The following is a 117,817-nucleotide window of genomic DNA, read 5'->3' on the forward strand; positions in this document are numbered from 1 at the left end:
TGATCACTCTCCTAATAGTGTGTATGGTAACACCCATTGTTTCATGTTCTCTCTGTGTGTGTATATATCTTCCTACTGTATTTTCCACTACATGCATCCAATGAAGTGGGCTGTAGCCCACAAAAGCTTATGCTCAAATAAATTTGTTAGTCTCTAAGGTGCCACAAGTACTCCTGTTCTTTTTGTGGATACAGACTAACACGGCTGCTACTGTGAAACATCTCTTCATATAGACTCTTTAGATTACATTCCCCATGTTAACTAAGTCTTAAGATATGTTTATTTTGCCTGTAACTTGAGGCATTGCTTTTTGTTCTGCTCCTAGTTTCCATTCTCATGATATATACAGCAAAATGTCTACCTGCCATGGCAATAGACACTGTCATAGTAAAATACATTGTTTAAGGTTTTATCTTAACATAAGAGGATTCTCCCCCCACCACCCCAAGAAGCAGAAAAAGATGGCTAAGGAAGGCAAGCCCTGGTATGCTGAGATTTTATCAGTCTTGAAAAGTCAATAGAATTGCAGCCACAAAGAATTATCTATTTAGTCCCAAATTCTTAATGGGCAGATAATTTAAGGAAGGGAAGCCTGTGGTCTTTCATACATAGATATAAATTTTACATTTGCAAGTGCTGTAACTGTGATTGAACATGCAAATGGCTCTTTAGGCTGCTTTCTGTGTCTCCATCACTTCATTTGCAGGAAAAATACAGAAAATGCAGAACAAGTGGGTAAATGTTTTAGCACATGGACACTGGGTCTAACTTTAAGAGCACGCCCTTTTAAAAAAAAAACAAAATTTTATGAATAAATTATTTCCTCATTACTAGTGTGTTCAATATATTCTCCTCTGTATCTGTACAAAGAGCTACGCTCCTCTTTATACTCACTCCCATTCCAGGTATTTTACGTATGTCCTCAATACTGTTAGAAGTACAATTTCAGCTTTTCTTTTTTTTTTTCTGCTCCACTTTATTGTACTCTTTCAATGGGCCACACTCTGTCCTAAATGACAGCCATTTGCACCCACACCAAACCACTGGTCATACATGAAGTCAAGTGTCAGAACACAATTTGGCTAAGGATGCATCGTACATAGATCAGAACAAGTTAGATTTTACCTGGACTATTATAATTCCTGCATGGGAGAAGCCCAGCATGCTGGAAAACAAGCATATATGTCTGTAATATGTTACTCATAATTAGGGCTGTAGCTTTCCAGTAGAGGCTTGATTGACATCTTTACCCCCACTGAACTTAGTCACAAACAAGGCTGCCTGGAACTCTATCCTCAAACTTCCCACAAGTTCTCTGCTAACTATCAGACAATGGCATATTCTTTCCTGACCATGCCTAGTTTATTATGCAACTTGCCCCCACAGTGTCACATCTAGTCAATAGCAAACCCACGAGTACAACACAGGTTTTCTGACTCCCAGCCCATGATTCTTTCCACTAAGCTACACTGCCTCACTGACCAGTTGCCATTGTCGTATAGTACCAGAGTGGTAAAAGGCATGATATAAGGGTACGTCTACACTACGGGACTACTCCAAATTTGCATAAATTTGCATAATGAATTTCAAAAGTTCGCGGGGCTTTTCCTGTCTACCTGGCCAGTGCATCCGAGTTCAGAATGCTGTCCAGAGCGGTCACTGGTGCACTGTGGGATAGCTCCCGGAGGCCAATGCCGTCGATCAGCGTCCACACTAACCCTAATCCGATATGTTAATACCGATACTAGCGTTACTCCTCTCGTTAGGGAAGAGTACAGAAACCGGTTTAAAGAGCCATTAAAATCGATATAAGGTGCCTCCTAGTGTGGACGGTTGTGGCGTTAAATCGGTTTTACGCTCCTAAAACCGATTTAAACGCCTAGTGTAGACCAGGCTTAAGCAACTAGAAAGAGTTCGGTGCCCACCAGTATAGCCAGTTCTCCAATATATACTCACATGCTTTTGCTCAATCTCCCCCTCGCCCTTGGCTGACTCTTCCACAGCCTCTTAAATCTCTCTGGAAAGTTTTTTTTTATTTTAGCCTATTGGTACAGTGGCCAAGACGCAATAATTGCATAACAACTGTATAAAGCCAAAAAAAGGCAAACTGCTTTGTGTTCAATGTCCATACATAAAGTTAGCCTCAGGACAAAACTGACAAATGCAAATACAGAGTAATGGCAGGTTTGGAATTTTTTTTTTTTACTTTAGAAAATATAGTTGATAGAAAAGCAACGTTCAGGTACAATACAGTAAAGAGGAGACAGACATCCAAGGTTACAATAAAAATTGTTGACAGCACAATTCACAACATTTACAGAACAATAAACAAAACAGTAGCTTGCAAAGGGATTAATACTGGAATGCGATTTCAACATGTTTCTATATAGAGGAGGCTTAAGCAGCACTTGTGAGTTTAAATTCTGGTTATATGTGAATTGTTTAGAGCTGGCATACAAAATCAATATTAGTTTTTGCAAGCCCTAATTACTCTGAATATACAAACAGTATTAAACTCCATTTCGTATTTACATTCACTGTCAAATGTTACAGATGTCTTGAAACTGCATTGGACATTTTCATTAACAAGAAAGCGTATGTGGCTTATGCCTGAAGTTGTCTAGATGCCTGTATAGTCACCCAACAGTATTTAATATTTAGTAGTCTTGCCTCTGGAACCCAATAAGAAAATGTTAGTCAGTTTGTTACTTAGTAACTCATTGACATATCAATATTTTAAGCTAAATTTTTACTGCACTGAGTACAGAGATGCACAATTATTGTGCATGTGCTTTCACACCTAGATTTGAAATGCACTCCCTTCCTATCTACCTGACAGAGGGCAGACAGCATGCTTAAAAGGAATGACCTTTAAAAAATCATTTGATTTTAAACAATGAAGATCACTAGAGCTGAAAAAAATAATTTGCATGCTCAGTTCAGTTTCCCCTTTTATTGCATTACTTCACACATTCAGAAAAATATTTTATAATTAGGAAAATGTGACTACAAAGTTTTAACGGGTAGGTGTAGCACCTGTTCCTATTTAACTTAAAACAAAAACAAAAAAAAACCCAAGTTGCACTTTGACACAGTGTCCCCATAAGCAATAAGTTTTGATAGGGAAAAGACAAAAAAGAGGTGTGATCTGAAACAAAATAGCAAAGGCTGCTCATTTACTGCTTTAAAAGCCAGTAAGTTTGTAATCGTCAACAAAGAAATGTAACCATTACAGGTAGTGCACTGCCTGGAAGACATCTAAGTCCATAAAACAAGATGGAAGTCAAATTGTTCTAATCATTATCATTATCACAGCTCTAGTGTTATCTACTTATATTCAATCCATTGCAGAAGAAATGTGTTTCTAAAGTACTGATGTTTTTATTGCATTCCTTACTTGCAAAGATCTCTTTAAAGCAAATGTGAAATTGCCAAGGGCTCCATGCTGAGCTGCTCTCTGCTGTGTTGGTAACAGCTTGAAGCTAAAGTCAACAGGAGATGAAGCTCTGGGCCCTCACATGGTATCAGTTTCTCAAGAACAGACATGTATTGAATCTAAAAGTAGTTTAAACAAGGAAAATGGAGAATCCTTACTTTCCCTTAGAGAATGGTTTAGCCTGCAAAAACCATGATAAATGAGGGAGCAAATATTGAGAATAGGTTTGTAGAACAATAGCTTCATTTTTTTTTTTTTTTACTTATTTTATTGTTTTGAGCGCACAGTTAAGATTTACTCTGGCTTCAAAAACTCTTCCCATCCCTCCCTACAAAGTGCAGTTTTCTGATTCATGAACCAAGTTTATGAGAAAATGTAAGTTTCTGCTTGACCCTTAATTGAAATGGGATGATGCCTAAAATAGGGACTTCAGCAATGCATTCTGTTGTATTTAAAATGAATTGCAAGTTTATTATAGCCAATGAAAACTGAAATAGCAGCATTTTTAGTGTCAAATTTACTTTTGGTGCAGTAGTAAAGTTAGACATAAATGGTTAAGACAAGGTTGTCAAAATGTTTGCCCGTTAGATTGGAGCACATTTTAGCGAAGAGATTGGGAGGAACGGAGTTCACATGGCAGACAGTCCCAATGGCAGCAACAGCAAGCAACTGATTATACAGAAAGATAATATCAGGAAATTTACTTAATTGCATTAAAAAAGGCTAAATAACTAGAAACAAGGAAGAGTACCACATGTTCAATCAGGTCTCCATGGACCACAATCAGTTTGGGAACCTATTTTCAGTTAAGTCAATAGGGTTCAGGCCCTGCAACAATGTGAATGGTATAAGAATAGACAATGATTTGGGCTCTGTAACCACAAGAGAGCTGCATGACAGCTATTATTGAAGTCAAAAAGATGGCTTGCATCATCATGCACATGATATTCAGACACCAAAAGGCTGATTTAGGTTTCAACCCTCAGCTGCGCCGCTAGTGCAGAAGGACTCTATACCCAGCCATAGGAGACTCACTTCCATGCAAACTGCAGAGGGGTCCCCTGGTGCTGAACTACTCATATAACCACCCCTGTGCCAGCCCTCTCCCAAATGCCAAAATAAGCAATCCCCAGCCACACACTCCAATGTCTCAGCCACCCCTGACAATCAACCTTAGTGTGATCCTCAGGCTGCTGTAACTTATGCCAAGCTCCTAGAATGGTACACAGCCAGCCCAAGATTGAGGACCACAAAAGGTGGCTTCTTCTACTCTGCTGCCCCCAGGCTGTGCCTTGCAATCCTTGGCCACTGTCAAGGATTGGGGCTTTGTCTGGGTTGACTATTTAGACATAAAGGATCACCAAGAGATCCCAGCTGCAGCTGGGACAGAATATTACCAAGCCATGGTTAATTTATGGTATGGTATTAAAAAGACATTTATAGTTGTTGTAGGAATAAAGAGACAAGCAACTAGCTAATTTGCACTGAGCAGACATTCAAAGTGTGCTGGTGCACAAAAGATGCTTATTCTTAACTCTCCATCTTCCCTGCTGTTGAACAAACAACATACAAGATTTCTACTTTCCCCATCTGAGGCATACCAGTCTTGGCAATTAATCAAAATGGGCACACAGCAATGTCAGTGTTAAATGTAGTTTTATTTTAATAATGCCTTTATTTTTTCTTAAAGTGCACCATAGTGTAAAAAAAGAAAAAGTCTGCCTTTGTATGTATAGTAATAGTCAGAAGATTAGGTAGAGACTGTTAATACACATCCACATTTAAAAAACTGCTTGCAAGATACAGTGTCCAATATAAAATTAAGTGTAAAAGTATTTTCCAGACTTAAAAAGTACAAAATTAAAGTTAACTATTTCAGGTCAAAAGCTGAACACTGCACAGTGTACAATTTTGGCACAGACAAAAATTTCATGAACAGGCTGTAATTGCTCATTGCTTTTACCTGTTGTGAATTTTATAATGAGTTCATCTACATAAATGTGGATTTACAACCTTTTCCTTTTATTTCTATCTTCTGCATCAGTCTAAATACTGAAATTTAAATAGGAATGAGAAATACAGAGCTTTGTTCCTGGGGGTGTGTCTTTCATATAATAGCAAGACAGCTCCTATTAATCTGTAGTAATGCTGAATATCAGATACCACTAGTACTAGATCAGAACGATCACTGCTGGGTGCTCCTCTTAAAAATGGGATTCTCTTTCCTTCTGACATTACATTTAATTTTGGCGGGAGGTGAGCTGGGATTTAAAACAATGTCTGAAATGGCTTCCATTTACATAAATCAGAGCATGATTTCAGTGTTAAGAGTAAATGGTCATCAACTCTCATCCTTCAAAAATAAAGAGCCTGTATCACTGGCTTGAAGAAAGAGCTCTAAAACTGTATCTGAAGACATCAGGTCTCTAAACACTAGTGTTTGTGAAAGTCAGAAACCAGCAACCTAATTGGTTAAGTCTCAGTAGAAGTTAATGGGACAAGAGCACAAAGGCTGAAGCGCTAAGAGTGCGGCTGCTGAGGCTCTTAATACACATACTTCCAGGGTTCGTTTGATCCATCTTTTTGGTCTACATGTACTTTACCTAGGGAAACCTTCAAAACAGAATATACAGCTTCAATTGCAAGCTTCACAGGACCCTTTGAAAATGGGCAATTCTTCCACACATACCAGATGAAGAAATTAGTTCCTAAATTCTAATTTATGTGCTACAAAGATGTGTTCTAGTAAAGGGGCACAGTTTGGCCTTTGGAGTACTATGATTCATACAGCAGATTTACATCATCTGGGGAGTTCTAAAGGCTTATTGGATACTGTTGGGTCCTTGTCCCCAGAAAAAAAAAATTCAAGATGGGCAGACCAACCAACTGAAATGTTATGGAGGAGTTTCTGAAAAGCAACAAAATCAGAGCGTGCTGCAACAGCAATATGGCAACCCTTAAATTTCTGGGTACCAAAGGTATGGTGGGAGGGATAGCTCAGTCGTTTGAGCATTGGCCTGCTAAACCCAGGGTTGTGAGTTCAATCCTTGAGGAGGCCACTTAGGGATCTGGGGCAAAAATTGGTCCTGCTAGTGAAGGCAGGGGGCTGGACTCAATGACCTTTCAAGGTCCCTTCCAGTTCTAGAAGATTGGTATATCTCCAATTATTACCTATGATACATTATTACTGAGAGAAACATGTCAGTAGGATAAGGAATTTTGCATAAATGAATAAAACAAAGCTTTTCCAGATATCCTAGTACAGATGTCTTAAAGTTTCCACAGTGTGGAATGCATCTTAAAGAGAGTCTCATGGATCATGTTGCCATTAACATTACTGTGTAACTTCCCTGTGGCAATGATAGCAACTACTTACATGGAGAGTTAGGTAAATTTAAAGTTGCCCTTCAACGTGAATTAACAGACAGAGATAAGCAAAGTTAGAAATGTGACCAGCCAGCTCTCCACATCCCACCAGCAAGTATTCTGCAGACCAGTGGTATATGGGCCACAGTTGGGAACCACTGCATTTGAGGACCTACAGGAAGATAAATCTTTATGTACAGCGATCTTGTGAAAAAAAATAATTATTTTGTTAAATATAAAATGAGGTTTTATTTTTCCTAACACAGCCTGTAGTGTTTCTGAATTACCTGAGAATCAAAGACTTAGAGATGCTCATGACTTATTAATATCAGACTGGAAAACTAAATGGACTAGGTTCAGCTATAGCTACAAGAAATAGCTTTGTAAAGCTGATCAGATGGCATCTGGGAAAAAAGCTTCGTCAGAGTAACAAGATCTATAAGGATATCAAGGATTGTTGTCTTTAGGAACTGTATCCTCTCTAGGATGTGAGAGTTGGAAAGAAGAATGGAAAAGAGGTAGGTGTCAAGAATTGTAGCAGCAGGATCTAGATATTTTGCTTACAGGCTCATAATGAAAAATGGAAGGATGTTTTACCTGTCAACTTCCAAGTTCAGGGTTCTAGATTTTTCCCAAAGTATGAGCAATATCAGTGCCTTACTACAGCAAGGAATGGTTTTCCTTATGCCACTTTTGGTTTCAGTGAGCTCATTACACTGTAGCAAGGAAATCATAGAATCCAAGTATTGGCAGCAGTGCAAAAAGGAAGAAGTATTTTTCTTCTAAAACATTTGTAAAAGCTAAAACCTACACATGCTAATTTATTTTAGAATATTACATTTTATTACTTCTTGCCTTTCCCCTGCCCAAACCTTGTATGGTAAACAGGCAAATTCTAAAACAAAGATATATGGTATGGTTAGTCAGGGATTTGAGATAAACAGATATTCATTTTTAAATAAACACTTCAATTCGCCTACAGGGGAGTTTTTCTTACCTACATTTTCCTTCAAAGTTTTTAATGCTAAATATGAAATGTTAATTGCCATGCATTTGGCTCAGATTACAAGGTAGGTAGTTTTTATGCCTAGTTTCTATATATAGGTGAGTGTATATAAATGTGTGTGTATACATACATAGAGAGAGAGAGAGAGAGAGGCAGAATACTGATGACTATACTAGCATTCATAGGGAGTTACGCAGTGATGGCATTTTGATTGCAATTTGTGACAAGTACTTCAGTCCTTCGTTTTACAATTCTTCATATGAGGCCTAAAATACTTTGAGACATTAGTCTGATGCTATTACATTAGAAATATTGGGCCAAATTCACTCCTTCTATAACTCCGCTGAAGTCAATAGAGTTAGTCAGGGACGAGTGTGGGCCGAAACTGTTTGGTCACTGGATAACGTTTTAAAAATATATAATACTGTACTTTCATTTTTTTACCTTTGGAGGAACACTCTGGTCTAATCAAGCTTATACAAAGTAGGCATCTTTAATATCATGCATGGCCAGAAGCAGGGCTTTGAAGTGGAGCCCGGCGCTGGAGCGTGGAGCAGCTCCGGAGCAGTGGAGCTGCAGGTTTTTGCCTGGAGCTGGAGCGGAGCCAGAGCACAGCTCCAAAGCCTTGGCCAGAAGGCTCCTAGTATTTTTCTCTTAGATGCCCCTTGGCCTACGTAACAAAATAAAACTTGCTACTTTCAATCAATCATGTTTAAATGTGACATTACAAAGACAAACAAAACTGCAAGGCAGCACAAAGGCCTGTTCAATTATTCAGACAAATAAGAGAATCTATGTAGTGCTTATAAGAGGATCTCCAGTAATTCTGGACTGGAAATATCCCAATGAAAGATAGTACTCATGTACCCTCCATCAAATTATCTTCACTAAATGAATCTGAATATTTTTATCTGATTTCAGATAAAAATACTTAGCTTAACTCATCAGAAACACAGGGGAAAAAGAAATGGATCAGGCACTACTGAAGGCCTAACAGAGCCAGTCTCTCTCCTCTCACTGGGGCATATACCCCCCTTGCCTTACAGTTTGTGGCATGTAACTTTTTGGTATCTCATCAACTGTTGCTGTGTTTATCCCCATCGTTTCCAGTCTCAGAATCTGTCCCTCAGTACTTGGACTTAACGCATCTGCCAAAGCAGATTCAGGCTTATTTCTCTCTGGCCCAGAGCCACACAGCTGTGAACTGTGACCTGAAATCTGTAATTGTGCAAGTCCAACAAGATCCTCCTCGTTTACTGGAGGAGTCACCTCCTTTGCTCTTTCAAAATGTGACCCATCTGTATTGGTTTCATCCTGACTACTATTTTGTTTGAAATACTGCTGCCTTGGAGTTGCACTTTCACCTCCTCCTGGGTTATCTTCTGGTTTCTCTTCTGAATCTAGCAGTGGCTGGGTGGATTCAGACCGTGAAAAGACTTGAACAGAAGGAATTTGGTCTCTGTAGCCATTGAGTACTACAGTTGAATACTGTACAGTGCTTGAAGTGTTTTGTGCAGATTCACTCTCATCACTGTCGGAAACACTTTGCCTAGGAGAAGACATACATGAGGATCCTCCAATACCACTGCTGTGCCCCTCTGAAGTATTTTTTTCCTTCTTAAGCAAGTTGAAGGGTTTTAGATCCTGCTCTGAAAAGGACTTCTTGTCATCTGCTTCTATTTCAACCACGCTTACATCAGTAAAGCTGCCTTCTGGATACATCTGAGCTTTGGAACTAAAATTATGCTGAAAGAAAAGAAGAAAGTTAGGTGTTGCCTATGAGGGAAAAAGAGTCATGGAGTCTCACTTTCTATTCTTTATGCACTTTGAGACTCCAACAGGTTCTGTTCTCTGCAGAATTTGGCAGTTCTTCTTGAGTATTTGCCATAAGATGGAAAATGTGGTTTACATTTCCAAGTATCAAAGTCTTAAGTACACAAACTCCGTGGGAGCAGAGTTTCATGAAGGGTCTACCCAAACCCTTACTCTTCTGTGATACTGAGAATAAATTGAGCACCATGCATTGTATCCTGCAGAAGTATTTCAGATTAAGACCTTACCACAGAAATGCTATCGCCTCTACATGTATATTAAATATCTCATAGCAATTTTCATTGAAGTTTGTCCTGGTTCCTTGATCAGAATTTCCCCTTCTACACTACTATGCAGCATGCCAGTTTGTTGCCACTCCACACACACATGCGAGTATCTGCTTACCCCTCTCTCTGTATTTGTATTTCATTATAAATTGCTCCAACAAATTTCCAATTCTCAACTCCCTAACAATTCCATTGATTTCCACTTAGCTGCTCATGATTTACACATTTGGGGAAGTGAGAGAAGAATTAAGCCCTGAACCTTAAACCTATGAAACTTAAAATTAGCCCCATATTAACAGAATCCAATTTAGGTTGTGAGCTCTTTGTGACCGTATCTGCCTAATGCTGAACACACTGATAGTACTCAAATAAAATTTTCCTCCTATATCTCAGGATTAACAGGTTGAAAATCCAGGTTTCTTTGAATAGCCATTTAAAGGGTTCCTATTCATCAGTTTATTCTTAAGATATTTTATGTACTATCATAAAGATTCAATCTTACCTTAGTTGGAGTTTGAGGGGACCATTGAGCAATGTTACTTTTGGAAGGATCAGGAACATTAGGCCAGATATGCTTTTTAATTCTACAGGATAAAAAACATGGAAAATAAATTTCCTGAACCCTCAAAACTTGCAAACATGGTTACAGTTGTGCTTTATATTCTTAATGTACAATTACTGGTCTTCTTAAATATTTGACAGAAGTGTTACAGATACCGATTTTGTCCTGTCACATTTGATGTCTGGTGTGCTCATTTGCAAAGTCATACCTAGAACACTTCATGCTCACTGCCACTTCAGGAGATTGGCTTTATAGCCTAGTTTTGTGACATTTTGATTTGGGGCTCCCCCGCCCACATAAAATAAGATGAACAAAAGAAAAATAGAACAGTAGGGGGTTTGGGAGAGGTCATAAAATAAATCTAATAGCACTTTTGAAGGCACAAAGTGACACTTAAATCTCACTGGATGAGCATTACTCAATATACTGGAAAAAGTAGATATTTTTCTCTCTCTCTTTTTTTTTAAAAACATATATAGATCATGCTGACAGAGATGCTCTGGTGCCATGGTGAGGAGTGCCACAAATGTCTAGACAGACTTTGCAATTAAAAATATAAATACATAGAAAAAAAATTATAGAAAAAATGCACACACACTTAAATACAATCCAGCTGAATCTGGTTCATGACATTTTCCTTGAGGAAATAGGGACAAGCTCCTTAAACATAACCAGTGATCAAAACCTAGTAATTTGTAAAGACCATCAAATATTAAAACAGTTATATAATACAATGTGATGGATGTTCCTAGCTGTTTAAACCTCTTTGCTAAAGAAAGGGAAGAAAATATGCCGACAAGTAAATAGTTTTAGTTAACAGGCATTGCCAGATGGTCTTTCAGCTAAGGCCCATTAAGAGGCATCCCTAAGAGGGACAAGTAAAGGTAGATTGGTAGAGCCCCATTATGAAAAAATGTAATTTTGTTGAGGATATCTGAAGGTGGCCAAGTGACCAGGCATAGAGACAGTTTATATTTTTCCCCAGGCAAAGGCACTGTGCCAGCAGTCATAGGTGCTGACTCCGTGGGTGCTCTGGGGCTGAAGCACCCACAGAAAAAGATAGTGGGTGCTCAGCACTCACCAGCAGGCCCTGCCAATCAGCTCCTCCTCTTTACTCCCCCGCCTCTCGCCCACCAAGTATCAGCTGATCAGCGGCTGGCAGGAGGCGCTGGGGGGAGAGGGAAGAATGGGGGCAGAAAGAGGCGAAGTGAGGGTGCGGTGTGCTTGGGAGAGGGGGCGGAATGCAGCAGGGTGAGGCCTTGGTGGAAGGGGTGGAGTGGGGGTGGGGCCTGGGGTGAAGCGGGGTCGAGCACGTCCCAGGGAACTCAAAGTCGGCATCTCTCCCAGCAGCTACTACTTGGAGCAGAGTTTTTGAAAGAGCTATAAGACAGGACAGAAAAAGCTGCAAAGAAGAGAGAGGGAGACATCTTCCAGTGGTGTAGTGCCTTTGCCTCCCCTTCAAAAAAAGCTGGCTTACATTATTTAACTCATTTTATTGCACAGACTGCAAAAAATAGATTTTTTTGGTGGGATGTAAAGAATTTCTTGATGCTGTACTAATTATATGAAACTCAGGTGATCAACAATTTCAGTTTATATTGAAAAAAAAAAAATCAAGAACCAGCAAGAATTTCCTATCACATTCAGTTAACAGGCTTGAACAAAATCTTTTTAAAAAGAGCTCTTTGAATTATTGTTACAGCATTGTTATTGCAAAAGTCTCCGTATCTCTAAGAGGAACATGGACCCAATTCCTCCCCTCCTCCCAAACTTGTTTTAATACGGTGCAGCTTCACTTACTTTAAAGGAGTTTCTCAGACAAATCACTCAGAGATGAGAATCAGGCCCATGATACATAAATTACAGTGAAATATTACTGTCATGCTCAGATATAGTAAAATGCTATATGTACTTACAAGTCCCGTTTGTTAAAGCAGAACAATACTCCCAGAAGGACAGACAACAGGAATGCCAGACACACAGGTACAACTATGGCTTCTATTTCTCCTTTTCCTAAAAAAGGAAAAAAAGCAATTTTAGTTTTTTGAAGAAGTGCTCAGCAGAACTTTCCCTGACAATCATTCCAAAAGGAAAAAACAAACTAATACATACAGTGCTGCCTTGTCATGAGTCATAAAGCTTACCATATTATACCCTAATAGAACTGAACTGAAATATGATCTATTTTGTTATCTTTAAAGTCTCGGTGAGAGTCTTTTTATAGCTAAGAATGTTGGCTAAGTTTGCTTATTATTATTGCATACATTACAAGAACTATGAACTTACAAGAGTAGGGGTAACAAAAAGAAATCCCACTTTTAGCACCTTCTCATTAGAGGAACATTAGAGTCTGTGATATTGGGGAGTATCTTCAATTGAAGTTTAGAAGAGTTCATAACATATTTAAGGCCTTGTCTACATGTGCACATGAGAGTGCATTAAATCAGCCCCAGGCACCCTAGCTCCTGAGGAGTCCACACTGGCAAGGCACGTAGAGCTCCCTGACACTGCGGCTGGGGCGCCCCTGGTAATCCATCTCCACGAGAAGCGTAAAGCTTGTTAAACCATGGCTGCAGTACTGCGGCGCCAGCGTGGACACCCTGCACTCTGATTGGCCTCCAGAAGTGTCCCATAATTCCTGTTCTAGCCACTCTGGTTGTCACTTTGAACTCTACTGTCCTGCCCTCAGGTGACCAACTGTCAGACCCGCCCTTTAAATTCTCTGGGAATTTTGAAATTCCCCTTCTTGTTTGCACAGCAAGGCGCGGAGTGCTCTCAGCGCATTTTTCCAAGAGACCATGCCTCCATGCACCAGGCGATCCCCAGTATGAAGCAATGGCGAGGTGCTGGACCTCATCAGTGTTTGGGCGGAGGAAGCTGTCCAGTCCCAGCTGCGCTCCAGCCATAGGAATTACAATACCTACGGGCAGATATCAAGGGCCATGACTAGGACGCAGTGCAGTGTTAAAGTGAAGGAGCTGCGAAATGCCTACCACAAAGCGTGGGAGGCAAACCGCCGCTCCCATGCTGCCCCCACGACCTGTCATTTCTACAAAGAGCTGGATGCGATACTTGGGGGCAACCCCACCTCCACTCCGAAGACCACCATGGACACTTCAGAGACCATAATAGCAGAGGTCAACAAGGCAGGAGGCGGAAAGCAGGAGCGAGGGTGCTGAGGACGAGAGGGACCCAGAGCCAGAGGATGGCCTGGCATCCCTAGATGCATGCAGCCAGGAGCTGTTTCCAAGCCAGGAGGAAGGTAGCCAGTCACAGTGGACGGTGCTTGGGGAAGAACAAACAGCAGAGGTGGTGCCCGGTAAGTGGCTTTTATTTTGGGAAGGTAGTTGTTTGGTGCAGACTCTTGGGGCGAGGAGGGTTGCAGAAAGAAGGGTTAGGGCTGCGTGCATGCCTAGATGCGGAATAGGGAGTTGATGTGCTCTCTCACATTGCAGTTATTGGCCTCAGTGAGCTCTTCAAATGTCTCATGCAGAAGCTGGGCAATCTGCTTGCACAGGTTCCTTGGCAGAGCTACTGTGTTCCTTCTCCCAGTAAGGCTAACATGTCCATGTGAGGGGCGGGGGGCCCATTGCTGCACACAGGCACGTGGCATAAGAGCGATGGCGGAAGCCACATTGTAGAAGCCCATCCCTTGCTTCCCAGGTTACCCTCAGCAGCGAGATATCTTCCAGGACGAACTCATCCTGTGGAAAGTGTGGGGACAGAGTTCAGTATAGGGGCCCCCTGCAGCTGTTGGCTCTCCCCAAGGAACAGAACCAACCCTAAAGGCAGTATGGCCCTGAAACAATCAGTCCCCCTTGCCCCTGTGCTTACTCACCATTTTGGGGCTCCTGTGGGTTATGTGCACTCGTTTTTGACTGGCACTTTCTGATATTGTGTACACTGTACTTGTCTTTAAGTATGGCCGAATCATTGCTCTGTCTAGTGTGAACAATGCTGCCTCTGTTAAGTTTGGCTTTACAGATGCAACCTTGAGATCCCAACCATCCTTGTTATCAATGGCCAAAAGACTACAAAGAATCAGGAAGTGTACGCGAAGAACCAAAGAGAACCTGCTGCATGAAGTCATGCAACAGTGTCTTACTAAAAATCAGAACGTACAGGAGTGGCGGGAGACTGAAAGGAGGCTCTGCCAGCAAAATGCAGATCACCAGCACCAAAGCATGGAGTGCTCATAAGCATTATGGAGCACCAAGCGGACTTGATACAGGCGCTCATAGCACTGCAGATGAAGCAGATCAGCACCTGCCTCCCTCCGCAGCCCTTGTCCCAAAACGCTTTCCCTTGTGCACCCATGTCACCGCCAACCCACTTCCCCCAGCAGGGCCGGCTTTAGGCCAATTCAACCAATTCCCCCGAATCGGGCCCCGCGCTTAAGAGGGCCCCGCACCCAAGCCCTGCCAGTGCGCTGTACTGGGGTGGCCCAGCTTCCCCAGGAGGCAATTTAAAGGGCCTGGGGCTCCCAGCAGGGACTGGAGCCTCAGGCCCTTTAAATTGCCACCAGAGCCCCACTGCTGGAGCCCTGGGGGCTATTTAAAAAGTCTGGGACTCCCCTTGCTTCTACTGCCCCGGCCCTTTAAATAGCCCCTGGAACCCCGCCGCTTCCCCAGGACTCCCGTGGCTATTTAAAGTGGTAGAAGCAGGGGAGCCCCAGGCCCTTTAAATAACCCCCAGAGTCCTGGGGTAGCGGGGGGCTCCAGTTGCCTCTGCTGCCCCGGTCCTTTAAATAGCCCCTGGAGCCCTGCCACTTCCCCAGGGCTCCCATGGCTATTTAAAGGGCTGGGGCGGTGGAAGCAGGGGAGCCACGGGCCCTTTAAATAGCCCCTGAGCCCCGGGCTGCTGCTGCTACCCTGGTGAGGGAGGGGAGAGGAGGAGGCACTTACCGTACAGGGTGGGCTGCACCCCCTGTACCCACACCCCCTGCCTGTACCCAGCCCCTGCCTGCACCCAGCCCCGCACTCCCTGCCCTGCCTGCAGCCAGCCCCTGCCCGCACCAGCCCCACACCTCCTGCCCTGTCTCCAGACAACCCCGGCCGCACGCCCCTGCCTGAAGCCAGCCAGTCCCGCACTCCTCTGTCTCCAGCCCTGCCAATCCTTGCCGCACCCCCTGCGGCCCTGCCTGAAGCCAGCCAGCCCACCCCACATCCCCCTGTCTCCAGCCAGCCCCGCACCCCTTGCCCTGCTTGCAGCCAGACCCTACCTCCAGTCAGCCCCTGCCCTGCCTCCAGCCAGCCCCATGTCCACTGGTGCCCTGCAGTTCCCAGGGCAGTAACCCTGCACACCTGCTTCAATGAGAGGGGCAGGGAACAGCTGGGACCCACACACGTGCACACCCTAGGGTGACCAGACAGCAAGTGTGAAAAATTGGAACAGGGGTGGGGGGTAGTAGGATCCTATATAAGAAAAAGACCCCCAAATCGGGACTGTCCCTATAAAATCTGGACATCTGGTCACCCTAGCACACCCCCAGGGAGTGGTGGGGACCCACACATGTGAAACAGAGCTCAGTTCTAGTTCAGGCCATCTTTTTAAAAAAGAAGTTTAGGTAGGGTTAATGTACATCCGTATTTTCCCAGACATGTCCAGCTTTTTGGTTCTTAAATCGCCATCCGGGAGGAATTTTTAAAAATACGGACGTATGGTAACCCTATTGGTACAAAAAAATACATACTGTGGCACATCCCTTAAAACAGAACTTTTTACAGGGAACTGGTTGCTAAGAAATGAAAGGCTTTTTTTAACTTTTTTTTTTTTAAGTCATCCCTGCCGGGGCCCCGCCGAAAATGTTCGAATTGGGCCCCGCACTTCCTAAAGCCGGCCCTGTCCCCCAGCATCCGGTTTCTTACCGCCACCAGCTGCCTCCAACACCTGTAGCTTCACCACCCAGCCCTGCAAATTACTACCCTTACCCACTGCACTCAATCCCCATCACCGTGCATTTTAGCCAGCCTGAAGTGCAGCACTCATTGCGCAGCACTCCAGACAGGAAGGCTGAATATGATAACAGGACATACGTAAATCTGTGATTGTCCCGTTCCACACCCTGCCCCCTTCCCTCCTCACACACAGCACAGATGTGTCATGCCCTTTCCGTTTCCCCAGCAGTTGTGTCTCTTTTCAATAAATGATTTTTTTGGCTTTGAAAACATTCTTTATTGCATTAAGTAAAAGATACCGTAGCTCAGGAAAGTAAACAGACACTGCAAGTAAGTGCATCACACATAGGATGTGATTAATGGCCCTGCAAACTTGCATCAACATGATTCCAGCGGTCGACTTTCCCACTCCAAACTGGTTAGCAACCTATTGGTAGCTGTCTGGAGTTGCCAGCTTCCAGATTGCAATAGCCACCCGCTTCCCCACAGGCAGGGCAACTCTCAATCTCGTGTCCTTGTGCCGGAGAGTGGGGGCGAGCTCAGCACACAGTCCCATGAAAGTGGCTTTCCTCATCTGAAAGTTCTGCAGCCAGACTTGCATGACGATGTGATCCCACCACTCAGTGCTTGTTTCCCGAGCCAAAAAGTGGTGTTCCACTGTGCTGAACGTCTGTGAATGCTACAAGTAACCTCGTGTCATCTGCGTTATGCGAGTCGACATTATCGTCGGACTCCTCACTGTCACTTTGTAGCTTAAGGAGTAACTTGACTGCAATACGTGACATGCTGGTGAGACCCATCAGCATATTCCTCTCAAGTTCAGGATCCATTCCCGCAGACCAAACGGGAAGACAGAGTGCACAGTACAAAAAACGTTGAAAGATGATGCCAAATGTGTACGGAAGTATGGATTGATGGGATGCGAAGCGATGCATCATGGGGCACTGGGACAGGATCCAGAATGCCCCACACACCTCCGCCCCCTTCCCACGAGCCACAGCACCAGAATGGGAAGAGGTGCTCTGTGGGATAGCTGCCCACAATGCGCTGCTCCCAATGCCGCTGCATGTGCCGCAAATGTGGCTACGCCACTGTGTTTGCAGCTGACAGTGTGAACACATGGCAGCGCTTTCCCTGCTGCGGTCTCTGAGGCCTGGTTTAACTCACAGCGCTCTACATCTGCAAGTGTAGCCATGCCCTAAAGCACCTAAGAAAGCAGTACTTGACTTTTAAGTCACAGATCCAACCATCTGCCAGCAATATAAAAGTATGCTATACCTACAAAATTGCACACACTCTATGAAAAAAAAACAAAAAACCTTGCATTACTCTTACGTGATCCTCTCCCCTTCTCAGCACCCTATTTATTACATATTTTACGTTATGAACATAGAACATTTAGGGAAGAATGCCCTTTACTATATGTCAGCAGAACTCATTGCACAAAGGAGCTGTATTGGTTTGGGGCCTTAGGCATTACTACAAGAAAAAAATAAATTGTGTGCATAAATTAAGAGAGCAACTGCATGACTAATCCATTTTAAAATTAGTCCCTATACACTTTATGTGATTACTTCTTACCAAACTTTTGTGTAGTAAACGTAAATACAGGACCACTTGTGCCTCCTTCATCTGTATGTGCCTCCATCTTCACCATGTATAAAGTGTCACTGGATAAGGAGGAGAGGGTATATTCTGTTTTGGAAGGGTCCACAGGCACAGCTAGAAGAGAAAGGTTTATACAGTTATCTGGTACAACCTGTTTAATACCCACAAACGTTATACTAAAACACTACTACATATATACGTATGGGAACAAAGTATCCAAGACATAATTTAATGGGAAGTTACACACTTACGAAGCATTGAAAATGGACTCAAAGGCTAGATTTTGTAAGACAAAAATTACTGAAATTTGTTTCTATATCTAAACGCCTAATTCCAATCATTAAACTTTATCTTCCTTAAAGACACTGAAAAGAAATTAAAATATATAATAAGTAAGGCCAAGATTTTTGTCACAGTTATTTTTAGTAAAAGTCACGGACATGTCACGGGCAATAAACAAAAATTCACGGAGCCTGTGATCTGTCTGGGACTTTACTAAAAATAACCAGGTGCAGGACTAAGTAGGGGGGAGGAATGGGGTCTCATGGGGGGGATGGGACTGCCAGGCCAAGCCCCCCACCATGGTCGGGGACACAGCCCCAGATACAGCGGCCGCAGCGGGGAGGGGAGAGGGAGCGGAACAGCCATGAGGGGCGCACAGCTTCTGCTCCAGAGTTGGCCGCAGCTGCAGGACAGGGGTGTGCGGCCTTGGCAGCAGCCAGGGTGATGGGAGCGTACGGCCCATTAAAGCCATGAGGGGGATACACGGCCCCCCCCTTGCAGCTGTGGGACAGGGGCGCACGGTCCCAGCTGCAGCTCCCAGCAGAAGCCACGGGGTTAGGTAGCAGCCAAAGGGCACAGCCACAGGGAGTGTACAGCCCCCTCTCCGGAGCTGGTCGTGGCTGCTGGACAGAGGCACAAAGGCCGGCTGCAGCCCTCCATCCCCCACCCCCAAACCGCAGGGCAGGGGCTGCAGGGTCCTAGTTCCAGCCATCCAGCCCCAGTTGCAGGGCAGGGGTGCACAGTCCCAGCTTAGCTGCTGACAGATGAAGCAGAAGTAGTTATGGAATCCATGACTGCTGTGACCTACGTGACTAAATCGTAGCCTTAATAATAAGTAGCTATAAAAGAGATCATGAGACAGAATTTTAGAGGTCAGCAGTGATGTTGTGGATAACAAGTCTTCTAATTACCTATATGCCAGAAAGTTCAATAGACATTTAAACAAGTATAGGTCTATAGTGACTGACTCCTTTCCATTTAATAGATTTGAAGGCTATCAGATCATATAGTGGGACCTCCTGCTTAACACATGCCACCGAATTTTACCTAGCAATTCCTGTATTAAACCCAATAATCTGTGATTGAACAAGAGCACTTCTTTTAGAAATACATACAGTTATGATTTAAAGACTTCAAGACAATGGAGAAACCACTATTGTTTCAAGGGTTACTTACCCTTACTGTTAAGTGTGCACCTTATTTTCACTTTGAATTTATTTAGTTTCATCTTGTTACACCTTTGTCTGCTGGATAAAATAGTACCAAAGGTCTAGACAATAAAGACTAGGATCAAGTCACCTCAATCTTCTTTGATAAACTAAATAATTTGAGCTCCTTAAGTCTCATTGTATGACGTGTTCTGAACCAGACACTTGGTACTCTTAGAAGGGACACTTCTGGTCTCAAATGTAACTAAGCTACAGGGGTTCCAATGCAGAACCAAGTATACTTTCTCTCTGTAAAAGACTTCTCACTTAAAAAAAAATCCCCAACAACATAAGAACTTACAGTTTGATCTGGTGAGACAACTCCTAGGTGCACATAATTCTCTATCTTGCTTTGTGCAGTAGTCAGTAACTCAATATTTCAGAAAGTTAATATTCAAAGAAATACATTTTAATATTAAATGGCCTTTGTTACCTGTTTCATTGCCACTGATAGTTCTGTATAATATAGTGTAATATCTGATAAACCCATTTTGCTCATCCACTGAAAGAGGTTTCCATACTAAAACGGCTTCGGCTTTTCCTACTTTTTTTGTCTGAACAGTGGGTCCTTTTGCAGGCACTATAAAAGATGACCACAATTAAGAGTACATTATAGTCCTATTAGGAAAAGCAGTATGTTAATGGACAACATATTTTAACTCTACATAAAACCATGCTCAAACATTTTAGTGGAATAATATCTTGAAGATGTTATCTGCAAAGTGAGTTATTTCACTTCCTGAAAATACAAAAATATTTGTACAGCACATTCCTCTAAAAATCTGACTTCTACATGAAAAATAAAGCAACACATTTTGAACAATTAGGATATGCGTAACACCTTACCATAATTCTTATAAAAAGCAAGTAAGGGATTACTTGGAAAATATAATACACAAACAAATCAGTGGATCCAGACAAAGTGGATTGGTATAGAAACTTTGTTCAACTGATGAACTCTAGAAGATCGGGGAAGAACCAGATGTTTGATAGATGCAAGCACAGTACTAATCTTAAAACAAAATTAAAGAGGAAAGATCTTGGCAATAATAGCATAACAAATTTAACTTCTATCCTTTGCAAAATAACACTCTAAATACGGGGGAGGAGGAGGGGAAGGAGAAACAGGAAAGAGAAATCGGTCACTTAACTCCTGAGACAACTGAAATACAAGTAGATCTTGCCAAAGAAACGTAGTACCTTTTTTGTTATGGAATTGGTGAAAGGAAAATGGTTGATATTTGTACTTCAGTAATAAAATTTCATAATGTCTCATGAAGTCTTACATTCAATTCAAATAAGCATGGATAAAGTACAATATCTTCTGTTTAACCACACTTCAGACAAATCTGAGTTCATCTGATACATGAATGTGTGGTTCCAGTGAAGTATCAAAAGGATCTGCTAGGGGAGATTTTGTTTATCACCTTTAAAGACCTAGGAGGTTGTAAATGGTTTAATGAAATTTGAAGACTATTGCCATTAGTTGCAAGTAAAGAGAAATGGTGAAAGAGACCAAAAGGATCTAGAGATTAGAATAGAAACATGGGTAGAAAGCATTCACCTTGGACAACTGCAAACTAATATCTGTAAAAGTGGGATAGAAAAATCCATACATATTTAACAGGAGAGAAAAATATGGGAAGCAGATAGGTTTAGGACCAATAATAGACAAGTCTGGACATGAATTTACCACTGATGTGCCAATGAAGATGATCAATGCAATTCTGAGTTGTATATGCAAAGGTATGTCATGCAGCAAGCACGTGAAAATCCCCCTCTATACAGCTCTAGTGTAACTGCCCTGGGAATACTACTTTTCGGTCTGGACACCTTATTACTTGTAAATTGAAGGGAGCTCAGATTCAGAGCACCATAAATGATTAGGAACCTGTAGAGAATGATGTATAATGAATGAAACAGTGTAACCTGCCTAAGGAGTAACTATATGGGAGTGGAAACGCTGAGGAAAACCTTTTAGGGCAATGTGTGGGTATTACAAGCAACACCGGAATGAAGCTAGGAAAGGGAAAGTTTAGGCTGAATATCAGGAAATACCTCCTGATATTAAGACTGGGAACTGTTTCTCAAGGAAAGCAGCAAAGTCATTTGAAAACTACAGACTGGAGAAAGCCAGTAATATAAGAAGTGTACAACAGTGGAAATTCTTGCATGTGCACAGAGACGGTTGCCATAACCTAGTAGGTCTCTCTCCCACTTCTGTGACTATATTATGTTAGCAAGAAAGGTCAATTTAAATAAGATGTGTATTTTGTACTTACTGCTTTGCTGAAGATATGCCTTTGTAGATTGTCCATTTCCTTGACCATTAGTATACAATGGATGAACAGTTATCAAATAACACTTGAATGGCTTTATATCTCCTAATACAAGAATTGTAAGGAAAACACTGTTTTAGTAAAGAGTTCAGTCAAAATGAAATATTTAGTTTTTACTTCAGTTTTGGTAAACAGTTTAGCAATGCACCTTACACCTAGAAACTCAGTTGAGTTTCTTTTTCTAAAGTCATAGACTTTAAGGTCAGAAGGGACCATTTTGATAGTCCGACCTCCTGCACAACACAGGCCACAGAATCTCACCCACCCACTCCCACAACAAATCCCTAACCTATGTCTGAGCCACTGAAGTCCTCAAATCATGGTTTAAAGTCTTCAAGGTGCAGAGATCCTCCAGCAAGTGACCCATGCCCCACGCTGCAGAGGAAAGCGAAAAACCCCCAGGGCCTCTGCCAATCTGCCCTGGAGGAAAATTCCTTCCCAACCCCAAATATGGCGATCAGCTAAACCCTGAGCATGTGGGCAAGACTCACCAGCCAGACACCCAGGAAAGAATTCTCCGTAGTAACTCAGATCCCACCTCATCTAACATCCCATCACAGGCCACTGGGCATATTTACTGCTAATAGTCAAAGATCAATTAATTGCCAAAATTAGGCTATCCCATCATACCATCCCCTCCATAAACTTATCAAGCTTAGTCTTGAAGCCAGATATATCTTTTTGAAGTATTAAAGAATTGCCAATCAATCATTCAAAAGAGACTAGTTAGAGGATCAGTTAGATAGCTCAGGTCCAAAATTTTAAAGTTAATGAAACAAAATGTATTTCAATGAATTTATAAAAAGAAGCACAAGCTATTTCCCTGCAACCGTTGTGTACAGGACTGTGTCACTGTACAAGGATTGTGCTACTCCTGAGAGCCTGGAGGTGAAACTGGATGCCAAGTCTAGTTTCACTGTCCAAGCCAACTGAATCGCCAGAGCAAAACAATGACAACAGACAGTGGACAGGTAAGTTAGATTTTAAAGTTCTTTCATTATTTAATAATACTAGATAATATATCATGGGTTTTTTTGTGAAGTCTTAATCTGATGATGCGCCTTTCAAAGAACAGTTCCCTTCTTGAATTGTTTCAAGCCCTAGGATTTATACACAGTTTTATTTTGAGTTGCCACTACACAAGTCAATACCAACTTTCATATTACCATGTGGCAATTTTTAACTTATTAAAAAAAAATTAGGTTTTTCAGCAGTTTTAATTGCCTGTGAAAGATCCACCTGGCACTTATGTCCTGCAGCAGTGACCCACTAAGCATTAGCCACCAGCGGCAGCATGCTGTTCACAATTCAGCACAACATTTTCTATTTCTTATTGTTTACCTCTGTTTTATAAGAGTATGCATTTCTTCCAGATCCTCTTTATTCATAAAGTGAGTCTGTTGTAAGAGAGCCATTGAATACATCTAAAATGTATGAAGGATGAAAGGTTTTGACTATTCTAGAAACCTTATTGAGATGAAAGGTCTTGATTATTCTTAAGTTCTAGAATAGGTACAAATATTTAAATATGATATTGTTTGCTAAATATACCTTTTAAAAATGTGCCTTGAGAAGTACCAAGTTCCTGCTGCCATTCTGTGGTGCAGTCCGAGCTGTCTGACACCATGCACCATTCAATCACATATTTAACCACGCTATTGTCAGGAGCTGTCCACTCTACCCAAAGCTTGCCATCTTTAGGAAATGCTTTAATATCTTTCACAGAAGCTAGAATGAGAAAAAAGGAATGAGATTCCATTAATACAGAACATCTTCATTAGATAGCTCTCTCCTAGCACAAAGGAACCTGCACTTGCTATTCTCTGGAATCATAGTTACTCTTGCTCTGAAGTAAATTAAACCATCAACATTTCAACATGAGTGAAGTTTAGTGGGCATAGAAAGCCATTTTGATGCAATTCTGTAACATGTGAACAGGGAGCAGCGAACAGGAAGAGGGAAAACCCCTGCTGAAGAAGGAGCAAGCACTAACTCTTGCAGGTGAGTAAGCTTGTCTGTATGTTTGGTTTTTCTTTTGACTTGCTTAAAGCTTACAGTGCAGTCTGTTGGGGATTTTGTATTTGGGGACAATGTGGGAGTAGGAGCAAGAGGCCTACTAAGCTGCTAGCTGATTATTCACTACTAAGGCTCTAGTCTACTGTCCTTCGATCCTTGATTCTCCCTGATCACCCTACTCTTGTGTGTTAATGAGAGAGGTAGGGTTGACCTAAGAGAGATGGGCTTAAAAGCCAGATGCTAAGTGACCAAGGGGAGCTAGTGAACAGGGGAGTTTGAGAGGAAGAAAGAATAAAGTCACATGGTTTGAAAAGGCCCACATTGCTAATACCACCACTGCTCCTGGCTCCTCCACCTCCATCTCTGTCTGGACAGAGAATCCAACAATGGATTCCTCTACCCAGGTCCTGATGTGGATTTGCAGAGACTGTGGCTTGCATTTCCTGGTCTCCTCACCAGGCTGAGACCATCCAGTGTCAGACGTGCCTACTGGTAGACTCTCTTAGGAGGCAGATAGGAGAGCTACAAGAAATAGTGGCTAGATTGAGGAGCATCTGTGCACATGAGGAATTCATTGAAAATATGCATATGGAGACCTCCAAAATTGAGAAACCAATCCAGATGGAGAGAACTGCAGTAGCACCACCAAGGGAGGAGGAAACAGCTCCTTCACAGGAAGGAACTTGGCTACTGGCTACCTCTAGCAGCAGGCAGCACTCCCCACCTCTGCTCCCAGCCCACCATCCACAGAGTGAAAAACTGGTATGCTGCCCTGGCAAAAAAGTCTCCCCCAAAAGTGAAGGAGGAGAAACTATGTGCCAACAAGACTGGAAGGATCGTGGCCATCACTCCCCAGAGGAAATTAAGGGTGGTGGTGTATGATTCCCTTTCTAAGGGTACGTCTATACTTACCGTCCGGGTCGGCGGCTAGCGTTCGACTTCTCGGAGTTCGATATATCGCGTCTAATCTAGACGCGATATATCGAACTCCGAACGCGCTCCCGTCGACTCCGGAACTCCACCACCGCAAACGGCGGTGGCGGAGTCGACGGGGGAGCCGCGGACTTCGATCCCGCGGCGTCTGGACGGGTGAGTACTTCGAACTAAGGTAGTTCGAGTTCAGCTACGCTATTCGCGTAGCTGAACTTGCGTACCTTAGTTCGACCCCCCCCCCCTTAGTGTAGACCAGGCCTAAGGGGGATGGAGGCGTTCATCAGCGGTCTGACCTGGTATCCCAGGAGGTGTTCTGTCAGGGGCCCATATCTGAAACATTACAGAAGGATTGCAGAGGATCATGTGGCCCTCTATTACTCTGTGCTGCTCATCCAAGTGGGCACTAATGATATTGTGAGGTATGATCCTGAGCAGATCAGAAATTACTACAGGGCTTTGGGGGTGAGGGAAATGGGGGGAGGGGGGGAAAGTGGTGTTCTCATTGATCCTTCCAGCCAAAGATAGGGGCCCAGGCAAAGACATCCTGGAGTTGAATGCATGGCTGTGCGGATGGCGTTGAGAAGAGGGCTTCAGCTTTGTTGGCCATAGGATGCTGTTCCAAGAAGGATTGCTGAGCGGAGATGGGGGTTCACCTGCCAAGGAAAGGGAAGAGTATCTTCGGATACAGACTGGCTAACCTAATAAGGCGGGCTTTAAACTAGGTTTGACGGGGGCAGAAGACAAAAGCCAACAGGTACGTCCAGAACATGGACACTAGGGGGAAGGGTCGAAATCTGGCAAGAACATGGGCAATCACAGCAGGGACAAGGGAGAGACAAGAGGGAATATAGAGAGGAAATATATTTAACACCTTTGACGTCTGTATACTAATGCAAGAAGTATGGGGAAGCAGCAGGAAGAACTAGAAATAATAGTGAATAATCACAATGATGACATAAGTGTCACCACAGAGACTTGTTGGGTCAATTTACATGACTGGAATATTGGTATAAAAGGGTATAGCTTGTTCAGGAAGGACAGGCAGGGAAAAAAGGGAGGTGGTGTTACCTTGCATATCAAAAGATGCATACACTTGCACTAAGATTGAAATAGAAGTGGGAGGCAGACCTGTTGAAAGTCTCCACCCAAGGATAAAAGGGGTAAAAAACAAGGGTGATGTCATAGTAGCAGTCTACTATAGACCACTTAACCAGGAAGAAGTGGTTTTTAAATTAACAAAACCATCCAAAGCACAGGACTTGGTGGTGATGGTGGACTTCAACTACCCAGACATCTGTTGGGAAAATAATACAGTAGGGCACAGATTATCAACAAGTTCTTGGAATACACTGGAGACAACTTTTTATTACAGAAGGTGGAGAAAGCAACTAGAGAAGACATTGTTCTAGATCTGATTCTCAAATAGGGAGGAACTGGTTGAGAATTTGAAGACAGAAGGCAGCTTGAGTGAAATTATCATGAAATGAAATAATTCGTTATGCTAAGGAATGATAGGAGGAAAACAGCAGAAATAAAGATAATGGGACTTCAAGAAAGCAGACTTTAGCAGAACTTAGAACTGAGAGAGAAGATCCTGTGGGAAGCAAGTCTAAGGGGGGGAAAAATGGTCAAGAGAGGACTGTTTTTTAGAGAGACTTTATTAAGAGCACAAGAGCAAGCTATCCCGATGCTTAGGAAAGTGAGGAAGTATGGTAAGAGACCACCCTGGTTTAGCCAGGATATCTTCAATGACCTGAAACTCAAAGAAGTTGTACAACAAGTGGAAACTAGGTCTAATTACAAAGGATGAATATATTTAACACCCACACCCACACACCCACCCCCTGTAGGAACAAAATTAGAAAGGCCAAGGCAAAAAAAAAATGAGATTAAACTAGCCAGGGACAAAAACAGTAACAAGAAAACATTTTACAAATACATTAGAAGCAGGAGGAAGATGCAGGACACTAGGTCCATTACTCAATGAGGAGGATAAGTCTACAACAGAAAACACAGCAGTGGTCAAAGTGTTACATGCCTTTTTTGCTTCAGTTTTCACCAAATAGGTCAGAAGTGATCAGATGACCAACATAGGGAACACCAGTTTAAATAGGGTAGGATCGGAGGCTTAAACAGGGAAAGAACAAGTTAAGAATTACTTAGCCGAGTTGCACGTCCAAGTTGGCAGGCCCAGACTAAATACATCTTAGAATACTTAAGGAACTGGCTGAAGAGATGTCTGAGCCACTAGTGATTATCTTTGGCAACTTGTGGAATGGAGAGATCCCAAAGGACTTGAAAAGTGCAAATACAGTACCTATCTATAAAAAGGGGAATAAGGACAACCCAGGAAATTATGGACCTATCCGCTTAACTTTAGTACCCAGAAAATAATGGAGCAAATAATCAAACAATTTGTAAGCACCCAGAAGATGATAAAATGATAAGTAACAGTCAACATGGATTTGTCAAGAACAAATTGTGTCAAATCAACCGAATACCTTTCTTTGACAGGGTAACCAGCCTTGTGGATAGGGGGAAGCAATAGATGTGATATATCTTAACTTTGGGTAAGGCTTTTGATAGACCACCCTCACAAGACCCTCTCATGAGCAAACTGGGGAAATATAGCCTAGATGAACCTACTATAAGGTGATTGCAAAACTGGTTAGAAAAGCACACTCAGAATAGTATCAGTGGTTCACAGTCAAGCTGGAAGGGCATATCAAATGGGGCCCCATAGGGATCTGTCCTAGGTCTAGTTCTGTTCAATATCTTCATAGATGATTTGGATAATGGCATAGAGAGTACAGTTATGAAGTTTGCAGATGATACCAAGATAGGAGTAAGAGCTCTGGAGGACAAGATAAGAATTCAAAATGATCTCGACAAACTGGAGAAATGGTCTAAATAAATAAGATGAAATTCAATAAGGACAAAAGCAAAGTACTACATTTAGGAAGGCATAATCAATTGTACAGATGGGAAATCACTGCATATGGAATCAGTTCTGCAGAAAAGGATGTGAGGGTTATAGTGGATCACCAACTAAATATGAGTCAACAATGTAATACTGTTGCAATAAAAGTGAACATCATTCTGGGATGTATTACCAGGAGTATTGTAAGCAAGACTTGAAGTAGTTCTTCCACTCAGCTCAGCACAGGTACAGCCTCAACTGGAGTACTGTGTCCAACTCTGGATACCGCACTTTGAGAAAAACATAGACTAATTGGAGAAAGTTCAGAGGAGAGTAATAAAAGTGCTTAAAGGTCTAGAAAACGTGAGCTTTGAGGAAAGACTGAAAAAAACTGGGTTTGTTTAGTCAGAAAGGGAAGAGTGAGGGAGACACGATAACAGTCTAACAATCTTTATCACCCTCCTCTTTTCAAATATGTAAAATTGTTGTTCTTATCCAATGAGGCCAGGACAAGCGGTAATGGGCTTAAATTGCAGCAAGGGAGATTTAGATTAAACATGAAGAAAAACTGCCTATCTGCAAGGGTAGTTAAGCACTAGAACAAATTCCCTACTGAGGTTGTGGAATCTCTGTCATTAAAGAATAGGTTAGACAAATAGCTGTCAGAGATGATCTAGATCAGAGGTTCTCAAACAATGGGGAAGGCCTCCAAAGGGAGATGTGCATGTATGGCTTTAAAAAAATTAAAAAAGAGCTCTGGCCATCAGCCCTGAGTGGCTGGGGCTCCTGGAGAAGGGCTGTGCACACATGGAGCCCTGCGGCCAAGGCTCTCCTCTTTCTCCCCACCCATTCCCTCACTCGCCTGGGATCTCCTTCCTTCCCCCACCCAATCACTCAAGCTGGAGGTGGCAGGGCTCTGGCTGTCAGCCCTGGGGCAGCAGCAGCACAGAAGTAAAGCTGACAACAGGGTGCTAAGTCTGCTGTGAAAAGTGATATCATTTTTCACACTGCCACCCTTACTTCTGTACTGCTGCTGGCACAGAGCTGCCGTCTGGGTGCCCAGCCAGCAACCACTGCTTTGCACTCTGCCTTCAGAGCTGGGTGGCGGCATTAGTACTTGTGGGAGTGGGGCTTAAACAACTACAGACAAAGAAAGCACAAAGTGATCAAGTAAATTTGAGAACCACTCATCTAGAGACTACTTAGTCCTGCATCAGTGCAGGGGACTGGATTAGATGACCTATCAAAGTCCCTTCCAGTCTTACATTTCTACGATTCTATGCACATACGAGAGAAGACATTAAGAAATCCATGTTTTTCTGAACATTAGAGATCTAAATTAATCTGCAATTTCTTGGTAGAATAAGAACACAATTTCAAAATTCAAAAGCACTTTCCAAACATCAAGTAGCAAGCAGCCCCAGGTTATAGGGTAGCTGAGAAGAAGGAATATTACAAATAATGTAGAGACAGAAGTGTCTTTTTCCTAAAAAGCTAGGATCACAAGGTTGGGAAAATGCTTGTTCTTCCCTGTGCCCCTCCTCCACTAAGAACCCCAGCTAATATTCTATTGACTTTCAGAGGAAGAGAATCAAATCTTTTTCCTAATGCTGTACAACAGCAGCAGAAGAATAAAAGAAGTAGATGTTTTGCTCAAACCATCGTCTTTCATTTCAAGAAGTGGGTGTTTTCAAACTGTGGTCTAGAGATTGCATCTTACCTTACTGATGGTGTGGCGAGAACTGGTAGGTAACATGATGCTGGCTACGCATTTCTAGCTGCTTGTACAGGTGACATCCAGGCTCTTCTATAGAAAGAAGAGTCTGGAGAGCTCAGTGGTTGGAAACAAGGAGGAACCAACCTTGTTACCTTTATTAGGGGGCATTCCGATACATTAAGAGGAGAGGGAACAGGTACTGGAGTGACCAGTAGGTGGAAGGAAATAAGGGAAGCAGAGAGAGAAGATTACAAAATGGCTGGGCAGCATACACAGAGAAAAGGTGATCAGGTAGCACAGAATGATGTAGAAAGGCGAACAGAGAAAGAGGAAAAGAATGAATGGGAGTAGAGCATGAAATGGAAGGGTTAAACTTTTCCACTAAAAACAAAAAGCTTATCACATTATATATGGCTAAAAATACACAAATAATTTAATACTATGACAGTTAGCACAAGGGATGTTATGCGGTAGTGAACAGGAGAGGAAGTAGTCTGTACAATCACTATGGGGAAGGGAGATTGATTTGTGGTCAATCAAGATGCGGCCACACTGTGTAAGAGATAGAGAATCCGCAATTTGAAGAGACCCATAATAAGGAGTGTTCACATTTATTCTCACAGTTTATAAATACAGTGGTAGTTTAAATACAAAGAAAGAAAACCGAGGCTCTTCTAGTATTATATTGCTATTATGAGACTTATGTGAACTCATTAAAGATAACATCTCAAGAGATTTAAGATTTTTTTTTTTATTTTGGAGAATTCTTATTTGGCAGACTCTCTTGTTTTTATAAATACAAATACATTTGATTCCTTAAAAATCAAGAAAGAAACTAACCTTTTGAGTTACTTGCTGGAATAAGCAAAGTCGATGGGGGAGATCCACCAATCCTGTTATGAGCAGTTACTGTCACATCATATGTTCCATTTGTTAAATTTAAAGTCAAGTTTGTGCTATTAACACTGTATTTTTCAGGTGGATGGGACAGAGGTGGTCTTGCTCTGACAGTCACTTCATATTTTAAGATTATTCCATTGGCTTCAGAACGATCCAATTCCTGTTAAAAAGTGGTTTGGTTTTATTTCATGTCTTAATGATGCTGACCTCTATCACCTGTGCCTTCCAAAAATAAAGATTTAATTTCTTTACTTAGTCTTAAAAAGTTTGATTTCCTCTGCTCTGTGCATGTGATATTTCTACACAATAATGAAAAAAGTGTGACAACAGAAACCAAGCATCCAATCCTATAAACCTCTCTCTCTCACCAAAAATCCTTACACATGTGAAAGGCTTGCATGATTGGGCCTCAGGCTTTAACTGGAATGCGAAATGACATTAAATAGATTTCCCTGAAATGCGCTATATATGAGCTAGGCATTATTATTAGTCAGAAAAAGGAAAAAAAAGACACTTCTGTCTCTACATTATTTGTAATATTCCCTCTTTTCAGCTATCTGAGAACCCTAAGCAATCCTCTCCCTTCTCCATCATCATCACATACGTTCTCTAAATAGAGATAAGAAATCAGCAAATTTCAGTTCTAGTTCAGTTGCGATTAGTTAACACACCTCCTTTGCAGATGTTAGATAGTTGTGCCATAGAGAAGATAATGGAGCATTAGAAAAGCTTTTCCCACCTTCTTTTTCCAGACAGAGGTAGCAACAGGTAAGTGTTAAAAAGGAAACTTGGGTCTACCTTGTCCCTAAGTTTCTCATATTTGGACTGATTAGTCCAAATAAGGAACATAATCTCTTGCAGATGAGAGTACTGTAGGTAACACCATGGTCTTTAGTTTATGCACCAGTTACATTCATAAGGTCAAATCACACCTCTCACACATGTTTCAGGCTATGACATGGTCACACTGGGAGGGTGATACAAGCTTTCATTAAAAAAGAAAAAGTATTTTACAGAAACTGTCTCCAGTAAGCAGGCAAATTATGGTCTCTGGGCTGGGAGTCAGAATATGCCTGAACTAGAAAGAATGCTCTGTATATTGGTTATACCTAAAATTAGAGACTTTAACTTAGTTCCAATACAGTAAGACAGATGTTTCGTTACACAACATAATAAGCTTAGAGAATGCAATAGATCATCATAAAACATGGACTATTCTGATTACATATTCAAGTTTTGTTAGAGGTGAAGAAATTGTTTCACTTCCACACAAAAAAATAATCAATCAATCAATCTGATTTTAAAGAGTGCCTATAAACTGTTTCTATTGTGCCTTAAAGACTTGTGCAATCAGGTAATTATTTGTAATACTACTACTTACCTTCCATATCAGATGCACAGTCCAGGAGTTTGGAGAGTGAGATATGCCAATCTTCCTCCATAGAGGTGGTCCCTTAGATGGTTCTGATATGAAAAAAAAAAAAACAAATTTAAGAGGGATGCAGATATTTTCTTCTTTGGTTTTAACTCATCATACTTTAGCATATCATTAGTCTCTTGCATCTCTTTAACATTCAAGCTAGATGATGCTGTGTTTCAGTATTTCCTTGGGAACCCTTCCATATGGATACAAAAAAAATACTTTAAAAATAAAAGATTGTATGCAGTATTGTCATAGCCATGTTGGTCCCAGGATATGAGAGACACAAGGTGGGTGACCTGAAGAACAGTTCCGTGTAAACTTGAAAGCTTCTCTCTCACACCTACAGAACATAACGGCCATACTGGGTCAGACCAATGGTCCATCTAGCCCAGTATTTTCCGATAGTGGCCAATGCCAGGTGCTTCAGAGGGAATGAACAGAACAGGTAATCATCAAATGATGTTGCCCATTCCCTGGCAAATAGATGTTGGTCTAATAAAAGATATTAGCTCACCCACCTTAACAATATCTTTTTTTGAGGAGTGGGTAACTGGAATAATACCATGAGGTTTCTTAGAGTAGAGCCAGTGTCCTCCTGGTGTGTAAGCCAGGAGAATGCGCTCAATCTTTTAGAAGACCTTCCACACAGGGGTTATTAACACGACAGAAATATGACTATTATCTTTGAATGGATATTCTGAATCTTGCTATTAGATTGTTTACTATTTTCTCCTGGCACTTGTATTCTTGGGAATCTGAAATCTCACCTATGTTTTAAAATAAAAATCGAAGTGATGAATAAAAATACCCACAGACCAATCATGGTTCAGAACTTTTGGCAGCTTTGCTGCATTTTATGGTTTTATGTAAAGTTCCAAGATCATCAAGGTAGAGGCTCAACAATGGCCACTTTCCTCCTCTCTTGTGGAGTAGAACCAAAACTAAGGGGAAACAATTTGTGGGTGGCAGGAGGAGATTTTTCCCCTTCTGTGCTTTACATTATATGGTAAGTGAACATTTGGGCAACTGTTAATAATTTGGAAAGTTTCTGGAAAAAATGGAGTATACATCTTTGATCATTAAAAAAAATACCACAAATATTGCCATTCATAGACTTTAAGGTCAGAAGGGACCATCATGATCATTCAACCTTCTTATGGGAGAAGCAGAGATTTGGTTCTACTGGGAACCAACACATATTGCATTCATCAGAACAATTAGCACAGAGGAGTGACAAGTGAATGCGGTAAGAAAGAGTTTTGCAATCCCCACTGTACCATTTCGGCAGCGAAAGTGGAAAAGAAGCCTCTCATCTCCCATCAATTAGCAAGACTGCTGCCAATATTGGTGGACAACAGTATGTCAAATTATACACATTTGCTTTCTTTTAACCCTTAAAAATCAGATAACTGTAACTAGCTTGAAGGTGGAATACACTTTAAGCATTATAAATTTACATCCACTACATTCCCTCTCAAAGAGATGATTGCTCATGGATAATTAACCTCTGCTAAGAATTCCACGCAAGTCAAGCCGTAACATCTACCAAAACTAAGATACTTCTGGACTAGTAACACAAAAAGAATAGCACCAAAGTGCCGCTTTAACTGCACCTATACAATGCAATACAGCGTTAAACACTGTATTGTTAAAAAAAAAAAACCAACCTGACCCTGTTCTTAAGGTTTGGCTTTAACAACAAAGATAGAGTTCAACTCAAGCCTTTTCCCCAGGCTTGGTTCCCTCTAGGGTTACCACCTTAGGCCTACTGCTCAGCCCACATCCTAGATCCCTTCAATAAAGCTATTCCCACTATTCTTGAAAGTCATTGGCCACATGACCAAGTCAGCAGAACTCACTTAAATCTTTCCCAGCAAGATCAACACCTGCTAAAAGGGGCAACATTTCAAGTGACCACAGCCCGACATCTGCATGTATTTTGGATTATCACAATAGTTAATTCTGTATAAAAATATCAAATACTACTTACTAGCTTCAGATGTGACCCCACTCTTTTCTTTACTCCAGTCACTCCAGTAGCCCAACCCATCTTTCTTCATACAACGAAGTGAAAACACATACTTTGTATAAGGCTTAAGGGACTGAACAGTGAATGAAGTTCTTTGTGAAGCTGTATCTTCAGGAGGAACCTGCAAAAGGTAAAAAGAGGTCTTTAAAAATGTTACCAGACATCCAGCAAGATCAGTTAAACCCGTGTACCACTACAATCCTCATATGAGTAGACCTTCTAACACTAGGAGCCCTGTGCCTTGGATTACTGATTTAGCACAGCACCGAATCAAGTCCTGAAACTTCAGTCATAACTATGCATTCTTTGACTTCCAGGAGCTTCATTTCTCAGAGTGGAATTAATATTATTTTTTTTGGTGCAGAATATACATATACAGGGTCATGATGTCCATATGGACAGCTATATGTATTTTGCACTTCACTTGTATTATAATCCATCTCATGCAGGATTATTTTAATTATTCCAAAATTTCTGAATAGTTTTTAAGTAATTCACATTTTTCATTGTAATATTCTAAAAACATCTACTGCAGAAATCCCATCCCTGCATTCTCATACAAGCAGTTCTCCCTCCCATCGTTTAAGATTATTCTGGTCCCAGCTTCAGAGGTAGGAATATTTGCTCTGGCCCAATCACAACCTTAATGTCCAATATACTGCAAGCCATCCATGTTATGAACCCCTAATTTATCCAGTTTAAGAGCTAGGAATCACCCGGTTCCCAATGACGTAAAGCATTTATGGTTTAGTCATGTTGACTTAGGATATATTTGACCTTAAATCATGACACCACAATTTTCCATAAAAGCTATTTTTAGAATTTTACACAGAAATTGGCACTAAAAAGAAGAAAAAAAACATGTTCTCCCTCTAAAGCCTGCACAGTAGACTCATGTTAGTATACAAGTTTTTACAAACAGAGATATTAAAAAATTACCAGCAAACAAGATTCATGTCATATACATGCAGAGAAAGAACAACATGAAGAACTATAAAGGTTTAATTCATGTTTGTTTAAGATGGCTCTTCATAACTCACTCATAAGCTTTGCCACTGTGATTAATGTGGCCATTCTAAACTCACACTAATCCAACCTTTACACTACATATTGTGTGCGTTTTAGTTAAGATTTAGAAATGTTGTAGTAGGTAAAGACCTTTCTGTAAGTGCCTCAGAACTGTCATATACACATTTTAAAATTCATACTGTAGCAGTGGCAAACAAAATTAAACAAGTTTGTATTTCATCCTGGAAATACAATCCCCAGAATAATAAGATGATAGGGTAGATGTGACTTTTTTATTTATCTGGAGGTTCTGGGCCTAAGAATATAATCTCCTGCTATTATAACTTTCAGTCACATTTGTCATAGCAAATCCCTCACATGGCAACAAAAGTGTCTAACAATTTATCAAGCACATAGAATTAACACCATGAGAGTTCAGAGTAAGACCATTAGAACACCTGACAGAAGACTTCTCAAAGTGTTAATCAGTGGTTTAGTCTTCTGGCTGAAATTACTCAGAAGAAAAGAAATTAACCTCTCTGCCTCAGTACAATGGAATAAATCACCCTGTGCAGTAACTGTAGTTCTTTGAGATGTGTGTCCCTGTGGATGCTCCACTTTAGGTGCGCATGACCTCCTGCACCTTTGATTGGAGATTTTTGGTAGCAGTGCCCATTCAGCTTCTGCATGTGCCCTACCCATCTTTGTACCCCATACTGAGGCTACATAGGGCTGTGCAGGTGAACTTCCCTCAGTTCTTTCTCTACTGCAAAGCCCCACAGAGGCAGCTCTGGAGAAGAAGGGAGGAGGGTAGGCTGTGGAGCACCCACACATGGACATACATCCCAAAGAACTCCAGTTGTTGCACAAGGTGCATAACCTCTCCTTCTTTGAGTAAAGTGTCCTTGTGGATGCTCCACTTTAGGTGACTCCCTAGAAGTAACCCCTTAAGGAGGTGGGAATTTTGGATTAGTCTACCACTGAAGAAAGAACTGTGTTGCCTATTGCAGCATCTAATCTTGCAGCATGAACTAAGGCACAATGGTGTCCATTGAGAGCTACGTTGCAGCCCTGTAGATTTTAGCAACTGGAATAGGGCTGCAGATAGACTGATCTAGAAGAGTGCACAATCAAATCTATGAGGAGGTGGAGCCTCAGTGAAACCATAAACAGGCAATAATGAGAGATCTATTTAGGAATTTTTGAGTGGAGACAGATGCGCTCTTAGACCTCTCTGCAACAGACAAAGTCTATGGGTCTTTCTGAATGGCCTAGTTCTGTTCAAGTAAAAGACTAATGCCCCCTTAACATCTAGTGTATGAAAGACAGACTCCTACGTAGGTTGATTTGGCTCAAGAAAAAAAAACCTGGAAAGTGAACAGTTTGGTTAATGTGGAACTCAGAAGAAACCTTAAGCAAAATCTTTGGATGGGATTGTAATGATACCTTCTTCTTGGAGAATACAGTTCCAATGGGCCTGCCATTGGAACCTCCATCCTTCCCAACCCTTCGAGCACAAGTGATGGCCACCAAAAAGGCTTTGTTCATAGTCAGATGTAGCAACGAGCCCATAGCATGTGGCTCAAAGGGCTGTTTCATGAGATTGTTAAGAACCAGGCTGAGATCCCAAAGCAGCATAAGAGCTCTAATCTGTAGAGAAAGATTCATAAGGCTTGTTAGGAATTCCACTGTGCTCAGAAGAGCGAAAAATCGAGAAATCATCTTCTGGCACATGGAATGCTGTTATTGCTGCTAAATGAACCTTGATGGAACTCATACAAAGGCCTGAAGTTTTCAATTCCAATGGGTAATCCAAGATTGTGGAAAGAGACAACTCGGTATGAGAAAGATGGTGCTGGTTACAGCAAAGATTGTATCTTCGTCATTTCTAAAGTATGTCTTGTAGATTCTTTTCTGCTATTTTGTACATTTTGTACTTCCAACGAACATGCAGCTTTTAGTCGCAGGAACCACTGAGGAACCATGCTTGCAGTTGTAGAATGTTCAGACTGATGTCAAGCACACGACCTGCATCCTAAGACAGCAGTCAAGGTTTGATCGGGAGCTGCCATGGATAACAAGAGTCAAGTTTGATGAGGTAAGGAAACCAAACTTGCCTTGGCCGTGCTGGCACAATCAAAATGACCTTGGCTTGGTCCTGTCTGATATTCATAAAGACCTTTAAGAGTAATGGAGTTGGAGGACAAGAAAAAAACCCAAAAAAAACCACACCAACAAAAAACCTTTTGTCCATTTCATGAAAAAGCATATCCTGGAGAATAGGGATTCAGTTACCCTCTGGAACGGAATTTCCTGCCCTTTGTGTTGGGAACCATGGCAAAAAGAAGGCTAGCCTCTGGAAATCTTCAAGCTAGGAATATTTTATTGAGGACTTGAGAGTCCAACTCCCATTGATAATTTAAGGAGAAATGTCTGCTGAGGTCATTTGCCATGGTCTGTTGTATATCCAGGAGGTAAGAAGCCAAGATGACTATGTACCAATTTCAAAAGATTTATCAGTGTGGCGCAGAGTGAGGGGCAATATGCTTCACGCTGATTACTGATAATACATGCAAGCTACATTGTCTGTCATGATCCTGATGGACTTGTTTTTGAGTAACGGAAGAAAATGAAGGCAAGCATTTCTGACTGCTCTTAACTCCAACAGATTTAAGTGCAAGCGCTGTTCTTCTTGAGACCATCTGTCCTGGACTGTGAGAGGACCCAGATATACTCCCCATCCCAAGAGGAAAGTGTCCAATGTTAACATGGCCATAGAGGGATTCTGGCTGAATGGGATTCCTACACAAACCTTGGATAGATTATTCCATGAGGTGAATGACTGTAGGACTTGACTGCCTACAGATACCCGCTTGTTCAGACTGTGCTTCTTGGGTACAGAAACTGTTCTGAGCTACCCCTGGAGACATCAAAAGGTGCAACCTGGTGTTTTGTGTAACAAAAAATGCAAGATGCCATGTGTTCCAGCTGTTGCAGACATGTCCTTGCTGGAACTTGAGGGATGAGCTGCACTCTTTGGATAAGGTCCTTTAGAGCAAGGAACCTGTCGAGAGGGAGACAAACTTTCTCCATTATCAAATCCAGAAATGCTCCTATAAAGAGAATTTGTTGCGTGGGGGTGAAGATCTATTTCTATATTTATCTGCAGGCCTAGACTTCAGAATGAAGTTGTTGTTTGAACTGCCAATCACATCTTCTGAAATGACTGACCCTAGTGAAGCCAGTCATCAAGGTAGGAAAAGGCACTTAGTCCTAGATGACAGAGGTAGGCAGCTATGACTGCCATGATTTTTGAGAACACCCTTGCAGCGGATGACAGGACGGAAGGGTCTACTGTCAGAATATTTAATTATGAAATAAACCTGCAAACTAAACTAAACATAAAAGTCAAACATTCTCCATACAAAAGTACATTTGAAGAGCACCAGTTCATACACATCTAATGAGACATGCTGGAAAACCAAGCACAACACATAAAATACCAGGACCAAAGTCACAAATTAATCCTATGTTCAATGTACATATCTTTGGTGAGTGCTCTAGTGACACATTCCACATTGTAAACCTGGTTATTTATCTTCATTCAGAGCATCATAAGTAATTAGCCTGAATCAAATTCCATCAGTCCTTAATGTTTGTGGACAAGAACTTTACAGTAAAAATTGTTATTGTCCTTCTCTGATGTTAAAGTAGAAAAAGCAAAATAAAAACCACTCTATTTTAGATTTTCCTACTGCAATTGTCAATGGATATCATCCAACAAGATGAAGGCAATTAGAAGAAATGTGTGGTTAGAGACTGACAAACCAAATTCTCTCTCTCTCACTCACACTTTAAACTCAACAGAAGTGTTGTGGAAAGATTTCTAATGAGGACAGAAGTTCTGAAAGAAAGCATTTGAAATAATATTGCAAGGTAGACTAGCACTGTGAATACCAGGAAGTGAAAATGACCACAGACTGTTTCATTCACAGTATCTGAGGCCATGTCTACACTAGTGATTTTACAGTGACATAGCTGTAGTGATGCAGCTGTGCTTCTGTAAGATCGCTCCTGATGACAGAAGAAAACCACCTGCACAAGCAGCGGTAGCTATGTCAGTGGGAGAAGGTCTCCCACCAACATACACTGACAGATGCGACAGTGTGGTCAGCGCTAACTTATGTTGCTCAGGGGTGCATTTTTTCACACCGCTGAGTAACATAAGTTATATCGACAAAAATAGTAGCATAGATATAGCCTATGGGATCGCAGAACCTGAACTCCAGTAAATTTTTAAAAAGTGAGTTAAATAGTTTCAGACACTAGATCAGTTGCCAGATCTCCCAACCAGTTTTTAGTGGTCGTGCCCATCATTTTTTTGTTCTTTCAAAATGCTGTTCATTCCCTATTGTTGTGAGAAAAAAACATTTAAAATAAAGGAGAAAATATATAAAGGGTTCCTGAAGAGGGACAGGGAAGGAGGTTGGAAGGGCAGGATGAAGGTAAATTGGATAGCATAACCCAAAGTAATGGCCCCCAATATCCATTTGTCCAATGTTATAGCCTCCCGTGCTTGACGAAAGAGAGAGAGGAGGTGCCCAAAATGAGGAAGGGGAGTTGTGTCATGCAGCCTGGACTCTTGCTGTCCAAACAACAAAACTGGTGTTTGGATAATGCTGGAGACTAGGATGAAGCAGTCAAGGCAGCCTCAGGCTTTTTCTTTGAAAATCTTGACCTCTTAGCTGTTTTTTCTGGTGGCCTCTGGTGGGCAGAAAATTATTATGGCGATGTACTGTTCTCAATGTTTCTGTGGCAAATGGTCAATAAGCATTGAACTACTCAGTTCAGGTATTCATATTTCGACATCAGCACTTGGTGATTAGCTATCCTGAACTGTAAACTGTAATGTTGCTAACGAGTAACACCTATAACCAAAAAGGTCGAGATGTTTCTGGTCCTTCTTATAAGGGGAGGTTTCTGAATATGTTGCTTGCCCCTTTCATTGACTGCATCCACAACCAGAGAATTTGGTGCTGGGGAGCGAATAAAAACTCAAAAGATACTATGTCCCAGCCAGGGATTTTATCAACCTGCCTGCATGTAGTGGGGGTAGTGGTGATGGGCTGCTGCTGGAGTTTGCCAGATGTTCTTGGCTGACTCTAGGAGGGCTTTATTAATTGGCAGTACCATGCTGAGACAGAGGTGTGCAATATGTCCAGGAGCTTGCAATGGGAATATTGGACTTCTTCCAGGGAAATTTGCAAGGTGCCAGTGACTTGCTTCATCATTTCATTACTGGAAGAGCCTAAAGTCATCAACCAATGATAGTGGTGGCATTATTGCCTTGTCAGGTGACAATGAAATGTCTGTAAGGGGGGGGGGGGGGCACCTCCTTGTCCATCCTTGCCTCTTTCTCCTCAAAGGTCTGCTCAGACTCAGAGCTAAGAAACCACTGAAAGTCCCTTCCCAAGCACAGTAAAGAGGCGAACTAAATGAGAGAAAGGGTATCAGCAGTCATAGGTATCAATATATAATGGGACTGAACACACCCTCCCACCCCAAGATAAACATAACTGAAGAGAAATAATTTATGTTGTGCAGTAAAGCAGTACTTCTGGAGGTAGCAATACACTGAGGAAAGCATGGCTTATATAGTACCAAGGAAGGGCATTGAAGCCACAGATGAGCTTCTGCTGCACATGATGGTGAATGGAGACTCTGGATTAGTGTGGCAGAGTGCCCAAGAAGTCACTAAAACATTTAAAATAAGGTTACCTCCATCCAGTCTGGGCTGTCACTGATCCTATATCGAATATTAAATTTCAGCTCCATCTCAACAACTGTAATTTGGTTCTCCCATGACAGTTTCAAGACAGTGGGTAGTTCTCCTGAATTGACTGCTAAGTTGCGTGGAGGTAGAGGTTTCACTAGAAGAGAATGAGAAAGTACTGAATTATCCAAGTGCTGTACTGTTTAATTCATATGTATAGCATGAAGTATGGTATTTAATGCACCTGGAATATTTTTATTGGTTTACAAGTTCATTTCTCTTTTCTATTATCTAGACCAGAGGTGGGCAAACTACGGCCCACGGGCCACATCCGGCCCACGTGACCCTACTGCCCGGCCCTGAGCTCCTGGTCCAGGAGGCTACCCACCAGCCCCTAACCTGCTGTTCTCCCTCCCCCGCAGCCTCAGCTCACTGCGCCACCGGCGCAATGCTTTGGGCAGCGGGGCTGTGAGCTCCTGGGGCAGTGCAGCTGCAGAGCCGGGGCCTGACCTAGCGCTCTGTGCTGCATGGTGGTGTGGCTGGCGCCAGCCAGGCAGCACAGCTGTAGCACCGCCAGCCACCGGTGCTCCACGCAGCACAGTAAGGGGGCAGGGAACAGGGGGGTTGGATAGAGGGCAGGGGAGTTGGGGGGGGGGGGTTGGGAGTGTGAACAGGGGTCGGGACGGTCAGAGGGCAGGGAACAGGGCGGTTGAATGGGGGCAGGAGTCCTGGGGGGGCCAGTCAGTAAGGGGAGGGGGGGTTGGATGGGGCAGCGGAGGGCAGTCTAGGGCAGGAGTTCTGGGGGCGGTCAGAGGACAAGGAGTGGGGGAGCGTCAGGGAACGGGCGGGGGGTTGGATGGGGCAGGAGTCCCGGGGGAGCCATCAGGGAGCAAGAAGTGTGTGTGTGTAGGGGGTGGGGGGGCAGTCAGATGAGGGGCGGGGCAGGAAACACCAGGCTGTTTGGGGAGGCACAGCCTCCCCTAACCCCTAAACTCGATGCAGCCCTCAGGCCAAAAAGTTTGTCCACCTCTGCTCTAGACTACTCACTGACAGTACCAAATGCCTGAAGAGTGCTCTTTCTTTGAAGGAGATAATGTATTGTGGAAAAGCTGAACAATGAGGTCTGTAATTTTCCACCTTTCAGAAATGAAAGGCCAGATTCTAGTCCTTCTTACAGCTGCATAAACATGGCTGGAGTAGTACTACCCCTGCCTAGGGGACTATACTATAATGGTTCCTATGGCACCCCTCCAGTCCCAGTGAAGACATGACTCTACTCTGGTGATAACTGGCTGCCAGAAAGGCTTTTTTTGGGGTGGGAATTGGTAGGTGAAATTGGTTGCTACACTTTACTTTAGAAATTGGCTGGGTAGCAGGCTGCTTCTCCCCCGCCTCCCAGATATGCAGCGAGGTGGGGAGAGAAAAATCAGAATCACCTTTCACATCAAGACCTCTGCCCAGCACTGCTCAGGATCTAGTCCATAGTATACTATTTTTCTGAGCACAGAACTACTGTTGCCAACAGCTTGAAGTATTTTACAATATAGAAACAGCATCTACACCCTAGTTCAACAACATTCAGAGCAGTAACAATTAGTTCTATTGCAATTCTTCAGACTTCAGGATCTTAAATAAAGCATATAGTTACCGATGTCCACAGGATCAAAATCAATGTGCTCAGATTCAGCCTTCCCAAGGGCATTCTTAGCTTCCACCCAGACCTCCAGGTTGACAAAAAACTGAACACTGGAAATGTCACAAGAGTTATTTACACCTTGTGGTTCACAGTCAGGCAAGGTTTCTTGATGCCTAAATTGAGAGAGAAAGAAAAAGCAAGGTTAAAATAAAGCAGTAGTTTGCATTTATACGAAGCACTTTCTATCCAAAGATCTCAAAGTGCTTTAAAAAGGAATGAATCTAGCCCATGTCATACAGTAAATCTGCAACAAAGCTGGGACCAGATCGCTGGTCTCTCAAATCCAAGTCCCATGCCTTAACAGGAAGCCCAACCCATCCTTAGTCATGGAATTAAAAATAAATAACTTTTTTGTAAAGTGATAAGGTGGATGAGAGAATAATCTTTTATTGAACCAATTTCTGTTGGTAAAAGAAACAAATTTTTGAGCTACAGAGGCCTCTTCCTTCAGGTAAAGTGACAGGTATAACGTGAAAGGGACCCAGGCTCCAGACTGGGACATGATATGTAGATAATATTAGAAGCTCTAATGGATGACCTATGGTGTATATTCATTGCCATAAAACTTCAATGTTTGCACTGATTTACTTCTCTGCAGCTTTCCACACAGCAACAAGGTGCCACTGACTTGCTTACAAGACACAGCTGCACTAGACAACACATCACCACAATGGCTTCAATTCTTTTCAAAAGCTACCCAGAATTGGGATGGGAATCTATTCCTCTTCCCTAAAACTGATCAGCTGGGGAGTCTTGCATACACCCCAGTAATCTACATGAGACCTCCTGAAGAGGAGACATGCAGTGGATCCTGTAGCAAACAATTCACTGATGACACCCACACCACCCAGCTTTCACCTCATTTTGAACAGATATTACCATTGCCTAACATGAGAAGTTTAGTTACAATTAAAAGAGATACCAACTCCTGGATGCAAAGCAATTGGCTGGTTCAAACTGAACCTGCAAGACTGAAGTAACACCAGTGGGAGAGTAGAAGCAATCTGAGTAGCTCATAGCTTTCCCGCCATCACCAGAATCAAGGTTAAAAAATAATAATAAAAAAAAAGCAGACATCCAAGCAAAAAAGCTGTCTTCAAGGGTAAAGAACATAACCCACTGGACTATCACCATTCAGATTTATTTACCTGTTCAGCATCAGTTACAGCGATGTTTGCCACAGAAATACCCATAACTGATACAGAATCTGGTTCAAGCTGTACAATAGCTTAAAACCAATGATATCTGTACAAGACTCTCTTCCCTGCACTCTCTCTGTCTTGGAAAAAAAAGACAGTTACTCACCTTTGTAAATGTTGTTCTTCGAGATGTGTTGCTCATATCCATTCCAATTAGGTGTGCACGCGGTGCGCGCACACCTAATTGGAATCGATATGAGCAAGCACTCGAAGAAGAAACATTTTATTTGCTTAAGTTTAAAATCTTAAACTGTAGGACAAACTTGCGTTGTCAAATGTTTTAACCTGAAACAGGCTACAGCAGCTTCAGAAGTCTAGATTTACAGTAACAAAATATCGTCTTTTTAAAAGCTTAACAGTTTTATTTAGCCTATATGAAAAACCCTAAAAACAATTAAGATGTGATATACCTGCCTTTTATAAAGCTTAGACAAGATACTTACCATTGAGATTTTAAACGGAAATCAGTGGCTAGGAATGTATCCCTTCCAGGATTCCAGGTACAAGTCATAATAAATTCAGTTTTTGACATCTGATGCACAATGCAACTCAAATTTTTAGGCTTCTCTGGGGGCACTGTATGAAAAAAAGTTACTATTTGTAATTTATGTGCACATACATTTGATTCCAATGAAAGCAGCGATGAATACACTGATGCAAGAGTAATTTATTTACTGCTGCATTTAGTAAATGCTAAATATTAGGAGATAGAGAACATCTAGTGAAGTGTAATGCATAGATGCCTTGAGAAAAAGTCTGTAGTGGTAGGAGTCATCACTGAACAGAAAGCACATGATTTGGGGATGGAATGAAATTTGGGACAGGGTAAGGCCTAGAAGGCTAGCACAGAATGCACTGGAATGGAAGGCAGCAACGGGAGTAGTGATGGCAGCAAATCGGTTTGTGAAGGAAAAGGAAGAAATGAGACCACACATTGCTGTAGTATTGATAATATTTCAGGAGTTTAAGCTATGAAGATGTTAACAGATCATAATGGCTTATTACTATAGATAGGTTCTCTCACATACACAAGATACAATGTGTGCAGAATGGGTAAAATTCATCCCAATATAGAGAGCCCACATCTCATCTCCAGATTTTGCATTGCACTACATTTTGTTCTTCATTATTGTCGCAATCCGGTTCATAGTTATGGCTATTTATGGCCACTTGTCGGTCCACGGCCATCTTGAACCTGCTAAAAGGACAAGACAGCTTCCATGTTGGACCAAGTTCTTGTTAAAGGGCAGAGATGCTATCCTGCCCAGCAACACTGGTTGTGTATGCTTTTCCTTTTTTTTACTGGGTCATCTAAGGGTCAGGCTGGTGCCGTGTGCAGAGACCTGATCCTGCCCAGCAACTTGTAGTGTCGTGTGCAACATTTTGGTGCTGTGTGCATTTTTCCCGCTCTTTTTGGGCCCGGTCGTCTGGAGGTCAGGCTGGTTCTGCCCAGCAACTCCAGAGTACTGTATACAGAGACCTGATTCTGCCCAGATACTCCAGTGTGCCGTGTGCAAATCCTTCCGACGTGGGGTGGCAACAGCTCAAATCCTGAAGGGAGGAGGGACCAGGGAGCCAATCAGATGCTGACACGAGGGAGTGAGACCTTTCAATAAAACTAGGTTTCCCCCCAGAAAATCTTGTCTTGACCATTTTCTTTTTGGTGGAGTATCCGCGTATTAGCCGAAGGACCTGATCAACCTTTTGGCCAGGGTCTCCTCCCGGTAATAGCTAGCTCGTGTTCGTGTGGAGTATCCGCGTGTCAGCTGAAGGACCGGATCAACCTTTCAGCCAGGGTCTCCTCCCGGTATTGCTAGCTCGTGTCGTGTCGTTTTGGATCCATTTCCATCAACTCGTCATGCTTCTGGTGTCTGCTCTGCTGGTCAGCTGCGCCTGGAGTGCGGTATTTGCTTTTTGATATCTGACAGTTAGCTTATTTAGCCTCTTATTTGTTCCCTTCCTTAACTTGGTACCAAATATCTACTCAGAATATCAGGATCGTATTAGTGAGCTCAGGATTGCACAATTGTTTAGCTAGCTTGTATTATTGTTCTCTTTGTTATTGAATTGTTAATTGCAAACTGCTTTATGTGTTTGAATCACTGCTCTGTCTGTGTCCAGTGTGTGTGTGTTTAACTGGGGAGCTGCCTCTACTTAGAGGGTGGCTGACCAAGGGGGTCCAGTCCCCGCGGTCTGAGTGAGTGGAATCTGCCCAGCTGCAGCCGCACCACACTCTGGGTTTACCCTCTGTGTGAAAGCAAGGGTGGCTGAGGCAGTGGCCCGTGGGTCTCTTTTCTGTGTTTGCACCGGGCACCGCCCTGACGAACCCGATTCCTATCTGTGTGATTGGTGTGTCTGCCTATTTGGTGTGGTGTGGCGAGCAGTATAAAGTGTATTATTATTGTGTTGTGGGGTGTGTTTGTACTTTTGATACCATCCCAGCCAAAGTTGCCTACTCCCCCAGCCCAAGTTGTAATTATCCCCTAAATAAACGCAGTCACTTGGCTTTTCAGTGTTACCCTGGTCCTGCCTGTCTTTTCCTCACGCAATACCAAGCTTGAACGAACCCCCAGCTAATTCAGACAATTATTTTGCAAGTACTAAGACAGACAACATGGTACTTCGGGCATGGCTGAGCTAATTAACGTTGGAGTTGGATTTCTCATTTCTATATGTTTAAAATATTTTAGTCTCCTACCACTAACTTCCAGAGGATTGCTATCTGTGGTGTTGCAATATAATTTCCCAAGAATACTTCCTTTCTACAACTACTGCACTCCAATGATAATTTGCAATTTTGACAGCTGTGAACATGATGAAGAGCAGGTCAGTTGATAACCCCCTCAGAAACTGAACATGAAGTTTTATGAACATTATTAAAAAGGAAAAAAAAAACTAAGTTAAAAACCAAACAGATATTGTGAGAATGAGACACAATCATTAAAAATATGCTTTAGAAAAAATCAGACTCTTCAAGAACTATATTCTTTCTATCAAGCCCTTCTTCAGCTCAATGATTTCTAAAAGGTAACATTTTCATTGTGACACGTTCACATTTTCTTCACAGAGCTTCATGCATGTGCAGTTCTCTTGATACCCTTTTACGTATATGAAATACATAAAATGTATTTTCTGCTTTGTGGATCATCTTTTTCAAAGTACTTTCACTTGTTCTGTGTGTTTTACCTTTGGGGGATTTTTTGTACAATTGTTCCAGAGGAAGAAGGGTTAAGAGGATACACCAAAATGTCCTTGAAAAACATTTTCTACGAGGCAGAGAAGAAAATGGAAACTTGACAACATTATACGGTATCTCTGTGTACGTAAACATTTAATGGGAAATTTATAATATCCAAAGAAGAAAAAGAGAGGAATAAAAAGCTACTTACAGCCCAGTGTAACTGCAATCCCATAGATATTCTGCTCAATCTGTCCATCTGCTAAAACGTTGCATGTCAGAGGAGTAGCTAAAGTAGAGGTGTCACTAAATGTGACACTGGAAACAGTTCTGTTTATTACACGGTATTGTTCTTTAGGCACTACAGAATTTTTTATTTTCCAAATAATCTGATTGGCATGTATATTGCCAAAGTCAAGACAACTCTCATTGAGAATGCACAGTGCTGTAAAATTGGAGCCAAGGGTCAACACTGGAGACTCTGGGATGATGTAACCACATGACTGTACAAGTCCACCTGAAACTAAAAGGGATAAAATCAATTTGAAATATCACATTTCCATATGAAATCTTTGTATTACTATTGCTACAAATAATCTTTAACACTACTGTTATTGAAAGATTAGGAAAAATATTTGTGAAGACTGTTTTGTGCATCTGGCAGTATGTGTGTATAGACAGTTACACTGTATTGTGCAGGTCAAGTGTATTTCTTGTCTAATGCACTAGCACGAGCAAATCACTCATGCACTGATTTAGGGGAAGTTCATGTGCATACTCTTCCTCAGGTATTGCAAGAGAATGTTACCAGTAACAACAGAAGAACTGGAACTGAAATGACAGAGACAGAGAAAATGAGGTTAAAGATAGGACGCTTAAGTATTTTTGTTTTTTCTCCTACACTCATCCTCTCCCCACTGCTGGAAAGACCTTTGTAAACAACCACAAAAATACCCATTATAAAAATTCTGTATATACTATTTTAAAAGGTGCTCTATCAAAAACGTGACTTCTGAAATTATTCAGTCCCTCCCCCCCCCCCAAATTGCTTGAGCAGCAATTACCACAACAATCATATTTTTAGGAAATTCAGGAGGCATCTCTCTGGTAACAGGGCTGGTACTCAAAACAACAATTTTTTTAAAAAACACTAATCAACTAACTACTAAAACTACACTAACTATACAACGTGTACTATTTACAAGTTCAACTGAAGACTTGCAGATTCAAGGAATGGGAGCTTCAACAACCGTCATGGGAGGCTGTGGGTGGCTCTGCCCTTAATGCCTGCATGCAGTGCGTGAGGCACCAGACGACGCTTATGCCGCCTCGATGGGTACCGCTAAAGAGAAAAACTGACAACCCTGCACTGGAACATGCACACTGACAGTGGAATTGACATGTGCAATCACTCAATGTGGCATTTTCTGTTGACTCACATTAATTCCCTTCTTCTGAAGGGAACACTGCATGACTCTCACAATTGTGAGCCTAAAATAACTAAGATCTCTACTAAAAAGAGAGAAAAGTACAAACAGTCTGGGTACTGAAAGGCAGAAACAATGTAAGAATTACCACAACCGGCACAGGATTTATTGATTACATATACTATCGTAGGCCTCAGATACTAAAGGGAATGAGTTAGAAGCCCACTTTTTTTAATCTGTTCAGTTATTCAGTATGCAAATTAAGCATAAATTAATAGATCACTAGTCTAATAATTACAGATTTAAAGTTGCTATTTAGCCCTTAGTGTCCATGAATGACACCAGATAAATTATTCCACTGAAGAGGTGTACTGGGAGTCTAGGGTATTGCTCTCAATTTTCCTGAAGAGGAAGCGGTGGTTATGAGTGAGCCAGCCTGCCTGAGAACCACTATGTCACATCTAGTGACCCAGTCTGCAGCTTCACCTTCCTTTGCCGGAAGCATGTGGACAAAGTAGGGAGCAAAGCACTCAGAGGTGCTGCACTAGTGTAGCCAACTAAGCAGGACAGCATCCCTGCATTAGAGGCTATATTCTAGGGAGATAAAGAAAACACAAAATTTGTGTCTGCAAGGCAGGAAGGTGGGAAAACAAGGACAGAGTGAAAACAGGAGAACAAAGGAAAGAAAGAACAGGTGAAAAACCAAGCAGACATGGAAACAGAAAATTACAGTATGAGACAAAAAATAGAAGAATTAATCTAATCAATAACAACCTCTGTTATCCATCAGATAGAAGATGGTGCTGCAAAAAAAAGACAAATTATAAATGGGGAAGACCACCATATCTTCTGGGATAAAAGTACTTTCAGACTGCACCTTTTAAGACGTATAATTCAGAGAAGGACGTGCCTCCAAAAACTAATTCTCAATCTCTCCTTTATTTCATTCTTAGATGTGTAATTTAAGGTGAGGAATTCTATCTGTATGAATGTTTTACCTAGAATGTTACATGTTAAAGAAGACTGTGATAACTGGCAGTTTTAAGAAACATCTATTTTTCCAGTTTATTAACTCTTGTGCATTTGACAGCACTGTGTCTAATCTGTTCCAGTGCTGCCCCTGTATAGTCAATTTCTGCCTTTTGCTTTGCTCTTCCCACAGCAACAAGGGAGAGACCATAGGAAAATGTGACCACAGAGCTTCAGGTGCAGTACCTGGAACTAATTTTAATTTGTTTTTTTGAGATCAGCTGGCTAAAAGGACATCAGTGCCAGTAGCCATAATTGAGTGATAACTCTGTCTCTTTGGATTATTTGTTTGTACAAATAGCTAGCACAGTGGTGCCCTAATTCCTCATTGGGACCACTAGGCACTACTGCAACATAATCATCATTAACAACAGCTAGCTGCTCTAATAAGTCCGTGACCTGTCCAACATTTTCATTTAGTCTTACCTCCAAAAGAGCAAACGCTCAGGGAAATATATAAAGCATTCATCACCCAGCTCCATCGAGAAGACATTTTGCATATAGTTCCTGTAAAAAACAAAGATTTTATGTAGTTTCCATTTACTGCATTTGTGTAACCACCAGCTTCCCTTTATTGCTGCAACCTTTGATATCCTGCAGAAAGTCAGGATGGGAGAAGGAAAAGAACACACCTTTTTTCCAATCTCTGCAGGAAAAACAGCAAGCCTACACGATATAAATAGACGAGCATGGAATTAAAACTGTGCATCTATGCACCGAACTCAAGCCTGTACACTCAAACTTCTATTCCATATGTGGCAAAGTATACAAGAAAAGCATTTCATTCTTTAGGAAAGCTGTCGGGTTTCTAGACTTCTGTTCGTCTCCAGGTCTTTCTTTTTTGAGTCTGGAATTTTGGGATCATTAAAACAAAACCCTAAAGATTAGACTAAGGTTACCAGAGTTATTTCACTTTTAAAGTAATTGACATTTAAAACCTGTTTTTCAGAGGTGAAGACTCCTCTACAAAACCAAACACCTCCCTTTCATGATTAGAATTTAAATTTACCTTTTCATGTTCAGGGGACAAACCTCATATCCAAAGAAGTGGGCTATAGACCACGAAAGGTTATGCTCAAATAAATGTGTTAGTCTCTATGGTGCCACAAGTACTCCTGTTATTTTTGCAGATACAGACTAACACGGCTGCTACTCTGAAACCTCCCATATTTAGTGACTCTCTAACAGTCTGCTAATTTTCACCGCTATGTGTTCACAGAAGAGAAATACACTACAAATTGCTTAATAATCTTAGTATCTAACAATCATTTTACAGCCTTTGCGTAGACTCATTTTACATTCCTCTAAGTCTGAAAGTTCTAACCTCTCATGCTCTTCCCTGCTTCCAACCTGCAGCTCCAGATCTAGATTTGGAGACATGGAAGCGTTCCACAGTATGCTTTCCCTTTCATATAGATAGATTGGGTGGAGCTAGCAAGCCTATTCTGGATTTCTCACTCTGTAATGCAAATTGGGGAGAGAGGGAGGGAGGAAGGGAAACTACTCTCCTATGGGAAAGTAACCAACATATGGAAGAATTTAGTCCTGGTTGGTTTTAAACCAAGACTGAGGGCTTGGCTACACTTACAAGTTGCAGCGCTGGGAGTTACAGCGCTGGTCATGCAGCTGTGTAGGGCCAGCGCTGGAGTGTGGCCACACTGACAGCTACCAGCGCTGCAGTGTGGCCACACTTGCAGCACTTTCCAGCGCTGTATTGAGAGGTGCATTGTGGGCAGCTATCCCACAGAGGACCTCGTCCCGTTTTGGCGCCGAGTATTGTGGGAAGGGGAAGGAAGTGTGTGGGTCATTCCGCTTCCTGTTCCAACGCCCCGTGGTGCATCGCTTCACATCCCAGCAGTCTGTCTTTCTGGCAACGTTTGGCGCCATTGTGAGTGTCTTTCTGCTCTGTGTGTGAATCGCGATTTCTGTGGGAAATGGAGCCCGAGCTGCTGAGGACTGTGCTGATGAGTGTCGCCAGCACAACACGTTTGGCAGTCGAGCTATTCCTTCAGCTCCAAAGTGACAGTGAGGAGTCTGACGATGATATCGATATCGATTCTCCTGCCGCGTGTGACACTAAAGTGCTTGTGGCATTCACGGAAATGCTCAGCACCGTTGAACGCCGCTTTTGGGCTCGGGAAACAAGCACTGAGTGGTGGGATCACATCGTCATGGAAGTCTGGGATGACGAGCAGTGGCTGCAGAACTTTCGTATGAGAAAAGCCACTTTCATGGGACTGTGTGCTGAGCTCGCCCCCACTCTGCGGCGCAAGGACACAAGATTGAGAGCTGCCCTAACGGTGGAAAAGCGGGTGGCCATTGCAATCTGGAAGCTGGCAAATCCAGACAGCTACCGGTCGGTCGGGAACCAGTTTGGAGTGGGAAAGTCAACCGTTGGAATCGTTTTGATGCAAGTTTGCAAGGCAATTAATCGCATCCTGCTAAGAAAGACCGTGACTCTGGGGAGCGTGCAGGACATTGTGGATGGCTTTGCACAAATGGGTTTCCCTAACTGTGGAGGGGCAATAGATGGGACGCATATTCCTATTCTGCCCCCCCCCCCCACCTGGCATCTGAGTACGTTAATCGTAAGGGGTATTTCTCTATGGTTCTCCAGGCGCTTGTGGATCACCGCGGGCGTTTCATTGACATTTACACAGGCTGGCCTGGAAAGGTGCATGATGCACGCATCTTTCGGAACAGTGGCCTGTTCAGGAAGATGCAGGCAGGGACTTTTTTCCCAGACAGGAAGATCACAGTAGGGGACGTCGAAATGCCCATTGTGATCCTTGGAGACCCCGCTTACCCGTTATTGCCTTGGCTCATGAAACCCTATACAGGGAAGCTTGACAGGAGCAAGGACCGGTTCAACTACAGGCTGAGCCGGTGCCGAATGACTGTGGAGTGTGCTTTTGGCCGTTTAAAGGCACGCTGGCGTTGCTTGTATGGGAAGCTAGACTTGGGGGAAAGCAGCATCCCCGCGGTTATATCCGCTTGCTGTACCCTCCATAATATTTGTGAAGGGAAGGGTGAAACATTCAGTGAGGCATGGACCACCGAGGTTCAAGTCCTGGAGGCTGAATATGCACAGCCAGAGAGCAGGGCTAATAGAGAGGCCCAGCACAGGGCTTCAAGGATTAGGGATGCCTTGAGGGAAGAATTTGAGGCTGAAAGCCAACAGTAATGTTTGCTGCCTTGCATGGGAGTGAATTGCACTGTTTACACTGTTATTCTATTATCCCTAAAATGATTTGCAGTGCCTCTTTCTTTACTGGGCTAAGGTATCTTTAACTATCTGCTATAATAAAGACTGTTTTCAAAGCCAAGAATTGTTTTATTGAAAAGAAAAAAACTTCCTTGACAGACAGACACACAACATTTCATGAACACAAGAGGGCAGGGGTGTGGGTTGGTGAACTGTACAGTCACAAGTTTGCATATGTCCTGTCTGGAGTGCTGTTTAACGAATCCTGCACTTCAGGGTGCATATACTGCATGGTGATGGGGGTTGAGTGCAGAGGGTAAGGGTGGTAGGTATCAGGGCTGGTTGGTGAGCGTACAGGTGTTGGAGGCAGCTGGTGGTGGTAAGAACCTGAATGCTGGGGAAAGGTGGTTTGAGCTGACATTGGGGCACAAGGCAAAAAGCTTTGGGACGGGGGGGGGGGGGGGAGTAGCACGGTAGTGCTCTACTTGCATGGCAACGAGTGACTCGATAGAGTCCGCTTGGCGCGACAGGATGCTTAGAAGCTGCTCTGTGCTTTTCCTTTTGGCCACTGCATTTCTCTTGCGGATCCTGCTTTCCCTCTGGCGGATCTTGCTTTCCTTCTCTCTCCACTCCTTCAATTCCTTTCTCTCTGTAGCAGAGTGATGAAGAACAGTTTTCAGCATGTCCTCTTTGCTCTTTCGGGGATTTTTTCTCAAATTTTGAAGCCTCTGTGATGTTGAACATCTGGGCAGTCCAGTAGTCAAGGTCACTGTAGAAACACAGAAATGACAACATTTAACACGGGCAGCATTGTATTCACTATCTCCAGACATGAATTGTTACACTGAGGGAGTTCTCACTTTAGCATTCTTTTCCCAAACGCATAACACAACAGAAGCCACGAAATGGTGAGTGAGGGGTGCTTATAGAGGGAGAAGTGGGGCTTGACTGATAGAGGGGAGCTGGTTGCTTTGGGTAATCTGGAGTGCTAGAGGGGTTGAGTGAAGATGCAGCTGCAGGGGTGATCTTATCTCCCTATCTCTTCACTAAAGAGTCTCCCAACATTTTTCACAGGAGTTAATCCTGGAAGATGTCTCCTTGCTGCGAGTCACTAGGGAACAGCGGGAGGCTCTTTTAGAGCAATGTGGATTCCGCCCGGGACCCTACGCGGCTTGCCTGTGTTCAGAAATGGTCCCCCCACCACTGGCAGCACAGTGGCGCGGACGCGTCACCGTCACTGGGACAAGGGACACAGTGGCTCTGCCTATAAACCTGCACAGGCATATTGCCCACGCTCTGGATGAAACTTTTGCTGAGATAACTGAAGCAGATTACCGCGACGTGATAGACCACATCAACGGGCTATTCCACATCTAGAGGCTGGCATGCATGCAGCCATAACCCCCCTTCCTCTCCAGAAACATTTCCACCCAGAAAATAAAAGCCGCTTACCGGTAACCCGCTCCTCTGCTTGTCCTTCTGCAACTGCTGGCTGCTGCGATTGGGTACTTTCCTCCTGGCTTGAGAAGAGCTCCTGGCTGCATGCCTCCAGGGACTCTGGGGTGTCTTCCCCCATCCCAGGAGCTTCACTCACGGTTTCCTCTCCCCCCGCCGCCGCCGCCTCCGCCTCCTGTCCCCCAGCCTGCTCAGAAGTGTCCATCGTTATCCTGGGATTGGCAGTGGGGTCACCCCCTAGTATCTCGTCCATCTCCCTGTAAAAACGGCAGGTCGTGGGGGCAGCTCCGGATCGGCGATTCCCCTCTCGGGCTTTGTAATAGGCACTCCGCAGCTCTTTAACTTTCACCCTGCATTGTAGTGCGTCCCGATCATGACCCCTATCCAGCATGGCCCTTGATATCTGCTCAAAGATATCGTAATTCCTACGGCCGGAGCGCAGCTGTGCCTGCACAGATTCCTCACCCCAAACACTGATGAGGTCCATCAGCTCGCCATTGCTCCATGCTGGGGCTCGTTTGCCACGTGGAGGCATGGTCACCTGGAAAGATTAACTGATTGCACTCCACACCTGGCTGCAGCAAACAGGAAGGAGATTTTTAAAATTCCCGGGGCATTTAAAGGGCGGGTCACCTGAGGCAAGAGCAGTAGAGTGCAAACTGATGAGCAGAGTGGCTGAACAGGAATTCTGGGATAACTCCTTATTCCCTGGAGGACACTTAAAGCGCTGGTGAGTGTCCACACCTGCTGAGCAGCGCTGGATCACCAGCGCTGCACTCCTTATACCCCTGCCGGGATGGGGTTTTCAGCCAGCGCTGCAGCCAGGGAGTTGCAGCGCTGGTTGTGCCCTGCAAGTGTGGACGGGGTGTAATTGCAGTGCTGGAAAGCCTCCACCAGCGCTGCAACTTGTAAGTGTAGCCAAGCCCTTATATTCCATGCTGCTTAAACTCAATGGCCACTCATCTTTGCAATCTATAAATAGACAGCATATTCAAACAAACAATTGTAGTATGGGAGTGTACAGAAATGAATTTACTGTAGTGTTTACTACAAACTAGGATTGTTACAGTGACTGAAAATACAAGCTATTCTACAAAAGTACATTTTATTTCTGAAACGGACCAATGAACTACATAAACAGCCTCCGTTTACAGTTGTTCCAGAAGACACTGAACATGAGGGAAAAAAATAAGTGGAAATGTTAGCTTAAAAAAGTAAACTCAAAATTAGAGGATGGTATGGAAGGAATAGCTCAGGAGACTGGCAATGCAATAGGTAAACTTTCACAACCACATCACTATCACCCTCCCGACATTTCACACTCAGAGAAAATTCCACTATTAAAACAAACAAACAAAAAAACCCACTCACATTCTCTCTTCTGGATTTCCCAGTGCACTCCCTTTACTCAGAGAAGGCCTGATCCAAATTCATTTCCCACGTTTTATTGGACATAATTGCACAAAGGATTCCGGGTGAGAAAATAATGGGTGGCTTTAGAGTAACAAAAAGAAGGGAAGAAAAGGAGCTTTGGGGAGGAAAGACAGTTAAGAGGTTGAGAAACCCTGGTCTAGTGGGCTGAGAATAAAACTAAGAGTCAGAAGTCACAAGTTCTAGTCTGGCTCTGCCACTGTCTTGCTACATGGCCCACAGCAAATCCCTTAACCCCAGAGCCAGATAATGAGCTGATTCAACTGCTGTGTCCTGCTTTAGCAGTGCAGAATGGCCAAAACACCCTCAATGGAGATTTCCCCAGTGTGAGAAGTATGCAGATGGAACAAAACTAATGTTAGGCAGGTTAAGGACTCTCTGTAATTCCCCAGCATAGTCAAAACTACATCCTAATAATCCCCAGTTGGTGTACAGCTCCTTGGGGGTCTCTAATGTCCAGAATAATTTAAAGCAGCACTCCTATGCTGGGAACACTTGGAAATCTGGACTTGTGTCTAAATTTCCCTACCTGGAAAAAATGGGATTTATTTAGCTACTTCACAAGGTAAACGTATTTGGAAGGCTTACTTAATATTTGTACAACCCCAGGAGGATGAAGCATTAGATAGCTGCTGAGTATTGTCAGCAATCTTTTCAATGCAGAGACAAGAAACTACACACGTTATAGAGAATGTTCCAGGAAGAAAAAAAAAATCAGTAAAAACAAAAATCTTACTACTCCATACATATTAAACACATGCTCAAAGAATAAGTTGGCTCCTTTTCCTAAATTTTCAGTTTTGATCACTCAAATGCTTTTTACTTTGGCCACTGTTTTCCAAGAGCTAGTAAAATATCACCTCTTATACACACTAAGCAGAACATAAAATAGTCACATTCTCCATAAATCAGAAAGGAAGTGTCACCTAAATTTACAGAACAAATTTATTCTGTTAGGACAGTTCATATATCACAGTCAAAAATCTTACTGACCAGAAATAGTAGAGCTATACTATAAAAAGGTTATTGTTTTAAAATGAATGCCTTCCCTGAAAGCTTGTGTTTAGAAATTACACATGGGAAAAATCTCAAACTTCATATAGCTGGTCACCTTTTCTTCTTTTACATCCTTCCCATAAAACCTGCCTCTGTCATAATGCCTGCAGATTGCTCCCATTTGACACCGGATAGGCAACTGCTAAGTGGAGCTGCAATTTTTGCTACGTTCTTTTCAGTATATGGTTCTCTCATCATCCCAACCTGCTCAATCTCTGTTTGGCTAGCCGTTGTCATGTAGATAATCCGTACTCTAGAGCACTCACAATCTTCTTTGTCATTTGTCTGTACAACACCTAACACAATGGCACCTTACAGATAGAACTTTTTGGGAGAAAATACTACTAACTGCTGTTTCTTGAGGTTAATATTGTATATGTAAGTTGGTGGAAAAGTACAGAATGTTATTAATTTATGGTGAAGTTAAGCATTTGCACCTGCATTTGACATTGACCAGAATGTTAACTTAGGTAGACCCCAGTCCTGAAATTTGATCTGCAGAGATTAAGGGGTCCCCACAGTTTCTATATTTATTTTTAGAAGGATTTTGGGCCATGTTTATATTTTGAGACTAATGATGAAAGAACTGTATTTATTCTGGACCAGAGTTAGTTTTGTGGTGTTATGAAATATGAATATTTTTAGACTTGAGAAGTGGCACTCAGATGTGGTGAGGGCCTGTACAAAACTCAAAAAGATAATTTGATTTTGCTGGACAGATAGAGGAACACAAAGATTAGACTGAATGCATGATTAGAAAAAGCTACTTTTAAAATCTTCATTTTTTAAAAAATATTCAAAATTTTCAGAAGGTATTCTAGAGTTGAAAGCAGGATCTAATCCTAAAGATTTGAAAGCATGAGAATTTCTCTCTCCTTTTTTCAAATTACAAAGGGGTTCAAAAACAGCCTTAAACTATGGAGAGCCTATTACTTCTCCAGAATAGACAGCAGGCTGGCTGGGACTAGAACCCTGGTCTTACAGATGAGAACAACAAAGAACTCTACTAAAACTCTCTACTGCTCCCAGGCAACAGACAGATCTTTACATTGTAAGGAGCAAATAGCCATCCAGTAGACATATAGTGGAGAACTGGGCCCACATTTGCACAAAATGTAGCATTTATCTGTGCAGAGTGTGAAGTAGCTATAAAACACTACCAAATCAGAACAGTGTTGTCTCCCCCCACACACACACACTTGTTTTGCGCTAAGTGTATGTAAAATCAGTACATAAAGCACAAGGCAGTAGAGAACCAAGTCTACCATGATCAGTGCTGCTCCCACTAAAGGGAGCGGCAAACTCCTCATCGATTTCAAAAGGGGTAGGATGAGGCCTCAAAGCTAACTACAACAAAAATCATTAAGTAACATTGCTTCAATTACAACTTATTTTTTTCAAGTATATCTGGTGCACAAATTTAACCTTAAGTCATAAGAAATAGTGACAAACTATTTTTGAGGAAGATGGAGACAGAAGTTTGTAGTTTCAAATCAGGGCATTTAAAAAAGACCTGTAATGCAAAGATAGTTTGGCCAGTTTTCTCTGAAACATTTACCTTTGTTAGAGTAAATACAGCAATCTTGGACAAACTGCTTTTTGTTGGGTTTGATGGGTTATTGATGTGTGGGAAGTTTTAAATAGGATTTTATAATGGAAGCTGGAAGCTACATGCAATCATATTTTGGAGATGCACTAGGCTTTTCATAATAGAGCACATATTTTAGTGTCAGTTTCACCTACTGGATATAAAGATTTTTAAATCTTATACGTTCAGCTTATACGCAAGCAGTTTATATGTAAAGCAGGTAAGAGTACAAATGCTAAATGTTTGTAATCCCCAAAATATGAGGTTTGTTGCTATTATCCATGACGGGGGGGGGGGGGGGGGAGAAGAGGCCATCACCATAACATGGTGTTGGTTCATTTAGTAGGTATAACCAGAATTCTGAATATTGACTATAATTGCTGGATGATATGTGACTTGTATTTTGGCAATTACACAACATTTTATGATTAAAACAACAAATCCCAGATGTACTGTAAGCTCTTAAAAGCCACGGGTGTCAGAACTTGACCTATGCTTAATGGTACTTATAACTTAGTCTATTAGAAAAGAAAAATCTGTTTTAACCTTATATTGTTCTAGTTCAGTCACAGACAGTGATTACAAAACCAGACAATTCCAGAGCATAAATTAAAATGATGCAGAAAATAAAGTTGAATAGTTAGACTCTCAATAAAAGGTACACCGTATTATAAACTTTTAAGATGAATATTTATTTTTGCCCAAAGAGAGAGGGTAATTTCATATCACAGCTGAAGAAGTTAAACAGAGAAAATGGAAGATTACTTCATCCTTTTAAAATAACTTGTTAATCCACAATTCCTTCTTTTTCAGATCATTGTTTAGTTTAGGACATAAAAATGTGTTCTTTCCTATGCAGCTCCTAGACCAGGCCTGCACAACTTGAAAGCGGCGAGGGCCATATTACTCCAAAGAAAACAGCTGAGGGCCAAACCCCACTGGCCCCGCCAACCCCCCTCCCCCCCGAAACACAACACACACACCCAGCACCACCCATCCCCCCTGAAATACTCCCCCCACCCCCCCAGCAAGGCCAGCTCTAGTTTTCGCTGCCCCAAGCAGCGCGCTGAATTGCCGTGGTGGGGGGGGGGGCAGTCCCTGTGCCCTTAGCGCGGCAGGGGTGTTTCCGCAGCGGCGGCAATTCGGCAGCAGCTTCTATGTTTAGCTGAAGCCGCCCCAGACAGCTAAACATAGAAGCTGCCACCGAATTGCCACCGCCACGGAAACGCGCCTGCTGCCCTAAGGGCACACAGACTCCCCCCCCCCCCCACGGCGGCAATTTGACGCGCTGCTTGGGGGCAAAACAGGGACTGCCGCCCCTTGAAGATTGCCGCCCTAAGCACCAGCTTGGAATGCTGGTGCCTGGAGCCGGCCTTGCCCCCCAGCACCGCCCGCCCCGCGGAAACAAACCCTCCTTCCCCAGCGCTGCCCCACCGAAACAGCGGTATTGAACCTGGTAATACGTTATAGCGAGCCCCTAAGGTAGTATAATTAAGGTAAAAGAAAAATGTCTTTTTGCTAGAAGTAGAATAAGATCTTCCCCCCACTTTGTAATCAATTGCCCTGTTGAATGAATGAGGTGTGACTGAGGAAGGCATAGAAGGCAGCACCTCCAGACAGCTGCAACCCCTGGAGAGGGGATGGGAGCCAGACCAGATCAGTAGAACAGGTCATCCACTGACTCCTCGCTCACCTCTTCAGCCCACCCCCCGGCTCACCTCCTCATCCCCTGCCATTGCCCGCCCACCCCTTCAGCCCCTCTCCCTCACCTGCCGCTTGCCTACTCACCCCCCGCGGGCCGCACAGTGAGTCCACGCGGGCCGCATGTTGTGCAGGCCTGCTACAGACACTAGGGTCTCAATTCTCTACTGCATTACACCTTGGGTAATAATTTACACCTATGCAGAGGGAATATATAGTGCTACCACTACTGTAACTGAGTGGGAAATCTAATTGGTAACATAGCTGCACTTATGTAAGTGACTACTGAGGGAAGAAGGCATTAGAGAAGCAGGTCTCAAGCATTCTGCACTGAAGAATTAACTAATAAGACACACAACACAGTAGTGAAACAAGTAGTTTGTGATTCCACTGGACTACAGCTTCATAATTCAGAACAAGGAGTAATGGTCTCAAGTTGCAGTGGGAGAGGTTTAGGTTGGATATTAGGAAAAACTTTTTCAGTCAGAGAATGGTGAAACACTGGAATGGGTTACCTAGGGAGGTGGTGGAATCTCCTTCCTTAGAGGTTTTTAAGGTCAGGCGTGACAAAGCCCTGGCTGGGATGATTTAGTTGGGAATTGATCCTGCTTTGAGCAGGGGGTTGAACTAGATGACCTCCTGAGGTCCCTTCCAACCCTGATAATTCTATGATTCTATGATAATTACGATGACTCAGTGCTTACCTGAATCCAGGCAACTGGCAAGGATTTCTCCATGTCCCCCAAAAGATTCACCCTCCCATTTATTACCCACAATCTTAGATGTCAAGGCTATCTTCTCTCATGAGAATGGCTGGAATTAGTAGCTTCTGAATCAGCAAACCTGTTGTTCTAGTCCATGTTAGGATTTATTAACTTAATTTTTTTAAAATGATTTATTAATGGTACTCTGAATGTTAAAGTTAAGTTCCCAAAAAGAAATTTGGTCTTTTTTTTGGGCAGATAAAATTAAGTCTTTTAAAAATAAAGTTGTGTTGAACACAAGACATACTTGTACAGTATGTATCTTGCATGGTTGAACTTATGTTTTGTCATTCAGTTCACTTATTATTTGTTATGTACTTTTCTCATCACTTAAAAAACCAAACACCACTCCAGATTTAGAGACAACTATGCTTTCTTGTTAAAAGACTGGGATGGAAAGGAAGATTCTTAGGTGAATATGGGTTTGTGGTAGAGCCTCTGCTCCAGGATAGGTAAACAATAAAATCATCAGATTTCTTCTTTTAAAATTTTAAAATAAAACTAACTATAACTATTAAAATAATTTCAAAATATTTAGTAGTATGTTTGCTGCCAAGTTTTAAAGAAAGTCAAAGCACTGAACTGGTGGAAGTCACTGGCTAAGCACATGGAACCAGAGTTTGTTGAACACCTAAACCAGCTTTTGAAAGCGGTAGCCTCTTCTGCCTGTGCAAAAAGAGTATTTTCTTCATTTCAGCTTATTCCACTAGTTCAGCTCAATGACTAGTTTGCTCAAAAGAAGCCAACTGTGAGTTGAAAACGTAGGAAACATTGTTTTCTTTCTTCCATTCTATGAATAAACACTAGGTATAAGAAGATAAAATCTACTAGCTCTAAACTCATGAAGGACATGGTCTTCAGCTCAATTCAATGTGGATAATACTTTTCGTTTAATAAATAAATTGTAAATGAAAATCATGTTTTAATAAGAAAAAAAGTATCCAGCACATTTAAGTTTTATTTAATTTTAAAAATGTTGTTTGTGCATTTAATCAAATTCCAATTTCCATAAAAATAGAGCTTGAATAAAAAATTTAATAAATAGGAAATGCATCATTCAGCATTATCTAACATAAAAAAGTAAGACAAGAATCTGAATAGATGTATGTTAAGATATATAACTATATAGATATAGTGTATCCTCCTGGTTAGCAAAAAAGTATTTAGTGTAAAGACTGTAATTAATTCAATGTGTTTTAACGGTTAACAACCGAGAGTCAACCTCTCTAAGAGAATAATAAAAAGTAGAAATGCAAAACAAGATTAAATAATTTAAAATCAAGGTTTCCTGCTTGCTGATTGAAATCATGGTTAAAATCTGTGATTCAATTTGCTTTGATTAAAATCAATCCATCCTGCTCTGTGGCTTTAAGGCCTGGTCTACACTACGCGTTTAAACCGATTTTAGCAGCGTTAAACCGATTTAACGCTGCACCCGTCCACACAACGAGGCCCTTTATATCGATATAAAGGGCTCTTTAAACCGGTTTCTGTACTCCTCCCCGATGAGAGCAGTAGCACTGAAATCGGTATTACCATATCGGATTAGGGTCAGTGTGGCTGCAAATCGATGGTATTGGCCTCCGGGTGGTATCCCACAGTGTACCATTGTGACCGCTCTGGACAGCAATCTGAACTCGGATGCACTGGCCAGGTAGACAGGAAAAGCCCCGCGAACTTTTGAATTTCATTTCCTGCTTGCCCAGCATGGAGAGCTCATCAGCACAGGTGACCACGCAGAGCTCATCAGCACAGGTAACAATACAGTCTCCTGAGAATTGAAAAAGAGCTCCAGCATGGACTGCACGAGAGGTACTGGATCTGATCGCTGTATGGGGAGAGGATTCAGTGCTAACAGAACTGCGTTCCAAAAGACGAAATGAAAAAGTATTTGAACAAATTTCCAAGGCTATGATGGAAAAAGGCCACAGCAGGGACTCAGAGCAGTGCAGAGTGAAAGTTAAGGAGCTCAGACAAGCCTACCAGAAAACCAAAGAAGCAAACGGAAGGTCCAGTGCAGGGCCAAAAACATGCCGCTTCTACGCTGAGCTGCATGCAATTTTAGGGGGCTGCGCCACAACTACCCCACCCCTGTCCGTGGATTCCGAGGTGGGGGTTGTAATCTCAGCCATGGCTGAGGATTCTGCGGATGGGGAAGATGATGATGAAGAAGAGGAGGACGAGCTTGCAGAGAGCACACAGCACTCTGTTAGCCCCAACTGCCAGGAGCTTTTTCTGACCCAGACGGAATTACCCTACCAGCCCTCCCAAGCCACTAGCCCAGACGGTGAAGCCATGGAAGCGACCACTGGTGAGTGTACCTTTGTAAATATAAAACATGGTTTAAAAGCAAGCGTTTTTTAATGATTGATTTGCCCTGAGGACTTGGGATGCATTCGCGGCCAGTAAAGTTACTGGAAAAGTCTGTTAACATGTCTGGGGATGGAGCGGAAATCCTCCAGGGACATCTCCATGAAGCACTCCTGGAGGTACTCCAAAAGCCTTTGCAGAAGGTTTCTGGACAAGGCAGCCTTGTTCCGTCCACCATGGTAGGACACTTTACCACGCCATGCATGTAGCAAGTAATCGGGTATCATTGCATGACAAAGCATAGCTGCGTATGGTCCCGGTGATTGCTGGCATTCAAGAAACATCCGTTCTTTATCTCGCTGTGTTATCCTCAGCAGAGTGATATCGTTCAGGGTAACCTGGTTGAAATCAGGAATTTAATTAAGGGGACAGAGATGGCCATTTTCCTATTGGGCTCGTGGCCTGCTGCTTAAAAGAAATCCTTCCTCGCACGTAGCCAAGCGTGGGGAGGGGAGGAGTGAAATAGCGATGAGCTTTTTCGCGTTTGGCTAGCAGGGATCTTCCCAGCTACCAGCCACGTGGTGGGGGAGGGGGGGAAAGGGGGTGATTAGCAGTGAGCTTTCATGATACCAGCCATGCGGTGGGGGAAGGGGTAAAGCACTGTATATATGAACGCTGCAGAAGCCGAAAGACAGTGGCTTACCATGGCCGCATGCAAGCTGAATTCCGATGCCCAGACCTGCATCTGTGAGATCTGTAACACCAGAGCCGCAGGCACTCAATATTAAGGTGCAAAATGCGACCTTGTAGTGAAATCACATGTGCTATGTAAGGTGAATAGTGTTGTTCACTGTGAAAGAGTATAACCACTGTTCTGTAAAATGTATCTTTTTAAATACTTCTCTCCCTTTTTTCCCTCCCTCATGCAGCTGCAAATTTTTCAAGCCTCCCTACTCCATCCCAAAGGCTAGCTCAGGTAAGGCGGAGGAAAAAGAAGACGCTAAATGAAATGTTCTCGGATATCATGGAAGTAACCCGCAAGGAAAGAGCTCATCTGAATGAGTGGAAGGAGGTGGTATCAAATTACAGGAAAGATGCCAGTGAACGTGAGGACAGGAGGGACGCTCGAGATGAGAGGTGGCGGCAGCAAGATCATAGGTGGCAGCAGGAAGATCAGAGGTGGCGGGATGCAACTCTGGGGCTGCTGCGTGATCAAACTGACATGCTCCGGCATCTGGTGGAGCTTCAGGAACGGCAGCAGGATCACAGAGTGCCGCTGCAGCCCCTGTATAACCACCCTCACCATGTTCCACATCCTCCTCACCCAGACGTGTAAGAACGCATGGGGGGAGGCTCCGTGCACCCGCCCCCTCCACCCCCGTGGACAGCCCAACCAAAAGGCTGTCATTACTGTGAAATCGCCGCGCTGCCGTAGTCGCCTCCTCCTCGCCTGGCTTTGCAGGTCCTGGTTCAGCATAGACTGCACGAGAATGCGCGAGGTGTTTAAAACGTCCACGATTGCGGTATTGAGCTGAGCAGGGTCCATGCTTGCTGTGCTATGGCGTCTGCACAGTTCACCCGGGAAAAAAGGCGTGAAACGGTTGTCTGCTGCTTTCAGGGAGGGAGGGGTGAGGCTGTACCCAGAACCACCCGCGACAATGATTTTTGCCCCATCAGGCACTGGTACCTCAACCCAGAATTCCAAGGGGTGGGGGAGACTGCAGGAACTATGGGATAGCTACGGGATAGCTACCCACAGTGCAACGCCCCGGAAATCGACACTAGCCTCGGACCATGGACGCACACCGCTGAATTAATGTGCGTTGTGTGGCCGTGTGCACTCGACTTTATACAATCTGTTTTACAAAACCAGTTTCTGTAAAATCAGAGTAATCCTGTAGTGTAGACGTACCCTAAGACTTTATGCTGGGGATGAGAACAGAGACACTGCTGTTGCTGCCTCTTATCCACAAACTCAATTGGGACAAAAAGAAACACTAGTCTATGTTGTGTGGTTGCTTTTCGTCACCAATCCCAGAAATAAGCTTCTGATCTGACTTCCACTTAAAATTTTGGGTGTCATGACTGACTAGTACGTATGAAAAAGACTGACCTTCCACCCTAGTTTCCCCATGTACAATAAATGGCACTGAACAGCAGTTGCTCCCCAATGTGCACTTCACAAGTCAAGGACATACAAAAGTCTGACGTGCACTCTATAAATAATGCGATACTAGAAAACTCGAGGTAGAATTTAGCAAGTAGAGGGCCCAGTGAACAAAACCTAGAGCAGGCCAGTTTTCATTTCCAGTGTCGCGCAGAACTGCCTGGTCAGCACAGAAACACAGTCGTCTTAAGTGCAGATCAGCAGTGTGTTACAGGAAGCAATTATATTTCACTTGTCCACAGTAGATCTTAGGTTGTCCCAAGCTGCTGCACAAAAAGAGATTTCCTAACTTATTTCACTCAGCCACAAAATGACAAGGAAGGAAAAGGAAAAAGATATCAAAGAAGTGATGATTCCAAGGGCCTCACAAATTACTTTCACAGCTCTGTCTGCCTAACAAGCAAGGGATCAAGGCTGTTATATTACCATTACTAGTCAGGTGGTCTATTTTCCTTGTTTGCTCAAATAAGAATGTAAATGTTCTGACAACTTTTCAGCAACTCAAATAATAAGAATGTAATGTCCTTTCAACTTTTCTGGACAATCGCCTACATGCTATTGCAAAGTTGTTTTTCTATAAATTTTCTTGGCATTATAAGGAATATATATTCAAATAGATTGAGTTCACTGAGAAATACATACACGCCTCCCCCCCCCCACCTGCCTTACACCTCCCGGTGGAATCTTAAATCCATTTCACATTTTAAGTATCATATCAACATGTGGCAAATGTGTACCAAGCAGTATGTTTTTTGCCTTTTCTACCACGAGACTGTTCTTCAGTTTGTCTCCTTCAGCTCCTTTAAAGGAAACTTGCTGTATTCATCTAATGTTTTCCTATAGTATCTCAGTAGTGACATCATGAAAAAAGTCTCTGATTACCAATACTTTAAAAATTGGTCAAACTGAAGTCAATTACACTAAATCTTAGTTTGCAATAAATTAAGGAACATAATTCAACTACTATTATATTCCTGTACTGCAGATCTCAACATTTTCTATGAGATAATAGATGTAGTATACCAATAACTTTCTGTAAAACTGCAGTCACTTTTCAGACTTTAAACTATGTAAAAAACCAGCACACGTTTTGAACTTGAAGTCACCAATAGGAATTAATCTATTCAGTTTACAAATAAAAAAAAAGTTTTCTAACTACCAGCCCTAGATATTCAATCTTGTATTTGAAAATCAAGTTTGTTCTTTGGGGCTCATCCAACAGTTTTATTTATAAGGGGGGCAGAAAAAAAAATCAGTTCCCTCTCATATGGCTCTCCAATGTTAAGAAGAGTAGGTAGCTGTATAAGCTTAATTATTCAAGTAAGCATATGACTTAATAGACCAAGGCAGAAGGCTAGTTGATTACAATAGTACCAATTTCACTCAGAGTAGAATCATACAAATCTGTTATCTTTAAGTAGATACAGTACTGTATAAGTAGAAGGAAAACCTGTATATAACCCTTGAGAAAAAGCTCTTATTTTCAGATTTGTAGCTAAATATTGAAGCTTTGTTTTTGATTAATACTTTACTTCCAGGAATCTGTCTCTATTTTCGATTCTGTGCTCTCTTGACTTGGTCAGAGATTTTAAAACATTTAAATTTCCATTCTCTCCCCCCAACCTCATCCTAGTGTATTTCAATTCAGAAGTTACCTATATTAACAAGTATCATACTTGTCTCTTATCCTTGCGCTTTTCCTCTGAAGAGCTTTAAAAAGGAAGTCAAAGCACAGCTAATCCCATTTCATATATGGGAAAACAGGTACAAAGAAGCAAAATGATTTGTCTGAGGCCACACAGCAGGGCAAGCAGGAGAACCGGGAACAGAATCAACGTCTTGCAACTCCCAGGCCAGCTTCCCATTCTACTGGATCACCCTTACATAGCATAAAAAAATTACACCTTGCATACAATGTGTCCGTGTGGTTTGAAGCATTTTATTATTGGCTGTTACTTAATGCCAAGAGTCATACTGCTTTCACAAGTTATCTTAAGGGTATTTTGGTGCCAAACTAGGGTGCCATTTCATTTATGTCAGGGACTGGGTTATAAACAGGAGCAGAAGAGGTTGCAGGCCGCCTCCTTCCAGCATTACACGTCTGCCTTTCGGAGTGTGATGGAAGGACCAGAATAATCAAAAAGTAGTTGTAAGGGGAAAGAAAAAATACACGCTCGCAAGCCGGGTGCCTTTAAACCCACGCCAGGGGGCTGCAGCCTCCGGCTCCCTGTGGGGCACGCTCGGGAAGTCAGGACATCGGCACAGCGGCCGTTAGCTCAGTTCACCCGGCGCCCACCCGCCCTGGCAGCGCTCTCCAGCTCCGGGCACGATCAGCTAGCGGGACAACGCGGCGGCCGAGCTGGCTCTTGCCAGACAGACACCCCCTACCCTACCCCACCCCACCCGGGGCCGCCGCTCTGCTCCCGGCTCCGCCGGCGCCACGGGGACCGTTAACGGACCGTCTCAACGGCCACCGCGGAGGGTCAGCGCTGCTGGCTCCGCACCAGCACGCTCGCCTCACCCAACGCGCGCGCCGCCCCGAGCGGGCCCAGCTAAGCCGGCTCGGGGACCCGCACAGAAACCCCGGTGGGGGGAGGGGAGACCGTGGGGCCTGCAGCCCGAGCACGTTATCGGGCGGGGGGGGAGTGTACGAGGAGGGGCTCCGGGGCGAACAGAGCCGCACGCAGCCCCAGTGGGGCGCTGACCAACCCCCCCCCCCAGTTCCCTGATACTCCTGCGAAGCCCTCGCCCTACCTGCCTCATCCCTCACGGCCCAGGCACGGTACGGGTCCCGCTCACCCATTCGCTAAGTAGCGGCGTCAGCCCAGGCCTGGACCATAGTCCCGATCCCGTCCTGTATGGGCAGCGCGGGTCACTATCCTCCTCCCGGACCCAACTCGGACACCCATTGGCCCGGGCCGGCCAGGGGGCTGACGTCTCGGAGGAGGCGGGGCTTCCCGTAACGAGCTTCCCGGATGCCAGAATTCTAGGGTTGCGGGCCCATTGCTAGCGGGGGAGGAGGGAACCAGGGCGGTTCCATTGTGCCTGCGGGGCGCCCTCCCCTCCGGGCCTGCGGGTGTTTGGAATATTCTGCCGGGCCCTTAAGGGTGGGGGGATGGTAGGATTTTACTCCTCCTGCAGGGTCGGGCAGCGGAAGGTTCCATTCCCTCTTGCACCTGAGGGGAGATGGAGGGGATTAGAACATTCTAATCCCCGGGGATGCGTATGGAATGTTCTATCCCTCCTGCAATTCAGGGGATTCCCTCTGCCTTGCTAGTGCGGGTCAGACCATTCTATAGGACCTGCAGCTGCGGGGTCAGAGGCGCTTGGTATCGGTTCCAACGGGGGGGGGGGGGGGGTTGGATTATTCTGAGCCTGCCAGCGGACCTCTGCGTGCGGGGCGGGGCAGTTGTTGAACTGTGCTAACCCTCCTGTAGCCAGGGACGGGGGTTCATAGTTTTCTAATCCACTGTCAACCGCAGGGGGTGGGAGAAAGGGTCTTTGGAACGTTCCGCCTGCAATCAGGGATGTCCTGTCACACAAGCTCTAGCTGCTTTGCAATCAGCGGGTGAGACTGCAGTTTGCGTCGATAGCAAGCTAGCGTTAATCTAGCTAGCACAGGCTAACAAGCAGCCCCATGAAGGACCAGACAGCAAATGTGAAAAATCAGGATGGTGGTGGGGGGCAATGGGAACCTATATAAGGAAAAGACCCAAAAACCGGAACTGTCCCTATAAAATCAGGATATCTGGTCACCCTGGCTGCATACATGAACTGCTAGCCCCTGCCATCGCCACCCAGGCTGCTGTGTGAGTACACTGCTGTTTATCAGAGGGGTAGCCATGTTACTCTGTATCCACAAAAACAATAAGGAGGCCGGTGGCATCTTAAAGACTAACAGATTTTTTTGGGCATAAGCTTTCGTGGGTAAAAAACCCCACTTCTTCAGATGCATGGAATTAATATTACAGATACAGCCATAAATATACAGACACATGAAGAGAAGGAGTTACCTTACAAGTGGAGAACCAGTGTTGACAGGGCCAATTCAGTCAGGGTGGATGTGGTCATAGGTGCCAACTTCTGCTGGTGCCAGTGGGTGCTTTACCCCCCTCTGCCCTGGGCCCCACCCTGACTCCACCCCTACCCCCATCCCTGCCCCTATTCCAATCGCTTCCCCAAATCCCCACCCCCAGGCCCACCTCTTCCCCATCTCCTCCCCTGAGCGTGCCACGTTCCCGCTCCTCTCCCCTTCCTCCCGGAGCTTGTTATGCCACGAAACAGCTGTTTTGCAGTGGCAAGCACTGGGAGGTAGGCGGAGAAGCAGGGACGTGGTGTGTCCAGGGGAGGCGGCTGAGGTGAGGCAGGGAGGGGAGCTTGCCAGGCGGGGAGGGAAGCTTGGCTGCCGGTGGGTGCAGAGCACCCACTCATTTTTCCCTGTGGGTGCTCCAGCCCCAGAGCACCCACAGAGTCAGTGCTTATGGATGTGGTCCACTCCCAGTAATTGATGAGGAGGTGTCAATACCAAGAGAGGGGAAATTGCTTTTGTAGTGAGCCATCCATTCCCAGTCCCTATTCAAGCCCAAATTAATGGTGTTAAGTTTGCAAATGAATTGTAGCTCTGCAGTTTCTCCCCCCAAGAGTGGCTGTGCAGGGGAAGAGGAAGTCAAGTCCAGTCCCTCCCCAGCCTGGCGGATAGCAGCTGGATCCCAGTGAATGGTAGGACCCCCTGGCTGGGGCGCCCCCAGCCCTGTCCCTCCAATAGCTAGATTTTATGGGGGAGGTCTGATTTCATGGTCCATGACATGTTTTTCACTGTCATGAATTTGGTAGGGCCATAGCTATCGGCCAAGGTGGTCAGGGATGCAACCCTATTCTCCATATGTTTCTAAACCTCTAACTGGCCGAAGCTGGGACTGGATGACCAGTGATGGGTCACTTGAAATTGCCTTATTTTCTTCCTTCTCTCTGAAGCATCTGGCAGTAGCCACTGTCAGACAGGATAGTGGGTTAGATGGACCCATTGGATCCAGCCATTCTTACACTGGTTATGCAAAAATCCAGCTTTTTGAAACTACATCCTGAGGAGAGGACCATTGTCTTCTGATTAACTGTTGTGCAGTCTCAAGATCAAAGGCCCAAGCTGTATAAAGGAAAGATTCATGGCTGTGCTAGTCCTGAGCAAAGGCTGTCACTCATGTGTAACTACAGAAAAAACCCTTTGTGGGGAGTAAAGGACTGACTCCTACCAGAGCTCTTGTTGGAGTTTGGGTCTATGTTTTCTCAGTAAAGCTTTCACCTTAAGAATACATGTGTTTGCTTAGTGTATCTACACTACAGCCAGGATCGATGCTCTGAAATTGATCGACCGGTGGTCAATTTAGTGGGTCTAGTGAACACCTGCCAAATTGACAGCAGATCACTCTCCAGTCGACCCCTGTACTCTATGCCTGATGAGAAGAATAAGGTAAGTCAACAGGAGAAACTCTCCCATCGACCCCCTGTGGTGTAGATCCTGCGATGTAGATCCTGCGATAACTTGACCCAAGGTATGTCAATTCCAGCTACATGAATAACGTAGCTGGAGTTGTCTACACTATAACGGTAAGTCGACCTATGCTACACATCACCTAAGATACTTTGCTTTCTCTCCAGAGGCCATGAACAACTTTAATTGCCAGCAGTTACAAGTGACCATGCGACCCTTTCTGAGGCTGTCCGGCTTGCTGGGAATATCCCAGCATTTGCAGAAAACTGCAGCCTGGAAAAACCCTGGTCAGGAGGGAGAGAGGCATCGAAGAGGTGACAGCTGAGGGGCTGGGAGCCTAGAGTGGTTTCCCTAGGTGGACCATGGAAGGGGAAATACAGGTGCAGTTGCCCTGAACTGTGACAGAGGGTGTGCATGCCAAATTATCTCACTTACACTTCTGCATCCACATCAGAATTGCCATACTGGATCAAACTCAAGATCTATCTACTTCAATATGTCTCTGTGGAAGAGAGAACTCACAGCTGGCATGTCTCCTCACAGCTTGGCATGACATATCCAGCTTTCTTCTAGTGCCCCCTGCTGATGGCTACTTCAGTCCTGTGGTGGTCTGCTACTTCTCAGGACTCAGCCCTTTGACTGGGACATGTTTAGATTGCTCTTTTTGTGATAACAGAAAGTCCAACAAAAACAAATGTCTCATCCCTCTGTGTGGTCTGCCCCCCACAATTCTGGGCTGAGTGGTCCATACACCCTTTTCTCAGGGCTGCCAGTTGTCCATATCCCCTTCTCAGTGGCTTCACACCATCTTTTCTGTGGCTGGTAAGGGAATCCAGGCCTGCTGACTGCACTGGGTTCCAGTCTAGGGACCCTATAACCAGCCCCCCAGGTCTGCTTCTTAAGACTCCTTGCTTCTGTCTCCCTGGACTCCTTCCTACTGTAGCCAGTCAGTAGGCTTCTTCCCTAGTCTCTCTAAATTCACCCCTCTTTCAGGGGCAGGTTATCCTCTGGAATCCCCAACTGAAGGTATAAACTTAAAGCAACTTCCGCCCTCCTCAGATTTGACCTGTCTTTCCTTTTAAGTTTGTCTTGCTCTCTTCCTCCACTAAACACCTCCCAAGGCTCTCTTCCTGGAAATCCAAATCCTGCCTTTTTAATCAGGGCTCCTCACCACCAGTGTCTGCTACACCCCTAGTGGCTACTCTGGGTCTCTCCTAGCCTCCTGCTTGGCTTCTCTACTTAGGAGAGGATCCCAAGGGCAGCTCTTCATCTGGGCTTCCTCCTTGACTCTCCCAGTCTCTCCACTCTTTAGTCCCAGAGAGTCAGAGTTATTCACTCTCTCCCTGTGGCCCCTCTAATGTCAATCCAAATGCCTTGTAGGCTTTACCATCACTACCTTCTGGGCTTCATTTCCTCCTGACTCAGGAAACTCAGTCTGGTACAAGGCTTTACTACCTCCAGCCCAGTCCTTTCTTTAGTGTCATCACCGAGCTTTACCAGCTGGAACTCATCATTAATGGGGCTGGCCCACCTCCACGTGCAATCACATGGGTTAATTGGCCTCTCAGGTTGACATTAACCCTTTTAGAACCAGGATAAGGTATATACTTCATCACAGTCTCCAACAGTGGCCAGCACCTGTTGCTTCAGAGGAAAGTGGGTAGATCCTGCAGTGGGTAGATATGAAGGGAAGATTATTCCATGTTAGGTCTCATCCTGATCTCTAACAGTTAAAGATGGGCTTAAACCCTGAAGCATGAGGTTTAACATCCCTTCCAAAATTTGTTAGTATCAACTCTGGATATTCATCTTATCCATGTATATCTTCACACCCTTTTTGAATCTTGCTAAATTCTTAGCTTCAGTTATTTCCTGCAGCCATGAGCTCCACAATCTATGGATTGTACGAAGAAGTATTTAATCACTCTTGAATTTGCCATTTTAAAATTGGTGTTCAGATTATGCTTTCAGTGATAGCTATGCAACCACATTAGTTTAGGATTATGCTTGTGTAACCCCATTAACTAACAGTTTGTTTACACAGGTGACACTTAAAGCATAATCTGAGACAGGGAGTATGTACAAGTGTAGCTAAGGCTATAACTTGAGGTGTAGGCTCTCTAGTACTACTGATGTGTGAGATGGAAAGAACTCACAGTTGTCACAATAGTGTGCATCTAGGTGGGCAAGGATCTTCTCTTCTCTTGTATTCTCTAGTTCTCCTTTGTGTTTCTTCTATTCTATCTTTTTTTCTGCTTCTCTTTCCAGTTTCTCACTTCTTCTGGTGGGTCTCTGTCTCATCTATCTTATATAATTATGTGTGTCCCCCCATTCCTGTTGAATCTGAGCATCTCACAATCTTTAATGTAGTTAGCCCAACAATATAGCACCTCTAATGTAGGAAACTACTATTATACCCATTTTACAGATGGGGAAATGAGGCCAAAAGAGGCTGAGTGACTTTCCCAAGGTCACACTAGAAGTTTTGTGGAGGAACATGGAATTGAAGGCTGGTTTTCTGAGTTCTAGGCTGATGCCCTCATCTCCTTTGCACCTTCTCTCTCCCTTCCCTCTTTGTTCCTCTTATCTCTTAACTCTGGGTTTGATCAAAGCCCACTGAAGTCAATGACAAGACTCATTGATTTCAGGGGGCTTTGGATCAGGTCCTCTGTGCTCCCGTCCGTCCCACAACTTTCACTACCCCCTTGTTCAATGCTAGGGATTCCATTGTTGCTGGTTCCCTTTACTCTAACCTGTTCCTTTCTTCCTCCTCTCCTTCCCCTTGCTTTCCTGTTCTATATCCTACCTCTTATAATGCTTGGGTTCACTATGAGAATTGTCCTTATGTCTCTCATAGCATCCATCTATTCCTACAATGTTGCCACCTCTTTTACACTCTGCTTGATCCTGCATAAAAGTCATCCATCCTTGGCAAATATGTTTCCAGCGGAAGCATAGCAAAAACAATTTGCAGTTTATTTCCCACTTTAGCATGTCTTCTGCTTCCTGCTAACAAAGAATTTTAGAGATGTGCTACTGGAGACATCCTAAACAGCAGATACTCTCTTTCTACTTAGAAGCAAGAGAGAACCTCCTTTGCTGACTCTCATTCAGTAACCTGACAGCCACTAGCTACTGTGGTGGATTCTTCAGAGGCAATTTTTAAAATCAAGACTATTTTTTAGAAAAGTATTCATTCTTTAGAAATTATTTTGGGGAAACTCTGGCCTGTGTCATACAGGAGGTCAGACTACGCGATCACCATGGTCCCTTATGGCTTTGGAATCTACGAAGCAACTTCTGATATGTTTCCAGAGTGGGGTGGAATGAAAAGTCCTCCTCCACCCTAACACTACATCAGACTGCAGTCACATGTTGCCTGGCAAGATGCTCTGTATTCGTGGTTTAGCCCTACGACCAAGTTACATGCACCCCCCCCCCTTCTGGGGCACCAAAGTCCCTTCTTACAAACAGGCTCAGGCAGTCTTCCCATTCACTGCCCAGATGGTGCCACTTGCCCAGTGGCTGGTAGGGGAACCCAGCCCTACCCTCTACTCTGGGTTCCAGTTCAGGGACCCTCTAATCAGCACCCAAAGTCTGTTCCATTCTGGACCTTACTGCTTCCTCCCTGAGCCTTTCCTAATCTCCTGGCCCCCACTTCTCTGTGTTTACCAGCCCCAAAACCAGGGTGGATAAAAACCAACAATTTTTTTTTTAAATCAATTTTTTTGTTATTTAAATCAATGTTTATTTAAATCAGATTTTTCCTCAAAAATCATTTTATCAAAAAAAATCTGATCTAAAGATACATTATAGCTCAAAGATATCTCATCATGGAATATGGATTATAAATTCTAATTCTATAGTATGGGACAATATATTTATGTAATATTTAAGAAAAGTTTTGTAAATGAGTTCCAGTAGTTCATGGATTAGGGACCCAATCTCATGGGGTTCCAAGGGCTTCTGTAGAGATTTATTTAATCTTTCTATCTTCCCAATGGGACTCAGTGCTCAGTCTAGAACAGGGGTCGGCAACCTTTCAGAAGTGGGGTGCCGAGTCTTCATTTATTCACTCTAATTTAAGGTTTCACGTGCCAGTAATACATTTTAACATTTTTAGAAGGTCTCTTTCTATGTTCTATAATATATAACTAAACTATTGTTGTATGTAAAGTAAACAAGGTTTTAAAAATGTTTAAGAAGCTTCATTTAAAATTAAATTAAAATGCAGAGCCCCCTGGAATGGTGGCCAGGACCTAGGCAGTGTGAGTGCCACTGAAAATCAGCTCGCGTGTCGCCTTTGGCATGCATGCCATAGGTTGCCTACCCCTGGTCTAGAAGATACCATCAGAGATGCTTAGTTTTGCAGTTCTCAAATTGTGGAGTTGTCTATCCAGAGATAACATGCTTGTTAACAGCAAAAATGTTTTTAAATCAATACATAGAGGTGAGAAATAACGGACCTCAACCCTATTGTCCCTCTGCAAATTTGTGTACAGAGTCAATCCCTTACCTCTCTCTAAAAGTGCAAAGTTTCAAAAAGTTCAATGAATAGAAGATTGTTGGGGAGCTGAATAGATCTGGACAAGGAGAAGAAGTTTGGAAATAAATGTGAGAAGGGAGGGACAGGCAGTAGAAACAAAAGTGAAACTGTTTGAGCAGCATGTATAGCGGGTACCTTCTAAAAATGAAACCTACATCTATCTCTGAGGTCTGGTCTACACTGGGGGGTGGGGTCGATCTAAGGTACGCAACTTCAGCTACGTGAATAACGTACCTGAAGTCGAAGTACCTTACCTCGAATTACTTACCGTCCTCACGGTGCGGGATCGACGTCCGCGGCTCCCCATGTCGACTCCGTACCGCCATTTGCGTTGGTGGAGTTCCGGAGTCGACAGGAGCACGTTCGGGGTTCGATATATCGCATCTAGATGAGACGCAATATATCGAACGCCGAGAAATCGATTGCTACCTGCCGATCCGGCGGGTAGTGAAGACGTACCCTGAGTTGTGAGGAATATGTATTAAGGTTATAACAACCAACAAGAATGCACTTTTTATGTAGAAATCCATGATTAAATCGAGTCTTCCTGACTAGTGATTTAAATCAAATCCACCCTGTCCAAAACACCTTCCTCCCAGAGAGGAACTATAGGCTACTTTGGTTCTGTAGCCCCCAAAGAGACATTCCCCCCGCCCCCGCCCTTTCTCCCAGGGAGTGACTGCAGACTACTTCCCTACAGTGCCCTGACTTGCTGTCTTTATAAACCCAGTTTACTTCATTCTTCCTCAGCTGGGCTCCCTCATTATTCAGCCCAGGGATTAGTTAAACCATTTGATTTCACTCAGCTGTGGTCTGTCTGGTTAATTGGCCCCCTTCTTAATTTACATTAACCCCTTCAGGGTAAGTCCAGGGGTGAATATCCCATCACACCATGTACTTGTATTAGTTACTCAGAAGAATAGAACTTCTTCATGATTAAGACTAATTTTTCTGTCTTCACATGAATTTTCATTAACGTGGTTGTAATGGAGCTGCCCTATCACTGTGCACTGCTTACTGGCTGTGGTAGCTCCCAGGACCCTTGGCTGTATTACCTTTTCTGAAGATTTTCCATGGGGCTGGAGTAGGGATGATGTGTCCCTTCCAGTTCACACAATCTCCTCCCCCACTATTGTGCGGGCTTTGGATGCGTGGAAAGGTACCTGTAGGGTCTGTGTGGGCAGTGGTGGTGTGAAAGTGGCTGAACCGCACTCCCATGCGGAAAGAGGGATCTCTGTACATGGAGGGTCTTCACCATTCACTGCTCAGGGCAGAGGTACAATCCTGCCATGTGATTATCAAGACAGTAATATTGAGTGAGGGCTGCTTTTTATTTTACATATACTGAATACTCAGGAAAAATACATAATTTGAAATCCATGTTGCAAATGAAAGTAAAAGAAATAAGATGTGGCTACTTGTCTCAAATGAGTAACCTCAACCCAATGTGGTAGAGATTCAGTCTTTCATGGGTAAATTGAGTAACTTTTGTGCAATAATGATGCATCCTACAATGTAAGTAAATTTTGTTTTCATTCATCTGAAACATGTTTTTTTAGTATCTCAGGACAGTTGCTAATGTTAGTGTAAGTTCCAGTCCTGTACCAGCATCTTCCCTAGTAATAATTGCTTCATTTTGAATCTTATTAGTGAAAACGAAACTTACACCTATGGTTATAGATTCTGGGCCAAATTCTGTTGGTATAAATGGCATAATTCAGAAGAGTTGCATCAGCTAACACCTTGGACCACAATCTCAAACTGAAATATAAATAATTTATCTGGACTGTGGCCTTTTAAAATATACAGACTGTACTTTCTGTAACACAAAGCAGTTGTCTGTCCTTGTAAGATTACAAAACCCATTTACTGAAGCAAACAGGTTAAACAAGGTGAAACATTTTGAGATTTCCATTTCATAAGAGTCGGGACCCATAGGGTCCCAATTTAGGAAAACATTTAAGTATGTTGTAAAACACCTTTCTGGAATAGGGATACTTTCCTGAATTATTGCCTTACACAGTTTCTTTCCATATTGTTTGTTATAAGTCTCCATAAATACTGATGTGCTGACAGGATATAATTAATCATTGAACAGTTTTAAAGTCTCAGATTTATTCAAAGGTAAGGGCCCAGACGGGGCCACCTTCCTTAACATTTCCATCAATAATCTTCTTGTAATCCGTACTTTAATTTACTGTTTAATAGGTGTTATGCCATATGAAATGCCTTAGTATAGAATAAATATGAAATTAAAGAATTGGAGTTGGCTTACATTTGGTTAAGACAATATATATGTTGTAAAGAAAGACCCTGACTAACAAGTAGAAGAAAGGCTTTGAAAATAAATTATAAAGGCCAGAAGGGAGGATGTCTGGTTCAAAAATAATTAATAAGATAAGGGAAAGTTTCTGAAAAGAAGGCCTCTGACTGATGGGGGTGAATGCAGATGGTTTTAAATAAGACAAAAAGAATCTTTCTGAAAAGATGCAAATATGGACTATTCTCACCCCACCTACCAGTGTTATCTTAAAAGTAAAGCCTATGTAAACTCAGGTGCAATGAAATAGCTGTTGGTCAGCAGCAAAGAGAGGAAGAGATAGGGAGAAAAGACCTTGGAAGAAAGGAGGTTGTAAATCTTAACTGGATTAAAGTTAAAAATTAGGGTAAACTGTCCCAAATGAGTTGTTAGCTAAAGAGGTAATTAGCTGTGACATCATTAGTTTGTTGAAGGGTATAAAGAGAGTTAGGAATTTGAGACTTATTTATCAGACCCTACGTAATCATGCTGGGGCACACGGGGGATGAGACGGTTTTCCCTAGGTGTGGCCTATTTGTAATTATATTGATCATGTGCTTATGAATACTTTGTTACTGTATTGGGAGTAGTGACTGCTTATGTTGAAGCTGTTAGGCATGTTTAGAGCAATTGTATAAAATACTATTGGCCTTTGAACTTAAAAAAGGCACTTTATGATTAAATTGATATCTGATCTCCCATGTTAATTCCAACACTGAGTGTGTTCACATACATTGAATATATAAGCCAATATAAACTTTCAGATATAGCTTCAGGTAACTGGAGGGGGTGAAGAAAGGAAACATTTAGGTTGAGCGGACTCTTGGGAAAAATTTGCTAAGAATGGATGGGATTGTCTTTCCCACTCTGCCCCTATGACCTCTCTGTGTGGGAGGAGTACTGCCAACCCCAAGCATTTAAAAAAATAAATTATTAAATAGATGTTGGGATCATTTTATTTGTCTTCTGGTTTCTGAGCCTTAAGGGAGTATATGGCTCACATTTTAAAGGTCTTCTCCACAACCAGGAAGGTTAGAAAACTTAAAAAAAGAAGAAAGTGGAAAGTCTCACCTTATCAAATTAATGCAAGAGCTGGGGCTTTAAGAAAAACATCAAATATGCTGAGATACACATTTTCCTATCTACCCAGCTATCCAGAGTTGGGGCAAGAAATAGAGCAAGGGCTGGTGCTGTCAGAGATCAGAGCCAATTGGAGGCATAGGGCATACATGAAGATGGCTCTGGCCTCTTACAGATCCCAGAACTTCATAGCCTATTGCCCAGGTTGTGCAAACCCAGCCCGCAGTGGAATGACAGAGGAGGAACTCCACAACAGGATTCTTGAGGCATTTCCTCCTACAGAGTTCCCTCAGGGAGTGTTTTCCACTCAAGCAAATGATCCAGTCCTATGAGATCTTGTTCACCATAGAATAGTCTCTGAAGGGAAATAATGGAAGCCACATTGTTTGGGTTTTTTTAAAACATCTTGTAAGGAACTTTTGGTGTTCCTGGGTTGGGGAGAGGATAGACTCAATGACCTAAAACAGGGTTTCTCAAACAGGGGTTGCCACTTGTGTAGGGAAAGCCCCTGGCGGGCGAGGCCGGTGTGTTTACCTGCCCCGTCCACAGGTCCGGCTGATCGCGGCTCCCGCTGGCCGCGGATCGCTGCTCCGGGCCAATGGGAGCTGCTGGAAGTGGCGTGGGCCGAGAGACATACTGGCTGCCGCTTCCAGCAGCCCCCATTGGCCCGCAGCAGCAAACCGTGGCCAGTGGGAGCTGCAATCAGCCGGACCTGCGGACGGGGCAGGTAAACACACCGGCCCGGCCCACCTGGGGCTTTTCCTACACAAGCGGCAACACCTGTTTGAGAAACCCTGACCTAAAAGGTTTTTTCCATCTCTAATTTCTGTAATTATATGTTAGTCTTGACTTGCTCATAACCTATAATAGCATGGCACTCACCTCTCACATGCACCCCTTCTGGTTAGGTGTGTCTGCAGTCTAAATAGTCCGAGCCCTGGTATCAGGCTGAATCCAGGGCTTCCTCCCTGGAGGCAATGGTTTCACCCTCTTAGTTCCTTCTGTCCTCATCTGGCCCACTAAGTAGTTCAGTTTCCTGTGGCCTCAGTCTTTGTCAAAGCTTCACCCTTACCTCAGGGCTCATCTAAGTTCAGGCCAAGCAGCCAACCAGGAGCTCTGGCAGGGACTGAGGTGGTGAGGCAGCACTAAGCTGTCTGTGGTGCTGCAGTTCTCTTTGGCCAGCCAAGAGCATCATCTGCATTCCTCTGGCTCCAGCAAGGAACTGACTATCTCTGGCTCTGCAGCTCTTTTTATATGGCCCTCCTGGACCCTGACTGACTGCTCCCTGCAGCCACTCTAGGCTGCTTGGAGGACTCCTCTACTGCTCCTTTCTTGGAACAGATATGGCAGGACACTGAGGCCTCCAGCAAGGGGCCTCTGGGCCAGTACACTCTGTCACACCACCACATAGCACTTCCTCTGAATTCACACATGGTTGTGACACCTGTTATCTTTTATACTGCAGCATGTTATGTTGTACAAGGCTGCATTAAGCAGAAACTATTGCTCCACTAGGAAACATGGGCTGCCGGATAACACAACTTGTCACTTCCCCTACTGTGTGGTCAAGGCTTCTTAAAAAGCACTATATATGAAGCCCATAGTCCACAGGTTTAAACACATCATGGTGAGAAAAACTGCTACCATCAAATTCTCAACAAACCCTTCTGACGATATGTTTCTTCGTAGTAACCATAGGTGCACATAAACCAACAGATAATTTCCAGGAAGAGAGATACTGTACAATGTAGTTATTGTTATACAATTACCTACTTCATATTGAGAGGTTAAAAAAAAGTCTCGCCTGCATTGTGCCTAAGGTTGCTGCATCTGAACCTTTAAAAAAAAAAATGAAGGTCCAATCTTGACACTACAAACAAAGACTGGGGGATTTTCAAGGGAGCAGAATCATCATCCCTAAAACTGAAACTAAGTTGCTTGCACCTACACAGCTGGTTAATTCCCATCAACAGATAGGCATGAGAAGAGGAGCAGACATAGTCCATTGCTGCCCTTTTCTTCTTAACTTTTTGTTATGTTGATCCATGCTGTTCAGAGCAGGTAAGACTGTTTAAAATCCTGTGTTCAGTTCTGGGTACCAGAAAGATATCGACAAAGGGGACTAAATTCAGGAAAAAACATTATTTGACAAGAGATGGCGAGAATAATTTAGGAGGAAAGATTAAGATAATTAAATATGTATACTTTGGCAACATGATGACCAAAATGGGTCTGACCATGGTGTGCCAATGTATCCCATAATGCTTTATGGGAATATGACATAACTGGAGTATGTTTTATGCTACATGTGCCATGAAACTTCTCTGTAAAGGTTATGGTCTACTGAATCTATTCATCCTATTTGTACACATAAATCATTTTGTACTTGAAGTTATGAATATTTGCTGTATACTTGCCTGATTTCTAAGTAAGCTTTGTAAGGCATTTAGTCAACTCCTTTAGAAAGGAATTTGCGAAGTTAAGTGCCCAATCAAGAAGCACTTAAGGAACAATGCATCTTGGAATGCTCCAATCCATATAAGAAGTCTTCCTGGAGACATTCAAGATACCATGTGGGCAATGGCTTCTGCCTGTAAAAACTGTAAGTCATGCATGGACATGTGACTTGCCCAGGTGACTCCATAACTCCATCTTGGAGCTGGACTTTGCACAGGAGAGAGGAGGGGGTCTCCACCCACAAGAGAAAGTCTATTTAAGCCTGTGGGAGACCTCTCCATTTTGTCTTCAGCTGGCTAAGGAGAAAGCCTTTCCACCCCAAGGATATCTGAAAGAAACTGGAACAAAGGACAAGAACCACAGGGGGTGTAGGTGATTGCTGGACCAAAACTAAAAGGAGACTAGTCTGTAAACGGAAGCTTACTGGTGAGGTTTTTATCTGTACTCAGTTATATTACTGTATTAGATTTAGATTCGCATGTTTTATTTTATTTTACTTGGTAATTCACTTTGTTCTGTCTGTTACTACTTGGAACCACTTAAATCCTACTTTCTGTATTTAATAAACTCACTTTTTACTTATTAATTAACTCAGTATGTGTTAATACTGGGGGGGCGGGGACAAACAGCTGTGCATCTCTCTCTATCAGTGTTATAGAGGGTGAACACTTTATGAGTTTACCCTGTATAAGATTTATACAGGGTATAACAAATTTATTTGGTTTAGACCCCACTGGGATGAGTGTTAAAGATAAGAACACTTCTGTAAGCTGCTTTCAGTCAAGCCTACAGCTGTTAGGGGATGTGGTTCAGACCTGGGTCTGGGTTTGCAGCAGGCTAGCAGATCTGGCTCAAACCAGGCAGGGCACTGAAGTCCTAAGCTGATGGGACAGGAAAGCAGGGGCAGAAGTAGTCTTGGCACATCAGTTGGCAGGTCCCAAGGTGGTTTCTGTGATCAAACTCGTCACACATGGTATACAAGTGTCTGGAAGACATAGGAGAGAACTTGTTCAGATGGCATACAGGAATTGTATAGACAGTGGCGTAACTAAATCAGATGACACTGAGCAAAGGAGAAATTAGGCTGTATATTGGGAGGAGTTTCCTGCAAGGAAAATGGTGGAAACTTCAGGACTTGAGTCATTGAAATCTAGAGGGACAAAGTTCTCAAGAACACAGGAAATTATTCTGTACTGTCTGGGAGATGGAAGAGCTGATGAAGATTTTTTAAATATTTACATTATTGTATGTATGGACACAGGCTCCAGACAGAATTGGTGCCTTAATGTGCCAGGAGCTATACAAAGCTCGATGTAGGCATGATCTTTGTTCCAAAAGCCTCACCATCTCTGGAGATCTGTCTTTTCCATCTCTGATTTCTATACTCCTAACCTCTGCTTTCCTCTTATTCAGTGGGCTTGTCTAAATGAACACTTAGCTCCTGGCAAGCTGGAGTGTAACTGGACCTTTCATTAGCCTATTGTACACTAAAGTGTCAATAGGACCCTGCCACCACACACTAAAACTTCCCTAATGCATTTTGATCTACCCTGCTTTTCAAAAGGCACATGAGAACTTTTAGTGCATGGCAACAGGGTCCACAAAGACACCTCAGCTAAGTACATGGCAAGTTAGCATGGAGCAGATTCATATCCTAGCTTGCCATGAACTAAGTGTTCATTTAGCCAACTTCCATGGTCCTCTTCCCTCCATTCCTTTCTTTCATCCTTAGTGGCTCTTTTGTCTGCTTCTCCTATTGCTATTTGCCTTTTTATGTCTCCTCTTTATTTCTTCCATATGCCAATATATTTTATATATAGATATTACGTATTTTCAGCTGGTGGACCGGATCAAATCCTAAAGAGTGCATTTTTTAAAAAAAAGTGTAGTTATCGTTAGAAAAGTGACTTGACAACAACAACATTATGGGGTTCCATATGTAACATTTTATTTTAGATCCTTTTTACTCAGTTTATTTGTCTAAACAGGACTTTTCAGCCAGTTTTGCAAGCTCAATTTGAAATCTGAGAATCAAGCTAAATTCTTTCTCCCTCTTACATAATCTGCAGTAATAAGCATTCTGCAATCAGAATTTAGCAAACAAACATTGGTGTTGATCATGCATAAGGCAGAATAAAATCCAACCCACTCTTTCACAGCTGAATTGCCAGCAGCAGGGAAAACTTTGTTTGACAGTAAAGTAGACAGATATGACTCAGACACTAGTATCACATACTGTGCAAGAAGGTTTCAATTTTCTGCCTACTAACCCACTTCTGAAATTTTCACTGTTGGTTTAAGACTGTCAGATAAATTTCATCCTTGGATGAATAAGTGTGATCAAACTAAAATCTCCCAAGACTCAGTTTTGTATTGGGTATACCAAGGGAACCTTATCCCTAGTGGTGGTGTTCTTATTGTAGCATGCCTATCTCAGTCAGGATCAGGGTCCCATTGTAGTAGCTCAGGGGTCAGCAACCTTTCAGAAGTGGTGTGCCGAGTCTTCATTTATTCACTCTAATTTAAGGTTTCATGTGCCAGTAATACATTTTAACGTTTTTAGAAGGTCTCTTTCTATAAGTCTATAATATATAACTAAACTATTGTTGTATGTAAAGTAAATAAAGTTTTTTAAATGTTTAAGAAGCTTCATTTAAAATTGAATTAAAATGCAGAGCCTCCCCCCGGACCGGTGGCCAGGACCCGGGCAGTGTGAATGCCACTGAAAATCAGCTCGTGTGCCGCCTTCGGCACCCATGCCATAGGTTGTACTAGCTTCTGTACAAACATCTAGGAACACAGTCCTTGTCCCAGAGTTTGCAGTCTAAAAAGATGAAAGACAAAGGGTGGGTGAGGGGACGGGACAGGAATACAACATACAAATCAGATGGTTAGGGCGATGTAAAGGGCTCCACTCACAGCAGGTGCACCTCCTTGTGGCTAGGTCTGGGAATTAGCTGTTGCCCCATATGGCATCCTTTGACATTGATTGCTTGCAGTGTGGCCCCTCTCTCTCTTCACGACTCGAAGAGCTCCCTCTTCGTGATTAGGCCCTCTGGCCAGGTCACTATACAGTCCCCACTTCTGGGGTATCAAAGTCTCACTGGATAAGCTGTCCAGATGCTGCCTCAGATGGTCTTCCATGCCAACTTCCTAGTGGTTAGTAGGGAAATCCAGGCTTGCCCGCAACTCCAGTTACAGTCCATGGTTCCTATGACTAGCAATCCAGGTCTGCTCAGTCTCAGTTGCTGTTTCCCTGGCCTCTTTCCTACCCCTCTGGGTTTATCACCAGAGCTTCTTTTGCTCCCTGTTGTAGGGTGACCATATTTCCCTATGCTGAATATGGGACACTCAGTAAAATTACTCGTATTCAAGCAAGTTGAACGTCAATCAAGCATACAAATGTTCACATTTGATTGAGCCCCTGTTAAAAAGAAATACTGTGTAGCTGGATTCTTTTTATTTACCTTCTTATCTTTAAGGCTTTATGGTCTGCATAGGGAAGGATGACACACACACACTTCCATACACCTCTTAGGGGGGCAGGTGTGTGACCAACTGACCCAACCCTCCCTGCCTGGCGCTTTCCACCCTCCATGCCTGGCTGGCCCCCTGGGATAGCCCCGCCTCTCCTGGTACCTGGCACCACGTCTTCCTGAGGCAACACATGGGGGGGGGGCATGCAGGGTCACATGCATGGAATCCAAACTGAAACTGCTGCACACATTGGTCATCTCCAATTTCTGTATGCATGCGAGACATGGACCCTTACAGCAGAACTTGAACAGAAAATACAGGTAGTAGAGATGAGATACTTCTGTAAAATCCTGGGCATCTCTTACATTGACCACGCCACTAATGAAGAAGTCTGCAGCATCATCACCCAATGCGCTGGGTCATATGAAGGCCTCCTGAGACCATGAAGAAGTGCAAGCTGAAGTGGTATGGCCATGTAACAAGATCATCTGGCCATCCAAGATCATCCTCCAAGGGACAGTACAGGGGAAGAGAAGAAGAGGTAGACAGAAGAAGAGATGGATTGACAACATAAAAGAGTGGACAGGAATGGACTTCATGGAGACTCAACCACTGACACACAATCGTCAGGGGTGGAGACAATTGGTTGATTGCTCATCAATGATGGTGCCCCAACAACCGATGTGGTTATGGGAGTGATGATGATGATGTGCGTTACAGATAGTTTCTAGTGAAATATCAGTTACACTACAAATGAAACTACTGACCTAACTTTTGAGGCCAAAGTTAATGGGAATTGTAATACTGAAAGCACCAAACAAGTATGAGGATTGGTGGGAATTTGATAGGCAAACTATAAAATGTGATGTTAGAACTCCACGTGCTATTTGAGTTGAAGTATAGAGGCAGAAATTAAAAGACAAGGAAAAACTGAACAATGTCAAAACTTTTAGTCATGGGAAAATTAGTTATGGATGGAAAGTCAAATGTCTAAATGTTGATTTAGATTTATTTTATAAATCTAAGGGTAAAAAGAGACAGTAGGTATTAAAACTGCAGTGTACCGAGATATAGATGAAAAATGGAGTAGGTTGTCAAATAATACAGATGGGTCCAAAAGATATAAAACAGGAAGAGTAGGGACAGCATATTGTATACCAAAATTTGGAATTAGTACATCTAAAAAATATCCAATTTTGTAGTTATGATAGCCAAACTAGTAATAACCACACTAGCACTAAATTAGATTTGGGATGTGTGCCCAGCAGTGGTCCTTTTGCTGGATTCAATCTCAGGCCATATGGAAATTTTAAAAAAGGGTGTGTCAATATGTAGAAGTGATTTAATCAATGGAATTATATTTCTAATATGAGAATTAGTACCGATGGGGATTCTTGTAGCATTAACTTGGATCCCAGTGCATATCAGTGTAACAGGGAATGAAATGGCAGACAAAGCAGCAAAAAACACTAAGAAATTGAAAGATTGACATAGAAATACCCTTGAGTAAACAGGAATTCAAAAGTCTACTGCAGAAAAATTTAAAACAGGAACGGCAAAAAATTTGGACTTAAGGAAAAAAGGAGGAAGAAGATTTTTTTGAATTGTGCCCTAGAATTAAGGATAATGACATACCTCAGGACCTGGATAGTAAAAATTAATTGCTTTTGTTGGGAGGTCTAACTAGCCATTGTGGCTTAAACAAAAATCTTTTTCAAATAAATAAACACAAAGATGGACTATGTGCACTCTGTAAGGTGAAAGAAGTTTTCTGAGAAATTGAAACATCTTAAGGTAATAAGTTACATCATGTTATTTAGTAAAAGTATCAGGGAAATAGGGTAGTGCTAGAAAGGCATTGTTATGTTACCTGAAGGACACAGGGCTGAGTGACACTATAAACTGCTAAGTAGTAAAAAATAACATTTGGTGGTGGCTATAGACTGTTCAGTTAAGTCTGCTTCACCACTTAAAAAAAGGAAGAGAAAAAAAGAGGAAGAGGCTGCAGGGAAGGAGCCTGCAGTCACTCTCTAGAGGGAAAGAGAGTTGTCAGGGACAAGGCAGAAGTCTGGTTTGGGGGAGTGTGTAGAGGGGTGAGCCCTGGGATCCTGCCTTGGACTAGGGAGTCTGGCAAGTGGCTCAGAGGAGTGAAGTGGCTAAAGAGTAGGGTGACTAGATGTCCCATTTTTAAAGGGACAGTTCCATATTTAAGCCCTCCTGCAGGTGTCCCGACTTTTTCTTAAAAATGGGCAAGTTGTCCCAGATTTTCTGTCTCTCCTCCCATCAGTACTGATGGGTCTTGCTGCTGGCTGGATCTCTGCTCACCAGCTGCCTGCCCACCAGCAGTAAGGGGCAGGGGGGAAAATCCAGTGGCTGATGATGGGGGTGGATGTGCAAGGCTGGTGGTGGAGTCCTTTATGTGCTTCCCCTCTCACTGTCCTTTCAGTGCTTTGCCCCTTCACCACCCCCCAGCCCTGCTGCTCCTCCGAGCCCTGCATGTGCCAAAGCCTTGCACAAGGATGGCACAGAGAAGCCTCTCTGCCCCTCAGTTAAGCTCTGGAGTGGTGGTGGGGAGGGAGTGATTTCCAGCCTGTTCACACCCCAAACCTGCAGGCTCCACAACAGCCCCCGGGGCAGGGGCTTCGCATCCTCTTAGCACGAGGCTGCTCCATTCCCTCAGCGAAGCCCCTGCCCTGGGGGTTGGTGTGGAGCCTGCAAGCAGGGCTGGCTTTAGGAACTGCGGGGCCCAATTTGAATACTCGGCGGTGGTCCGGATCTTCGGCGGCGGGGAGGTCCTTCCCTCGCTCCAGGTCTTCCGTGGACCCCCTGCCGCTGAAATGCTGCTGAAGACCTGGACCGCCACTGGGTGAGTAAAAAAAATTAAAATATTGAAAAGGCGGGGCCCTCTTAGGCGAGGAGCCATCTAAGGCACGGGGCCCAATTCCGGGGAATCGGGGGATTCGGCCTAAAGCTGACCCTGCCTGCAGGTTCGGGGGACAGGTGTTGTAACAAATGCACATACAGGTGTTGTAACAAATGCACTGCATGCAATTCATAGTGCCTGGGCTTGTATTAAATACTTTTTAAGTTCTGATTTTGATGATGACCCAAAAGCTTGGCAGCCATAATCTGTTCTGATTAAGGTTCTGTGTACCTTCAGTAAGGTTTGCTTAGCCACCCCTTAATTAGTCCCAGCAAGACTTCTAAGTAAATTTACAGGAAGAATTAATCTATCTTTAACATAGTCTATATGATCTTTCCCAAGTGATTTATCAAATATTGCTCCTAGGAATTTAAATCTTTAACTATATCTATTTGTTCTCCCTACAGATACAGTTTATATTCCTTTGTAGCTTCCCTTTTTGTAAAGATCAGTTCTTTGGTTCTGGCAATGGAAAACTTGAAACCCCATGCAATTCCCCAGTCAGACATCTCTCATAATACTTAATTGGTTCTCTTTTCTGTCATTTTAGTATTCCTGCTTCTAACCCACAGAGCATAATCATGTATGAATTGAGTGGCATCTACTCCAGCACATTCATTTGGGAGATCACTTATCATAATATTAATTAAGTAAGGTTGGGCTGCTAAAAAGGGTTCACCACAGGGAAGTGTTAATATTATATACAGCCAACATAATTTCCCCAACTCTGACGTGCATGGTTCTGTTACTCAAAAAGTCTCTAATCCACTCATTGTAAGGCTGGGCCTGCAGAGTTGCCAGGAAATAAACATGTTCACACTGCCACATAGTAGCAGCTTGTGCTCCCTTACACATGACCCGCTGGGGGCAAAGATCACAAGTAGTCCTGATTCAAGGGGTTTGTCAGACTGCAGAATCACGGTCCCTGATTGGCTCCCCACCCTGTGTAAACCCAAAGGCTTTCTGGGAAGTATCCAGAGAACAGTGTGGATTGCTAGCTAGTTGCCATGACCACCTGGCATTCTCTCTCCCTGAACAACTTGGATTGACCTCAGATCTGACTTGACCATGACCCCTGCTTGAACCCCAGACCACCCACATGGACCCTGGTGCTTGGTATTGAATCTCAGTTTGATCCCTGACCTGCCTCTGGCTCGGTCCTTTGGCCTTACTGTTGACCCTGATACTGACTCTGAACTCTGGCAGTTGCTCCTGCCTACCAAGCTCCTGCCACTAGTCCCACCTACCTTTGGCCAGAGTCCTGAAATGCATACATTCCTCCCCTTATCCCTAATACACCTACTTTGTAAAAAAGCCTTCCCTCCATATGGCTTTTCAATATCTAGTAAGACAGCTATCATGAAACCTTGGTGCATCATACTTTTTTGTAGTTCAGTGTCTGTTTTAACAATGATCAATGGTTCATCTTCCTCTTCTAAAACCAGTTTTCACCCTTGTCTATACTGCCATTATTTCCAAATAGGCAACCAATCTTTCATTCACCATTTTCCCCATAATTTTATCCTGAGAGGACAAAAGGGCAATAGATCTATAAGCATCCACCTGTCTGGGTCATTTTCTGGCTCTGCATATTCTGACACTTCTAGTTTCACTCTTTTTCCCCCCTATAGTATTATATAGTTCTGAAAGAACTCTCAAACTGCTTTCAGAGAGATATGTAAAGGTTATGTTGCATATGTTATCTTTACCTGGGGATATCTTCTTTCTGCTTTTCAAGTTCCTGCATACTAAACCATTCACTCAGCATAGTATCTTCATATTTACCCCACTTACATAAGAGTTTATGTTGCTGTTCAAAGACTTGTCTTTTAATCTGAAAGAAAACTGCACCTTGATTTTCATCATTACTTAGCCTCCTCCTGCTCTCACTTCCTGGCTTTATAATTCTATCCCTGCTCCTTCCCATTTGCAATTAGTCTTTACCAATCCCTGGCTCCCCTCCAGCTGCACCATGTAAGGTTAATTGGCCCCTTCTGGCCCACATTAATCTGCTCACAGCTTGTGTGGGGTGAACACCCCCATCCCAGGTGATCACAGACTAACACACTGTAGAAGTGCCCTGCTTTTTTTCCATATTTATATATTTGTTTTATTTGTATTACAAATTTGTTTTATTTGTATTTATTATATATTTTGTTTTTGTTTGTTTTGGAGGCACTCAGGATTGAGGCAGGGGAGAAAGAGGTGAGAGAGAAACTGAGGGGGATGAAAACAGAGAGGCGGAAAAGAGTGGGGAGAAGCATTGTGTACAGGGAGATGGAGGTTGAGCCTCTGAAAGGCTGTTTTGGTAGCAGATGGGGAGGAATATGGGCACCAAACAATATCAGTGTGACAGATGTGAAAAAATTCCAGAGTCTAAATTTCAGAGTTGAATTAATCATGGTTTCAAGGGGCCGCAAAAGCTCCCCCTGGCTACACCTCCCCACCTATGTGTAACTGTCAGCCAGAATTTGCCCTAAATGGATCAAATAACATACTGCTTGAATCATAATTCTATTATACTACTGTATTTGACTTTTAAGCTAACTTAGAAGGGAATTCATTCACCAGTGCCAGTCCGTGCAACCAGAAATATGAGTTTCCCTCTAAACTGTTCTTTTATGTGCTGTCCTCAGCAAGATGAATAAATGTTTCAGTAATAGACATATGTAAAGATTTACTGTCACTCCCTAATTGCTTGATGCATTACATACACTAAGATTGAAGCATAAAATATTTAGCAGTTTAGACCTTATCACTAACATGTTTCATTTACTGAAAATTTCTTATAAAGTCTGGAGATTCTCTATTAAGTTCCTGTTTACTGAGTAGAGATGCTGCATACCACATGTGTTTCAAAATATAAGAACATCATTGTGATGTTGCACTCCATAATGTTTTATGGAAATATGCTTATGAGTGTAAATATGATGTAACTGGAATATGCTTTATGCAAAAGGTCTCTTGTAAGGTATCATTACAAAGCTTATAATCTACTGAGTGTGGTCATCCTATTTGTATGTATGTATCATTCTTGTATCTGAAGCTAGAAATATAAAGTACAACTCTGAGGTCCTACTGTATTATGTGAAGTGTGGGCCACTGATGGTGGTTTAGAATCTTGATGGCTCCCATTGACCAGGACAATTGGTTGCAAATGGCTCTGTTTCCTTGCAAGCCTTCCTGTGTTCTTGTAAGCTAGCACAGGAAGAGTGGTCTTAGTCCTGGTGCTTTTCCATTTATAAGGGGGGTGGGGATCCAGAAAGACAAAAGATTCCCGCCTTGGGCCAAAGCTATAAAAGGGGGTGGAAGAGAACAAAGAGGGTCCCAGTCATGAGAAAGCTCCTGCTTTTCAGCTGAGATGCCTGCTGGAACTAACAAGGACTGTACCAGGGAAAAGATTGGGCCCAGACTAGGAAGGAGTCCAGTCTGTGTAAGAAGCTTATTGGAACATCTGAGGGTGAGATTTACCTGTAAACAGTTTCTTAATGTATTAGGCTTAGACTTGCATGTTTTCATAGAATATCAGGGTTGGAAGGGACCTCAGGAAGTCATTTAGTCCAACCCCCTGCTCAAAGCAGGACCAATCCCCAGACAGATTTTTACCACAGATACCTAAATGGCCCCCTCAGGGATTGAGGTCACAATCCTGGGTTTAGCAGGCCAATGCTCAAACAATTGAGCTACCCCTTTTGTTTTATTTTGCTTGGTAACTTACTTTGTTATGTCTGTTATTACTTGAAACCACTTAAATCCTACTTTTTATACTTAATAACATCACTTTTGTTTATTATTGAACCCAGAGTAAGTGATTAATACCTGGGGGAGCAAACAGCTGTGCATCTCTCTCTATCAGTGTTATAGAGGGTGGACAATTTATGAGTTTACCCTGTATAAGCTTTATACAGGGTATAACAAATTTATTTGGGATTTGGATCCCACTGGGAGCTGGGTGCTGGAGATAGGTGACCTGCTGAGCAGTTTTTAGTTAAAGTCTGCAGCTTTGGGGGCGTAGACCAGACCTGGGTCTGTGTTGCAGCAGATTAGCGTGTCTGGCTCAACAAGGCAAGGTTTTGGAGTCCCAAGCCGGCAGGGAAAATGGGCTCAGAGGTAATTCCAGCACCTCAGGTGACAGTCCCAAGGGGGTCTCTGTGACTGAACCCGTCACAATTATTATATACTGGATGGCTTCTTTTAAATACTGTGGTTGGAAAATGCTAATCTACTTCCAGTCTCCAGAGGTGTCGGATGCTCACAGTTCTATTTACTTCACTAATAACCAATGCTCATCTCTGAAAACTGGTCCATAACTACATGGGTCATCCTATCTATGAGCTGCTGTTAATGGAATAGATTGAACCAATGTTTTTAGATCTACAATTAGATAATGTCCTTACACTGGCATTGGTCCTTTTCAAAATTAGGCATGCACAATTACACACACAGTTTGCACACACAATTACTGTGATTGTGCATGGAAAATGAATAGTTGAGCTCCCAAATAGCCAATTATGCCTCTTTGCATATGTTCATGGAATTATCCACTTAGCACATACAACAGTGGTAACTAGAATCACACATTAGTCACACAGTTGTACACCTCTAATTTTGAACAGCAGTCCTGTAGAAATGGAAGATTGTCCTCCCGTTTTGAAAATCTAGCCAACTATGCTTTTCTCCCAGAAAGTTCTCCAAATGTTTCAGAAACTACTGTACAGCCCTCATCCCGCAGTCTATACCCTAGTGGTTCCCAACCTGTTTATTTTGGAGCCCTCACTACCCCTTGGGATGGATTGGCAGATGGCTGCCCTCACGTTTCCTCTCCATGTCCTTACATAGTTGCTGCCACCTCTCCTTTTTCCTCGTTTCTTCTCTTTTTTAGTCTTTCCCTCCCTCTTTGTATATTTCTTCTTTTCTTTCTGCTCTTTTACATTTTTTGATGACTTTTCTTCTACTCTCTGGGTGTCAGTTGTTTCCATCCAAAGCTGAACTGAATGCTAAGGAGCAGAGCTCCAGTGGGTGAGCTACTGCCTGAGCCTGCAGGCCTGTACATACGTGTCACTGCAGACAGATACATTGGGGCCTGAGTAGGAGCAGGGAGGAAAGGTAAGTGGCTTTCAGTAAACCACTTCCCTTATTATCCGCAGATGCATCAGCACATTTCCAGTGTTTGTATGAGATGAGGGGGGGAAATGGTATCTGGGTTCTTGCAACTTCCTTACCTCTCATGCTGACATGTTCTCTCCTGTGCCCCATGCCTCTCCTGTACTAGTCTAGTGTTTTCCCTGCTTCGAGAATGCTGCCTTGCACAACAGGAGGTTTGCTTACACGAAGACAGCAGGATTAAGCGTGATTCTATGATTTTGCACTTCATCGATTTCCACCATCTCTGGCCTGAATGTGGCAATTGTTTAACAATGTACAGCCATGTACAGTCACTCAGCACCTGGCAGGATTGGGCCCTTAACACATAATGACATGTGACCAGCATAAAAATACTCTGTGAATGTTAGAGATCAGAATGACATCCGATACACTTGTAGCTGCGACTTTCAACTTTGCACAGAACGTCAGTTAAATGACTGTGTACCTTACACTGAAGCTTTTCTGGTATCTGTCTCATACTCTAATTTCTTAACATGCAGGTGTTTTTCCATGCAGTAAGTACTCTGTGTACACACCATTTTGAACATGATTATTTTTTCTATGCTGGAAAATGCACTGATGAATCTATATAAGCATTTCCTGGAAGAGATGAGGGCTTATAAACTCAGCCAAAAGAGAATATCACGCTGCCGTAATGGGCTACTTTAAACATTTGTTTTAATCAAAGTAACTGACAGGATGAAATTCAGCATCATGAAGATATCTAAACAAGAATGCAGCTGTGTCCTTAAGATAGGCTGCCCTTTGGTGTTTTATAATGTACTGCATCCTTATATGGTGTAAATACTTTTCTTTCTGTGTCTCTGCTGTATCTTTACAGATATCTGCGATTTACAGTGGTCATTGTGTAGCTGTTTGGGGCCATTTAAATACATTTAAAAATATCTACATTCAAACGTACAGTTCTTTCAACACTGCTACAGCATCTTCTGGTTCTTGATGCTGTTAGTGTTAAGGTAATAAATGAGAAGTTTTCTCTGCCAGGTAGGATCTAATGCTAGCAGGGGAAATCTTTCCTGACCCCAGCAGTGATCAGCTTAGGCCATGAAACATGATATCTGATACTCTTTGATACTGCATGCCCATTTTTCAAAGGGACCACAACCCAGCCTCTAGTTTGCACACACATAATTTCCCTGAGCCATTTTTGCACATTATTAGTTGTACACACAAATGTAAGAATTTATATACACAAAACAACCTTGAGCTTGATTTCTGCATACAAGTAGGATTTTCTGCATGCAAATGGATCATTTGTGTGCACAAAAATTGCTTCCCCGAGTAATTGTACACACAGAGTTGACCATGTACAAATAGAAGCCTTATGACAATTTAGCTCAGAAAGGCCTAGTGTTTAAGAGGAGAATTAGGGTAAATCCTGGTTTGCCATTGACTTTAATGGAAAACTAAGGGTGAAATTGTGGCCCCATCTTAACATAGGGCTACATGTAGTTGCAGTCTGACAAAAGTAGGATGAAGAAATTTCACTTTAACAACAGACTTTTGGTTCTGGTTCCTTTAAAATCCAAAATTCTGTTGAATATAATATGGTTTTCAGCTATTAAAAAGTGTGAGTTTTGAACAGCAATGATGATAAGCCAGTGCCAATTCCTTTGTGAAAGGAATGTCAAGCAAAACAAGAATGTCGCGGTCCAAAGACAGGATGCCACTACCTACCTCATTTGTTTACCTGCTGCTTGAATGGAAAGGAAACACTTGCAGCAGATCCACTTCCTACGCGGGTGCTAAAAAAAGAATAGGTTGATAACAGCAAAGCAATTTTCTGACAAGGGGCCACATTTGTCATGTTTAAAAAAGAAACAAGCCCCAAACAACCAGATTACTGTATGGTGTGCAATAGTTAGCTTTGCAATGTCTGTTTTAGCAGTTTTAACAATCTTTGGATGAAGCAGAACTTTTAGATCATTTCTATAGAAAAAAATCATTGTTCACTTTATTTTAAAACTGTAGTACATTTTCTGGAATATTTTCCTAAAGATTGAAGCCCATTCTGTTTCTTCTTTTAAAACACCTGGGGCCTCAGTCAGCTTCCATTTACAGTCATAAAGTAACTGCACACGTGGGCCCAACTCACTCTTGTGTGAAAAACAACTTTGTTTATCCAGTTATTAATGAAATCTATTATTTTTATTAGGTGACTCTATGCCTTCTTGGAGTAATTCCTGCTTAGCCTACTTAGATAAATAAATGTGTTATTCCTACTTATTGAATTGCAAAGCGCTGACAACACAGCCTGACACACATGAACATATAGACAACTCCACACAAGAGACAGGGAGAGAAGGAGCTACTGGTGCTCTCCTGGGTTAAGATTAGGCAGGGCGATCTTTTATAATAAGTTTGTACAGTGTCTGGTACAATGGGCACTTGCACTGGTGCTACTGTAAAACAAATAAAATAACAAGTGGATACTAATGCATATCTGCCTTTGTAAAGTGCTTTGAGATCTACAGATGAAAGTATGATATAAATGCTAAGTACGCCTAATGCTGGTAGGGGAAATCCTCCTGACCACAACAGTGATCAGATTATGCCATGGAGCATGAGATCTGATAATCTTATTATTTTAGCTTGTGCAGTGAAAGCTGTAAGTGTTATTATTAGTAACAGAATATATCCTATCCTGCCCTCCTTCGATAATTGAGGGGTGAAAGAAACAAGGAAGAATAGACATTTTAAACTGAGGCAAAATACATTTAAATAAAAAATTTGAATTTGCTAATTTTGTAAGTCTACAGTATTTATTTTTCTTTATAAACTCAAGGGTATAAAGCCAAATTATAAAGAAATTATTGGCTCTAGGCCTCTTAGAGTCTATTAAATTTTCAATTTTAAGGACATTTTTTATTTTGCTAAGCCAGAGCACTGAACTAGGGGCTTGTGTTCACTATTAATTGTGACTAGCCATCTGGCAGTTATCAGTACATGTAGTTTCCCAAACTATAATTTCTTTTAATTGCTATGACAATGAAGGCCCCTCTGTGGGCGTCTCTTGTTTTTTTAAAAAAATATTTCCAGTATGTCTTCCCCATACTTACCCCAAAATAAATAAGGCTGTTATTTCCAGCAAATGTGGAGGAATTCTCTTTCCCTTCACATTCAAAGAATGCTGATGTCAGTTTCTGGCAGTAACAGAGTAAGATACCACTGGAATAATATTTCATCACAGTTTTCTTTGATGGTTCCACATATTGATGAGCCAACGGCTGTCTCTGACTTGATGCTATTGTTCAGAAACTACTGCCTTATCCGTCTCTTATGACTCACTTTTGAGCCAGAATGTGCTCTTAAGGCACAGATGTGTTGGAGATGGTGTAGAGCCACTCACAATACCTCCTGGAGCAACTTGATGTATTGAAGAACCCCCATTCCTATTATACTACCTATCAGGGCCATTTCTACATTAGCAAAAAGCATGTTAACCATGACCAGCAATCATGTTTTTTTTTAAACACAGCTGTCCCTGTCTACACGAACGACAAATTCATGTTCAACATTGTGCTAGTTAAAATGTTTTAAAAACATCAAGTTTTTCCTAGTGTAGACAGGGCGGGTGCAAGGATGTTTCGTGCCCTAGGCAAAACTTCCACCTTGCGCCCCTCCTCCCCCGAGCCCTGTGGCAGCTCTTCACCCCCCCACCCTAAGGCGCTCCCTCCCGCAGTGGCTCCCCACCCCCCCTCCGCCCCGAGGTGCCCCCCCGTGGCAGTTGACCCGCTCCACCCTGAGGCGCCCCGCCCCCGCAGCAGCTCTTCCTGGCCCAAGGAGCCATGTGGCAGCTCCCCGCCCCAGCTCACCTCTGCTCTGCCTCCTCCCCGAGCACGCCGTCACCGTTCCACTTTTCCCGCCTCCCAGGCTTGCGGCGCTAATCTGCTGTTTGGTGCTGCAAGCCTGGGAGGGAGAGAAGCAGAGCGGGCGGCGTGCTCAGAGGAGGAGGCGGAGCAGAGGTGAGCTGGGGTGGGGAGTGGTTCCCCTGCGTGCCGCACAGCCCCTTACTTGCTGCAGGTGGCCCTCCCCGCGCCCCCCTGCCCCAGGTCCCTCCGCCTAAATGCTGACGACGACTGGGGCGGCCGAAGATCCGGCTGCTGCGGTTGCCACCGAAGGACCCGAAATGCCACCCCTCAAATGCTAGCGACCACCTAGGTCACCTAATGGGTTGCACCGGCCCTTAGTGTAGACATGACTTAAAAAGGCAAATTGCACATTATGACTGAGACTATTTGCTATAGATTCTAATGATTTAACATTAGAAGCCAATAGTATGCTTTGCACTTCTATAGCATCTCAAAATCCTTTACCTATACTAGCTAAGAAAATCCCACAACACACACGCTGGTACAGTATGAATGTATGCATCACCACCATCACCACAAGATTAGAAAGCACCAGCTCTTTACGTTTGCACAGCAATTCTATACAACTGTTTGGACCAGGCATTCTAAGCGTACGATATCCAATTGAAACCGCAAAGGAATTTTGGCAGGTTGTAACTTGGCTAAATTTGAATTTGGCAATGAGATAATCTAACACCCTTCTTCTGCATTTTAACTGGAAGCAGGGGAGAGGGAGGAATCATCTTTATACTGCAATGCTTCCGAAAAGAAAAATTGGAGCATTCCGATAGGCAGTTTGAAAACTGATTTAACCTCTTCCTTAGAGAGATTAGACCACAGATATGGGTTTTATTAGCAACCAAGTTAGTATATTCACAGTAAAGAAATACTGTGCTGAACCTAAGGTGTATGAGCAGGAAAGACTGTAGTAACACTAGTCTAATCTTTGTGGTTAAATACTTGTGGTAGCAGAAAGTCTGCTTTCCCAGATCTCTTCATCAGCCATTTCATTCAAATCAACAGTTCTAATCATCTGGGTAAATTCACCTGCATTTAGAAAGCTGGAACACTCTGGAACACTTAAGTTCCATAGCAAATTTAAAGTGATGTCTACATTTGCAATTGAACGACAAAACGTTTGTCTTTCAGAGGTGTTAACCCTCCTGCACACACCCCGAAAGACAGGTTTTGCCATGACAAGCACCAGTGTGAACAACATGTTGTTGGCAGGAGCGCTCTCCTTCTGACAACGCAAATGCCGCTCTTTGGGGGTGAAAGTGTTTTGTCGGCAGGAGAGCCGACAAACAGCGGCTACACTGAGCGACTTTGGGCAGCACAGCTGTAGCAACGCAGCAATGTCTCTAAAAGCGGTGTAGTGTAGACATAGCCTAAGAAAAAGGGACTGTGCTGCTAATTAAGCTGCCACAACCTCTCTAGATAAGGAAGGCCTAGACAGACAGGAAGATGGTATAGTTGGGTGGGGGGAGCCACGGGACAGCCCATGGGAACTGTGATAATATTTCATGGCTTCCAACCTTCACAGGGGGGAAAGCAGCTGCTATTCCAACCCATACTCTGGAGCAGTCGGTGTGGAAGGACTGTGTTGCTGTTCCCCAGGCTGCCTGCCATTCTGTCACACAGCTTTAGTTCCTGGCATGTAACCTGTTTTTTTTCTGACTTGGAGGAGGGAGGGGTGAATTTAACTCTGTGTAGGAACGTACCTACCTCTGTGTACAATCCACTTGACACTGCTGTTGAACACTTGCCACATTTTCTAGTTGGACTTAAAGCCTCAAACGGTTTGACAGGCAAACTTATTTCTGGAAGTATCAGGGTGCATAAAATCTATATCTGATCATCTTTTATATAGATACTAGAACTACGCAGGCGATTTGGGTGTGGCCCAAATTGGAGATTGTCCTTAAAAGAAAAAAAAACAATATTATTTGATGAACAAGGTGTTTTTCTCTCTATTTTCTACATGAAAAATGTCAGAGCTTGTAGGTTCTACTTATAGTATTTCCTCTTTGTTTCTTGTAACCTGGCTCTTCAGTGCAAATAGCTCACAGACTTGCTGCCACAAGCATACCTAACATGTAGAAACAGGAAAGGTTTTTCTTTTTTGCTTCCTTTGACAGTGAAAGGTCAGGGTGCCTTGAGAGGTAAAAGGAGATGTGTGGCGGGGAAGAAAAAGAAGACATTAAAACAAAACACCCTACAAAAGTCATGGACCATACTAGCCCCAGGCAAAGCCTCCTCTCAGTTGCTTTGCATTCCATGCCCAATCCCTTATTTTTCCCCTCTACTTATGCCTTGATTCTACAATTTGATCCATACAGGCAGACTCTTTCAGGGAAGTCAATGGAGCGCTGCACTGGTGCAGAAGTCTGCTTGTATGGATGGATTGCAGAGTCAGGGCCTTCTACTGTAAACTCACTGGGCCAAGAACTTGTTTTCTTAGATGCCTGTAAGGTGCCTAACAAACTATGAGTACTATTGCCCAATTCTTCAAAGCACTTACGTACGTGATTAAATATGTGATTAAGTCACATACTTGAAGTTAAGTATGTAAGTGCTTTGCTAAATGTGTGTATAAATAATAAAATAATAATATTCTGTAACCCTTCTGCCCCTCTAAGTTGGCAGCAACAAGGGCTGGGTTCAGTATCCAGGGGTTCCGTTTCAATAACACAATGCAAAACTGGCTCGAGCCCCCACCCAGTGACCTGGGACAATTACCTACCACCCCACCGGGCGCCTCTAGGAGGCAATACTTCCTCACTCGCAAGCACAGAGTCCGAGTGTAGCAAAATCCTTTTAATAAAGGAGGGAACCAATGCGGCATCATGTTGGAGAGACACCACAAACAGGACTATACACAAACCATAAGCAAAAAACCCACCTCCAAGTACATTTGGCACTGTCCTTTCCCCCTTAGGGTCTTAAGTCCAATCACCCCAAAGTCCAACAACCCAAAAGTCTCTGTCTCTGGTCAGTGCCACCCCAGAGTTCAAAAGTTTATCTGCAGAGTTTTACCCCCCCACAGCCTGGGTGGAAATGTGGGGGGGCACACACAGGGTGTTAAGGGACACCTTACATGGGCCAGGGCCAACTGCCCCGCTTCTCCATGGAGTTCTGCTGCAGCCTTCACCACGACTGGCTCCACTCCACCAGCTGTGCTGTTCCTCCAGCAGACCCGTGAACCACGTCAGCCGTCCCCGTAAACCGCTCCACACTGCTCACTGTTCTATGGGCTGCTCCAACATGCTGCAGACTGCTCCGCTCTGCCAGCCGCTTAGTGATCGATCTTCAGGCTCCCCCACTCAGTGATCTCAGCTCAGTAAGCTTAGCTCTTTTAGTGATTTCAGCTCTTAGTGGTTTCAGCTTGTAGTAGGGGAGCCCCAGTGCCATATTGGCCCAACGTGAATTCAGGTTAGCAGCCTCTAGATGGACTCCTAAAGGATTCAAAATTAGCTCTGCTCTTTAACAGTGGAGAGAGGAGGATGTGCAATTGGTGTTCCAGGCCCTCAAAAGGGGCCCATAACATCAGGTACACACACCAGTCCCCAACCTCTCTCCATTCACTGGGTTTTGGAACCCATGTCCCTTGTCTAGCAAGTACTATTTAATGTAGGTTGAGTCATTTCTGTCATAAAGCAGTCTCATAGTTCCTCAGTCACATAATTAAGGTGACAGCACTTTTTTTCCTTCCTGCCCCAATAACAAAGAAATTGGGGATCCCACAGCTATGAAAATAACCATCACAGGCTGCTGTGTGTTATGCTAAGTGGAGTCGGTTTACCAATGCAAATGCACATTCTTGAAATTCCTTTGCCCACTCCTCATAATTTACCACTGGATGTCAGGGTAGAGCTCATCCTGACTCTGCTTACATCTCTAAATGTCTAAATTTAACCTAATTGATGTCACTTCTCATGATTATTTAATACCATCAATAGAACTACTAGATACAATCTAAATTATATAAAAACAGACAAGCATGTTCATGATAGCAGATAACAATGCTAGAGATATACCTGAGCCACAGAATTTGGATCAGATTCATTATTATTATTTTAAAGTAACATCTGGAATTAATACTGATAAGGGAGTAATTATTCAGAGTAGCTTAAGGAGGGAAGTAAAACAAAGAGAAATAGCTTGAAAATGAAAGAAGGAAAATTTGAGACACACATTTAGGGCCTATTCCAAAGCCCTTTGTAGTCAGTGGAAAGACTCAGTGACTTCAGTGGGCTTTGAATCATGCGCTTGGTCCTGCACCCATTTGAAGCCAGAAGGAGATTTCCTGAGTAAGGTATATAGAATCACTCCCTAGAAAATTCTTAGCCACAAAGCCAGGCAGGGGGTGGAGTCATTTACCCAGGACAGTACATTTAGAGGTCATTCTTAAAGAGCACAAGTGAGAAATAGATATGATGCCTCCAGGTGAATGGAGTGGGCTATGCAGAACTCCCATAGCTGGAGGGCTTCCCGACATCGGGGGAGGAACGGGCTCCATCCTGTTTGTTGATGTAGAACATGGCAGTGGTGTTGTCGGTCATCACTGCCACGCACTAGCCTTGTAGTCGGGACAGGAAGGTCTGGCAGGCTTGTCGCATCACTCTGAGCTCCTTGATATTGATATGGAGTGAGAGCTCATCCTGTGACCATAGACCTTGTGTTTGGAGATCTCTCAAGTGAGCCCCCCAACCCAGCACTGATGTGCCCATTACCAGGGACAGAGAGGATTGTGGGCTGTTGAAGGGGACTCCCTCACACACTGACTGAGAGTCAAGCCACCATTGGAGAGTACTTGATCTGGCACAGTGACCACTGAGTCCAGGCTGTCGTGCCCCAAGTGGAGACCAACATGAGCCATGCTTGGAGGGGTCTGAGCCTCAGTCTGGCATGTTGGACCATGTAAGTGCAGGCTGCCAAGTGGCCGAGGAGACTCAGGCATCCCCTTGCTGTAGTGGTCAGATACTGCCTGACAGGGGCGGCTCCAGGCCCCAGCACGCCAAGCGCGTGCTTGGGGCAGCATGCTGCGGGGGGGCGCTCTGCTGGTCGCCGGGAGGGCGGCAGGCAGCTCCGGTTGACCTCCTGCAGACGTGCCTGCGGAGGGTCCGCTGGTCCCGCGGCTTCGGTGGAGCATCCGCAGGCATGCCTGAGGGAGGTCCACCGGAACCGCGGGACCAGCGGACCCTCCGCAGGCATGTCTGCGGGAGGTCCACCGGAGCCGTGGGACCGGTGACCGGCAGAGCGCCCCCCATGGCGTGCCACCGTGCTTGGGGCGGTGAAATGGCTAGAGCCGCCCCTGCTGCCTGAGGTTTTGAATAATGTCTGTTATGGCATGAAACCGGATCTCTGGCAGGAACGCCCTTGCCTGTACTGAGTCCAGTACTGCCCAGATGAATTCCATTCTTTGGTTCAGTGATAAGGTCGACTTGTTCATGTTGAGAAGGAGTCCCAGTCTCTCAAAAGTGAATCAAACTAATCAGACTTGAGACTCTACCTGCTCCCTGGAGCGCCCCTTTATTAACCAGTCATCGAGGTAGGGATATTCCTGCACCTGCCTCCTGCGGAGGAAGGCTGCTACAACTGACATACACTTGGTGAACACTCGGGGAGCTGTTGATAGACCAAATGGGAGGACCGTGAACTGATAATGTTTCTGGTTGACCACAAACCATAGGAACCATCTGTACACAGGCTGAATGGCTATGTGGAAGTATGCATCTTTCATGTCAAGGGCTGCCTACCAGTCACCTGGATCCAGGGAAGGGAGACCATGCGGAACTTAAACTTCACCATGAACTGGTTGAGTCCTTGTATGTCTAAAATAGGTCTGAGACCCCCCTTTGCCTTGAAGATTAGGAAATAATGGGGAGTAGAATTCCCTACCCCATAGCTTCCGAAGAACCTCCTCCACTGCCCCTGTGGTGAGGCGTGATTGCACCTCCTGGATAAGGAGTTGCTTGTCAGAGAGGTCCCTGAAGAGGGACGGTGAGGGAGGAGAGGAGCAGAATTGGAGAGAATATTCCATCTCTACCATGCGAAGGACCCAGAAGTCCGATGTTATTTGGGACTACGCATGGTAGAAGTGGGGAGTCATAAAACAAGGGGAAGGATCCGGTGCTGTGGTGGGTGCACAGTCCTCGGGAGTCCCTTCAAAAGGCCTGCTTAGAGCCCAAGGAAGGTTTGGTCGGGCCCTGGCCCTGGCCTGACTGGGGGTGCGACGATCCGCACCTGCCATTCCTACCCTTCCTTCTATAGAAGTCCCATCTGAGTCGAGGACGGTAGGAATGCTGCTATTGAGGCTGTGGTTTGAAGTGTTTACGCTGGGTTGCAGGGGTGCAGCCGTCCTTAGGCATAGGCAGAATAGGCAGCCGCCTAGGGCACCACTAGGTCTGGGGGCACCACTCTGCCGGGAGCCGGGACAGACGGGAAGCAGTGGAGCATGTAAGAGCAGGCTGCTGGGTCCTAGAGAGAGCTGAATGCAGCACAGTCTGAGGGAGAGGATTGGCTGCTGGGGTCTCTGGGAAGGGGAGGGGGTAGGGGTTGGGGAAGGAGCTCACCTGTGAGTGTGACTCTCCCCCTGGCTGAAGTGAGGTGAGGCAGGCTCTGCGGCTCTGGAACCAGTATCCTTGTCCCCCATAACATCCATTCTTCTCCCCCATGCCCCATGGAGCACCCCCTCCTTTCTCCCTCCTCCCCAGGAGCATCCCTCTCTCTCTCTCCTCCCTCCCCTCCGTCAGGGCTGGGTTGGGTGAGGTGCTGGGGGGTAGGTGGGGGGAGGAGGCTGGCTGCCTGTTGAGGAATGAAAGTGAAAGTAACTCACTTCCTCTGCCAGGATTGGAATGTCACACAGGGCTGGGCTGGGGTTAGCCAGATGTGTGAAAAATCAGGACAGGGGGTTGGGGTAGGGTGAGCAGATATCCCTATTTTATAGGGCCAGTCCCAATTTTGGGGTCTTTTTCTTATATAGGCTCCTTTTACCCCCCCACCCCCTGTCCTGATTTTTCACACTTGCTGTCTGGTCATTCTAGGTGGGGGTAATTGGTGCCTATATAAGACAAAGCACCAAATATCGGGACTGGCCCTATAAAATCAGGACATCTGGATCTGGGCACCCTAGCTGGGGAGCACCTCTCCCCTGGGCTGGCAGCTGCCAGCGATCCATCTCATCCGGGGGGAGCTGCACTGGGCAGGATTAGCTGCTGTGGCTCCATGGGTGACCTGTCCCTGAGATCAGATGCTGTGCTAACTTCACCATGGTCCGTAAGGCTGGTGGTGGTGCCCATTGGCGTGTGATTGGACCTGAGGGTTTGCTGCTGCTGTTGCCACTCTGCACCCCAAGAGGTGGATTTTGGGGTCTACTGCAGCTGTTGGACCAGCAGGCTGGGGGGTGAGCCAAGCATGAAAGCAGTACTGTGTTGCCATTTAGATTGTCATTTAACAACTTTGTTTGCCAAAAATTCTTGCTAACAATCCTGAATCCAATTTCAATATTTTTTTTTAAATTAATATCTTAGCCAAAAACAGAAAATTAAGTTGTTGACAATTATTAGTGACAGGTTTGGTTTGAGGCAGGGAGTGGGCCAGTTTTCATCAGAGAAACAAAAAATGTTGACTGACTTTCCTATAGCCTGTTACTCCTGATAAGAGCCCTCCAACAACTGTAATATGCTCATCTCCTTACTAGTGTATAAAGCAGGGGTCGGCAACCTACGGCACACGTGCCAAAGGTGGCAGGTGAGCTGATTTTTGATGGCACGCAGCGGCAGGCTGAGCGGCTCAGCCCATCACTGCTCTGGGGTTCCGGCTGCTGCCCTATTGCCAGCTGGGATACCAGCCGCCGGCCGCACTCAGCACCTGCTGCTGGCCTGGGGACCCCCAAGGAACCCCAGACTGGCAGAGGGCTGAGCAGGCCAGCTGAACCACTCAACCTGCTGTCAGCCTGGGGTTCCATTCATTCAGCCGGCAGCGGGCTGGGGGGTTGAGTGGCTCAGTCTGCTGCCAGTCTGGGGTGCCGGCAGCACTCAGCCTACTGCTACTCTGGGGTTCTGGCTGCCGGCCCCTTGCCAATCAGGAGCCCAGCCGCCGGCCCCACTCTGCCTCCTGCCAGCCTGGGTGAGCAGAATCCCAGGCTGGTAGCAGGCTGAGGGGGGTTGGCGGCCGGGATCCTGGGTGGCAGGAGTTGGTAGTCAGAACCCCAGACCAGCAGCGGGCTGAGCAGGGCCTGGGATCCTTGTCTAGGGTTCCAGTCACCAGTCCCGCTCAGCCCGCTGCCGGTCTGGGGTTTCATTTACTCAGCTGGTAGTGGCCTGAGCAGGACCTCAGATAATAACAATAGTTTATTTATATAATATAGACATAGAGAGAGGCCTTCTACAAACATTAAAATGTATTACTGGCACGAGAAACCTTAAATTACAGTGAACTTGGCACACCACTTCTGAAAGGTTGCCGACCCCTGGTATAGACTGACCATATGTTGTACTAAGATTCTCCTGCTTTTTTTTTTTTCCTGTGAGTCAGTATAGCTTTTGCCAGCCCAGAAGTTGGGCAGCCAATGTTTTACATTTTCACAATGTTTTCTCCAACTTTCATAAAGTAAATACATAGTTAATATGAGTTAAAAAGGCCAGGGACACTTCCTTCTGAAGAATCTGTATAGCAGATCATGCTAGAGCTGTGAAAATGTCAGTTTTTGATGGAACTTTTGAGACAGTGATTTATCATGTATTTTATCATGTGAATGTGCTGCTAGTGCCAATGTCTTTCCAAACAAAAATAAGGCACAATAGGACTTCTGTAACATTTCTGTGCTACCTTAATCTAGATGAGATGATTCTGTGCTGACTTCATTTTGGACACTTTGTGCTTTACCTAGCGGTAAAACTAGGGTTATATTTTCCCACTGTTTGGAAACCCAGCTTATTAAACTGATTTTGCAGCCAAAAAAGCCAGAAAGATTGCTTTTAATTAAAAACAAATCTTTGTTTCAATACCTCTTCATATAAATTTCCAATAAAATTTTGACAAATTAAAAAAATTATATTATTTCCATCATTCTGTCAAATCAGAATTTTTTCTATAGGGCTACTTCTTTAGTGCTAGTGCATCAGCATTACAGTGTGCTTAATTAAGTTAAACTGGTTTTAATAACGTGAATGTGGCAAGTTTTCCAATACTGTATGCTTATATTTGTGTTGCTAAGAGCAGATTAGGCACAGGGGCACCAGTTTAATAATCTCGCCTAGGGCACCATAAATCCTAAGGACGGCCCTGCAGGGGTGTGTATACGTAGCAACTTCATGGTCACCCGAGAGTCCATCAGGCTGTGCAGCTTGGAGTCTGTCTACTCCAAAAATAACCCTGTGCCCTCAAACGGCAGGTCCTGAAGGATTTGCTGCACTTCGGGGGGCAGCCCAGACGCCTGCAGCCATGAACCCCTTCTCATGGCTAACCCCGATGACAGGGTCTGGGTAGCAGAGTCCGCTGCATCAAGGGAGGCTTGAAGAGAGGTTCGTGCCACCACCTTCCCTTCGTCAACAATACAGTCTGATGGAATTAGCTCCTTAAACTTCAACATGGAGGCCCACGAGTTGAAGTTGTATCTGCTGACGGCAGCTTGTTGGTTAGCTAAACTCAGCTGGAGGCCCCCCGTTGAGTAGACCTTTCTACCAAAAAGATCTCAACTTTTAGACTCGTTGGATTTCGGAGTCAGTCCTTGCTGGCCCTGCCTCTGTCTGGCTGTCGGAGCTGTAGTTGTGGTTGTGTTGATGGTGTCCTGGACAGGCTTTGGGTCCTGTGCTGGCATTGATTCTGATCCCTGAGGCACCGGGCAATCTTTGTGTGTCCGGGGTGCTTGGGTCTCAGAGGCTACTGACTGGGTGCTCCTGGAGAATGAGCCCTGGACCTGGCGATAAGCCCAGGGAGTCCAAAAAGGCCATTGAAGCTGTGGCTGCCAATGTGGAGACCACGCTGCCGGTGCCTCAACTTTGCACTGATGCAACCTGCGCCTGCTGCGGTGTGACTAAAATGAGTCTGCGTCTGAGTCAGACGACACTGATCTAGATCGTGACGACCACGGCGGCGCCAAGTGATATTGAGCTGGGGACTAGTGCTGATGCTCCCGCGCCAAGGATCAGTGCCGAAAGGCCAATGATGGGGACCGGTGCCACTCCGCTGGTGCCGGAGACCGGTGCTGCTCCACTGGTGCTGGAGACTGAGCCAGGGAACCATGCACTGGGCCCCGAGCTGGGGAACAGTGTCTTGGGAATGGTGAACCCGAGTGGTGCCGAGGTGAACGGTGCTGTGCCGGGGAAGGTGATCGCCGCATCATGGCTGGCTTGCCCCTAGATGGCCCTGGGCGTGGTGGTACTGGGAGCTTGTCCCTGATAGCCAGAGGCTGAGGGGCCGTCATTTCTATCAGGTCCCTGGCAGCTTTGAAAGTGTCTGGCAGGGCTGTGGACGGAGAGCGGACGCCATCAGAAGTTGTTTCAGACAGAAATCCCTCTCTTTCTTTGGAAAGACCAGCAGATTTTGCACCTGTCTGTTTGGTGCTCTTCCCCCAGACACTTCAGGTCCCACAAGATTTAAACCCTTGGCCCCAAGGCATGCCCCAGAGCCGAGAGGAGGTAAGGGATCTGGCATGACCCTGCACCCTAACCCAAAAGACTATATACACTAAACTAAACTAACTACTAACTGAAATCTAGACTGGAAAACTACAAGCTAAAGAAGAAAACTAAAGGAAGTACTTGCAAGGCAAGCGAATGCAGTTCCAGTGTCTGTTGTGGACGGTAAGAAGGAACTGAATGGGGGGTTGGGTCAGCAGAGTTATATATTGAGCACCATGAAGGTGCCACTCCAGGGGGTTCCACAGCTGACCCGATGGGAGCTACTAAGGGAAAACTTTCCTATGACTGCACGAAGCTTGTGCACACCTGATTGGAATCAACATGAACAATCACTCGAAGAAGAACTCTTGTTATAAAAACAAACACACCTTTTACCAAATAGTGCATTTATGTAGCTTTTTTTCTCTTTTTCAAATTTTTTTCTGTATCAATTTTTGGCATCCTCCTCTCCAGTTATAACACATCCAGAAATCACTAGGTATGTCACCATGCCATCCAATATTTTTAGTCCTAGCCCACTGAGACACTGGTCAGCAATCATCACTGCAGCTGATCACACTGCAGGTAGGATAATCATGAAGAAGTGCTAATAAAGATGTTAAGTGGAATGTACCACTATGATCACTGGCAAGAGGGGAGAATGACACTAGTACAAATTACAATAAAAGGGAAAAATGACAAATCCTTCCCAGTGTAGGATGTTACCTGTCAATTTACTATTTGTGTTAGGAGGTAAAAGGCCAAATAAGCCACTTCACAGATGTAATAAAGAAATGTAATGGCAATAAGCGGAACAGGTATCTCAATGGGGGAACAGCTAACTTTCTGATGAGCTATTTCAATAACCACACAATATGACCAGCATTAAAGGATTACCACAAAGGAACATCACTGTTTTCAGTCCAAGTTACAAGCAGGCAGTATATTTTTAATTATATAAGGCTAATCAGTAATGTGGGCTACAGAACTGGGAGTCACATCTAGTCCTGGCTTTGCCACTGATCTGCTGTGTGACTTTGAACAAGTCACATCACCTTGGTTTCTTTTCCCACCCCTTATCTGTCTTGTCTACTGATTGTCAGTCTTTTGGAACAGGGAGTGTCTTTTATTATATACTTATACGGAGCCTGCCTCAATGATGTCTTGATCTCAATTGGGTTTCCAGGTGCTACTGTAATATAAATATATAATTTTGTATCATACACACACATTATATATATATACACATATATGGCCAGTAGTGAAATCAGCATCTAATTGAACAAGCACTAATATGTTATGGGTATATCTACATTACAGCTGCTGTGGTGCTGCAGCTGTAGCCCCATAGCATAGAGGTTTCCTACGTTGATGGAAGGTGATTTTACAGCCACATAGTTAATCCACCTCTTTGAAAGGCGATAGCTAGGTCAATGGAATAATCCTTCCGTCAACCTGGCCACATCATCACCAGTGGTTAGGTTGACCTAACTACAGTGCTTGGCACAAAATTTTTCACAAGCCCGAGTGCCATAGCTAGGGTGATCTAATTTTTAAGTGTAGATAGGCCTATATATTAGTCTGCAGCATGGGAAGGCATGTGTAAAGTTTGGTGTTATGACAGCTCTTGCCACAAGCTGTACTTCTGGAAACAGTGACTAATATGCAGCGTATTTCTTTTTATTGTGTAAACCAGTCACATGAGCTGCTCCCTAAATGGTTTATCTTCTGTAAACTCAAGTGCAACTTACTACTATGTGTCCTGTTGCTCTTGTACATTCCACAGCCTCATAAGCATAAATATTGGTGACCCTTGCTACATACAGGCAAGAGCTCCTGCCAATAAGAGTTGTGGTGTCATTTTGATGGAATAAGTGGGCTCAGAGAGTCAAAGAGGTTATCACGACCTTGTCACTGTGCAACATTACACAGTTCAACATGGTTCAGGGTTTTAAATATAGAGACCTTGGCCTGCTTAGTCCCATGGCAAATGCACTAGAAAATTCATGCCAAAGTTTGAAAATTTATTACTTAAGATACACAAGGATAAAAGAATAAAAAACCAAAACAATTCAATGCTTTTGAATGGTTATGCAAAGCCATCAAAACTTATCAAAATCCCTTTTTAAGAGGGAGGATATCAGTTAGAGTCTCTTATTCTATCAAACAGTCCTCCTTAGTGGGGAAGAAAGGGTTAGTTCTGTTGAATTTTGAGTTGACCACTGTGAACGGTCATTACTTTTCCTGCTTTTGACCCTCGCTTGACTCACAGTAAAACACTCTAGAATACCATTCCAACTCTTTTTTTGTTTTTTTGGCACTTGAATGGCTTTTTGGTACTTCTGCTTGTCCCAGGCCAGGCAGCTCCTTTCCCCTCCCTGGCTGCAGAGCATTCCCTGAACTAGGGGTGCTCAGTGGTGGGTCAGTGTGGAAGGAGCCGAGGATGTTGCAGCTAGGACTAAGCAGAGGGATGTGAGGGCTGGAGCTGCTGGGAGCCTAGGGCAGATCTGGGCAATGTCAGGAACTGGGGAGTGAGGCCACCTGAACAGTGGATCCGCCCCCTGGGGAGCAGAAGCCAGGCACAGATAGGGAGGCAGGGATGGGATGGGCTCTCTGTCAGACTGGGTTGTAGGTGGCCAGCCTAGTGGCTGGAACCAGATGTCAGGAATTGGAATCGTGGGTCAGTCCATTCAGGAACCAAGGACCAGAGTCAGAAGCCAGAAATTAGAAGCGGGGGACAAAGCCAAGTCAGAAACCAGCCTTTGGAGCCAAGAGATAAAGCCAAGGTCAGGAACCAAGGATCAGAAGCAGAAGACAAGCTGCATCTGAAACTAGGTATTGGAGCCAGGAAGTAGAGCCAAGGTCAGGAACTAGGTATCAGAAGCAATGCAAGTAAGCAGGATCTGTAGCAGCAGCTAGCTGAGGTTCCACCTAGGTGCACAGACAAGCTTCCTGTAGCCTCCCTGGGCTTAAATAGTGTCTGGGCCAATCAGGAATGGCCTATCATTTGGGCCATCTGGGGGGTGGCACATCCTGCAATGTGTGGGGTCCTTAAGGCTCATGGCCTGCCAAGTGTTTCTGCTACCAGGCCTTGTTAGATGGCAGTGTGGCAGTAGCTGCTGCCTAGGGAAGCTGCAGGCTTAGATTCTAGATTTGCTGCTCCTTGTCCTTTGCTGAGCCTCTTACTGCCCTGCATTCTAATACCTTTTTCCTTTAAGACCTCAGCACAGCTTTTGACAAACCAGAGAGGCAAAAAGGGAGAAGAGATAGGATAGTAAAGGTAGTGGAAATATGGATTTTTCCATTGCTCTTGGGCAGCTGGTCAGTCACGGATGGTTGGTCTGGGCTGGCAGATTGGCCATGACAGCTGCTGTTCTGGACCCTGGCTCACTTCCTAGGCTGGGACACTATCAGGCTGGTCTGGTTAGGTCCCACTGGTCTCAGCTCAGTCTGAGCTGAGATGCATGGCCACTTTATCCCCCTACAGTGGAGACCTGTTGTGCAGTTGGTCTCAGGATCAGGAAAAGACAAGAAAGAGAGCTGGACAGAAGGAAAACAGTGGGTGATGGAAAGGAACACATGAGGGAAGGGAAGACAGAGAAGCCGCTCACGTATATTGGACTAGGGTCCTTGCTGGTCTAACAGTGATGGTCAGGCATCCTCATAAGTGTGCTGGTCTAGACAGCCCACTGACCAAGGCTCCACAATATAGGACAAAGTCTTTGGGGCAAAGCAGAGGCCTATTGCTCTTTTTCCATGGAATCCTCCAGGAGTTCAGTCCCTATCCCAGAGTCTCTAGGACCCCAAAAGGTTGTTGTTAGTGGGTAGAATAGCCCATCCCCTCATTATTTTGTCCACCAGTTAGGCCTAATTTTTGACAGATCAATTTTGGTCCATTAATTCCTGATCAATTATTTTCTTGTTTGCTAATCATGATCTCAAAACAGTCCTTGGCTTCTATCATCAGATTTTTTTGTTCAGACTATTCCAGTTTTCCTTTCTCCCCTTTAAATACCTTTTTCTATCATAATCTGGAGCATGAGAGCACAGTGAGATTGTAACATTTTATGAATTTCCACTCACTCTCCAACAATTGAAGTAGGCACAAATCCTCCTATGGTGCATGAGAGACATTCCTCCCCACCTCTCCCAGTTAGCTGGGTTGTGCTGGAGGGTGTTAGTGCCTACTAACAAGTGAGTCTATGATCTATGGGCAATCATAGACTCACTGGGTGTGCCTACCACTTTTCATTCAGGTTAAATGGAAGAAGCAATTAAGTTCCTTTATGGACTAAGATAGCTGAAACAACAGAAACCATCACCGAAGGCATTGGACTACATGGGAAAGCCTGAGCAAGAATTAACTGAAAGAATAAGAAAGGTTTCCCTGGGGACTGATTGTAAATGCAGGGCACTAATTGGTTGCTGTGTGGGTTTGTGTGTGCCAGAAGCAGCAAGCAAGCAGAAAGTGACCAGAAAGCCAGGAAAAGGCCCAAGAAGCACTGGTAGTATGACCATGAGAGGGAGCAGAGACAACTCCTCAGTGCACAGGACTGGGTGGAAAACAAGGCTTGGATTTCCGAATGAGGAACCTACTTCTTGTTTCTTTCTGTGTTCAGGGAAACAGGACTTTGTGTACATTCTTTGTAAACACAGGGTTGCACCAAAGAAAAACCTGACTCCTTTCATCAATTTCCCCCCTTAATGGAAACAAGCTGGCAACCACTTAGGTCAAATTGTATAATCAGTTCTTCTATTCTGGGAACATGCTAATACATACAGCAGTTATTCTGACTCATTCCTTTATACCTGACCGCACTCCCTCTTGACCATATTCAGCAAAGTGCCTCTATAGCAGCTGAGAGGGGAAAGAGATGGTTATATGATCGAGAAGAATTTAACACACAGCCATCTTCCCCTCCACCACATACCCACAATCTCCCTTTATGGAGTTAGGGACCTTCTGTTTCCCCTCTACTGGCTGTACATCGAGAATGACATATGCCTTTGGTGAATAAGTCCCATTAAAGAAAAAAAGCTTACTAGCTCACTGGGAACTTAATCCAAATAAGTAAAAATAAAATGAAAGAGCTTAAGGAATATTTTAGATTTCCGAAGCTGGACTGAGTTGACATATATATAATAGTTGGCTTTGTTTTCTGAGCATTTCGACACTCACCTAGTGTTCTTTTCCCAATAATAATAATTAAAAAAAAAAAAAAGAAAGCACCAAGTGCTCTTGTTCAATGGTTTCTTACTAACCACACAAGTAAGTTTAGACACCCTTGGAAATTTGCCAGTGAAGATTGGGAAACTTGCACAAAAGATACAAAGAAAACAAACAAATGGAGACTAACTGTTTTAATTTGTAAAAACACAGTCTGAACAAATAGATGTGATTGGCTGCAGGTGGTATTCCAAACCCTGATGAGTACTAAATTATTACAACTATTTGATGCTGCAGTTTGGTTGATTGTGAGTTCTCACAATACATTTAATTAACACAGCTGATTAGTTATTCCTGGTTCTTAGCACCAAAGAATTAACATCACCCTTCTCACCAAGTACACAGATTCAGTCAGCTGGATGATCAATGCTGACTGCTTCCAAGTTTCTCAAGTGTATGGCATAAAAAAATTGAACTCTAATTTTTCCTGAAAAGTACATAAGACTAATTATGTATTATCCTAAAGATATCACTATAATGTTTTTCCTAAGATGACTTCTTGGGCCCATTTCAAGGCCTGATTTCTGCTGTGCAGAAGACATTTCAAAAAGTTTTCAGTGTAAATTGCTCATCTTGAATCTAGCATTGACTTTGTGTAAGGCTCTTAACTGAACAGAGATCTGATATGTTTAAGTTACAGAGTGACCTTTTTTAAAAAAGAAAGAAAAGGAAAAATAATTTGAAATACAAATTGACTTGAAAGACTGTAAATGTAACATGTCTTGTTTACACATAGGCTATACCAGAAAACACTGCATGGAATTGGGAATCTTACACACACACACACACACACACACACACACACACACACACACGAGCAAATTCTTCTGACAGAGAAGCCACTGATGAACTACAGGGACTTGAGAAGCAGGGCACAGATGATTAATTAAATTAAGATTATATTCATCTAATTAGAAATTCAAAAAAAGACTTGAACTGCATATTAACACAGAGGTTAGCACTATAAGGACTTTCTCCAGTACTTTATGAAAATACATCTATTAAAGGCAGTTTGATTTATAGATGGAAACAACCCCTACTTGTGCATCTCAAACTGAAACTGATGTTTTAAGATTCTGGTTAATACGCAATAATATTACAGAAATATTAGGTGCTTGAGCTGGGGTTTGGATGGCTATGAGTATTGATGATGGGATAACAAGCTTTTAAGTTTAGGTCACTCATTGAAATCCAGCTCAGGCCACTAGTCACTAACAGTAGTCATCATCTGATGACTATTTGGTGACCTCTATGAACCGAGTTGATGATTTCAATTCAATTCTCAGAGGACAGTTGTATGCATAATTAAGGTTGGCACCCTCATTGCTGGCAGTGTCAGAAGAGCAGAACATGGAAACTGAACTAAGATCTTACCCCAGAGATGGTCCATCCAATAAATCAGGGGTGAGACATTGCTGGGAAATTTGCTATACTGTTGCCTGAGCTGTAGATAAAAGATCTCATTGTCCAGTGCTGTTCATTTGGCACCTTGTATGAATGAAAACGATATGCCTACGTCCTTAAGAAGAGAGTGTGTTCGAGGTGGCACATATACAATACAATGACGAGCTGTGTAAGATTTGGTGTCTCCAGGATGGCAATGTGAAAAGACAGAGTTTTAGTTTGGAATTTGATTTTGATCTGGAGAATGGAAGACTGGCTGTGAAGATGGTGTAAGGACTGGGAAAGAAAACTATTCGCTGGGTGAATGGCTGTTGCATCTCCTGACTGTGTGCCTTCACCTTGTGGCTAACAGTCACTGCATATTGATTTTATCCTTTGTTCATTTTCTCCATAAGCTATTGTAATTGGTATATGATAGGTTCAGGTGATACCCTCTTTTCATAGTTCCTCAGCCTGTTATTGTCTCCATAAAATCTTCAAGTGCATTCAACTTGCATGTGCTTCGTACACAAATATTGTAACTAGCAGCAGAGGTGCCAACTTTCTAATTTCCCTGGGGGTGCTTGACTCCTGCTTTGTCCCAGGCCCCGCCCCCACTTCACCCCTTCCCCAAGGCCCCACCCCACCCCTTCCCATCCTGTTCTGCCCCCACAGTGTACCCTGCCCTTGCTGCGCCTCTTCCTGCCCCTGCTCCTCCCCCTACCACCTCCTGCACGCCACTGAGCAGCTGATCACAGCAGGCAGGAGGCGCTGGGAGAGATGGAAAGGAGCTGATTAGCAGGGCTGCCGGTGGGTGCTGAGATGGGTGCTCTAGCCCCAGAGCACCCATGGAGTCAGCGCCAATGTGGCAGGGAGTTGGTAGGGGAACCCAGGCCTGCCCACTCCACTGGATTCCAGCTCAGGGCCCTCTAACCAGACAAGAAGGACCAGGGTTTGCCAACTCTGACAGTGACTTCCTTCCCCCAGGCCTCTGCAGCTCTCCAGCTTGTTGGTCTATTTCTGGGGTGTTGTACTTGGGCGGCTCTCTAGCAGTCTGCCAACAGGAGTTGCTTCCTCAAGCATGCTCACGCCTCTAATAGCCACCTCACCCTTCTGCTTCCGAGCCCTTTTATCCTCCTGCTGTGAGGCTGCGAATCAGCAGTGGCCAGCAGTGCCTGTATTAACCCTTTGGTTGCTGGGCCACTCCATGACAGGCATTTTTTGCCAAAAAGGTTTTGTCCAAAAATTCCTGACCAGCTTTAGTTTTTGTTTGTCTGTCAGAGGCAATGAGACTGAGGAACTTCAAATTATCTCGAGGATAATGGAGGAGTTGGTGCTGGAATTCTCCATGGTTGTTTCTTCCAAAGGATTCAGAGAAGATGCAGCTGCAAGCCTTGACTCACTAGTTCTTTCACATCCTTTCTTTGACACTGATTATTGCAAACCATGAATCAGGAACAGTATGGGGAAAGGCCTGAGTTAAGCTTTAAAATAGTTGTAGTAGAACAGCAGCATGTGAGATAGAATTGCACAATAACCACAACCTGGGCGTAAGAGCTGATCCTGCAACAGGCTCAAGTTTGGAAAAAAGGAACTAAAAGCAGATGTTACTAACAAAGATGTTACTAGTAGTAACAAATCTGATCATATACTAGAGGGAAGCTGAGCTGTGGAACAAGTTCTTCCACATCTTATGTTCCCCTACGGAGCCAGCAACATTTTTTAGTAGAAATTTGCATGCAGATATCCAGCATTAAATGTCCTGGTGGCAGTGGGCTCAGACATGTGTCTTGCGAGAGAGCCACAATAGAGTTGCACAATAGAGCCAGTTTTCTTAATGGATGTCCTGCAAGGTTTAAAGCCATAACTCCTTCTCAGCCCTGCAAGACTTGAGGGAGAATTTCTTGGAAACTGACAGTTCAGTCTTGGTTTTTGAGAACTCTCTCCCACGTTGGTTGTTTTATGGAAGGGAAACATTTTATCTTCTTCTTCACATGATGGTTAGCAATAAAGAGAATAACCAAGCGAGGAATGGAACTGGCTGTTACAAACAATTACCTTATGGTCTAGGACAATGCCTGTCAACTGCTTCTGGTTGGTGACCCCTTATTTGAAGTAAAAAATGTTCACGATCCTCTTACATTTACTATAAAAAATAGAAGTCAAGAATATAGCAATGATAACAATAAGCCTATATATGAGTGTTTCAAGTGGTTGACAGAGAATACTTGGCCTTTAAGAATAAAGGTGTGTGGGCAGTGGAGAAGCGAAATTTTCTTTGCTTTAGATTGTATTAAAATGTTCAATACCTTGCGAGCTCTCTGATCACCTTTTGGGACCTGCTCTAGGAGGTCTTGACCCACTGGTTGAGAAACACCAGTCTAGGAAGTCAGTGAGGTCTTGTTTTCCATGGTAAATGTATTTTGAGAAAATAAGGAGGCAGATTTATTAATTGGAAAGGGACCAAGGTAAGAAATCCTAGTTGTGTTCCAGAGCCTTGAGAGCCCCTCACAATTCCAAACACATAATAAACTGTGTCTGCTGCCTTCTTGGTTGAACCTCAAGTGTCTCAAATGAAAGATGGGCTAGGTCCTGTCCCCCCAATACTCCACAAAGGGGGCATGCAATTGCCTTAACACTGCAAATGGTTTTACCTGGTGTTGGGAAATCAGTGGGTGGTGGCATAACCAGCTCTAACCCCCGCTCTCTCCATCTCTTTGGCAGAGAGGACATGTGTGCCCAGGAGGTGCTGGCATGTGTAGAATGCAGCAGTGCTCCCATGATCCTTGAGTAACGTAATCGCCTTTTAGGGCCATTAGTTGCTGGCATAGCTATAGAAATCTTGCAGTTCTGATTTACATTGGCCAGCCCTTGGGAATACCAGGGATGTTTTCCTTTCTGCTCCCTTTTAGGGCTTTCTGCTAAGTGCAGTGTGGCCCTATGATTCAGAAATGGTAATCTTGATTGAACTTCTCCACTAGGATAGCACAATCTCAGTACTGCCAATGAATAGTGCACTCACTTGCAAAAGAATGAAGTATATCTGGGAGAAAAAGACCCTAGGGACAGTGATAAAGGATTATATAGCTTTCTAAGATACTGTGGTATGTGATTCCTCACATGTACTGAAAAATAGCCACACTGAAGATGGAAAAAAGCCTCTGTGAATGAGGACATACTTGGAAAACTGTGGAAAGACATTAGACACTTATTTTTTCAAGAGAGTCTGAAACTGCAAACTATGAATACATTATACACTACGACTTAAAAATGTTCAGCTATTACCCAGTAAGGGCACCAGACCCAGAACACCATAAATGTTTGTAAGAGTTCCATGGACAAAGCAGAACTGGCCCTTAATTGGCTACATGAAGACATTTTAACAGTGGGAAACTTTGTCCGTAGAAGTATGTATTTTTAGTGTGACTTTTAAGATTTTGCTAGTGTGATTTTAAGATCTAACTTACTTTTTTAGGTATTATAGTATGTTCACTACTATGGAAACTGAAGACTTTTGAACGAGCATTCATTCCCCCAAAATACCAGATTTCCCCCCCCCCCCCCATCAGGCTATATGAGGATAGTTGCACAAACATCATTTTACACATGAACATTTTTTTTCTTTAAACAATAATGACTCCAGTTAAAACATCCCACACAATATAGTGGAAAGGTGGAACTCCGTATATTGGGGTAAATATATTACTGTGTGGGGGCAACGAACAAAATACTTAGGCAGATTGGAGTGCATCTTATTTTCAAAAGAAAAGTTTTTTTTAAAGGAGTCAGTCTTTGGTTCTACAAATCTATTGTAAGTGTAATAATATGTTGAATGTAAACTATGTTACAGTATATAAATGCATTTGACCATATTGTATTTTGGTTGGTAAATATTCCATACGTGTATACGTTCATTCCCAGATCCCTGCACTGGGCCAAACTCTCCTCTGAGTGATACTGCTGCAACACCCAAATAGTTATATTGGTGTAACTGACAGGAGAACTTGTCCAAGTCATTTTACCCGTTAAATAAATAAATAAAACCAGTTGTGCCTGCCTCATCAGGCATTTCTTGGCAGTTAATAATCAATTGTGTTAACCTTAAATACTCCATCTCATCATTATTTTCCAGGAAAACTCAGGCCACAATGACCTCTTGGGGTTGGAGTAATTACTGGTTCATTTATTGTCGTATATACAGTATTCTCAAATGAACAATATGTTCCCAGTCAAAAGAGAGAGATTGTAAACTTGCTGTCTTTTTATTTATTTACTGCACTGTTATTACTAGCTTTCATTGCCAAAGAGGTCATGATAGTTCCTGGTGGGATTGCTTCTGGGAATAACATTGAGTGCTTTCTCAGAGCATGTTTTGGATGTTTTCAAGTTCAATGTTTGGCATACTGTCAATTGTATAATTACCAGAACCTCATGGAAATGCATCAAAATACCATTTTAAAAATGTATATAGTCCTGATTCAGGAAAGCACATACATAAGTCCATCTCTATTCAGGGAAGAACTTAAGCACTTAATTTTAAGCATGTGCTTTGCATTTACACCCTGTT

At 43.6% G+C, this 117,817-nt stretch overlaps 1 protein-coding gene across 2 annotated transcripts; it reads right to left on the reverse strand.

Moving 5' to 3' along the window:
- Positions 1-2,182: 2,182 nt before the first annotated feature.
- On the reverse strand, positions 2,183-67,731 carry IL6ST (interleukin 6 cytokine family signal transducer). Of its 2 annotated transcripts, none has more exons than XM_045020925.1 (16): positions 67,528-67,731; positions 49,478-49,558; positions 46,807-47,118; positions 43,861-43,993; positions 42,171-42,331; positions 40,528-40,679; positions 33,703-33,862; positions 31,671-31,753; positions 30,230-30,449; positions 23,355-23,531; positions 21,747-21,848; positions 19,898-20,044; positions 17,948-18,088; positions 12,386-12,482; positions 10,410-10,491; positions 2,183-9,554 (listed from the first exon to the last, which is right to left on the reverse strand). In XM_045020925.1, the coding sequence occupies exons 1-16, from the start codon at positions 67,529-67,531 to the stop codon at positions 8,823-8,825; spliced, it is 2,784 nt and encodes a 927-aa protein (XP_044876860.1). In that variant the 5' UTR covers positions 67,532-67,731; the 3' UTR covers positions 2,183-8,822. The 2 variants fall into 2 exon arrangements, with proteins under 2 accessions (XP_044876860.1, XP_044876859.1); XM_045020924.1 differs by having other exon boundaries at positions 67,483-67,731.
- Between the last annotated feature and the right edge of the window lie 50,086 nt (positions 67,732-117,817).

The sequence above is a fragment of the Mauremys mutica genome, chromosome 6 (genome assembly GCF_020497125.1).
Source record: "Mauremys mutica isolate MM-2020 ecotype Southern chromosome 6, ASM2049712v1, whole genome shotgun sequence".
NCBI lineage: Eukaryota > Metazoa > Chordata > Testudines > Geoemydidae > Mauremys > Mauremys mutica.

Excerpts from the sequence above, each read along its gene's own strand:
- IL6ST (XM_045020924.1), bottom strand. The coding sequence starts at position 67,531 with ATGGGTGAGCGGGACCCGTACCGTGCCTGGGCCGTGAGGGATGAGGCA. Across the intron at positions 30,450-31,670 it reads CTGTGCATCTGATATGGAAG|GAATTGGATCGTTCTGAAGC; the intron begins GTAAGTAGTAGT and ends ACTTTTTAACAG. Across the intron at positions 23,532-30,229 it reads TCCAGCAAGTAACTCAAAAG|CTTCTGTGAAAGATATTAAA; the intron begins GTTAGTTTCTTT and ends TTCTCATTCTAG.